At 37.4% G+C, this 144,179-nt stretch overlaps 3 protein-coding genes across 9 annotated transcripts in view; 2 read left to right on the plus strand and 1 right to left on the minus strand.

Annotated features, from left to right (window-relative positions):
* The first annotated feature begins 12,594 nt into the window (after positions 1-12,594).
* Positions 12,595-98,842, plus strand: UGGT2 (UDP-glucose glycoprotein glucosyltransferase 2). 4 transcript variants are annotated; one of them, XM_027645275.1, is made up of 40 exons: positions 12,595-12,789; positions 14,693-14,775; positions 22,363-22,493; positions 23,628-23,740; positions 27,934-28,108; positions 30,081-30,177; positions 31,225-31,306; positions 33,384-33,484; positions 36,403-36,502; positions 38,171-38,206; positions 40,310-40,370; positions 46,679-46,770; positions 48,301-48,451; positions 49,421-49,540; positions 52,076-52,161; positions 55,694-55,829; positions 57,396-57,527; positions 58,895-59,059; positions 59,493-59,616; positions 59,704-59,802; positions 61,870-61,964; positions 64,472-64,678; positions 65,977-66,108; positions 68,053-68,180; positions 69,686-69,781; positions 71,500-71,602; positions 76,326-76,405; positions 77,921-78,110; positions 78,994-79,152; positions 80,267-80,352; positions 84,496-84,580; positions 86,211-86,293; positions 89,529-89,627; positions 90,319-90,403; positions 90,861-91,043; positions 92,300-92,460; positions 92,751-92,865; positions 95,844-95,960; positions 96,985-97,129; positions 98,023-98,842. In XM_027645275.1, the coding sequence occupies exons 1-40, from the start codon at positions 12,632-12,634 to the stop codon at positions 98,043-98,045; spliced, it is 4,614 nt and encodes a 1,537-aa protein (XP_027501076.1). In that variant the 5' UTR covers positions 12,595-12,631; the 3' UTR covers positions 98,046-98,842. The 4 variants fall into 4 exon arrangements, 3 of the variants coding, with proteins under 3 accessions (XP_027501076.1, XP_027501087.1, XP_027501101.1); XR_003527962.1 differs by lacking the exons at positions 96,985-97,129; positions 98,023-98,842 and adding an exon at positions 93,213-93,337 and having other exon boundaries at positions 95,844-95,940; XM_027645286.1 differs by lacking the exon at positions 38,171-38,206.
* A 5,380-nt stretch (positions 98,843-104,222) lies between these two features.
* DNAJC3 (DnaJ heat shock protein family (Hsp40) member C3) lies at positions 104,223-134,911 on the minus strand. 2 transcript variants are annotated; one of them, XM_027645314.1, is made up of 12 exons: positions 134,761-134,911; positions 128,895-129,005; positions 125,935-126,059; positions 124,743-124,817; positions 115,723-115,875; positions 114,250-114,431; positions 112,424-112,543; positions 110,578-110,683; positions 110,355-110,475; positions 106,407-106,539; positions 105,468-105,616; positions 104,223-105,029 (listed from the first exon to the last, which is right to left on the minus strand). In XM_027645314.1, the coding sequence occupies exons 1-12, from the start codon at positions 134,840-134,842 to the stop codon at positions 104,872-104,874; spliced, it is 1,515 nt and encodes a 504-aa protein (XP_027501115.1). In that variant the 5' UTR covers positions 134,843-134,911; the 3' UTR covers positions 104,223-104,871. The 2 variants fall into 2 exon arrangements, with proteins under 2 accessions (XP_027501115.1, XP_027501123.1); XM_027645322.1 differs by lacking the exon at positions 134,761-134,911 and adding an exon at positions 134,198-134,225.
* An 8,990-nt stretch (positions 134,912-143,901) lies between these two features.
* Positions 143,902-144,179, plus strand: part of DZIP1 (DAZ interacting zinc finger protein 1) — a 41,928-nt gene continuing 41,650 nt past the window's right edge. For all 3 annotated transcript variants that reach the window (XM_027645341.1, XM_027645333.1, XM_027645350.1), the window contains exon 1: positions 143,902-144,003. The gene's annotated coding sequence lies outside the window, so the exon portion shown is untranslated. The remainder of the gene's footprint in view (positions 144,004-144,179) is intronic.

The raw sequence follows: 144,179 nt of genomic DNA on the forward strand, positions 1-144,179 counted from the left end.
GCACCAGGGATCATTCCTGGGCTTTGTAACATGGACATCTAGCAGAATAAAGAATGACAAAATGTTCTAACCATGTTTGTGCATGTGCCAACTAGCATTCTCCCAAATTACATCTCCTGGATGTAATCTGGGAGTCAAACCATTCCAGAAAACATTTCCAACCAGCACTCAGTGATGACCAAGATTACAGCTTCAGTGTAGGTCAGACCATGTCATGCTATTTGGCCTCAGTACCCAAGGCAGTTCCTGGACATGTTTAGTTTAGTAATGTAGATACCACTGCTGAGCATTTGCAGGTTTCAACTTAACTAAGAAAAATTTATGTTCCCTCTCTTGCCTTCTGTACTGTGGCATAACCAAGCTACATTACAAAACTCAGGTTGAAGTTACAGTGTGTTAGCAAAAAAAATCTCTGCCATGTAGAGATTTATACGGGCTTACTGGAGTCCACTGCCTAGAGAATGGGGTGGCACCTGGGGAACCTTGCTGGTATCCAGCTATAATCAGAACCGTAGCAAGGATGATGTGAGGCATGACCAGCACCTGCAAATTAGCCAAACAGCCTCTGGCTGCTGTTGCCATTCAAAAGATGTGTGTGGCTTCACGATATGGCCAGATACAGTTGGTGAGTGTGAAGATACTTTCAGTGAAGTTAGAAATATTCCAATTAAAAGATGCAATATCAAGTGACTGGCAGCAAATGCTGGTCCTGCACAAAGGGAGAAAGCATAAAGTCTGAAATGCAGAGTGGGGTTTTTTTTGTAATCTCTAAACATAGAGTGTTTGTGTATGCTCTCTACAACAGAATCTGCAACAAGAAGACCAGAGGAAAGCATTTCACAGGACATAGCAAATTGCTCTCTAATTTCTGCTCTCTGCACAGAAGAACTTAGATATACTTAGACACATTCCTTCCAGCTCTCAGTCTCCTGAATCCTGCAATATTTATGATGCAAAGTCTAGAGTGTAGAGAAGCTTTTGTGGACTTATTACAGATCAAAGCCATGTCACCTGCACCACATCCACATTTATTTTTTCACATCTGGGTACTAGAAGAGATGCTTCAGACTGAAAATCATGTGAAGAATATTTCTTCTGCATTTTTCATATGGCATTTTGGTTTTCCTAGTAAAGATCAGTCTAACAGCATGTAATAAACTCCATATTTGAAGGTAAAGTTGTCAAAGTCAATGCCCAAGTTCCCATATTGCAGCTTCCTCCCAAGAATTGACTCTGATCAGAGAGATCAATGCACAGAGAGATCTGGCTTCTCTGAAATTGATACATGCTTCCTTCTGTCTAGCAAAAACTAACAAATATCCCTATCAGTATTCCCACCAAGACCCCAAAACTACTCATATAGCAACGTATAGGAATTGCAAGACTGTGTAACACTGCCACCTGGTGATAAGTGTCACAGAAGTATTTTCTTATGCCTAGCATCACACAAAAATAGTTTGCTTTCTTTCGGGTGGTCTTAATCTGTAAGTCCCCATCAAACATAACTTATCTCACTATCACTTTATCTTGAGCACCTCTGCTTGTGTCTAGAAGTCAAATTACTAAGGTTTTCAAAGTTGTGCAGGTCGTGTCTTGTCTTTCCCTTCAGGACAGACTTTTAGATGTGCCTTGGACAGAGTCTGTCTTCATACAAATCAAGATCACAACTTTATATGAAGTTTAGAAACTTTAGTGTCTCCTGAGAAACAAATATCAATTAATATTAGAAATTATCCACTAGGCCTTCTCCCTCTTTTTTTTTAATCTTTCCAGTCTTTAGGATGGGATGTAAAAATAATAATTAAAAAAAAACAAAAACACACAAACAAACCAACAAAGAAAAGAAAAAGCCCCGATAGCAATGACAAAAAAATTTTCCAAGAAGTTGCCCTCTCCAAAATGGAAAAAAAATTATTTCTGTAGTACGCAATCTCAGGTTCTTTCATCTGATCTCTGTGGAATACAGGTGAAAAATGAAGAAAAAGCATTCCAAATGGCAGATCAGGCTCCACTTCTAGCACCCCTATCTGGCTTTCACAGCTGTCTGCAAGTCTGAACCTTTCTTTTATAACTGACCTCCACCTTCTTACTGAAAATCGCAGCAAGTTGAGAACCGTTATCGCTTTCTGGCTTGCCACTATTTCTTACTAGACGTTTCCTGGATTCATTTCAGCAAGTCAACCTGGATACTTTGAATTCAAGAACTGCACTTTTTTATGTGCTGCTGTGGGAGTTTTTAGAACACTTCAGCCCCCTTCTTTGGGGATTTTTCTTAACTCTTTTATATTTACCTAACTATAAGCTTCTATAAGCACCTAAAGGCATATAATCAGTGGTTCTTCCCTAACGGACAGCCATACAAAGATTTAATATTGTCTTTTTGTGTATTTATAATATATAGAAATGGTATTATTTATTCTTTAAATTATTCTACTAAGATCAGTGAAATACTGGTCCTGTCATCAGATAAAAGTACAGCTGGACTTCTGGAAAACGCTGAGAGGAATTCAAGTTTAATGATGAAGAGATGTAAGTTATTTTATAGCTGGGGCAGCAGCAGAATACTCCTATTGTCTCAAATCTGGCCAACCTACAAAAGTCACAGCACAGAGAAGTCACCAGTACTGTAGTTATGTATGTAGTATGAGTACATGTTAGGTACTCATACCAAGTTTGAAGTCTTGGCTTGAGACATCCATCTCCAGCACTAATTAATCCTATTATCTTGGATTAAAGGAACTGTAATTACCATAAGAACTGGGAATTTTAACCTGTAACAGCAAACTGTGGCAGCAAATGTCAAGATACAAATAGTTCCCCTAACCCTCAGCTGAGGGAAGCATCGGTTGGCCTTGCAGTCTGTCTGCAACAAACCAGTGACTAGGAAAGAAATATGAGAAGGAAGAAAAATTGTTCAACACTGTGACAGGTTTGAGATGAATAAACTGTAAATTCAGAGAGAGAGTTGAGGTGAAGATTGCTTGAGTGTTTGTTCAGATTAAGAATGGGCAAAAAATAAGGGAATAATTCTCTAGCTGGCAGAAAAAAGAGATCAAAATACAGATTGGTCAAAGCAGCTTGTTTGACCAATGGGTCTAAGGGCACCTGAAGTTAACATTTTTTAGTGAGGAGAAGCATGTACCTACAAACTACCAACACTGTATGTCATCTTGTGGCAAAAGAAAAGCTGAAATAGAAAGAGAATTGTACTGCTAAGAGAAGACAGAGATGGTGCACAGCAGTGTAGTCACATTGTGGCTTGCAGACCAGCAATGGTGAGTGAAATATCAGAATTTGATCTGTAAAACAATTAGCAGCCCTGCACACTCATTTATGCTTATTGCAAGCATAACTGGGAATTATTATATTTTAAAATATTTGAATTTATGTTTATGATAATAACATAAAAATTCATATACTGTAAATGTATTTTATTTGAATCCCGATGTTTTTAGCATAATTATCATTGTCTTTCCCACCGGCTAAGAAATAGAACCCCAAGTTTATAGCAAAATTGTGGGGAAAATAGGAGCTTACACTTTCTTTTGGAACGAAGACTCCTAGAAAGACCCTTTCAGAAAAGTTTGCCTTCAGCACTTTTCATTCTTTAGTATCAGAGTAAACCTATCATTTAACCTTAATAGTTTCAGAAAGCCTAAATTTATCAGCCAAATATAATTTAGTAAATTGTTTATGATAACTGTCATTATCAAAATTATAGTATGAATAGCAGTTAACAAATGTGAATAACCAGTACCAGCAGTGTATTTCTGATTTAATTTAATTTAATCTAGGAAACCACAATCAAAGAATAATGGAAAACCAAAATAAAGCCAAGGTTTCCAGACAGAAACCTATCTTTATTACAAACTAAAAGATAAACACAATTTTCCCTTAGTTTGAGATGTTAATTCTATGTGATTATCATATATATACACACACTATATATGTATACACAATACCTGTGTATAATCATAGAAGTTAGAGAAATATCTGTCTAGATACATGACCATTTTATTTTAGCAATGAAGATATTCAAAAAAGGATGCATCGAGATAGCATGCACATAGTATTAATTCTTTTGCCTTCTTTTTTTTTCTTTCTTTCTGTGTATTCAGTGTCCCATAGTCTGGAACTGCACATTGCTCCTTCAGCAGCACTAGGGTGGGGTGAAAAAGCCCATCCCACTGCCCTTACCTCACCACTGCAGTAAGCCTGCAGGGCTGGGAATCCCTCTACTAGAAGAAGGATACAGGAGATAGCATTAGCAGAAGGTAGCTCTTTAGGGGTTAAACGATTTACTTTTCTTTAATAACCCTTCATTTTTGCCCTCAAAGTTTATCTACATTAAAATATTCTAAATGTAGTGTGTTTCTGTAAGTCTAATTATATGCAGCATGTGAAAACATATTTGATAATCACATTGCTAATTATGTGCAATCACTTCAACACACAGGTGCACAGCTCCAGAAATATGCATATTTAAATCTCTTAATAGATACATGTAAATCACAAATTTGCAGTTATTTAAGTGTTTGGTGGCCCCTTATTTCCCTGGGACTGTACTTCCTTTGATTTTTGAGTGGTCAGTGCCATTGGAACCAAAGAAACATGCTGTGCTATTACAAACCTGGAATTTAATTTATCTGTGTACATTCCAGTGCTTAAAAACTGTAATTCCTGTCTTTTCTATGGTGTATGGACATTTTTAAGTACACATTTTATCATGTCTTTATGGATACAGCATGCTGACTTCAAAGATATGGGAATCATAATTCTTAATTTTTTTCTGGGAGCTTTAATTCTCACAGTGTTCCTATAGTATATATTTGCCTGGAATATGTGAATGTGTGTTTTCCAGATTAGATTTAACTTCAGGGAGTTTCTTAATGTTTTAATAACAGAAGTTCATAAAAGACTTGAGTAATACATTAATTTTCATTATATTTGTAAGAGCTTGTGGCTGCACTTTTTCCTTCTCTTTCATTTACATGTAACTGTTATTTTTTACATTTATTTTTAAAGCTGCATTCACAAAATGGATTGTAATTAATTTTGTGTATAAATCATAAAAATTGAAAATTTTATAAAGTCAGATTAACTGAAAAGGACATAAACTATTAATATGCATAATTTAAAAGTAATACTCCTATGTTGCCTCTAAAGATATTCAGCATAAATCACTGGAAGAATAGCTTTAGATTATTTTTCCATAAGCATTCTTTTTCACATTTAGGAAGTGAGCTGAAATGACCCCTGACAGGTGAGAAACCTATCTAGTAGTTTGCTTCTAATATTCCCAAAAGGAGAGATGGATAGAAGAGACACAGCAAAATCTGAAAAGCAGCATTGGAATTTGTTCCACTGGAAACAAATCGATCATATTTCACACAATAAAGTAGCATGGCTTATTCTGTTTTGCTTTAGCTACACAAATCTTTAGTTAAAATAAATTACACTTAAGAGTCACAGAATAGTTGTTTAGGAAATTACTCATGCCAACCACCATAACAGCATTCCACTAGCTTTTCGCTGACACAGTAAGCCCAAAAGAGACTCTTCTATAAAATCCTTCTTATAAATAGCACCACAGCTCAAGCTGGGTGCCCCCAAAGAGGGACCCTGCACAAAAAAATCACTGAGCAATTATACCCTTACAACCTAAGTTCCCCACCTCATCAGTTGTATCCCTGCAACTGATTGCACCAGTAGTAATATTAGGGTAACAGTGGGCAAAACTTGAAACACAGGAAATTCCATCTGAATATGAGGAAAAACTTCTTTACTTTGACAGTGACAGAACACCGGAACTGGCCGCCCAGAGGGGTTGTAGAATCTCTTTCTCTGGAGGTACACAAAACCTGCCTGGATGTTATTCTGTGCAACCTGCTCTAGGTGAACCTGCTTTAGCAGGGGTTTGGACTAGATGATCTCTAGAAGTCCCTTCCAACTCCACGTTTCTGTGATTCTGACTGGGGTCTTCGTGTTCCTCGTTGGGTCCCTTCACTATCTCTAGGCGAGACGTTTTCTCTTCTTGTCTCGAAGATTGCAGCTTCTGCTGATGACCGTACTTCCCTCATCTTCTAGTTTGAACTGGCTCTGGGGCTTTCTTTTACTTGACCAGGTAAAAATTGAACATATCTAGGTGAAAGTTCACAGCTTGCAGCCTACAGCTTCAGCAAATTAAGGTAGTAACGCCAAGGAAGTTATGCTAAGCAAGTTCTATGCAAGTAGCATACCAAAATCACACAACATAGTTTAGGTTGGACAAGTGCACCAGAGGGCTTCTTGTTCTACTTGTGCATAAAGCAGGGTCAGCTTCAAAGTTACCTCAGGTTGCTTAGCACCTTTTCCAGTCAAGAGTCACAGGATCATAAAACACAGGGTGTAATCCTAAGTGTCACCTCTCTCTGAAATTAAAACGACACAATGCAGAGGGCTTTGGAAAAGTCATTCTCATCTGGTGAGACACTGGAACAGGTTGGCCAGAGAGGTGGTTGATGCCCCATCACTGGAAACATTCAAGGTTTGTTTGGACAGGGATCTGAGCAACCTGATCTACTGGAAGGTGTCCCTGCCCATGGCAGTGGAGATTGGACTAGAGGATTTTTGGTGGTCCCTTCCAACCCAAATTACTCTATGAATCTATGATCCTTTTAAGAAGCGCCTTATAGTTTTCATTCCTGCATTAGAGGTGCACTAGCAAGACATTCAGTGGGAAATGAGCAATAAGCACAAGATTTCTCCTGCTGGGTGCTCAGCCACACACAGACTTTGAGCCAGCTGGTCCTGGCACCCTGGCTTCTGATGTGACCCAAATGCTGCTCTGGCAGAACCTGGAACAGAGGTGCAGAAGTTACCTCTTCAGGAGCTCATGCTTCCTTGTAAGGCAGTGGTTTCTTGGTCCTGCCAAGTCTCTATTTCCTCCTGAGGCAGAAGCTGCTATGTCAAATAGCCCTGCCTCCCAGCATATGCCATCACTGGAGAACCCTGGATGGTGCGGTCTGCATCCTGCACAGGTGAAAATATGACTGAAATTCTGAACCAGTTTACAAAGGATAGAAGAATTTCTTCAAAGAAAAACTGCACTTGGCTTTATGGAGACAGTCAGCAGTCCTCAATTCTGTCAAAAGTGACTTGGTTGAGTGCACATTCAGGACTCACTGGCTAATTTTCCAACTTACTTTTTTTTAGGCATTCTGGAAAGGATTCAGAACTCGGTTCACTGATCTGACTAAAAAGGAAAAATCACTGATATACTTCATTGTACAGGTATTTAATATTTTCCACCTTGCATGTAGCAATAGCACCTTTTCATTCTTACATGATAGGCTCACAAATCAAATCCTACCGCCCTGTTCTGAGAAACATTGTATTTCCTCTGTGAATACACCTCTACCTTCACACTGAAGTCTTTTTTGATGCTGTTGGGGCACTATGTGGCCAGAATTGTTCTGAGGCACTTCATTGCACATATAAGCTTATGAACTAATGTAAAAATACACAACTTTGTACTTTTTGTTTATAAATTTTCTATCTCATGAAGTAATAATCTCCCAAACATTCGCATGTGACAAACCTTGCTTAAAATACAAGTATGTGGTTGTTACTTGAATCATCAACAATGGTGATTTAATAGCCCTATCGTACATTTCAGACTATTTTTTTTGTATCACTGGTGTATCACCTGTGTTCCTCTCACTGAGCACATGGACAAATTCACAAGTTACAATTAGGGAAAGAAAGAAAAATATTATTTTTTTTTTCAACACCTGAAAACTTCACAGGGTGCTGTAAATAAGAGGATAACTATGAGCTCACGCCAGTTAACAACCAGGATTGTTAGTTGGCATCAGAAGTGCCAACTCATTATTACATTATGAACTTGAACCGGTAATAATAAGCTAAGATTTAGCTTAGGCAAACTCAGAAAACCCTGCAATCTTTAAGATTTTTATCTACTGGTACAGTTAGTTGCTCAGATTTGGCATGGTAGGAGCCAGTACAATCCAGAAATCAATACAATCACACTGTCTTGTTGGCACAGCAGAGCAGTGGTATTGCTTATGAACTTATGATCTGGCCCAGGAAGTATATTCTTTTAGATTTCTGAGATGGGTCATTTTAAATAAGAAGCTGCAATTCCTGCATTTATTTTACAAAGCTTCAGTTGCTTTTCTTTTTTTTCAGTAAATGTTGGAAAGAGAAGCATCCTAGGAGGAGGATGTCACTGCAGCTGTATGTGTGGGCATAGCAAAGCAGCATAAATTCTGATTGCTAGAAAGTTGCCACAGCAAGTTCTGTGAGCTGTTGAAACTAGGCTTGTTACTTCTACATCAATTTTTCTTTCACTGGCTCATCCCTGTAAATCAAAATGAAAAGTTAAGAGACTATGAAATATATTTTGCATTGTTTATTCCAAAATACCTCTATCTTGAGATATGCTAATCAAATAACCATGGCTGGTCTTTAATGGAATGGACAAAAAGTGATGCAGTATGGCATCCTTAATCTCTTCAGGGAAACACCTCAGATGCCTGTCATAGCAGTGACATTGACAGGTTCTGAAGAGATTGGCCTCCAATCTCATAGCAAGATAAAAGGGTGCCAGCAGTCACTGCTCAGGAGGCCGTCAATTAATAACCAGGTAACAGGTATATATTTTGACTAATATTTGACATTTACATTACCTCCAAGTTAGAGAGAAAGGGAGCCTTTCACCTCAAAAATTGTTTTCAACCTGCTAAAAAAATTAAGTTTTATTTTCAGCTAGCTGCATATATGCTGATGAAGCTCAACTTATTTTCACTTATTGCTACTATTTCTATTAAATAGACATAGTTCACTGTGACTTATACTACAAAACATTTGCATCTTATCGAGAAACATTCATTAATCACTCTCTCTATTCACACTGAAACAGCTATGATAATCAATTCCCATTTGCACAGCTGTGATATGAATAATTTTAGAATTTTGCTGTAATTGTTCTTCTGCTGAAAAATGGTTTCAGAGGACTCAGGTTTTTTTTCATATATATATATGGAATGTATGTACAAGAATGGCCAAATATTATTTGGAATACTTAATTACATAAAATTCTGCTGTTGAAATGAAGATTAAGTCTGCTCTCTATCTTCTATGTTTGCACACTGCTTAACAGATTAATATCTGCCTTTGTCAAATAAATGGAAACAGATTTGTGGCTCTTTGTGGTTAGAGTGTAGCTAAGGTACCACAGCAAAGGGAAAATGGATAAATATGCAAAAGCTTTTATAAGGAATGTAATGTTCTGTTACAACACTGTATTTCTTTCTGAGGAGCAATCCAAACTGCACCTTAAGCAATGGATCAGGTTGCCTAGAAAGGTTGAGCAGGAGCCAGCCTTGGATTTTTTCCAAGACTTGACTGGAACTCAGAGCTGACCATGCTCTGAGCAGGAGGCTGGACTAGAGACCTTCTAAGGTCCCTTTCAACTTCATTTCACTTATCTATGATCATAAATTTTAGGCACCTAATAAAAAAATAACCCTAAATGCAAGAGAGAGATCTCAGCAGAGAGATTCTTTTTGTCTAACAGAGATCTCCGAATTTAAGCAGAAAGGATCTTTTCTCAAGAGAACTACTGGACTAGCTGTTTTTTTCAGTTCACCACAAACTGATGACATGACCTTTGATTCAGAGCTACCACTTTGTCTTGCCACTGAACTCAAAGATTCAGTATCTCCATAGCCAGTGCCAACAGATTTTATTTGTCTTCATGTATGGCAAATTATAAATTGTCACAGCTCAAGATGAAACAAGTGCAAGCTATTAGGAGTTCACATTTAAACAACAATAGCAGCCTCTTCAATATCAATATAAACCAAAATGTAACAGAGCAACTTCATATAGAAAACCAGTTGATAAATAAGGGTAATGTAGGTGCATCCATCATCACATTGTATTGCATGGAGTTATGAAAAATGCATGGTAAATGTATATACATGTGAATGTGCTTAATACATTTCAGTTTTGACTGAAGAAACAGCAAAAAAGCAACATGTCAGTAATTCTTTAACTATAGAAGGATTGATAGGGCTGGAATGTTTTTTGGTAGGTGGCCAATATAAACCAGCTATGGCCCATTCTGTGCAGAACAAGTGTAGTGTGAGTTCTACTGAGTCTGTCAAATGCGTTTTGAACTTTGCTAGGGAGTGGTGGAAATGTGTTTTATCAGTTCTTTGCATGTGGTTCTACTTTCTATGGATGCAAGAGTTTGGCCACATACACAGGTTATTAGCACAGAAACACAAGGGGCCCAAACTTATTCATCTACACAGCACTCTGGCTATGTCATCTCTGTTAGCAGCAGCAGCAACTTATGAATCATCAACATGAAACAAAAAAAGCTGCTTCAACAGTTTACCACAACCTTTCTTTGTATAAAAGATGCTGAATTTTGTTATTTCTAATGGCCTTGCATATGAACTCCTGTGGTTTTCATTATTTCTGTAGAGGTGTGTGAAGGGTTCACTGCCAGTTTTAGGTAAGGTTTACTTAAATCAACCTATTTACATTAAAGTTGGCATAACTGATATGTCACAGTGGTACCTGAAAATTACCTGAGGCCTTATAACAGCACAAATCAACCACAAATGCCCCAGACTGAACTTACATATGAATGACCCTTGGGGATGTATTTTTCATATTTTTGCATTACAAACACCCAGAAGCATGTTAAGTACACACATTTTGCTAGGGCAGAGCTTTATACCTTTGCGATGAGCACTAACAAAACAAACTATACAATCCACAGCCTGCTCCCTCGAGTTGTGCCCTCACTGGCTCCCACCATCCACACAGCAGCTTTAAGCAGTCAGGAGAGGATTGCATGTGAAACAAAGTTTATGCAGCAGTAAGATGTTCCAGGTTTCAGCGTCAAGTTTCATGACTCATGGAAAAGGCAATACCTCATATTTTTAATACAGCTGGAGGATTCTTCCTCCAGTAAACGACTATTGAGAGCTGCTCTGTATTCAAATCCCACAACACAGCTCCAGAAGCACCAGCCTCTTTGAGCTCTACTATACAGCTGTGGAAAAACTGAGGAAGTGTAGCAGCTTTGTTGAGGAAATGGATTTAGCTACTGAGATTTCAGGCACAGATAAAGAAATTGAAGACTATGAGCCTGAACACTGTAAGTTAAGTTAGGTAGAAGGTAGAGGCATGGTTCCTGTGAAGCTCATGTTTATTGAGGAAAAAACACGCAGTTAGGAAGCAGAACACATTTCAAAATAGAGGTCAGTTTGGAAAACTTTGAGGGGGCAAAAATTAGGTATTTCCCCTCAGTAGAACAACTATATGGTGAATATACGTATTATGTATGAAGTTGCTCACACTTGCTAAGATCTTTATTACCATTTTTGCATCATCTGGAGTACGGTGTCCAGTTCTGGGTTCCTCAGTACAAGAGAGTCAAGGAGCTAATGGAGAGGGTCCAGCAGAGAGCCACAAAGATGATTAGGGGTGTGGAGCATCTCTCTTACGAGAGACTGAGAGCTGGGTATGTTCAGCCTGGAAAAGACTGAGAGGGGATCTTGTAAATGCATATAAATATCTCGAAGGCAGCTGCCAAGCTGATAGTGCCAGCCTCTTTCCAGTGGTACCCACCAAAAGGACAAGGAGCAATGCCCATAAACTAAAACACAAGAAGCTCCACCCCAAAATGTGGAGGAACTTCTTTACATTGAGGGTGGCAGAGGACTGGAACAGGTTTCCCACCGAGGTTGTGAACTCTCCCTCTCTGCTGACATTCAAAACCCACCTGGATGCATTCCAGGTTAACCTTCTCTTATTTGTAAAGTCATTGTAATATAATCCCTTCCCCCCATTTTGGGTCTTGTGTGGTGTCTGGAAAACCCACCTCACACTGGGCTGAGATGTGGGAGGAGGGCTTGGACTCGAGAATTGGATTTCGGGGCTCTCAAACCATTACAAGCGGACTCTGCCTTTGCGGGGGCGTTGGACTAGACGATCTTCAGAGGTCCCTTCCAACCCCGTCAATTCAGTGATTCTGTGATTTTTTTTCAGCCTGGTGAAGGCTGAGGGAGAATAGCCCTTTGGCACCCAGTTCAGGCAGCGGTACTAGGAGGTCTGGGGAGCGCCAGGGCAGGCGGCTGCTGTCCCATGGACAACACCGTCGTGTCGCTCCTCAGCTGCCTGCAGCCACCGCCGCTATACCCCACGGTGCATATCGCAGTCAAACCTAAGTGCACCCCTCGCGAAGACCACACTTCCATAAAACAACCCGAAAACTAAGGAAACAAGAGCACTGCCGCGGGAGCGGGTCGACAACAGTGTCCGCCTCAGGGCGGGGGGAGGTAACGCCACTCCCGCGCTTGCGCCCCCTCTCCGGCCGCGCGGAGCACCGCCCGCGCGCGCCACCCCCAGCGCCGCGTGTCATCGCGCCGGCCTGGGCAGCCCCGCTATTTATGTGCCGTCAGCCGCTGATTGGCCTCGGGGCTGACCAATGGTCCAACAGCGAGGCCGCAGCGCAGCCAGTAGGAGCGCGGCACGGCCGTGTGGGCGGGGCGGAGGCGAGAGCTGTGTGGGACTTTGCTGTGGTACCGCTGAGTGGCGGCTGGTCTTCATGGCGGGCCGGGTGCTGCTGCCTCCGCTCTTGCTCCTGCTCGCCCTGTTGTGCGCCCAGCCGAGCCTCTGCGGCACCGCTCCAGCCTCCTCCTCACAGCCCGTGACCGCTCGGCTGGCGGCGAAGTGGCCGGCGACCCCGCTGCTGCTGGAGGCGAGGTGCGTGCAGCCTCCTCCTCCTTCTCCTCCTCCTCTTCCTCCCAGCTGCGGTCCCTGCCCTGGCTGTCTCCTGGGGGGGCAGGACGAGGGAGGGACCCCCTTTTCCCTCCGCTAAGCGGGAAGGCCGGCTGTCAGAGGGGGATGGCCGCGTTTCTCCCAGTCGGAGGGTGTGTTACAGTACTCCTTGGGTGTAAGGCTGGACTGTTTTCTCCCCTCATAAATTGGTGTGGATGGTGCGGGCAGAGTCCCACGCTGTGAGTGCGCTGTGCAAGCGGCTTCGTATGTAGCCTGCTCAGACGTTTTGCAGGTCTTTAGGTTGAGGAGGTGTAATGAGCCAATGTACACAATCACTGTCTTCCCCTGAGTAACAGGATCTCTTCCATCTCACCCTTCATTAAATGATTTTAAAGGTATTGTGAACATGTGGAGCTGTAGTAGTAAAACATTTTTTTTTTTTTAAAAAAGGGTATTGTTAACTTGTAATAATAGTTTCAGCCTGGAGAAGAGAAGGGTCGTAGCCTTCCAGTACCTGAAGGGGGCCTACAGGAAAGATGGAGAGGAACTTTTTAGAAGCTGACACAACAAGGGATAATGAATTCAAACTGAAAGAGGGTGTGTTTAGATTATATAGAAGCAAGAAATTCTTTACTGTGAGGCATTGAAACAGGTTGTCCAGAGAGGTTGTGGGTGCTCCATCCTTGGAAGTGTTCAAGGCCAGGCTGGATGGGGCTTTGAGCAACCTGGTCTAGTGGAAGGTGTTCTTGCTCATGGCAGCGGGGCTGGAACTAGATGATCTTTAAGGTCCCTTCCAAACCCAAATCGTTCTGCGATTCACGACAGGAAGTGAAAATGTTTTCCAGTTTTATGTGTTTGAGACTTCCCTGCCTGTTTGCCTTAAATTTGTTTTGGTTTTAAACTTATTTGCTGCTGTTCAGAGAACTCCCATGAAAGGGAGAACTGCAAGCTTCTGTAATCAAAGGAGGGGCAAACTTCCAAAGTAAAGATTAGAAAACAATTCAGTCATGCTACCAAGTGGAAGTTTTTGGCAGACGTAAGCAGAGGGAAAATAAGCAACTGATGTTACCTTAAGGAAAAAAACTTAAAAAGCGTTACCAGTAAATCATAGAATCACAGAATGGTTTGGGTTGGCAGGGACCTTCAGATAAAGATCATCTAGTTCCAGCCTCCCTGCCGTGGGCAGGAACACCTTTCACTAGACCAGGTTGCTCGAAGCCCCATCCAAGCTACCAGGAATGGGGCATCCTCAGCTTTTCTGGGTAGCTTGTTCCAGTGCCTTACTGCCCTAAGAATAAAGAATTCCTTCAGTATATCTCACCTAAATTTCACCTCTTTCAGTTTGAAATTAAAAAATGAAAGAATGGTATTTGGAATAGAGCAAACTTTATCTTTTATGCTTTGTAAGAATTAAGCCATTTCAGAACTTGACGACCTCTCCCCTGCATAGCAAAGTAGACATTGCCATTGATGAAAGCCTGTAATGTAATGAAAAACTATAACCTGACAGAGTGTATGTTCTTATTTGTGTATTTAGCCACGATTAAATTAAGTTTGCTTAGTGAATTGCTTTAATTTATAACTGTATATTGGAATAGCTGTGGAAAAATAAAGTGAAAATTTTGGGGTTTTCTGTATCAAGAGAATAGTCTGCCTGTTTTACAGCTCTCATTGTTGACTTTGGATGGTAGTACTTTGTTCAAAATCTCTTTTAACCAAAGTACACCTCTGTTCAGTGTTTTATTCTACAGAGATGTTAAAAGGTCATTGAATATGTAACACTTGGTTGCTGCTGGATATTTATTATTTTAAACAACTGAAGGTTTTTACTGTGTTATATCTTTGGACAAAGTCAACCTATAGACAATTCATTTTTATTTTTAAACAGTGAATTCATTGCAGAAGATGGTAATGAGAAGTTTTGGCAGTTCTTGGAAACTGTACGGGAATTAACAGTTTATAAACAAGGAGGTAAGTTAAACAACATGCAAGTTTTTAATACATTATCTTGCACTGTATTTAATTTTGAGACAGAACACAATAACTGGTTCCAGGCAGGTCAAGCCTAACTCTTCCATTATTGCTTATTAGATAGTTTTCTTTCAGAGAAAGCATAGCATTGTAGCATATCCTTGAGAGCAATACTTGTAGAGGAGTTAAAAAAAAAAAAAACAACAAAAAAAAACCCAAAAAACACAAGATGAACTAAACTTACAATGTGGAACAGAAGTGTAAAGATTAAAGATACCTATCTGAGTATGTGACTCAGCAAGAGCTTATAGGATATTGAGACTTCCTGTTTTCTCTAAGGTGGATGCTTGTAGGGGAGAGAATCCCACAAATAACTAAAGGAAAAAATTAAAAGAGTTACCAGAAAAGGTGTAATACTTGTAGATGGTATAGAGACTGTTTTCTAGCGTCAATACAGGTGTTCTAAAATAAAGTTTTATCACTGACAAAAGAGGATTAAAAATACCTTGCATGATTAGACAAATGAATATTGTTAGAAATTTGGAGAGAAGAACAAAGCATAAAAGAAGCATAAAAAGCCATCTGAGAAGATACCTTGGGGAGCAGTTTACTAGAAATGTCCATGGTAATGAAAAATTGAGAAACCTACCAGTGGCTTTACACCAGGTTGGTCAGTATTAGGCCTGCTTGGTAGGTCAACAGATGAACAAGGTGAAAAAAGTGTCAAAACAAGATAAGGCTGCTTCATTTTGCTCTTTACTTCAGAATAGTACAACACTTCAGGCATGAAGCCCAAACCACCACAGGACCTAACACCACTTGTGGAAGAGACTTCAGGGAAATTGAATGTTAAATCAGTAGTCAAAAGCTAACAAATTGGAGAAAGATCATGTAGAAAATGGCAGTGAGAAATGAAGGTACGTGAAAAATGCTGTATAGGGGAGAGAGAACTTGAGAAACAATGTGTTTCAACAATTGTGATCGACTGAATAAAAGTTAAAAAGTTTGTAGTATCAGTGTGAAAATGGTCTTCGAGTGCTCAGCACTGGGAGAAGTTGAGAAGCTGAAAGAAAAGGCTGTGTCATTAGTGGGGCCTTTACAGGCTGGAGAGAGAGGAGAACAGAAACACCGGGAAATTCAGCAAAGGCACTTTACAGACTCAGCAACAGTGTAATCTTGGCACTTACTCTCAAAAAGCAGTTTCTTTGAGAAACAGACCTGGGGATCCCTTTAAACAGTTGCATTATATTCTTATGCCTGAGAAGACTAACTACATGCCAGGCTGCAGCAGCAAGAGTGTAGCCCGCAGGTCAAGGAAAATGACCACTGTATGTGGCACTTGTAAATTACAGACTATGTCTGGAATACTGGGCCCAGGTTGGGACTCCCCTTTAAAAGTCAAGAGTTCAGTATTGGAGGACATATAGGAGTGGATCCCCACAAGGGTTAGGGAGCTGGAGCACACTCCTGAGAAAAGGCTGAGAGAACTGGGTTTTATTGAACCTGAGAAAGAGAACAGTAAGGAGAGACCTCATATCTCCAGCTTTCTAATAGAATTGTGTAGAGAAGATGGAACTAAACCCTTCCTGAAGGTACACAGCAGTATGAAGAAAAAGCAAAGGGCACAAGTCGCAACATGAAATTTGGCAGAAAATATTTCTGCCATGGTGTTGGGTAGGCACTGGAACAGCCTGCCCCAGGAGGCTGCAGACTCTACATTCTTGGAGGTACTCAAAACTCTGCTGCGTGAGGCCTTGAGCAGCCTAATCAAGCCTTGATTTAGATCTCTAAGTAACAGTTTGGATGAGGCGACCTCCAGAAATCACTTTTGACTTGAATTATTCTTTTTTTTCTATGAGTGGTTTAGATGCAGTTATTATTGCTTTGAGACAAGACTGCTGTATTAGATGATCTGTCAGAGTTTTTTTATCAGCCATCTCTTTTCTGCTTGCTTGGACACACTTCCCAAGGAATTTGAAATTTTAGTGGTGTTTATTATTTGTGACACAGGTGTCTGTTGAAATCAGCTGTTAATTAAATACCTACTTCACCTGGATAAACTGTGATTAAGAATAAATAAATTACCAATAGGATGATCTCCATGACCAGTCATGCCAGTGAAGTGTTAGATGCTGGTGGTGGGGAACCTTGAGATGTACTAAAATATTACTTTAATTAAGCATATTGAGGAATTGATGTGTATATTTATCGTTATGGCCAGCACTCATCTGTGTTGATAATGCAGAAAAATTTGAAGTTCTGGCACCCAGTGGCTTTCTTAAAAGTCAGTTTGTAGTTGGGGTGGTCTTATATAAGCAAACCAATGCTCTTCATGAACAGAATGTGAAGGAAAGATTCAGTTTTAGAGGAAAGCAAAGTGGTTACTTAATGACTAAATCACATCAATATTGATTCTTCCAACTTAAGACTGTCTTACTGAAGTCAACATGCAAAGTATAAAGTGGAAATAATATGAGCATCATATATATCCAGCAATAGTTAAGTCATTTTTAGTAGGGAATTCTACAGTAGGTTTACAAAAAAATGGTCAGCTTGAGTGAATAATCTGGTACTGCAATACTGGAGTGGCACAGTTACTGAGAGATGTGTAGTAGTTCACCTCTGAGGAGGTGTTCTCTATATGGTATGGAATGGGTTCTGTCTTAGCTGTTGCATGTCAGGACACATTGACATAGGGGGATGTTCGTGATGCATTATAACTGATGGAACAACAACTACCTGAGCAGATAAAAGGATCTGGCTTAAAAAGGGTTGGTTGGCCTGATGGCCTTGTCAGTTCTCCTCTGGGTGATACCAAGACCAGATAGGATGAATAAGCAGGAAATAAAAATGTTGTTTTTTAAAGTAGAAACATTTTCATAAAAGGTGAAGAATTACTATATTTGAAGCTGAAAATCTGGGTTTATAGAAGAGCTGGATGATAGATTTATATCCCAGCATACTGTTGAACTTTAGAAGAGTCATGAAGTATTAAAGCTAAAAGGCAACTTAAAAAACTGAATATGGTGGCTTTTTTCTTTTAAATAATTCCTTGGATGATTTTCAGTCTGGTCTTTTTATCAGTTCTCAGAACTTGTAGTTTTAAGTTTAGAATAATCAAATGAACATCTGCTGTTAATTTGTTCATTTAAAATATTCAGCCTCAGCAAATTAGGTCTGTTAATGGTCTCTTTAGCTATGATATATGTAGGAATATAAAGGATTTGGTAGGAATTACATACATGGAATTTGGCAAAGCATTTAGTCTGGTGTTGCATTTGATGGTTTTAACATTTTTTTTTTAATATGAACTCGAATCAACTCGGACATCATTTTGATTATACCCTGTGGAAAACATCACTAACGAAAGTTAGTGATGGGATACACTGTATTAAATTAGAGTGAGGTCTTCAGGTAGCATGGACAGCTTGTTTATGTCCTCTTACTATGCAACATAGTTTCTGCCAGGCTTGTGAAATACTTAGAAATGCAGATGGTGGTATTTTGGGCTGCAGGTATGTTATAAAGAAATCAAAACTGCAAAAATTTCATATTAAACCCAGCAGTTACTGAACACTAAACGTGTAATTTTAAACTTGCTGCTGCTTTTATATCTCTAAAGGTTAATTTATGAATACAGAGTGAAGGTAAGTAGCCAGTTCCCTGCGGACTAATTATCACTTGAGTGTTTACTGATTTCCCAAGTGCTTTATATATTGAATTTTCAGCATAAATATATATTACAGACCAAAACAAAACCAACAAACAAACATTTTCTCTAGGGAAACTTTCTCTGAAAAAAATGTAGCAGTATATTACATATAAGCAACAGTCCTGCAAATTATTTGTTGTAATCTAGAAGACTACACATTATTCACATATCACTAAATTAGATAAATATTTTTATGTGCGTATCAACCTTAAAGATTCTAGAGGAATCATTTTCACAAGCATAGCACTTCTATACTAATCATGCAATAAAACGAAGTATTCCCTCTCTACAGGCATTTTCAATGTCATAGAGATTTGACGGCCGGTGATTGCCTGAACTGCCATTAGCTGGCATCTCTAATTCCCTAGCTGATCTATGGATACAGATACACACATCTATGCAGTTGGAACAACCACCATACTTCTATCCATCAAAACAATGATCCCAGCATGCTGTGCTTTTTCTGGTTGATTACATCCCTTAGGTTTACTCTGTCTACCTCCTGTGCCTCAGTAGTTTGAATTCTCATATGGGTCACCAGCATATTCTGCCTAATTTTGTGCTGTGTGTGCGTGAGGTCTGAGGAGCTGTGGTGTAAACTTTTCCTTTTGCTACTGCCCTGGTTGTCTGTTTTAAATTATTATTAACTTACCTGTGATGGAATATACTGCTGTAGATTGTGGATAGTAATATTCAACATTTAAATGTGAGTCTGCTTAGCTAGCTATTCAGTTCTTGCTGTAGTCAGTCAATCAATTTGGCTACCAGAGTTGAGAGAGCTATTCAGATGACAAATTAAGGCATCTTTAGAGTGAGCCAAATAGCTTTTGAGGTTTTGTTGGCTTTATCTCTCGTGACTGGAATGAAATTTTGTACATACGTAGCTCATACATGTGCATTCGGATGTCTGAAGTCTGGAGTTGTATCCTGTTAATGTGTTCTTATTTATTTTTAAATCCATTTGTTAATGATTTATTGGTAATATGCCGTCATGCAGGATTTTATAACCAAAAAAACGTGGTACTTTGTGATTCCCTGTAACATCCTAAGAGATTTATTCTGTCTTCTACTCTTTGACATAGAGTACAGTGTTAAAAGGAGCTTGGAGGGCAAGTAATGATGAAGTTTCAAGGATCCAGTACTATGTGAAAATAATTTGCAAAACTGAAACCATAGTTCTCATTAACTGAGATTGGCTCAGTTGGTTAGAGCATGGTACTAATAACACCGAGCTCAGGGTTCAATCCCTGTATGGGCCATTCACTTAAGAGGGGGACTCGATGATCCTTGTGAGTCCCTTCCAACTCAGAGTATTCTGTGTGATTCTGTGTATGTAATAAACTTTAAAAATTGGCTTTGCATTATGTGGATCATGTAGCATTTCATGCACTTTAATTTGTCTTGCTGAAGTTTAAAGTACAGTTGTATTCTGAATGAAGCCAGCAGCATTAATAGAAGTTGAAGTAGTAGGAGTGGATGCATGATCAAGTGAATGTGTCCTTGTCAATGTTATACAATCATTTTTGAAGGCACATAACTATCTTTTTTTTTTACTTATTAAAATCATTATGATAATCATCTTCCAGAAAAAAAAAAGCTCTTTTAAGTACAGCAGTGAGAGCACAGCTGGAATTTGTAAGCCAAATAATTTAAAGACTAGGTAAAAATATTTTATTGAGGAAGTATCGTTAGAATTGTCTATTTAATAGCTCTTCATTGTCTTCAATAGGATGTTATTTGGGACTGAGTGGAGAGGCAAAAATTTTGGATTTCATTTTTATTTTTGTGGAGATAATCTGAAGAAAATTTGAAAATATAGTTATTGAAAAAACGTTTCAAGCTGGAAGGGTTGGCCCCTTCCAAATTTTTATATTCATTGTTTTGAATGCGTGAAGCCAAATTTATCTCATTTAGAATGAAAGAATCATTAAGTTTGGAGAAGGCCTCCAAGATCGAGTCCAACCTTTGACCGATCACCACTCTGCCAACTCAACCATAGCACCAAGTGCCACATCCAATTATTTCTTGAACACCTTCAGGGATGGTGACTCTACCACCTCCCCGGGCAGCTCATTCCAGTGCTTAACCACCCAGTGAAGAAATTCTTCCTGATCCTCCAGCATGAACCTCCCCTGGCATAGCTTGAGGCCATTTCCTTTTGTCTTGTTGCTGGTTGCCTGGGAGAAGAGGCCAGTCCCCACCTGGCTACATCCTCCTTTCATGTAGTTGTAGAGAGTGATAAGGTCATCCCTGAGTCTCCTTTTCTCCAGGCTAAACAGCCCAACTCCACCAACTGGTCCTCACGGGATGTGCACTCTAGAGCCTTCACCAGCTTTGTTGCCGTTTGAGTTCTGCCAGGGCTACGTGTAGGTATAGAAAACCTATAAGAGATGGGTTTTTCATCCTTTGAATTTAATGTAAGACAGTAATAATCATATGTCGTGGTTTAACTCCAGGCAGCAACGAAGTACCACATGCTTGCTCTCTGTGTCCCTTCAGTGGGACAAGGAAGAGAGTTGGGAAAGGTAAAACCTGTGGGTTGAGATAAGAACAGTCTAATAATAGAAATAAAGTAAAATATAATAATAATAGGAAAAAGAGGAAAGAGGAACAAAACTTGTGACAAGTGATGCACAATATAGTTGCTCACCACCCACTAACCTATGTCCAGCCCATCCCTGAGCAAGGATCACAGCTCCTGGCCAACTCCCCTCAGTTTATAAACAGAGCATGACATTTTATGGTATGGAATAGCCCTTTGGGCAGCTAGGGTCAGCCTCTCCTGCTCATGCCCACTTCTGGCTTCTTGTGCACCTCCTCGCTGGCAGAACATGGGAAACTGAAAAGTCCTTGAGTAAGATAAGCACTACTTGGCCACAACTAAAACACTAGTGTGTTATCGATGTTATTCTCATATTGAATCCAAAACACAGCCCTGTACCAGCTACTAGGAAGAAAATTGACTCTATCCCAGCTGGAACCAGGACATCATATAAAATTTATGAGAAGGAGCTTTCTTGAAATGCAGATTATATACTTTTATAATCTTAGATTTTTTTTTTTTCCCTAGTGAATTACAGCAAACTCAGCCTTTCTAAATAATGAGTTTTAAGAAGAAGGAGGCAGAAAGGAGATATTAGAGGCTTTAGAGCAAAAGAATATTTTTCGACAACCACAACAGGGTTGTAAAAGGAAAATGAGAGGATAGGAGGTACTTAGTTATGAAAATTGAATATGCCTCTAGAATGAGAAATGACGGCTAATTTTTTCCAGCCAATGTTCTGTATTATCACTTCTGTCATTCCTGGACACCATCCACCTACCTTCTTACTTAGAGTCCTGATCTTGTCCTTGAAAACACAAGGTATACAGGGAGAAGGGAAGTACTTCACCTGTTACATCCATTCTCAAACTCTTGTTTATCACGTGTTTTTAGGGGAGAAACAGATTATGTGAGAGTAGCCCAAAGAATGACACCTTTAGATTTTTATTTATGTAAGTTGCGTTGTTGGAGTGTTTCAAAGGCTAAATGCGAGGAAATTATTTGTAAAATAATGCTGGTTGAAAGTAAGTAACCTTGAATATTTTTGTTAAAAGGGTGGCATAATCTTGACAAACAGAAATGAAGGAATAAATTCTATTCAGGGCTTTCCATATGTATCTTCGAAGAGACATTATTGTATTGAGTGGATTTATATATTGCTGAAAATATTTGAGATATTAACTAGTGCTTTTGAGCTCTCTTTTCTTCTATTTGTGCTGTATGAGACCTCTAGATTGGTAGTAATGTTTGCCTATTATGTAGTGTGGGTAGATATACCACATCATTTGTGGCTAAATACTAAAATTTGTCTTCTTTTTTTTTTCTTCAACAGATTCAGAGTATTCCTATTACAACTTAATCTTGAAAAAAGCAGGACAATTTTTATCCAATTTGCAAATCAATCTGTTGAAGTTTGCACTTTCCATACGGGCTTATTCTCCAACTGTTCAGATGTTTCAGCAGGTGACTGTATTATCTGATGTATTTGATACATGATTAAATGTGATATTTTGGTCACAGAGTGGAGAATCTTCATTGTTACAGTTCAATAAAATATATGCCAATATTATTTGGAATCAAACATGGTCTGTTCACAGAGGTGGTGTTTTATAAGCTGGTTATATTGACAGGAATAAATATTGATGTTCAATTGTATTGATAGCATTACTTGCAGGGTAGAATTTTTTGCAGTTGATCACTTTATAAAACTCGAGTTGTGGGGATTTTTTGCATTGCTTTAAATAATCCTACAGGAATTCAGACATACCCAAATTAGGACATTTCCTGTAGCTTCAAGTAATTTCTATTTATTACGTAGTGGATTTCTCATCTCTTGTGATTTCTGTATTTGAAAAGTTGAAAAATAAGGTAAATAAGTACCTGCTTTATTAACAAAAGAGTGGGAGGACATAAATTCACTCTTCTTCTAAGCCTAAAACTGCTCCTCCTCCTTTCAGCAATACCATCTTCATGATAAAGTAAGAAATCCATTTTTCTGAAAGGTAATAAGCTATAATAAAGTTAGGGGGTTTTGCAAGTGTTCTTTAGAGGAATATCATAATCTCAGACTCATGTCTTTTGACTTTTATTTTGCAGCGTGTGAATCTGGATTCATTGACATGCAGTCATATGAGTCCCACTTTACATAGCTGAATAGAGTTAAAAAAAAAAAGCAGGGGGTGAGAAGGAGAGAAAACCAAAAATTGACATCAATTGTTTGGGATTTATTGGTTTAGAAGTTTAATCTTTGTACATTATCATGATTGAGGATAGCAACTAAAATTAAAAATGTCTCAGAGTACAGGCTGTGATTTCAGCCAGTGGAGGAGATTCCTCAGCCTTGTCTTTACAGAACATAAATGGACTTGTATTTTCTGGAGTATGACTCTATTTGATAGACTACATCTCATAAAGGTTATAAGGTCTTAATCTTCTAATATTTTTCTTTTTTTTTTTCTACGTGTACCCAATTTTGAATGGGCTTAATTGGAAACACAACTTAATGGCAGCTGTTGAGTTATTTTAATCAAAGGGATGTGAGTTTAAGTTGAAGTGCAATCAAAGTGTTCTGGTTGAGTGTAATTGTTGAAATATTAGATTGCAGCTGATGAACCTCCACCAGAAGGCTGCAGTGCATTTGTGGTTATCCATGAGAAGCACACCTGTAAGACTAATGAAATAAAAAAGCTGCTGAAGAAGGCTACTAAGAGGTAAATGTAATGATTTGTTTTAAGAGGAAAAATAGATTACTAAAGAGGAAAATATATTATTGCATGTAAAGTCATAGCACTTTGAAATTTTATGTTCTTCTTACTTGGTAATGCCAAGCTCATAAAGCCCAGTTTACTAGATCTTTAAAGTCATACCCTTTTAAAGACTTACTTTTGATTTTGAAATACTTTAAACACTTCATGTTAAGAGAATTCATCAATTATGAATTGAAGTAGGGTTTTGAAATAAAATCATAGAGCTTTGCTCATCTAATCACATGGATAATTTCGTATTTCTTCAGGGTTTTTTTGGGGTTTTTCATATGGAATAGCCAAGTTTAAGTTACTGTGTATTTTCTGTACAAGCTTACAGTTTCATGGGTCTGAGACAGTACTCTACTGACAGACCTTTCTACATAGTCAGTGCCACTGCACTTGAGGTTTTCTAGATTGCAAGGGCTTGGCACAGGAGTGGAAGAGAAGTCTGCCTCAGCTGGCGTAACCTTTCCTCACCTTGTGGTAGACTTTGCACTTATCAAGCCTTTCTGGAGTCTGGGCATCAGCCCAGAATTAATTTGACCTGTGAACTAAAATATGCAGAACCTATCAAAATAACAGTAACAAAATAATGAAAGCATAATATTTAATCTCTGTTTAAAAAAAAAAATAAATAATTAATTTGTGTTTTTTCAAGACCTGTGTATAACATTTTTTCTTTGAGGTTTTTTTCCTGCAGTGGCCAAGGTCACCATAATATACATTAGTGCCCATACCCTCAGCCACTTCATGAAGATACACAGAGCTGAAAGATGATTTAGTAGGGTTTATTTCTTGCATTTTGCTTTCTGTCAAATATAAATTGCGGGGGAAAAAACTGAAAACCTGTAAACTTGTCTCTTTGGGGTTAGTTGCTTCTGAGAACAATTTTGTCTTCCCCATATGTGATTTATGGTATATTCTAAGTCTATTGATTCAATTACAACCTACTAAATCATTGTCTTTTACTTATTCAATAGCCAGGGCTTTTGCAAAAACAGTCAATTGTCTATTTTACTATGTCCCATTTTTAACTATTATGGTCTACTAACAAATGTCTCTTACTTTCTTAGATAAAAGCCAAAATATAGTACAAATGTGATCATACATTAAAGCATCGTAGGATCTTAACATTTTATTACAGTGTCTGAATATAGTGATCTTTCAAAGCAGTTAACTGGATTAAGCACATTCTCCATTCTGGAGATACTATTCCCAAATTTACAAGATTCTGGAAAATCACAGTACTAAACAGTAGAATCCTGAATTATTCAGAAGTGAGAGAGTTAGACTTCTGGAAATCTGAACAACAAAACTGAAGTTTTTTCTGTTTGATTGATCTTGTATTTTTGGTAGTTTTGCATGCACCAGTCACATTACAACCTTTAGAATTGCAGGGACAAAATCTTGATGAATTTCATCTCCTCTCCACCCCAAAAGTAGTTGTGTCACTCAAATATTTAGAGTTCCTGGAGCTAAACTTTGAGAAAAACACGTTCACCTTCACATATTCAGGTAATCGTTTCCACTATTATTTCCATTTGTACTCTGCTTAGCAGATGCTTTTCACTTCTGCAGGACATGTTTAGCATAGGTGATAGAGATAAGGCTGTGCTCCTGTTCTTTCTTTTCTATGTGGTAAACAAATGATATATAAGACAGTGTGCCATCTTGCTGTTGGTTCCTCTAAACCAGTCATTCTTTTTATCTATCTTGTATGAAAAGAGATCATTATGATTTATTGATTTCTTTGTATTTCAAACTATTTTCTATTGTGTTTCATTTTCTGTCTGTCATGACTCTTCTACTTAAGCCAGGCCAGTTTAAGCAATGCTTTCAGTTGTGTCCTAAAGTTCACATTTGGATGAGGACACTAGAAATATTCTAATTTGATATTGATATATCAATATCCAATTATATATTGGATTGATAGTTTCAAATCTCTCTGGAAGAGAAAGAAGAGGCTGCAGCATAGTTTTATGTGGATCCATCAGCTCAACCCAAGATTCAGGAAGTCTCAGGCTCTTTGGATCCAGGAGAGCCCAAATATTCTGCCTGTCAAAGTCAGGGGTTTGCTTCACACAGTCCTTTATGCAGCAGCTACTGTGATTTTGCCTGTTACATTTTCAGCTGTGTTGCAATGGACTGCTTGGCTCTAATAGGGAATATTTTGTGTGAAGGTGCAGTGGGCTGCTCAAGGGCTCTGTCAAAGGACATGTGGTTAAATTCTTGGGATTTCTTATCTTGCAAACTGTCTAAAACACAATACTAAGACCGCTGGGGATGTTGCTGCTAAGAGAAGAAGCATTAATTGGAGTCACATTTTGTTCAAAACAGTCAGTGCCTTAGGTTTGTCAGTACATGTGTCTGCTGTCTGCTATCATGTTCCTTCTGCATCCTGTCCTGGCAACTGTCTAGGCAAGCATATAGTTGCCTGTACTATCCTAGTGACTGATTAGCAAGTGCTGAACTCCACATCCATGTAATTTTTTTTATCTTTTTTTTGTCAGCCCAGCTGTTCTTCCTTGCCTTTCAGGCAGCCTTCTTATGAGAATCTCTTATGGCAGGAAATTAATTAGCTTTCAGCTCTCAGAGCAAGAGAGAATCAATTCCTTCGCACTACTATTCAGTGTTGAAGAGAAACAGAGAACAGAGGCTTATCTTGGATTTACAAGGGCTGAACACTTTAATTCTCCTATCCAAGGTCATTAGGGTAGCTCTATGCAGTGTTATTTCACTGCAGCACTTAATTTTTTAGTGAAGCATGTTCATTAGCATATGAAACACTTTCTTTGAGTCTGTCAGTGTTCAAGAAGGTCATGGCAGCACTTGGTAACCACCTTAGTTAAGGTGGTTAAGGCTAGTTAAGAAAAGTGAAACTTTTAGGTTTTCCACTCTTATAAGTGACTGTGACAGTTCTTGTCTCTCTGGATATGAGAAGGAAGTTGCACAAGCCACATCCTGTATACAATGCTTTCACTGGGGAAGAGCTGGGTCAGTTCTTGAACGGAGCTTACTCATTCAGGAGTTGTTTCAGACTCCCAGGTGACACCTGCTTGGTCAGCCTCATCCGGTGATAGCAGTGGCAAAGCTTGCCTGATATTTCTGTGACACATGGCCACACACACTGAAGGTAATTCTCGAACTTGGCCCCTCCTATTATTTCTGCCTTACAAATGAAGTCTGTAGTTGCATACCTACAGAACTTACACAGGACATTGATGTTAAGGCCCTGAGTAAACTGATACAAATTGTCCCTGCTTTGAGTGAGAGTTTGCAGCAGATTACCTCCAAAGGTCCTTTGTAGTGTATGCTATTCTGTGATTCTTACATTGAAGATATTCCTAAGCTTTGCATCACAGAAACTGGTGTGTATGGAGTTCTGCTCACACCTTTCTAGTGTGACTCTTCAGTGAGTGTCTACTACACACATTTATTGTGTTTTGGATTAAAGTTTCATAACTTTCAAATGCGGCTGTGCAAAGGCTTTGAAAAGAAATGTGCTCATCCATAATTACCACCTTGAGTATACTGCTCAGTGATATCCTCTGTTACTTCTCCATATTTCCCAGGTTTTATTCAAAAGATGTTTTTAGTCATCTAAGAAATCATTGCAATATAACTTTTCTAGTCATGGTTTTCAGTGAGGAGGGTAAGCAGGCAGTCAAAATTTGCAAAATTAGCTAAATTAAGAGAGCTTGATGGTTTTAAAGTAGTATAACCCCAGTTAGTTTCCATGTGTGTTAGCAGCTTTCTCAAATGTCACAGAATATTCCTCTGCTACTCTGTTACTTGCTGATTGCTCTGTACATTCCTAATAGATGTAATGAATCATTCAAATTAAAAGCTTCAAGCTGTTACTGATTATTCCACAAAATCTCCAAGTGCTATGCTTTTCATTTGCTTTGTGTGGTAATTTGATAAAATATATTAAAATTATTTATAGTTGATGCTGACTTTTCAGTTTATTATACTTTAATTTGTGAATTTGGTGTTCTAGGTTCATCTGTGAGCAATCATGATTATATTGTGATGATTTTAACATGGCTTGTATACTTTTAGCATATAAACCTTCACAATTATGAAGTAGAAAAACTGCGACTGTTTTAATTTATTTTCTGACTATGTAATATCACAAGTATTTGTTTTAAAACCAGACCCAGGCCATATCTTTTTAAAGGAGACCATAAATTCCCAACTGTCAAAGAGGATGGCCCAGTGGTTGTTCTGTATGCAGAAATGGGTACAAAAGACTTTGTCAAATTCCACAAGATTTTATCTGAGAAGGCACAAAAGGAGGAAATTGTTTATGTTCTCCGGCATTATGTTCAGGTATGTAATTCAAATCAGCAGTGTTTCAGTAAACTGTTAGTATTCTGTCTTTGTTTTGCTTGCTTTTTGACAAAACACATTTTCTGCATTTATTTTTACATTTACCTACATCATGTGCAATATGTGCTCTAATTTTAAAACTTTCTAGGTGAAGTGATTCACTTAATACAAATTTTGATGCTGGGAAAGCGTGATAATATTATCTAATCTTGCATGCAAGCACTATTTGCATCACTGATTGATCTTGAAATACCTCTTTTTTTGGTTATATGTCTGGATTTAGTACACCACAGAAAGATCTTGGGTGAATTTTGGTATAGCAGACTGAACATTATAATAACGAGAACTAGAAAAATGGAAAGCAGAATAGAAAATCAAATTGAAACCTTATTAATTATACTTATGTTTTTATAAATGGTCAATGTGATCTCGTATGTTCATTGCAGTACGGCAGCGTGGGCTGTCACGGTCAGTGTCATTGACTAGTTTTTTGATGTTTGCATTCCACAGTGTCAGTATTTGAAACATAATGTTTCTGAATTCTTTCCTTAACTTACTCTTCTCCCTGAAACAAAGCAAATAAAATACCAGTACACGGAACTGTATTGTCCCCAGTTTTGGTTTTGGAAGGCTTTTGTAATTTATATTCAAAGAACAGCTCTTAAATAGTGTGACAAATATGAGAATAACCTGATGAAGTGAGAGCTTACCGTGATTTATGTAGACCAGACATTTCAGGGAGATGAGATACGTAGTTTGTGGATGACTTTGAATTGTTTGCTCATAGTAATGAAATAGAGAATTTGAGGATGCCAGTCTTGAATTCTAAGTTGGGGTTATAGTTTTTACTGAACTTTATGTTCTTTTATTTTCTTTTATTTCAATTAAATGCCTACTTGCATATTAAATGTCTCATTGCTCTGCCTGGCTTATGCACCATGGTCCCCCCAAACGTATGTTGTCTTCCTGCCTGCACTTTTTCTCTCTTCAGATCTCTGTCCCCTTTTCTTTCTTCCTCACAACCTCCATTTTTATTCTTTGGTTCCCACTGAGACGGATCCTCCCTCCTTTTTTACATTAAATGCCAGAAGAGGGAGCATTGAGTACAGAAGAGGTACGGTCTCTCTGCTGTCTTTTTTTTTTGCCAGTATCACCTAGACTACTTACAGAGTGCAGTGCTCTCTCTGCACTGAGATTTGCTTAGAGGATGGACAGAGAAAACCCCCAGCCCTGCTGGGTTTTCACTTGTGGACTGGAGGATTCTCAGTACAGAATGATTCTTAGAAATTGCAAGCTAAAGCTGAAAGGCTTTCAAGCAATTGCTGCTGTGCGTGTGCAAATTGCATTTTGGAAAGGGCATTTCCATTTGGGGCAAATTAGGGCGCATTTTCAGATACAAATATTCTCTGTGTAATTACAGTATTGAATTTCAAACTTCCACTCCCGAGTTAGAAGTACTTATTTGTTTCTAACAAAGTGGCAACTTGATTTTAGCAGTCATATTCTTAATACCTTGTCTTAATCTGCCTTGCAGAAATTGATTAACTGTTTTCTCAAAACTTTTTAAAAGAATCAGTCTGATGCAAAAATAGAGAATTTCTTCCTGACATGCTGAAGGTCTGGCAACATTAGAAAGAAATTCATAGCCGTTTAAAATGTGAATTGTGAAGTATCAATAGCTGTATACGGTAACACGAGCTCTTCCTGTTCTAGTCCTTCTTGAGTATTATGTGAAGGGACTACAATTTTGACACAGCCTTTCTGTGATCTGCAGGAGGTAAAGGAGATTGTCACATTCTGTTACAGGCCTTCTCAGTGGACTGTCAATATGTCTTGTACTTTGAATTGAAAGATGAATTTAAGTAATGTCTATTATAAAATTTTAAAGTTACAGTATTATATATTGTTAATCTCCTATGAATACCTTTTTAACTTATATTTTTTCTTCTGTTAAAATAATATCATCAAGCAGAAACCAGGTTCCAGGAAAATGTATTTATCTGGATATAGTGTGGAACTTGCAATAAAGAGTACAGAATATAAAGCAGTAGATGACACACAGGTTAAAGGTATGTGCTTTTTTAATTTATTGGTATCTCATTGGAGATATGTTTGAAATGTGTTAGAATCTTCAGTTTGTACAATCTTCAGTCATTAATGTTTCGAAGGTTGTGCTTAATTTTTTTCTACAGAAGGGAATCTCAGGTATTAGGAACTAAGACATCAAAATACATGAGAACATTTGTAAAGATCTGAGCTTAGTATACAGTTTATTATCTAACCTCTAATTGTTGTTTTCTCTGGGTCTTCAAAACATAACCCAGTCTTCTTTCAGTAAGTTTAAAATTGCTTAATCTTTCTCCTTCACTTACTTCATATTTGTTGGCATCTCTCATATGCTGGTGACTACAGTATCTACCTATTAGTGTTTCAGGGGTGAGAGGTTTTTTTCTGAATTTATGTGGAAATATTTTCACAATCTTCTGTAGGAAAGATATGATGTGTCATAGCATTGGAAGCAGTGGATATTACGTGTTGAAATGAGGCATTTACCACAGAAAGTGGTAGCTATAGCATGTTGACACAGAGAAATTGCTTTGCATGGACATTTACAAGATATAAGGAAAGTTAACTCTCTTTGGTAAGGCTAAGGTTTAAAAACCTTTGAGTCATGTCAAAAAATAGTTTAACCTTTTAAAGGTAAAGAAACTGATCTCTGACATCAAATTCCAGCTGGAGATTCATGTGCTTAAAAGTCATCAGGCTTTTCAAGCATAAATTTGGTAGTAGTTGGCTGATAAGAGTTATATCTTTTCACTTAATAAAACCGAGAAATGGCTGTTTTGGGAAGTGAACTGTTTAACTATATCAATTTCATTTATATAAAAAATTTTACCATTGGATGAATCATATTTAAAAATTAATTTGGATGTTGTGAAGTTCTGTAAAGTACTAATTCTGATGCCAAAATGTGTAAATATAAATCTAATTAAGATTACATCTGGGAATGACAACTTTCTGATTGTGTGTTTCTGTTAACTGCTTTATAATTCATAAGAACGTAACAGAACAGTAACTTTCTTGGCTTATGTTGTCTACATGTGCTATGTGTTCAGGAGCAAATGAGACAAAAGAAGAGGAAGATGAGGAAGAGGAAGAGGAAAGTGATGTCCAAGGATTTCTCTTTGGCAAATTAAAGTGAGTTGATACAAGTTTTAACTAAATGTCTGCATTTTTTTCTGGAACCCGAACCAATTTTTTAATATTTTTTTTTTAATAGAAGACGTGAGATTTATGTTGGAAATTTTTTTATTGGGTGAAAATCCTGATTTTTTTTTTTGGGATGTGTCTTCTGAATGTAAAGATGCAACTGTTGTTTATTCTGTGAATTCCAATTTATTCCTTGTAGTTTTCTAATTCTCTGTGAACCTATACAGTAAACTTTTTAAAATCAAAAAAATCTGTCTGGATAGCAGTCACAAAAACTTAGAACACCATGTTTTCTTATTGGTAAGATACTTAGAATCAAAATGTTGGTTTTTAAAATGCAAATAGTTGCACAATAAACACAGATCCATGTGCTGTAGCTACATAAGGTCTTTTTAAGAAGGATAGTAGTTAATTTCATAGGAGTGAAATTTCGTGGAAGATGTGCTTATTGTAGATATCTTATTGTGGAGTTTGTGAATTTGTGTTCTGTTCCAGCAGGAACTCTTATCTCCAAGTTGCAATCTGTCAGATGAAATTGGATGTTACTCTATTGAGGGCTCCTTCCAGTCCTCACTTACAGATACATTTCATGGTTTCAGTCATCCAAAGTGCTTCCCTTTTCCTGTAACAGTTCCATGCAGGAAATCATGAATTGTTTTTAATTCAGGAAAAACACCAAGACTGTGGGTCTTCTCTAGTGTCATTCTGTCTCTTACCACTGAAAGCAAAAAGTAAACTTGTTTGTAGATAATTGTCACTAAGCTGTGAGTCTCAGAGTTCAGAGCATCTAATTCTATCTAAATTCTTGAGAGCCCATCCCCTTTCCTGCCTTTTTTAAAGTAAACAAATTGAGTTAGAAGTGCATCTAGATCTGCAGGCTCCCTTGTTTCACCTGGATATTAGAGACCTTCCACAGCAGGTCATACCAAATGCTTATGTCATATCTTTATCTGAACTTTTTACTTCTTGGATTCTGATAGGTTTAGCTATACTTAGTTTCTTGATGTTGCACTGTGACTGGTTTGTGAAGCTGTCAGATAATCCTTCAGACTTTTTGACATTGTCTCTAGACTTTTTTTTTTCTTCTCCGTTTCATACAGGAGGTGAAATAGATATTTCAGTCTGTAAATTGTCCTTCAGGTATACCCATGCCAAACGTTATAGTTTTCTCAGCTGTGAAATAGTTATGAGTGGAAGCAGAAGACATAAAATCTTTAGAAATCTAATGGAGATTGTTCAAGGATATCTTGTAGCAGGCTGAAGTGTTTGCCCTCAGAACTTCTTTACATTACCCTATTATCTTTTCAAAACAAAGAGCTAAGCTTTTGGGTACCATGCTCTTCTTCAGGTCAGACTAGTGATTTGTGTGCTCAGTAGCTTGATTTTGTCAGCAATGTTAATTTATAATAGATGTTCTCAATATTGGCTTGCCTTTATCTTTTCTAAGTAATGCCACAAACTCTGCATACAGTTACAGTCAATCTATAGTACAGTTAATATACAGTTAGGTATACATTATGCTATAATAAACAAACTACACAGTTACCTGTATTGTGTGTTGATACTGTTTAATCTTTGAGTTCATTTATTCCATCAGAATTTATGTGGTAGGTTTTGAGGCAGATCACTACAAAACAATTGAAGTCCTTGTATTTAGTAAGAATTTCCTCATGGAGAGGGTTTTTAGGCATTGGGAAAAGCTGCCTGGAGAAGTGGTTGAGTCTCCATCCCTGGGTAGATATGGCACTGGGGAACATGGTTTAATAGTGGACTTGGCAGGGCTGGGTTAATGGTCAGACTTGATGCTCTGATGATCTTAGAGGTCTGTTCCAACCTAAATGATTCTACTCTTAAGACTCTAATTAACTGATTTTTAGTCCTCAGTAATCACCTTTTCTTACCATAAATCTTTTTTTTTTTTTTTTTTAAGAATGAATTCAAGTTTTCATTCTTGGTTGCTACCCTAAAGATACAGTATTAGCTGTGAACAATATTGTGGGTAAAAGCAAACATTGATGGATGTAATTGATCCTGCCTTTGTTAAAAGGAAAATGTTTTATTGTAGACAGATATATCCTGATCTGAAAAATAACCTGAAAAAGTTTAAAAAACATCTAATTGAAACTACTAACAACATGGAACCACTGAAGGTTTGGGAGCTACAGGGTATGTATTGTATTTTTTTCTGGTCTAACACAATACTCTATTTAATTTTCCTTTGTTATGTTGATGTATTAACATTACAATAAAAGCATCTTTTAAAAAGAGACACAGTTTCATAAAAAGGCTGTATTGCATTAAGTATTTAAAAGACATGTGTTGGTATCTTCTATGCAGAAAATAAAGAAACATTGAAGTAATTTTATAAGATTTTTTTCCCAATGTGTAATCTCGGGTATTAAATTTAGTTTCAGGGGTTTTTTTTAGAGGTCAGGCAAAAGGTATGACTCTTGTGTCAGGATGAAATACATGTTAAAGACAGTTTGTTTAATTCATAAATTCTAACTTTTATCAGTGTACTGGAGTTCACATTTTTTAATGTAACATCAAATGGAAGAACATGCTTTTAAAAGCTTTCCTGAAGAAAAGGAGAACAAATCAACAAATCTGTATAAGTTGATTTCTCAACAGCTTCTGTGTTGATGACCTGCAGGACATTCTGTAGCTTGAATGAAATTATAAACCACTCTAATACAGGTCCCTAAAATGTCATGACACTTAAGTTTAGGCAACAAAATTTTTCCTGTTACATTCTTCAATTTCAGAGGGCAACCTGATCAAAAATGATTTGCCTTCATACTACTGCAATGAAGGAAGCTGAGCTTTGGTTTCTTTTTGGGACCCTGGTGTTATGGAGCTTGCTAGCAGTGTCCAATCTGATATTAGGTATTTGTGATAATTGTATTTCACTTGCAGTCTTCTTTGTGTGAACTTCAACTACTGGATTTATCTTTGTCCAGAATGAAAAACAATTGAAAAACACTGCTTTTAAGTTCTCCTGAGAAACCTACTTTGCAAGTAAATAGAAACTACTCTTTTTGACTATTTAATTTTATTTACATTATTGAATACCACTCAGTTGATGTTAAAGCAGAAGAAATGAAACTTTGATCCCTTTAACATACACATTCAAAAGCCAGTACAAGGTCTTTATTTAGTAGTGGTCTTTTCTGTGGTGTCATGGCTGTATAAATAAAACATGAAATTGGTGCTAATCCCCAAGCAACCAGTTCTTAGTGTTGAAAGTAGTTAAGCTTTGTGATGCTGTTTGTTTAGTTGTAGTGGCTGTTATTCAGGGTCTTCTTAGACAGGGGGTCTCCAGCCCCCCAGTTTTTATGGTGCACTTGTTTTGATACTCTTACTACTGACATGACAGGGTGCTTTCTTTAGTTCATTCTTAATGACTAATTATACTGGCTGAATTAATGGCTCAGCTTCTCTCTGATTTCCTTTAATTAGCTTCCAAGTAAAAATTTAACTAAATTTAAGCAAAACTACTTCAGCTATAGGGCATGCTTCTATTTATAAATGAACCTAAACACCATTCAAGAGTTGTCTTTCAAGAGCTTTTATATTTTAGATAAGTAATTAGTAAGTACATTTTCCCCAAGGTGCCTTACACTGCACTCTCAGCTGTGTCAAGGTGCTGCAAGGGTAGGTTGGTGACAGCCCCAACCAGAGATAACCAAGAATGTAAAAAGGTGTCAGTTGGCCTCAGTTTGAATATTCATACTCTAGCTGTTCAGCATAAAATGGAATTTACTAACAATTTGTGAAGGATTTTAAGCATATGCTCTTAAGTTTACCACAGGTAAGACATCACTATCTGTAGTAACAGCAGCAACTGGGTGTTGCTTCACCTGATGATAAGTTATGTGCCTGTTTAAAGGGATCTGAAACATACTTTTTAAAAGAGCAATCTCTTTTTATACTTTTTTTTATAAGTATTAAGAAATACCAAGTTAACATTCCACTCTCACCTTTCTTTGCAACCAAGGTATACTTTCTCAGGCTAAACTAAGAGTGTATGTTATTTACTTTCCTTCAGCCTTCTTTTTTTTTTTTTTAATTCCTAATTACTTTGAAAAGTTGGTGCAAAGTTTTAGTAGGCAGCATCCTCAATTATTTTCTGCCCAGCACTTTTTACAATATGTGGCATCAGCTTTCCTCAAACTCAATAATCCAAGGCTTTCAGTTTCTGCTCAGGTGTCTTAACTAGCAAATTAGGAGGAAGAAGCATCATTGCCCTGAGGTAGTTAAGCAGACTGTGTCCAAGGTACATGGAAGCACCTAGTATATTACTGTCTTACCTCATTGGTACCAAAATTGGATTTTCCCTATTCTTACATGCCAAAATATGCCACACTCAAGTTAGATGCCAGAGACAGCTAACTGAATTCCATCATTGTTTTTTTAGTGCATAGACAAATGAATTTTAAACTGTTCTGAAATCTGAAAATTTGCTTCATTCTGAGAAAAAGCATAGAGAGAAAAATGAAATCCCTTTAAAAATTGTACTGGACACTGAGGAGAACCTGATATTTGACAGATTGACCTTTCTTTCACAAGTCTCCATTTTCTTTCTCTGAAATTGCTGTTACTTTTGAAAACTGTACAATTCACGTGCTCAGTGCAACCTTCTATGTTAAATATATCTGTTTTCTGAAAATCTTGTTAAGTCCTGGAGCTGGAAAAATCTTACTCTTTACTGTAGTTCTGGTTTTCTGTGGGTTGGTTTGTATCTAGGTTTGAGTGTGAGATACCCATGTGATAACACCATAATACCATGTGACGAATGGTCTGGTTTTTTTCACTGTGTTTCTGTAAATTTAGAAATTACACGTACAATGTCTATGTTGAAGAAAGTTAAGCAGAATTCTGTAGAAAATCCTGAATTTAATATTCCAACTTTCAAGTGACCATCTTTTCAACCTTAATAATGTTACTTCTTGTTGAATCATTGATTGAAACATAAAATAAGTTAACAGTGAGAGTGTGTATATAGAACAGTTTTCTGATTGTAGGCAGTAATGATTGAGAGTGATATTTCCAGTGATCTTGTTTTTTATTTCCCCCCATGCCAGATCTTAGTTTTCAAGCAGCTGCTCGAGTTATGTCTACCCCTGTTTATGATGCTTTAAAGGTAATGAAAGACATTGCTCAGAACTTCCCAATAAGAGCCAGGTATGATACTTAAACTTGTTTTTCAGAAACTGTTTTCATGTTTGCATTTGAATTTAATGAGAGTAATACAGATTTATATCCAAATCCTGCAGTCAGATATTCATGTATGACAGCTTGCTAGATAGATCCCAGGCAATTTAATTGAGTAGAAGATGACTCCAGGGAGAGCTCATGATTGATCTCTTAAATGTTTCCTATCTGATGCAGGAGGTACCATGAAGACATGCTAATTCTTCAGGCGCTTATGGTTGAATGCGTAGTCCTTACGGATTTTACTGGATTGATATTTTCTCAGGTGGAAATTTCTGTTGAATAATTAGCAGATTCTAGTCACAGTAGGAAGAAGCAACGTTGTATTAATAAATTTCGGGGGGGATCCACACACGTTAGTTCTAAGCACAACATTGCTGTGGAGATTGGGCCCTGGCTACTGTGTGTTAGCATTCTTAGTGGGGAAGATCTGTCTTCCATAAGAGATTACTTAATAGAAGATCAAAATAAATATTAAATAAATGGATGTGGCCTTAATATTGTCTGTCCTAATATTAAAAATTGCTCTTCCTGTAAGCCAATTTTATTATAATTGAGAAATGCTTTTCTTCATACTTAATAAGTTCTTCATGTAATCTTATCAGCAATATTTGCTTGAATACTGAATTAAATGTGATGCTAAATAGGGTTCTTAACTCAGAGTGCTTTCACATTTTACCACTCTTGTTTAATTATCACAGTGTTTCATTGTCACCCCTGATTGTCTGTTAGAGAAAATCTACACTGTAATGGAAAAGCTACCATTGTAACATCTTGTTTCAAGGAAACAAAATGCCTTTTAAAATGCCTGAAGCATAATTATTATGAAGTAGTATGATATAAGTTTACGTTCAGGTTATCAATCAGAAAATTCAGCTTTCCAGTAGGAGATAGTGGAAGTGTACATAATGTTGAACTTCAAGGCAAGTTCTGTTCTTTAAAGGACAGGAAAAAGCCATTTTGAAGTATGCTAGGTGACATTTAAATAATTGATTTAAAAAGTCATTAAATTGTTACACGACAGGAGTTGAAGTGGAATGTATTTGTGGCATTAGAGAGCACAATTTACCTACTCTTCAAACGTTTTATGGGTAAAAGTATAAGAAGACTTTAAAATTATTAAAAGAGGAATCACAGTTTCTGTCCTGTATCATGTATTCTAACATGCTAATCTAGCATGTTATTTTTAATGTGAGAGATTATAGATATTTAAATAATTTAAATTTAGTAGACCTGCATTGACAACAAACTTAAATCCAAGGGGCATTGTGTGAAAACAGTGCACAGAATAGATTTCATTAATAAGGTAATCAATTAGTCAGAAGTACTAATTTGGAAAAATAAAAACTAGAATAAACAGGACATGAAAACATATTGCTTAATCACTTTAGATAGATAACTGATCATTATATTAATAGTATTTTAAGATTGTTTCAGTTTCAGACAGTTTATATATGAAAACAACTCTTTCTAATTTTGAAAATTATGCTTTGAAAAGGCTGTATAAAAATTTTAGAACTGTAGTTATGAAAATAAAAATTAAATATTATATGTTCCTTAAAAATGGAGGAGTCTCTTAGACCATAAAAAAATAATGTACCATTCCTCTGAAAGTTTCTTTCACTTTCTAATTTACAGCCTGCATTTTATGTCTCAGTATTTCCAGCTGAAAAGGTTAGTCTGAGGTAGATTTTACAAAATGTCATCAGATGTAGACAGTGTAACAACTGATATATGTCATGGCGACATTTTGATAATTCATTTTATAGGGTATTTTTCATCTTTGTTTTGTTGTATACTTCTCATATTATTGCATTCTTAAAGAACAGATAATGAAGTATTATAATGTTCTGTTACTTGCTATTTATTAATCATTCACGAATGTTAACATTATGACCATGTGAAAGGTTTCCTTTTTTCCTTCAGTACTCAGTACTATATAGCTACATACTTGTCCAGGTAAGAACAAAGATGCACAAAATTATATCATAGAGAATATTGCAACTTTAAGGTTGTATTAGAACATTTCTTCATCATGTAGAAAGATAAATACTATCCATTTACTTGCTAGAAGTAGAAAAACCTGCATAAAAGCTTTGTGAAGCTCTGAACAAATCGAACAAATGACAGAATTCAAAATGAACAGATGTCTTTCACAGGTACTTTTGTTCCCTCAGATTTGTAGGGTGTTCTTTTCCAGGACCAACCATCACACCCTCTCCGTAAAATCTTGCTAGAATCCTGCATTGTCAACTGCCATGCACAGACAAGGAGCTACTTAATAATTCCTAAGGGTGTTGCTTTCCTGTTACCAAAGCTATCAGTAAAGCTTACCTTTTGCTGATAGGTATTTTACTTCCTTGCTAAGATTGGACCAGCTTTGTATTCTCTTTTCCAGCTTTTCATTTTTTTCACATTCATGTTTTATTTTTCTGCCTAACTACTCACAGTAGGAACCATTTGGAAATGGTTGTCCTTTTTCTCTGTGCGTTTTTTTTATCAGCTGTGTGTGCAGAATGAAGGGTCACTTCTGAGAGCTACAGGACCTACTATTTATGTTGAGTTCAGCATGACAAAAATCAGCTGGTTTTATTTTCCCTAAAGTATATTTAATTCAGGACTCTCTAAAACCAAGCTTGGAAATCATACTGTTTGCTCCTAACAAGTAGTCTCTCTGACTGTCTGGAAAGCTTGAATAGTTGTTTAAAATAAACTGATTTTATGTCTTACTTCTGACATATTGTGATCAATGTGGAGTATACTAGGAAGATCTATTCTGAATCAGTTTCTTTGGGGAGGAAGTGAGGATTTATATTATTAAATAACTGCTTTATTATCCATAAGTATTGAAGTTGGCTTCATATAGGAGTATTCTCAGTTTGCTTGGTTAACTTTCAGGTTTAAGACAATTCCAGTTTTTCTTGAAGCCCCATACAATTTGCTAAAACATGTACAACCTTGTTTTGAAAAAAATGCTTGTATAGGCAACTAGCATATTTTTTTTGGCATTTATCAGGACACTCAGGTTTAGGTTTTCTTTAAATTTGGAGAGATTAATTTGCCTCTGGAAGTATTTTAAGATAGCCTGACATACAATACATTGTGGCAGAGGAAGATAAAATAGTCTTCCTGAACATTCAGAGGTAAAAAAGACAAATCAACGCATTATCTTTGAAAGGTAGAATGACTAAGGAAATTAAAATTTTGACTGTCTGTGAATGCTTAACATTTTCAAGGGTCTCAATCAGTGAATCTCTTTTTTAAGTCTCACCTAATTTTAAGTGGTCATTCTTCACATGTTTTCCTTGCCTTTATGCAGACAAATCCTTGGCTGTCTGTACTGTAATGTTGAGTAGCATAGAGTTAGTAACAGTAACTTAAAATATGCAAATATGGGTTGTATTTAAGTAATAATTTAGATGACCAAGCAGCTTACTTTTTGTATGCATGCTATTTTCCAGCAAAACAACAAAAAAAAAACCCACAAGAGAAAAGATTGAGAGTGGTAAAACATATGTTGATTATATTACTTCAACAAAACCTAGTCTGAATTTGAAGCCTGGGTTTACTAGAGTAATATGGAACAATATTTGGTTTGAAAATACAAAATTTATGACACTGCATCGCTCTTCTTTTTAAGATATAATTACAGCATTCTTCAATTACAGATGTTTTATTAAAATGCATTGGATGTTTTATTAAAATACCTATTTCACATTATTTAAAGATATTTTGAAAATGTGGTGGTTGAGTGATACAAATATTTTATTTTAACAGATCACTGACGAGAGTGACCATAGACAAGGAAATGCGAAATGAAATAGAAGAAAATCAGAAGGTTTGTTTTTATTTCAAGTAGACATTTGAGTTACTATCATATTGCTGCTTTTGGAGATTTTTATTAGTGTAGCAACTTTCACATGGTTGCTATCAGAGAAAAAGAGTTAATTGGTCTAAAAATCTGTTACTAGATAGGTAACATTTAAATGTCCAATTCAAATAGTTTACTTTCTGCTGTTCATGACACTTTTTCCCATCTCTTTTTTGGCTTTATAGAACTAGGCAAGGCCAAACAATTTTCACGGAGTGTTGTGTTGAGTCACAAATCGTGCACTATGAAAGCAAAATAGGTATCAGTTAATTTTTCTAGAGCTTTGTTGCTGAATCTAGGCCTGCTGCTTACATTATGGTCAGCACATGCTACCTTTGAGCTTTCCACACTCCAGAATCCACACTCTCAGAATCACACATGCAACCATTCTGCAAAGTGTTTCAAACATGGTAGATGGTGGTTTTATTTTTGTCCTTGAGTCACTGCATCTTTTGTTCCTTGTGTCACATGAGGAGCCATTTTTCCTGTAATTTTGACTGATCTGAGATTTATCCTGAGATGCCACTTTGTGTTTGTTGAGTTCATGATGTCTCTTGTATTCTGTGTTCGGAGGTTGGACTTTTTCTTTCAAGTTGAGTGTTATAGTTAAATGTTAGCCACCGTGCTTTTAGGACTGGTCACGTGAAATGACATCCATAGCACTGCCCTTGTCCTGATCTTCAGAACATGTATTTTTGTATGGTGTTAAGATTGACCAACCACTGTATTACTTATGGCACTCCTGTACTTCTGCAACATTTTCATGTATCATATTGCTTTGTATCCATTCAGGTCTTTTCCTCTTGCCTTGCCAAGTCTAGTATCTCCAGGGGAATGCCTTTCCAGTTTCTTCCAACCTTCCAAAACAGGGAAAGTGAACAATGTGCCTGTTGCACTGGTGCAGCCTTCTCATAAAGAGCTTGTCATCTTTACTGTAGCAAAAATATCACATAAATGTGTTAGAGCTCTGCACTATGCAAAACTAATGTAAGGCTTTCCAGTGTCTTGAGTATTTCCTGCCCAAATAGTGACAGGATCGAGTGTTAAATCCTTGTAAATGGTTAAGCAAAATATTGTGGAGGCCTTTTTCTGTCCTTTGGTGATTGCACCTGGGGCTGGTATATGGAGAAGATTTTTCACATATTTCAGCATTTCACCACCTTGACCCCTTCAGCTTTCTTGTGTGCAGAGTGCATGTTTGATTCTTGGGTTTTCACAGAGATCTTCTTAAACTGAAACTCTGTTAACACAAAAATCAAAACTAACTGCTTAATCAAAAACTACTCCTCCACCCTAAAATGCAAAAAGAAAAAAAAAAGTAAAGGTCTACCATGAATTAAATTGGTAATTAGTAAGTATAAGGATTAGGAAAAGTAACTTAAAATTTGGATTGAAATTAAGTATGTATTTAGGCAAAGCTATATATATATAAGCTGTTATGACAATGAGGGTGTAGTCAATGGACATCAAAAACAATTTGGCTTGTTCAGTGTTTCTTTTATGGGGCACAACTGAGTTGCCTAAGCCTGAATTTCTGATGTCATTTGAGATGCTACAGGTTATCCGAGAGAGCCACACAGGTCTGGCATATGTGTCCACTGAGACATCCATTCCCTTCTGCCTCACCTGTATTTTCCAGTCCAAAGATATCTTGCCCTGAAACAAATTACATTGGATATCTGTGTGGTTGGTCACATATGGTCTCATATGAGCTGAATCACTCATATGATTCCATGACTGTATTAACTACATTAAGAGGATTTTATGCACCTATCACACTGAGTTTAAATTTCCTACTGCATCCTTCATGTAGTCTAAAGGCTTACAGGCCTTTTGACAGCTGAAAACTAAAATCTGTTGAATAAAAGTAGGGAAACTTCCTGAACACTACTGCTTGAGCACAATAACTTGGAATGTGCATTCTTGAACTGCAGTACATCCATCTAGCAGCAGGAGAGATATGATCCCATGCTGTGTGTAACTGGATGATTCCCTCTCAAGATAATGAAAGTTGAATAGGAAATGCAACGGGAGGAAATAAAGGTATTGTAAGTTGAAAGACATGTGATGATTTAGGTGTAATGAATTGATACCTAACCAAGAAATAGACAAAGAACTGCTATAGAGAAAAGAAAAAAAATAAAATCTCATTAAACACAACTCACAACTTCCAGTACAATAATTTGCTGACAGTTTAGCAAGAAAATACTATATGACTATTATCAGCCTTAAATTCTAGTATGGGCTGCCTAAATACTCCATCCATCAATGTTTTTATGGCAAATTGGATGCGCTTCTGAACAATCAAATACCTAGCATCAAAATTGTGTCATGAGTCTCACCTCTTATTTATCAATGTCTATAAGTATCTGAAGGGGGGCATCAAGAGGATGGTGCCAAGCAATAGGACAAGAGGAAGCTGATGCACAGGAAGTTCCACATAAATATGATGAAGAACTTATTTGCTATGTGGGTGACCATGCACTGGAACAGATTGTCCAGAAAAGTTGTGGAGTCTTCCTCACTGGAGATATTCAAGAACCGCCTTGATGCAATCCTATGCCATGTGCTGCTCTACCATGAATCTGCTTGAGCAGGGATGTTGGACCAGGCAACCTCCTCTGTGGTCCCTTCCAACCTGACACATCCAGTGATTCAGCTCAGATCTTTTTCTACTGCAGTACTGAAGAATTTGACAAACTTTTAATCCCATTTCAATACCCAGTGAATTATAATTTTTTCATTATTCTTGCATTCATTTTAGTTAGTGTTTTTATGACCTACATCAGCCAGTTACAGTCTTTCTCAGTATCTATGTATACATGAGTGTCTGGGCTTATGACAGTAAGCTTTCAGTAGTGATAAGAGATCTCATATCCTAAATGCTGATTTTGGTGCTTCAGTGAGAGGGCTGTTCTAGCTGATCTTACAAGATCTGTGTAAGAGCCCTGAAGGATACTGGGAAGACTGCTGGAGGCTGTAATCATCTTTATATTTATTGTTCACTGCTTGAGTCCAGTGGCATTGAGAGGGATTGCTCTGTGGTCAGAGCACTTGATAGCACAATGCTGTTATTAACCCTTAGTCCAAGTTCGATTTTTTAAGTACAGGAAAATTCCAGGTATACCTAGGACTGGCTGGTGCTGAGGAGGCTCATGGCTGTGTGCCTGGCTGTTTCAGTTTGTCTTTTCTGCCTGTTTTGTTTGTGTCTCAGGATCAAACTGTGTAGGTAAAATGATTGGAAGTGTTACCTGCTGCAAGGGCACTTGGTATTGTCAGGCACTTGTGAATTTTGGCTGCTTAGAAGGGATGTGTCAAGTGAGACCTTGGGAGAGCATGTAATTGAAGCTGTAGTAGGAAAAATGTAAATGTCAGACACCAGCCAGTACTTCTAGTTGGTTTTTAATGTTTGCATGAGATTTCACAAAGGTAAATACAAAGTCCGACACTTGGACTGGAGTAATCCAAAGCAGCAATTAGTTGTAAGAAAGATAGAAGTCCTTCTTCTGTACCAATTTCTGGGACATACAAAAAAAGGAAAAAAATCTGTAATTTACGTGAGTATAGGATTGGGAATAAAGTGGGATTTATAAGTTAGGAAACTAATAAATTATCTCTTTTCAGTTTGTTTTTTTTTTCCTACAGGAAACTTACTGCCATGCATTTACAGTCCTCGTTTTTGAAAGCCCCCTGACATCCATTTTTTAGGTGCCTACAAAAATTTTCATGAATGATAATAACTACCTTTAATTCGGTGAGAAAATAGGCATTTTGGCAAAAAGGTTTTTACAGAGATAACATGGAAACCAGGGAAAAGCATTTCACTATGACACCTAGTACAAAGAATCCAATCACAAAAGCATTACAACAGATTACTAGGACTAGCAAGCGTTGCTATGGAGTAGGAAACCTATGTTACACCCAGCAAACACAAACTCCATACAACTTAAGTGAAATACCCACAACTTAAATGAAATACAGAAAATAGTTGTTTAAGTTGCCCGCAAGAGTAAAGGAAGGGATATTAAGAGAAGAAAGACTAAGGAGAGGAGAGAAAAATATAGTTACTACTAAGAAGGTCACATCTTGCCAGCTTTGAGGACAACAGGCTGAGGCAATATGGAGGCCTTGCGTGTGTCTGTGTATGGACTCTGGCTATTGTGGCCACTCCCTGCAGGCAGGACCTAGGGCTCACTGCCCCTCACTGTCCCCCCAGCCAAAGAGAGAGTGCCACAGCCACTCAAAGGCTCCAGGGGGTGTGGTGTGGGTAGGCCATGAGGCAGACCTTATTGATTGACATCCCAGCAACACCGCTTTCCCTGGTGTGTGCTCCCAGCCATGTTGGCTGCAGGCCTAGGCCTAGCCCTTACTACCCACCCCCCCCCCCACACACAGACAGCCTGGTTTATTTGACCCATCAGTCAAACTACCTGAGATACAAATCTGATCTCTGACAACAGGACACGGAGTAATGGGGTCAAACTTAAAGAGGGGAAATTTAGGTTAGAAATATGGAAGAAGGTCTTTACTGCGAAGGTAGTGAGGCACTGGAACAAGCTGCCCAGAGAGGATGTGGATGCTCCATCCCTGTTAGTGTTCAAGGCCAGGTTGGATAGGGGTTAGACCAACCTGGTCTAGTGAAAGGTGACCCTGCCCATGGCAAGGGGATTGAAGCTAGGTGATCTTTAAGGTCTCTTGCAACCCAAACCATTCTATGATTCCAAGTCTCCAGTATTCTTCACATTATATCACAGTATGAATATGTGCATTTAGATACTTTATAGCAAGCATAAGTAATTACATTATACTTTCGTAAATAAGCATACAAAAAAGCAGTGAAAGCACTGTGAAGTTCAGTTTATACCATTAAAATAAAGGAAATTTGCAAATTTCAGAAGTTGGTTTTCAAAGTCAGGGACATGTATTGGACTTCAATAAACGTTCTTTCTGTGTTAGACTTATCACAGGTGCAGTTTTCCTTCATGGAGAGCCCTGCCTTTCATAAACTAGTGTTCGGTACTATTGCATATTTCCATTCTGCTTGGGGTTTTGGAAATGCTTATCTATACTAAGGAGTATGGTACCTTCTCAATGAGTGATGAGCAATAATGCACGTATGTTCGATTACAAGGAGCTTCAAGGAAACTGTTGTCTCATTTATGTGGGTTTGCACTTGTAATGCCACAAACCAGTTAACTTTGAGTTTATTTGCATTTTACTGTGTGAAAGTAACTACACTGTTTTAAAGAAATAATACTATTTTTAATGTATGCTCATTTTTTTCTCTCATTTGTTCAGTGACAGGCTTATAAGTGGAGTAATATATGCAGCCTGAGTTACTTGCTTTAAATGTGCTTTTCTTCAAAGTGTATGTTTTGTTCACACTTATTTTATTTAGCAAGTGGGAGCTAAATGGGTAAAAATATTTTTTTTTGCCTTTTTTTTGCATATTTTTGTACTTTCCATTCCTCTATTGGAAATTAAGACAGATCCAGAAATCTGATTCTTATGGGGTGAGTTGGGATACACTACTACTGTTGCTCCTGTTATTTATCTTGATACAGCCACCTGAGATTAAACCGGATAGTTCCTCAGACATACTTTACTCCCTAAATGCTTCTGTTGTATTTGTTTATTGTGGGTGTCTTTTCTTCTTTGCAAAGTAAAGATATGCTATACTATCCCTTTCTAATCTGCATTTTTCCGGAGGTCCCCTTGCTAGAGGAGGTTTTGGGTTTCTTGTCTGTTTTTCTTAATTCCCTAAAACAATTGCGAATACACTTTTTTTGGAATTGAGAGATGTTGTGCTATTGCAAAAGCTGCTTTCATGTGGAGATCTGAAGGACACATGTAAGTTCTCCCTTTCCTGAACAGATATGTAGAATTTTTCAAAAACTTACAAGACATATTTCTGTATGTGTATTTTCATTTTCTGTTGGCAAACATTGAGAATGTGTCTTTTTTTTTTTCTGCCTTGTACAGATAGGGACAGTGTAGATTGTTTTGGGGGGAATTACCACCTGTTTTCCTTTGTATTTGTACAAAGTGTATTAAATAGCACTCATAAAAGTATGATGTTGGTATTTTTTTCAACACTCAAATACAAGAAGGAATTGTGTGGAAGAGAATTGATGTCTATATTTTGCAGAATTTCTTAAGGGTTTTTATAGATATATGATATAGATATACAGATATATGTGTGTGTATGTATTTATATATGTGTGTTTGTGGTTGACATATACCTAAGTAAGTAAGCAGTACTTTTTACTTTTTAGCATTTTCATGAAACACTTGGAATCCAACCTGGAGAAGCACATTTATTTCTAAATGGCCTTCCTATTGACTTGGATTTTCATGATCCTTTTAGGTAAGATGGTACATCTTGTTCGAAGATTACAGAATTACTAATAATGCTGGAGAAGTTGTGCTCATGGTGATAATCTCATCTGTTGCATTTTGGGGGCCAGGATGTCCTCCAGTAGAGAGAACACTGGTTTACGGTGGTTTTGCTTTGAATATGAACATTGTATAAGTAGTTGAAAACAGCATTTTCTCTTGGAATGTTTTTTCTAATTCACTTAAAATTTTACAACTTACCATGTAAAACTAATTTGGAAATGGAAGGAATCCAATCAGTAGCTGTAAAAAGGTGGGGAAAGCACTTTTGACAGTAAATTAAATGTTTTCATATCCCTGTTTCTTAAAAATTAAAAAAAAAATTGTAAGCATTAAATTTAGATATCCAACACCTTCAGTTACTTTTGACATACTTGCGAGTCTCTATCTGGCCACCTTTTATAATAACTTCTGTTAATGCAAAGGTAGTATGCTTTTTGGTATAAGAAATCTTTTTCTAGTTTGTGCAATTATAGTATAATTATTTTGAGTGTGTCTTGCCTCTTTTATGCAAGCACTCAAGCCACAAACATCTTCTGTTTCATTCTTCTCTGTTGTCAAGGACAACGAACAGGACTACTTCAAAATTGTTTTTGATGACCTGCAAAACTGTTAGTAAATCTACTAATTTGTCACAGTCTGTAATTATTTATTTTCAATTTTTAGCTCGTAATGTCTTATTTTCTTTTCCATAAAGATTCTTAAACTTTCTTGGGCTTAGTATTTATGCTTGCAATTTTACCTTTTTTTTTTTTGTCAACCAGAGTTTTGAGAGGGAGTGACTTGAATCTTTCGGAGTACTTATGTGTTTTTTAATGATAGTGCTAGGTTTCATTTGAACATATTTTAGAAGAAACCTTTAAGAATAGAGAAAACTCAAAATGAAGCAGGATAGAAATGAAGGCAGTTGTAAAATCTTGCAAGCTGTGTTCTACAGTGGAGTGCTTCAGGGTTTGTTTCCTTCTCAGATTTGAACTTTCAGATTGTACCAGGTGTTCTAGAGTCCCACTGGGTTTTCTGGGAAACTTTAGAGGTGTTGCTGTGTGTTTCCTCCATGCTGTTTTCAGGGTTCTGCAATGATGCAGACTTAAGAGCTCGTCTGTGTCCCTATCATGTGCTGCCCGCTTCTCTGCCTACTTGCAAAGCTTCCTCTTAGGATACCCCAGCTTGGGTTTCTGCCTCAGCCAGGACAGTACAGCAACCTTGTGGTCTGCTGTCCTACCACGTCTTACTAAAGATGGATAAAATTGCTTCATATACAATAAATGTGAATCAACAAAAGAGTTGTATTATCTCTTGTAGTTCTGTTTTGAAGTAAGTTAGAGGTGTACAATTAGGATGTTATTAACTGATACGTTTTTTCAACATTAGTCTGTGGGAGAATATAGAAAGAAAAATATTTCTAAGACTGTTAATATAAGGATTATTTATAGTATGAAAAATAGTTTTTATGTCATGACAAGAGTTCTGTGTAGACATGTATTTTGTCTTCCTGAAAAAGTATCTTAGAGACTCTTAAACTGGAAGGAAAAGTGATGCATGGCCTTCATGAACTTGGAATCAAAGAGGAGATCCTGAGTAAATTTATGAGGTTGCATATACATCCTACAGATAACAGTTATGCGCTAGATATTCGTCACTCTTCGATAGTCGTAAGTAATTTTAAAATTATTTATTTAAATATTACATATTTGATAATTCTATGTATGAGATAGTTTATCTTTTTTGATAGTGTAATTGAAATACTAGTCCTAAGACTATATTTTTGAGGATGATATTCCTTCAATATATTTTAGGAGTAATTTCCTCTAGCTTATACCTTATTAAAATTTTAAGACGTAAGATGTTTAAAAGAAAAGAAAAATGTATCTGAGAGTAGTTGCACACTTACAGCAATAGAATTTGACTTCACAGCAATTAAGCTAGCCCACATAATACTACGTGGTATCATCCTGTTATCCAAGACTTCTAAGTATAGTTTACACGTATGATAAGTGAATTGTGGACCACATAAATATTTTGTTTCTAACTGACCAATGACTGAGCTTTTTACCCTTTTTCAAAATATATGCAGGTTTCATTATAAAGGTTATATACCAGTGAAAAAGGCACTACCTGAAAGAGCCATATTTCACTCTTCTGCTTGCCAAGGCTTGCACAGAAAGGACTAGAAGAACAAATTGGCCACATATGGTTTGGTTATTTTGGTATATCCAAAGTGCTGTTACTGCACGTTATAGATAAATACTGTATTTGGATTGCAAGGTGGTTATGCTGTGTTACACACATATATATGATATGTTGTTATGATGTTTGTATTGTGAAAGTAGTTTCCACACTTGAAAAAAATGATTTTATTCACATCCTTGTGCATAGTACAAATTGTCCTTTTTCCTTTTCCATCCATTAATAGTTTCATGTGTACTGCAAATGAAAACAGTTTGATTGGAAAAAAAGAGAATAATTTTAGAAGCTACTTTCTGTTACTATTTCAAAAAAAAAGGGAAGACGTTTTATTCTTTGCAGTCTTTCCATGTGTTTCAAAATATTATTCTTTATGCCCATGTATTTTACTCAGTGTTCAGTGTGTGTTTTTTAAGTGACTGCCTTTTTTGTTTCAGTGGATTAATAATGTAGAACAAGATCACAGCTATAGCACATGGCCTGAAAGCTATCAGGAACTGCTAAGACCCACACTTCCTGGAGTTCTGCAGCAGATTAGACGCAATTTACACAATTTGGTAAGTTTGGAGAACTTAATATTTTTGCATAACGTATCTATTAATATGTGGACAGACAGTTTATTAAAAAATACACATGCTGGATTTATTGTTAAGATTTGTTTTCTATGTGGATCTGCTAATAACAGTGAAGAGTGCTTTGTCTAGTGAGTCATATACAGTTATTGTCTGATTTCCAGAAGTGGACTTGGGCACCATTTTGTCAGGCGTTTTTGTGTTCCTTTCCATGCTACACATAGATAATTCACTAATATAGAAGAATTTTTTCATAGTACACTACTGAGGGAACTGTCCTTGTTTTAGAGATGGTGAACAGAGGTACAAAAAGATTTATGTTTTAAAGGACACCAATTATGAGTGTCTTGTATCCTAATTTTTCCTCTGCATATAGCATTCTGTATCCCTTAGTGAGTTAAGGAAGCAGCTATTGCTGATTTAAAATATAAAAGGTAATTGTATGAACTACAGAATCATAAAATGGTTTGGGTTGGAAAGGACCATTAAAGGTTATCTAGTCCAACCCTCCTGCAGTGACCAGTGACATCTTCAACAAGACCAGGTTGCTCAGAACCTCATCCAATCTGTCCTTTACCAGTTTAAATAGTGGTCCCTCCACAGCTTCTCTGGGCAACCGGTTCCCCTGTGACACCTTTGGTGCCTCACCACCCTCATTTCTTCATATTCAAAATAAATCTGCCCTCTTTTAGTTCAAAACTGTTATCTCTTGTTCTGTCACTACTGTGTCACTACTACTGGTATAAAGCTTCTCTCCATTTTTCTTATAAGTCTCCCTCTACTCATAGGAGAGGTTCTCCAGCCCTCTGATTGTTTTTGTGGCCCTCCTTTGGGCCTGCTCCAACCGGTCCATGTCTTTCCCATACTGAGGGCCCCAGAGCTGGATACCCCAGGTGGAGTCTCACCAGAGTGGAGCAGAGGGGCAGAATCACCTCCTTTGACCTGCTGGTCATGTTTCTTTTGATGCAGCCCAGGATAAAATTCACTTTCTGGGCTGCAAGCACAGACTGCCAGCTCATGTCTAGCCTCTCATCCACCAGCACCTGCAAGTCTTTCTTTGCAAGGCTGTTGTCAATACCTTCATCCCTCAGCCTGCATTGATAAACTGGGAGTTGCCTCAACCCAGGTGCAGCACTTGGCCTTGCTGAACCTCTCGAGATTCCCATGGGCACACTTCTTGAGCTTGTTCAGGTCCCTCTGGATGGCATCCCATCCTTCAGTTGTGTCTATTGCACCACTCAGCTTGGTGTCATCTGCAAATTTGCTGAGGGTGCTCTCAATCTCTTGATCTGTGTCACTAATGAAGATATTGAGTAACACTGGTCACAATACAGACCAGATATTGAGCTGGATGCAACCATCCTACCAATTTCTTACCCTCTGATTAGGCCATCCATCAGCTCCGTCTCTCTCCAATTTAAAGAGAAGGATGTTGTGGGGGACCATGTCAAAGGCCTTACAGAAACCCAGATTGATGAAATCTGTAGCGCTTTACTTGTCCATTGATGCAGTTGTTTAAAGTGACACTAAGTTCAGTATATAAAAAGACAGTGGAATTACAAGCAACGAAGCATACATAGAAACAAAAATAAATATTGGCTTAAAACTTTAATTAAAAGATAGAACTTTGAGAAAGAATTCTTTCTTTCTATTCACATATTTTTGTAGTCACTCTTTCACTTCTAATGAAGCATAAGATGTGTGTAATATGAAGTAGATTGCATTATTTATTCGAAGTTAAATTTGTTAAATACAACAGCTGTATTATAGAAGTCTACAACATATCATTTAGCTATAGTCTGAGGGGGAGAGCAGTCAAAATTTTGCAAGTTATTCTGCTGCATTTCATCTGCTTTAGCAAATATGATAAATTCTAAGGGGAGTTTGCAGTGCAAAGCTGAATAAATAAGGTACAGATGTCATAATTAAATCTACATAAGGATAATCTATCTATGCAGATACATCCCACTTTTAGATTCTATGCATGCCTGAAAGATCTAATTTTATATTCTAAGCTACACTAAGTGAAAGAGTGACTACAAAAATATATGAGACAGAAAGGAAGAATTCTTTCCCAAAGCTCTATCTTTTAACTAAAGTTTTAAGCCAATATATTCCATTTATTTATTTTTGTTTGGTTTTCACAACAGAAGAGAGTCAGTTAAAAGAACTAACATAAAAGTAGTCATTGTATCCTTTTTAAAATAAATATAAAGTTCATTAATATAAACAAAATAATGGCACAGTCTTTCAAATGAGAAAACAGTATCACTTGGTTTGAAGTTCAGTAAATGGTTAAATCCTGTTTTCAGCATTTGATCCAGGTTCATTAGTTCTGAAGTTATTTTCATTTATGCTTTTAATGTTTTCTTACAATGAATGCTCTAAAAAATTGAAAACAGTTGAGGTGTACAGCTCCTTTGGAAATTAATGTTCTTATCTTGGATTGTATGTCTGAAAAAAAATAAAAGCAGACATCAAGAATAAATGTTGGCTGCATGATATGTTTTCTCTTCTTAGGTACTTTTTGTTGATCCTGTCCAAGAAGATACAGGTGATTACATGAAAGTGGCAGAGTTATTCTACCATTATAATGTACCACTTAGGTAAGGAAAACTGAAAATCTTGAGGAAGAGTCTTTAAATAAGGTTGCTTTCCGTTTTTATTTCTTCATCTTCATCTTCTGTTTTGCTAGACAAAGATGTGAATTCAAATGAAGTCCAATTCAACCACATTCTATTAAGACACATTGGTTACCCACTTGTGTCAAGCTTACTCAGGTATTAAGTCTTCTTAAGCAAATAGATTGCAAGGGATAACGTACTTGACTGTGTGTAAAATGAACTCCAAAAGTCTGATAAAAATTTGTTTTGTCAAATAATCCCACTGCATGCCCTTGTGAAGCTGCATCATAATCGAAATATGCTGTAAGTAAAACATATTTTGAGAGAATTTTTTAAATTCAATTATTTCAGTTGAGGTTACTTTACTTAATTTTGTTTTTATATAAAAACTTTTAAGACTAAAGCAAGATTGTCCTCATCAAGTTTTGAATTTATAAAAATTAGCTGTCTGGGTCTGAACTAGTTAGCATTTGAGATAAAGACACTTTTGGGGAACAGTCTGGTTAATCTGAGGTGCCTACTTTTAAGAAAAAATGAATTGTTTCATTTTTATGAAAAATGAAACTGTTTATTTCCACAGCTTACAAATGAAGGGTATCCAAGGTTTAGCAAGATGAATTCCATGTTAAATATTTAAAATCTTCCTGTGAAATGTTTTTTGTTTCCTCAATAAATTACACGGTTTTCCTTTTTCTTTAAAATTTTACTATCTCTGATAATTGTTTTGTTTTTCTTAATGTTTTATTTTTCAGTTACAAAAACATAATGCAGGACAGATATTAGTTACATGTGCATTTTGTCACTACCTGGGAGACAATACTCCTTTAGTCCTTGAGGAGAATATAGCCTAGAACATGATTTGCTTTTGTGATACATAACAGCATAAGAGTAGCTAAACTGAGTCAGGGTAAAGATCCATTTTGGTCAGTCTGTTTACAAGAAGCCACAAGGAATTGTCTTGGTATGATAAAAAGCATAGTTGGACCAGGTTCTTTGCCTGAGTATTTTTCTGGCATTCATGCATTTAGAGATCAAAGAATTCTTAGGATACTTAACTATCCTCAATGGGTTTCTGTTCCACAAACTTTTCTGGTTTTCCCTCAAATTCCTGTAAAGTTTTAGCACCCCCAGTATCCTTTTCCAGGTGTTTTCACAGTTGAACTATGTGATGTATGAAAAACTGCTTTATTTGTTTTGAGCCAGAGTTTTAGTAGCTTCATTTACTGTCTCTGTGCTCTTATAAAAAGGAACCTAAGCAGTCTCTCCCTCCCTCTCTTGATTTTATAGGTCTCATGATTTTATAAAGCTCTGCTGTGTTTAACTGCACTCATTTCATTCCCTGGGTTACAAGTTATTCTTTTCCTGAAAGCTGTTCCAAAGTTTGTTTTATTTTCTGAGTTGTCTCTCTCCAGACTTTCTTAGTGTTAATATGTCTTCTTTGAGATGAGAGCAATAGCCATGTACACAGTATTCAAGATGTAGACAAGTCGTGGGGTCTGTCTTGTCATATGATATTTAGTTTTACTGGCTGTTCCTATGGCATCCAGGTGACATAAGTCCTTGGGAAAAGTTATTTGCAACAGTAAGATGTAAAAAATGGGAGAAGCAATTAGCTGTAGAACATACTGCATCTTTATGCATTGATTCTTATTTGTATCTTTTTAGAAAACTTGCTGTATTTCTTAATCCCTCTGTCCTGTGATCTGATGCACACCTGATTGTCCTGAACACCTGTCTTAAATGATTTTATACTGATAAGACAGATTTCATTTTAATAGCCTTAAGATATCTAATGCAAAGTGGCTGTCTAAATGAAAAGCTGACTTCCTCTATCAACCTACTGATTGTAAATATGAAGGTCCACTGAAGCATGGGCTCAGCCTTGCAGATGGTCGTGGTGTTGTAGTAGCTCTCATGTATCATGGGACCAGTAGGTGCCTCATGTTCTTGTAGCAGCTATGACAGAGCTGTACGCTTCGTGGAAATACTTGCAAGATGCGCGGTGTTTTGTATAGCAGGAGCCAGATTTGGGTCTCTGATAGTTCTTTAGAAAGACTGTAATTCTCTCGTTATGCCTTGCACTTTGCCTCTTTTCTATAGTTGGCATAAATTTCGATCTTTCAGCCAACTGCTGCATATGGGACATCATCCAGTGCTGTCATATGTGTGGTCATCAATAGGCAGCAGCTTATACAACTGTAGTTCATAGATGGCTGTGGTTGTGTAAGCCATTTTGCACATTATTAGATGGTTTTGGTTGCAGGTTGGCAGCCAGAGACATCTCTACCTCTAGGTTGGCTATAAAGTAAATGCAGAGGAGAAAAAAATTGAATTGCTGCTTCCATAGAGATTTCTCAAGGAGCAGCCTTTTGGTGGCCTGTTAGGTTTGTTTTGGGACAAGTGACAGCTAAAGGCAGAGGATTTTGCTGCAGATCTAGTATGTATAGAATTAGCTGCAGATGCTCAGAATAATTCAAGGATGTGTTCTGGAAAACTACATGCTACCCCAGAGTGCAGTGAAGTTTTGCATAATATCTCTATTTCTGATTCATAAAAGTATCTGGTTTTTACCATCTTCTTCCTCATGGCTCTCTCCCATTACACAAGCAGCTTTCATGTTAAAATGCTGGTGTTGCACTTCTAAGAAAATTTATTGATAGCAGAGAGGGGAAGGCTTGGAAATGTTTAGAAGGGTTCTGATGGCTTTGGACTCACAAAATTCTGGATGACTGGCAGAATCCATCTTCCCAGTCTTCATCTTTTAATGCAAACAACTATGTTCATGAAGAGGCATATATTTTTTCTCTTCAGAATCCATAAGTTCTAGCCATGGACATAGATGTGCTCTGTCACTTGGGACTCAGCAGAAGGATTTTTCGTGTCCTTTTCCTATATCATGTATGATGTGGAATGGACTGTAATGATCAGAATTCCTTTCCAATAGTGTAGTAGAGACCAGAAGGATCCTTATGTGTTCTTGGCAGGGAATATAACTTCAAATATCTTCAGTTTTCTCTCTCCTGGGTGTTTAGTTTGGGAAAGACTTTGTGCTTTAGTCATTATGCCACTATTTGCAGTCCGTTTGACCAGATTGTCTCATCGCTCAAAGTCTTTGTTCCCCTGAGAAACAAGATCTTCACATCAGTGTCTTGGAGTTTTAGGCTTTCCGGATGTTGTGGTTTTACCCCAGCCTGGAGTTAAAGCCCTCAGAGCCGCTGGGTCACTGCTCCTTGGATAGAGAATTGGAAGAGTAAAAGTGAGAGAACATGTGGGTTGAGATAAAGACTAATAGGTAAAGCAAAACCCATGCACACGAACAAAGCAAAATAAGGAATTCATTCATCACTTCCCCTGGACAGGCAGGTATTCAGCCATCTCTAGGTACAGGGTTTTCATCACTAAGTGTTGGGCAGATTACTTAAATGCAAACATCTTATTCTTCTGTGTTGGTATTAGAATGTGTGTGAAACGGATATTGTTTTGAGATGTATGATCTCTTTTTGTTTGTTCATAGAATTGGAATTGTTTTCATTTTAAATACAAAAGAAGAAATTGATGGAAATGAAGATGCTGGAATAGCTCTTTGGAGAAGTTTTAGTTACATTGCGGAGGAATATGACACCTTTCAGGCCTTTACCTCAATAATTAAGGTTAGTTCTTTCACAAGAAATCACCTTTTTTCTTCTTTTTTATTAAAATGTATTAATTTTTAATACAATTAGGATCTTGCTACCTTGTGATAACATGAGATGTATGCATTTACTTTATACGGAAATGTTAGAAACATGTGTAGCATTAATATTCTATTATTTGCAGAAATACTTTCCTTCCCCAGAAACCAACTTCCTCTTTTCATTTTACCTATCAACAGGCTGTCTTCAATAATATAAAAAATTCAATACATGCCTTGCAGCTTTTAGTATTTTCTTATGAAAAATTATTCTCTATTATTTGTGTTAATGTGATGGCCCTGTCTTTGTGTTCTGTATCTTCTGGAGTACAGGGATTTTAATATCACTTTGGTAGTCCTGTCAGCTTTGAAAAACCCTTCTTTTTTCTCCAACGTAGAAAGTGAAACAGAGTAAGATAATTTCTTTTTTTTTTTGATAATGCTTGAGCTGTTCATGAATGTACAAAGCATAGAGACGCTCCAGGCTTGCAGCTTAATGCTTGACACAGGCTTTCTTTGTGAGAGAATGCAGGTTCTTGTAAAGACAGGAATTTCAGAGGTGAGAGATGAATGGAGGAAAATAAAGTGAGCAGTCAATGTAAAGGCTCTGCAGGTAAAAATTACATTAGAGAATATGGTATCAATGCATAACATTTTTACTTACACTTCTTTTCTATTTTTCTGTTTAGTGCTTAGAAACTGATGTCATGGATAAACTTAGAGAGCTTAAGATGAAAGAAATTAAAGTAACTAGGAATACCTTGGAAGAGAAATCCACAGATGTTAGGGAACTGATGTGCATGGGTGACAATTATCCATGACCAGAATCACAAAATATAATTTACAGTGTGCTTTTTAAAATGTTGTGTTCCTCTCTTTACTTTGTTTCATAATATAAAAAGGAGAGAATGATAAATATAATTAAAAGATCGTGAAAATATAATCAATAAAGTACAAGTTTGAGATACTCAGATCTGTAGAGGAAAATGTATTGTTCCTCATTTGAAAAGAAGTGGATTGAAGATTTTTCACTTCAAATTTCTATTGTATGTTTAATGAAAGTAATAAAATATTGTTCTATGAAATAAAATAACATTTCTAAAGGAAAAATTATTACTGTAGGAAAAAGTATCACCGACTAATTTAGGCTTGGATTAATCCCATATAGATTCAGGTAACTACCCATGATTAGGTAGTTTATTGAAAGAACTTAGATTGCTTCTCTAATTAGTGGAGAGAAATAACCTTTCACATTCAGCTCACATAAGTGTATTTCCTTTGCCACTTCAGATTTAGACTAAAGGTATAATAATACATTAATCAGAATAGTGCTCTGATGTAAAATTGTGCATATGAGCAATGGTGATAATTACTCAAGCAATATAAACACTTCAATACAGCAATATAAAATTATATTGATACAAAATTTGCTAGAGCATTATAAAAAAATTAAACTTTATTGTTTATATACTTTTATTAATTTTATTGAGTTATGTTTGACAATTCACCACATTTTCTTAATTTCTTTCTGTTATAATTTTTACAGATGTACCATGAAGTGAGAGATGGAAGTGTTCTAACAGTAGATGATGTGAAAGATGTCCTTAGAAGTGAATACCCCAATGCTGATATTCAGAGTATACTAGGTGTTCATTCTGAACATGATGAAGGGAGGAAGGTATGTTGAGAGCCAAGTGGTAAGAGATACTGCAGTGTACAACTTAATGTATTTGCTAAGCTGAAGGATTGCTAAATGTTAAAGTAAGTAGATACAGCACCTTTGAGTCATTTTCTTCAGCCACCATTCAGTCATTAATGGAAATGCTGCAGGGTTTTCTACATTACTACTCTCATTTTGAAAATTTACTCTTACCTGCTGCATTCAGGAGCACAAGTAGTTTTTTTTTAGTAGTCATGTCAAGGGGTGTCTCTCATGTGATAGAAATTATATTTGTCTCTGGATGAAGAGCTGAAACCTGTCTTCTAGGCGGATCATTGTTTTCTTTAATTCTGCCTTCTGGTTATAATATCCTTTGGGAAAGACAGCTATGGATTTTTATTTAAAGGCTGTAGAGAAGACATTTTTGTCTGTAATTGAGTAGACAGTTTTCTGCTAAAACATACATAAAATACCTTTTTCCTCTGTGTGTCTTCAGCCATGCTGTTCATACAGTCTTGTGGTTTTGACTCCATTTAATTTATTTCCTTTTAAAATTTGTTATCTAATGTGTATTATATTTCTTTAAAAAGATGTATTGGAGCAGCCAGAAAAAAGGGTGCTGTATGCCTTACACTGTTTATTCCTCACTGGAATGATGAAGTCTAGAGGCTTTGTGTGGAAGGGCAGTTTGAATCTGTCCTGGAAACAAGTGGGTACAGTTAGGAGAAGAAAGTCTCCCACAGAGAATATTAAAGAAAGAAAAGTAGTCAGCCACCAGGAAGAAATCCCCTGTACAAGCAGGGACAGTGAGACTGTGATGAAGACCAGGGAGGAGACAGTGGGATGACAGAAAGATGAACACATAGGTATTGCAAGAAAACATGAAATGATGCAGAATATAAGAAGGGAGAGTTGCTTACAATACATCTTTATTTCTCTTTGTCTCACTGAATTTTCTAACTTTGAGGAAAAATCAGCTTGTTCTGATTTCTCATCAAATAAGACTTCACTTATGAACGTAAAAGCCTTTTGAGTTTTTTTTAGGGTACTTTCGAAAAAAACCCTTTGTCTCAGGGTTTTTCTCTAATGTTGTTGCTTAATTTTTTTTCCTAAGAATGTTAAGCAAAATAAAAGAATATTTCTCAGCAAGTTTGAAACACCATATACAGAGCTATGATTTCTTTTGTCATTCTGTTTGAGAAATGAGTCCCATCTGTTCCTCTGTGCTTTCCAAACGCTTCTTGTTTTGTCCCTGCTACTCAGGAGAAGGTGTGACAGTGAAGAGTGCGTGGAGATTAGAGTTCATCCTCTCTTGATATTAGTTTCATTTTTTGCAACAGTCAGCCACAGTCTGTTTAATCCTGTGATATTTCTGATGTGATCAGGCAGGAGCAACCTTTTATAAAAGGAGTGGCCTGGGCCCATTGCCTCAAGTGCTGTTTAATGGCGTGCCCTTTAATAGAGACGAGATGGATGTTGAAGAGTTAGAGACAGTTATTCTTCAGAGGATTATTGATGCCACCAAGTTCTTCCAGCGGGCGGTATTCATGGTATGAACAAGGCAAGATGAAATATTTGGCAGTAAATTGTTTGAGTCATGTTTATCTATTAAGTTTTTTATAATGAGATGGCTTGAAATTAATAATAGCACACCTGCAGTTACATTGTTACATTAACTTGTGGTCATGGTTTTGAAACAGTACATTTAAATTATTCAAGACTGAAGGATCAACTGAGCATATAGTAATTATATTGTTTTTTTCAACCAGAAACGGAGACTATACTGCAGTTGTTCATTGAAAAATGTGCATCTGATATTTTGAAATACTATCTGTTTGATATAATTTATGTGGTTTTGACTTGACATAGTCCATAATTTGGTGTATATAGAAGCTTTAAGCTCAGTTGAAAGACTGTACAAATACTTGACCTTTGTCTTGAAACTATAAAAGTACAGATTTAATTTTTTTCCTCTTACTGCAGGGTTTGCTAAATGATCACATGAATGCAATAGATTTTCTTATGGACCAGAAAAACATAGTTTCCCGTATAAACCCCACTGTTCTTGGAGCAGAAAGAAGATACATACCTTTCAGACCCACATCTGGTAACTACTTTTCTCAGATTGGCTGTTGTTATGATTTTTCTTTTTTTTCTTTTTAATGTTTAACATGTTGCATTTTACGTTTTGCAGTTCCATTTGATGTGGAAGACTTCTCTACTTTCTCCTTTTTGGACTCACAAGATAAAAGTGCTGTAATTTCAGACAACATGAAGTATTTAACAGCAAAGGGTATATTAGTTTCCTATATGGGTTATCTGTCTATCTGTATATGGGTATTACATTGTTAAATTGTTGAAGTTTGCCAGTAAAATATCCTGAATAAGTCAATATCCCAAGGATTGCATGTAAACAACTACATTTTCTAATATCTTAGTACCTTCTTTAAGGAGCCAGATTACATCCTAATATTATAAGCATAAATTATAATTAACAGGATAGTTATTTTCAAATTTTTAGTTTTGAAATGGGATGGATGTCTTGGCTAGTTGTTTTTTGTTTCACAAACATGAAATTTAAAAACTTTGCAAGACTTTTCAGCTTTGGAAACAAACACAGTTTTCAAACTAATATGATTTTACTTGAGAATGTTAGAGGATGTTCAGTTTTCAAGTGACTCTTAGCTGCAGCATTATCAAATGCAGAATATATAGTCTCTGTAATATCTATACCAAAATTAGGCATATCTGTAATTTCAAGAATAATTGATTCTATATCTTATTTATTAGCATAAGTATCTTCTTATTTTTTGCCTAGTTAGATGGTTTAATTTTTCCTATATGAAGCATTGTCTTTTTGTAGAAAAGAAATAAAATATATTCTGATAAGCTCTGTCAGGGGAAGTTTAGGTTGGATATTAGGAAGAAATTTTTTACGGAGAGAGTAATCAGACATTGGAATGGGCTGCCCAGGGAGGTGGTGGATTCACCATCCCTGGAGGTTTTTAAGATGAGACTGGATGTGGCACTTAGTGCCATGGTTTAGTAACCACGGCGGTGTTGGATCAAGGGTTGGACTTGATGATCTCGGAGGTCTTTTGCAACTCAGTTGATTCTATGATTCTATGATATTATCACTCATTGATACATTTTATATTTATTAAAACTCAATTTTTTGTGTACATTTGAAGTATTTTTTAATGTAAACATTCTTATTGCATATAAAAGTACATTCCCTTGGAGTTAGAGGAAATTACAACAGAGGGGGCATATTTCTGCATGGAATTTTACCTTATTTACTTCTAGGAGGTAACAGTTAACAATTGCTCTTAACCAGTCCATCAAGAGACAGAATAACCATGTTAACAAAGTGCTGTTCTTTTTATGTAATATTTACAGAGTTTCTATTTATTCTGTTATCAGAAGTAAATGCCAAATACTTAAATTTCTTCAGAATACAATTATTTGGCTCTATTTGATTCTGTGGCTTCAACCCTAGGGACATCCCAGCTAGCTGTCAAATGACTGACTTTCAATTCTAGGCTTCTGTGTAAGATTGAGATCTCTTGTGTAAAGCCCATAACCTTTAAGCTGGAATCTATATTTCCTATCTCTGTCCCCAGTATGTTTCTCTAGACCACAGCAAGAGTTAACAATAACCTCTTCCTAGAATCTCCCCAGAACCTTTGAAAATTTCTGTCTATATGTATTACCTTTTAGGGGATATATGATAGACCTGGGTAGACTGATATTCTTCTACAGATAATTTTGCAGAATTTTTCACATATCATTCCTCTTCTATGACAAGTAAAGAGCAGGAGACTGCAAAGCAGGAAAATAGGAAATTTTCTGCAAATACACTTACACAGTAGTTTACTTTCTTTGGACTGTATTTATTAGTATTCCCATTTGTGTCCAGAAGGTTTTTTCCAGCATTTAGTTGAAGGACTCTGCTGCCAGAGAAAGTGGTTGGCCTAGTTTATACATTCTTGTAACTACTTAATTCTTCTCATTTCTGGCTATATGAGCAGCCTCCATCCAAGTTCAGAAGTAACCTGTGGTAAAGCAGATCTTGTTAATTGGAGCTGTCTTATTGTTTAGGGCCCTTTTGTTTCAGTGCTGCAACAATGGCTTGGCTCTTTTAGTGACTTTGTCCTATTAACATGGTAAATTACCTCCTAAGAATCTTATTTCAATTCAGAGAACAAAAGATTCTGATGTGGCAAAGATTAGTCTTACAGTTGAAGTCAGCAGTCAAACATACACATAAATTTTGAAATCTCAAACAGAATTAATTCATTATTCATTAGTTGTGAGAAGATTCTCCAGAAAGTAATGCAGCATTATCTTTAATTTTCAGATGAAGACACAGTATATGCTGTTACTATCTGGATTATTGCTGATTTTGATAAACCATCTGGTAGACGACTGCTTTCTAATGCCTTGAAAAGCCTGGTGAGTTTCTAGCAGGTTTTATGAAATTAATTATTATGAATATGTTCTTAACAACACTCTGCACATTCAATAATTATACTGCTACATAAAGGTGTAACAACATTTTTTTTGTGGGTCAGGTGCATATTTGAGAGACTGTGCTTTTGTTTCTGCCAACTCCCCCACAGAAATGATCATTTGGTTGGTTCATGGGCTCAAGACACAGGAGAGAAACTGTGACACTGTGTACTAAAAGGGTCAATGTCTTCCCAGTTACAGACTTTCTCCCATCAGGTAGCCTAGCATGTGAACTGGGCCAAGGAATTTAGGATACTGCCTGTTGATGTGAGCCATTATGCAGTGTTCTCCTGTTATATGGCATAACTGTGGTCATGAAGTGACCATTTTTTCATGTACTGTTTGTGTGCTTCAAAGACAGATTAATTTTTGTGTGTGTGTTTTTAATATGTTAGGAGGATCATCCACATTCATGAGTTTGCTTTTTTTTTAAGTTCTTCTGTATTAATAATAGGATTTAAAGTATAAACGTCTAAAATACAAATATGTAAATATACTTTATGAAGTATAAATGTCTCACGTGAATATAAATGACGAAAAACTCTCAGTTCGGATCAGGTTAGGAGAGTGCTTAAACTGAAATGGGGAAAGCATCTACATTTTCCAATCAGGAATGAAATAGGAACCACCCTAAGGGAATTAGAAGATTGGTATCTTGCAGAGAGCATGTGATAACAAGTATGTATTAGAGAGGCTTTAAAAAACGTAAAGAGGAATATTCAGTACAAGTCCTTGTTACAGAAAAACATTTAATTTCTCTGACTGCTAGATCAGTGACCCAAGCTTGACATGTCTTCCATCTGTAGTTTCGTTTTCTGCCCGCCACTTCAGCAGAGGAAAAATTCCATATTCCCAACCGAGAGTTGAGAACTACCTGGGCAGGTCCCCATGTGTTAGTAAGGAGAATCTAGGAAAAAAAAACTATTAGAAAAAACCATTCTGAATAAGGTTTGTCGAATCTTCAATGCAACAGCAGTTTAATTGGTTATCTTCATTCTAATTCATACATTGATTCACATAAACCTCCTGTACTGCTCGATCTAGTGACTTTCAAGTGTCATGACAAAAAAAATGGAACCAGTATTTTTTTGAAGTCCATTGATTTGTATGGAGGTTCTCCTTTCTAGTCCCTTTTGTCTGTCAAATCAGGGTCTAGTAGAATTTCTGATAGTTGCAGAACTGGCACAGACAACTCTTGCTCATGACTTGCCGTCAGCATTTGAAGAAAACGTGCAAGAATCTGGGTGGGAAAGTGGCTGAAGGAAATTCACTTTTAACTATTCCAACTAATATATACTATTTTGAAAACTCCAAATATATTTTTACTTCATTTGAAAAAAAAGCTAGAGATGTCTTAGCTGGAAGAGACCTTTAGAGTTCATCCAGTTCAGCCTCCCACTCAGAGTGGGATTATTGCCTTTATTAAATCAGGTCAGCTGTAGGTGTGTCTGAAGGATTCCTGGAAATCTCCAAGGAGGGAACTCTGTCCCCTCCCTTTAGAATTTGCTCTGGTGTTGCACTGCCTTCCTAGTACAGTTTTTTCTGCCAGGCCAAAATTTGTGACCATTACCCCTTGTTATACTCTGCTGCTACCAAGAAGGATTTGGCCCCAGTCATACTTTTCGTTCCCCTTCAGTAGCAGTTGGTTGCTATTAGAGTCCCCTGTAGCCTCCTCTTTGCCAGACTGAGCAAGCCCAGGTTCTTCAGTGCTTCATCATAGTCTTCTGACCATCTTAAAAGCCCTTTGCTGGAGCCTCTCCAGCATTTCAACATCTTTTACTGCACTGGGGGGGGGGACACCATAACTGTTTTAACAAAGTTTTTCTCGAGGGCTGCAATTTAAAGTTTGCTAAAGTTTAGTGTGTTGAGTACCAGTGATTGCACTACTTATTTTTTTATTCCTTACTGCAGTAAAGTCCATTTACCTTTTCTTCAGTTAGTGATGCTATTTGATCCTACCTTAGAATCCTCATGCTCTCTGATAAAATCTGAGTGGCATCACTGACTTTAGCAGGTGAAAGATTTTTCTTCTGATTAAGATTAAAGTGGTAAGTGGATAAATTTGCTTGCATTTATTTTATGCTTAGTTTGATAGTTTTTGAAAAACAGAAAAATATCTACAAAACCAGTTCTGAAGTCTGTAAATGAACACTTGTGTATATCCTTTGTTAAAAATACGCTTCTGCAAAATGCTCAAAGGCAATTGTTCTAGTGAAAAAACCCTTCTATTTAAAATATGTATTACAGAATAGGTAAATCCTTACTAATCATGTTTTAACTCCTAGTTGAAATTATGAATTATATTAAGGCATTGAAGTATATTTTCTAAAGACAAATAGCTGCAAGAAAATTAAATACTTAAGTTCATTTCACAGAGATATGAATACACTACATAACAGCAGATGGAACTGTAAATGAATGTGCTTATTATTCTGTATTTTTCTTTGCAGAAAACAAGCAGTCATACACGACTTGGGATTTTGAACAATCCTTCATCAAAAATAAAGGAATCTAACACAGCCATTGCAAGAGGAATTTTGTCTGCTTTTCTAACACAAAATAACAGCAACTTAAAAAGTTTCCTGAGTAAACTCAGTAAGGAAGAGACAGCAAAATCCCTTGCTGCTGGAACTAAAATTACTAAATTCCTCATCCCAGTGAGTAAAAACTAAATTAGATTACTTTCTTTTTCATTTTACATATATTTTATTGTAAGGGGGCATGGCTGAGAGTGACAAGTGTGGCCAAATGTTACTAAGCTTATAACCCTTATACAGTTTCTGCTCAAGCAGAAATTTTGGATTTTTGGCAACTTTTATGCAGTTGAAGAATAAAGAGTTTATTTAAAGTCAAGCAAGAGTACTGAAAAATAGAAAGTACAGATACTGGATAATCAAAACCAAAATAGTTTATTTTTTAATTGTTGATTTTTTTTTTGATAGCTCTCAGTTAAAATTACAATATTAATGTTTTTCAAGAATTAAGACTTCAGAAGTAACTTTTTGCTGCTGCTGTGGTTGTGAGCAGTAGTTGGCACAGACTGAAGCATTATACAGTTCTGGCCAACTTTTTCTGCTGTGTTTTTATGCAAATTCATTGGTTTAAAATACGAATGTTGCTGATTTCAAATTTCTCATGTAGAGTGGAGCTGAGTTATCAAATAACAGCTGCTAACTACAGGTTTTGTTTCAGAAGGAGCTATAAATTGTCGTCTTTCTAAATAGGAGGTGTTGCAAGACTAAGAGAACTCTCTGGCAACATACTGGAAAATTAATTAGTTGCTTTGAGTCATGCTTTTATTTCTTTAATAGATTTTGAAAGACATAAAGGTAAATAATCAAGCAGGCATGTTACTAATTTATTTTGTTTTATTTATTGATACATTAATTGTATCTGAATGAATCTGTTTGCTTGGTCTGCATATTACTAGTGAAGAAATACATATCAGGAGAGTTTAATATAGCATGATAATTTTGACAGGTAAGGCACAGTGCCAGTGTAAGTTTTGACATTTTTCCCCACTTTGGACATGGATTTGTTGTGTGTCTTATTGGATGATGTTGGCTTCCCCAAAACATATTCAAGTTGTATCCAGTGGCCACATGAATGACAGTTAGGTTTTCGGGGTATTATGGATTTTTTGTACATCTTTTTCCTAAAAGTGAGAATATAGTTCAGTTGTTAACAGAAAATGTTATTTTTCATGCAGCTGTGTGCTGGATTGTGGAAAAAGTGCTTACCCTCAGGCTCAGCTTTCCTCTCGTGGTTATTCAGAGTTGCCCCAGGGTAAAAACAGAACTCTAGCTAATTGTGAGACCTTACACTGAAGTTGAGGTTGTTTTGCTTTGATTTCTCATTACCACATAACTTAGAGAAAATCTTTGATTACCTCATCTGTTACAAAATTTATTTTTGCTGAATCATTCCACCATCTTATGCTTTACCTTTGCTTTAGGGAATGGATGGCAATACTTTTGAGAAGAAGTACAACACTTTAGGACTGGATTTAATTAAAACCCACCAGATGTTCTGCCAGGAGGTTCTTAAACTGCTTCCTGGGCAAATGGCTGTTATGAGCAATGGCAGGGTAAGAAAGAAAGTAATTCATCACTCAGTCTTCTTGTAGGAATTTTTTTCTTCCTGGAACTTCAGTTTCAAGCTAAAGAAAATGCACTATAATAACTTCCCAGTTATTCATCCTATAGTTAGAGAATGGTATGAATGTTTGCCTTTGGGGTTTTTTAGTTTGTTGTACTCCTGTTTTTTTCATCAGCTCTATTCCATTGAAACTGCTATGTATGTGTGTAATTCCCATAGCTATTTTAGAGTTAATCTGACAAAATTCTCTAAATGGTTTAATATCTGATTTATTATTTATGATATTTAAGAATAAATTTTGATCCTGAACTTACCTACATTATACCACATAAATAAATATATATAAATTACATTGTCTAGGTTAGTATTTCAAGCTGTAAAACACCACATTTTTTATAAATATTAAGTTGTTTTATATTCTTAATTCTTAATATTCAAATAAAAGTATAATAATTTTTTTGTTTCTTATACGTATATTCTGGAACCAATAACCTTAACTCCAGTGTGTCTGTAGGTGAACTGTGATTTAAAAGATACAATGTTGCATTCAATATTTAGTACTTGTTAAATGACAGTCAATATCTTACATTGTAAATAAAATCTGTACAGACTACTCCTTTACTCTTTTCTATTTTCTGTTTATTGCTCCACCATTAGAAAGAAAGAGATACTGTTTTGGGATCTCATTACTGGAACCTCTCTTTAAATTGTGACTTTAGTTGCTTTTGTGCATCCTAAATGCTTCTGAGATGCAACTGAAACACCTCTAAGAAACACACAGAAAGCATTTCTGTTGATGAAGCACAAATAATTGTTGGCTGTTTTGGTGTCAACTCCCCCATAGCTAAATATGCAATGTTATTTTATAAATTATTATTACTGTTTTCTATGCCTAAAAAGCTCAAATAATGTCATATTTTAAGTTTTGGGGAAATAGGTTTCCTAAACATACTTGGATAAATTTGATAATGTACATTCCGTCTGAAAGTGTGTTTTCGCTTAAAAGATTACTTTAAAAAAAGGACATGGGATATCCTTCACTTCTGTCCTAGCTATTTCAGCACTTTAGTTTTGTTTTCATGAGCAAATTAAATTTTTTTCTAGTTATAACTTCTACAAAATTAGCATGGTATTTTATAGTCACACTGTGGTTTCATCTATCTCATATATCATTAATACTGATAAACAGTCAAAAGTGAAATAACTCCAGAGAGGTTACATAACCTCTCATTTTTAGGAAGCAGTTGAATTTTGGGAGAGGGGCGTTCAACGCCAAACTTACATCATAACATTCTACATCCTGGGCACTGTGTAAGTTGACTTGGGTCCATTTAGCTTGGTAGACGTTGAGTAGAAAATCCAAACAGCATCCTCAAAGCTATTTTCTGAAACTTCAAGGCACCTTTTTTTCCTTCAGACACCAAAATAACACAGTAGTTCTGTATCTTGTCTCTTATTCTGCATTTCTTATCCTTTGCTTTTTTCTTCCTTTCTGTACATTCCACTCAGAATGGATAGAAAGCCTTGAGAAGTTAAGACTGTGCTCACAGAATTAAACAACTAAAGAGTGTAGTAGGCAGACAGAAATTTGAATTTAAATTAATGTACCTAACAGAACTACTTCTTAAACTTAGAGTTGTTATTTCTAAGTAGTGTATTCCTTTACAAAGGGACGTATAATGAAAGATAGCATGGATATTTCGATTGCAAGTATTCTTTGTGATTGAAAATTAACTGTAAAAACCTAATTCTGCATGGTTACTATAAAGTTTAGTGTTTTATAGTTACCAATATTGAAATGTATGGGGATGGGGGTTGCATATTGAATATCGTGCATTCATTTAAAATATTTATGTATTTAATGTATTTTTACTTACAAATGGAACAGTACTGGGACATTCCACACTTAATGACATTTTTTTCTCTATCTAAGGTACTGGGTCCTTTAGATGAAAATGAATTCTATGCAGAAGACTTTGATTTGTTAGAAAAGATAACATACAGTACCTCAGCGGAGAAGATTAAAGCTCTTGTCAAAGAGATGGGAAACAGCAGTAAAAGGTAAAATTCTCTTGCATTTTGAGGCTTTGTGATGCACTGCCTTGTTTATTGCCTGTGACAAATTAATCATCTTTTTTGCATGGGAAAATATGAACAAAGGTTCAAGTATATAGTCATAGTACTCTTCATGCTATATAGATATATATACACTCTACATACACTTTAAAAGTGTTTGTTGCTTGAATACTGTATATTTACTATCCTCTTACTTAGCATTTGAATACTTCTGTGCAGACAGGGTTGTCTGTCTTTCATTACCTCGTTAGCATTTCCCTGACAGACTCAATATATTATCTACTCTAGCCCTTGCCCTGTTTTCCAGAAGAAATTACACATCAGCTAAATTCTGTATCACCTTTATGCTTGGCTGATTATGCTATTTAACATTGTTTTCCACTATATATATAAACTATGTATTTTGGTTTTCAGCTGCCTGTGTCATCCTGATGGTGACAGCCTCTTTGTTGCCTCATTATTACAGCACAGAACAGAATAAAAGGCATCCTGTGTTACTTAAAAGAAGTGCACTCTCTTGTCATTGCACATGTATGTGATGAGGTTAAGGCATAAGAGATCCCTGTGTGTCCAAAAAAATCACATCCTCTCCAACTCGCCTCATATCATGTGTGCAGCTCTGCTAAATTACTCCAGATACTTTCTCTATTTTCACTGTACTTCAAACCAAGAGTACAGCTAACTGTAAACAACTCCTACTAGCTTTTGTTTATTTAAGAGTAATAGTGAAGAATAATAATGAGTTTGATAAAATACAGTGCATCTTAAACCCACAGTAATATCTGAGTAATAATATTTGAAGTCATAAAGTGCATTGTCTTTGGGAATTGTTAGGAAAGGAGCCCGTTGTAGAGGTGTGGCCAGATGTGGTGCCCTGACATCGTGCTAGACAACATTCACACATGTAGAGATGAGTTCTAGACATCTTTTAGTGTAAGGATCCAGTTTGTGTACAAAGAAGAGAGCAAAATTATATTATTTTTACAGTATCTGTTGGCTTTCTAAGTCTGAATATCATTTCTGTTATCTAGAAGGGCTGGCACAACTGAAAGAATCACTACCAAAAAAAATCAGCAAGAGTTAGATATCTAGGAGAACAAGTAGTGAGAGGCAAAACATTCAGACAAATATTGTGACTTAGTGACACTGAAAAAAAAAATATAAGAAAAAGAAGGAATAAAGAGTTATGAATGTCAGCAGATTGTAGCATTGAAACTGTGGCTTAATTATAATTCTGCAAATTCTGCATCAGTTAAAATTAAGAAGTGTGCAGTTCACAAGCTCTAAGGCTGTAGTCGTTCTTGGGCATTGTCATGCTAAAGGTTTTAGTCCTCAGAGTTTCAAATGCTGAGGTGATAAGTCCTTTAAAGAGTCCAGGTTTGGGATATGGCCTTCTTAAATATTATGCAGACAGACAGATAGACATTAAAATATAAATGTTTTACTCCTTTTCTAATGAAAAAGAACTATATGTGCTTTATTTAATATAGTGGCAGTGATTTGATTATGAAAATAGATTCCCTGCTGTCCTCTTTGCCTAAAACAGAGACGAGACAGGATGTTGAATTACTTAAAGAGCAGCACAGGTAAGTTCTTTCTGTCGTAATAATGCATTTACAGTACTTCCATATAGAAATTAGAATGTACTGATGACTACATGAGGTCTCTGGAAACTTGAGTAAGCATTCCAGTTTGGAAAGAAGTTATTGGTTCTGTGTTTGTATGAACAACCTGTTCATCTACCATAGCATAATGTGTTTTTACCTTTTTCTTAATAAATTAATTATTAATACCTAATGATTTTCCAACCTTATACTTTGCTGAAAAAGGAGTGATTACAATTGATGTGAATAGGAGTGGTTGATTCGGAGTTAGAAAACTTGGAGTCAATACACTTACTAAGATGTTAGAAGGAGTTTCACTGATTAGAACTAAAAGAAGTCTCCACTGATTTTTGTTAATGTGGAAAATAGCACAGCTTTTTATGTCTGTGGATCTTGATTACTGTTGCCAAGACTGATATACATGTGCTTATGCCTGGATAACAGTTTATGGCTTAGCAGTGTCATTCTTGACCACAGCTAATACAACTAGATTACATTAAAATGCAAATTAATAGGGCTCATTGGCAGCTAATTCCTTAAGGAAAAGCAAACCCCCTGTCATCAGCCAGCAGATGTAGACCTGGGAAGCTCATGTGTCTTCAGTGTCCTTACTTGTGTGCTGGCTCCTTGTGTTTGGAATCCTGCATTTAGAAAGTGAATATGCCTTATCACCTTTTGTTGCTATTGTTGATGAAGGAGACCTGAAGTACCAAGATGAGCATCTGTGAATCCTGTCCTCTCTGTAAGGGGATACTAACAGTAGCTGGTTTCAAATTAAGCTTAGCTGGGGCAAGCTTATTGGAGGGACAGGTACATTTTTTAAAAGGACATATGGTAACACAAGAAGTATGATCAAACTAAAGATTTTTGAAATGTTATTTTGGAATCCCTACTTGTTTTACTGGTAAAGGTGCTCCAGTGTGCTATGCTTGGTGAGCTGTCCCTGTTGTTGAAAATAGGAGTAAAATCAGTAGTAGCCTGTTTTAAGAGGCTAACACCTTTGTCAAAGTTAGTTACAGACTAGTAACAGTCAGTACTGTGTTGCTACCACACCTTTTGTGGAAAACAAATTCAAATAGTCCCTTTTGTGTATTTACAGCACATTGGGTTTTGTCTTTTTTAAAGTGAGGTTTACTAACATTTCCTGCCTGTCGGTCTAGAGTACTTTAAATAGCATCTCCCTGACTTAGTCTAATCAAGTTTATCAAACTAAATTATTTTCTGGAGTGCATAAAGCTAATCCATCCTGTCAAGTTTCACACTTCTCAGTTGCCATTTTTCCCACTGCTTGGTTCTTTTTCTTTTTTCTAAATTGTAGCACTGCCAGCACTTGTCTCATCTGATGGTTCTAGATCTTGGTGAAGGAAACTGTAGATGAGTATCAAAAAGGCCATATTTTTCCAAGTTTTACTATGGTTTATTCTATTAATTTTGTTGTGGGGAATGTATCTAATCAATAACCAGTATAGAACTATGTAGATCAATGCTAAATTTTTAATGTCTGTTCACATTTAGCTTCCCTAGCGATATCACAGAGAGCAATCATGATTATTGCTTGAAATGAGGGAAGTGTCTTCTTGAATAGTAAAATCTGAAGTGCTTCTGATATTACAAATTCATACCTAAAAATGCTAGTCATTTCCACAAATTCAGTTCATAGTTTTCATTTTTAATTAATATTTTTAATACTTTTTTAACAGCGTAGTAAAAGTCGACCCCCAACAAAATGAACCGTTCTATGATGTTATTGCTATTGTGGATCCATTGACAAGAGAAGCACAGAAGATGTCTCATTTATTGATTGTAAGATGGTGGTAATTTCTTTTAATTTACATATTTGTAGCTTAAGTTTTACTAAACTTGTTCTAATTTTCATGTACAGTATAATAAAAGGCTAAACAAAATTTAGGGTTTTTTTTCTTTTAAATATGTGTTTAGTCATTTTAATTCATATAAAAAAATTGGGGGTGACCTAATTCATCATTGTGAGTACTTTATTTGCAAGTAAAGTTCATATGCCCCATGCACGAGTCCTCTTAAAAGTGAGTCCATAAGTGCTCTTTATAGTCAATAGAAGGAAAGGAGGAGATTGTCTACATAATACAGAGGAATAGAATCTCCCATCTCAAAATTTTAAGAGGCATATGCTTCATTCTATTAAACCAGATCACCTTAGTTTTCCAAGGTACCCAGTTGAGGTGGTCTAAATCTGACCTGTATTATCATCATAAGAAGATTGGACTATAAACCTTTCAGCTCTTAGAGGGGTATTTCTCAGTTGATTAATGCTACTGAGTATTTCTAGATGGTCTTCCATTGTGTGTTGCTATTGATCTTCGAAAGAGAAATGGTCCTAAAAACATAGCTGCTAAAATAATTTTCTTTTTTCGCTTATTGCAGGATATCACTGCCTCAGGTTCCTTTATAGTTTCCCATAAAAATGCAAATTTTGTCTTTACTTTATGGTCTGCTACAGTTCTGAAGCCTGTAACTTGATTTTTGGTGCATCCCATTTTATCTTCTTTTTTCTTCAGTAATTATGCAAGTTTTGTAAATTCTTATATTGCTTTTTCCCCTCACATTTTCATACCCTTTTCTGTCAAAGGTTGAAGCATCCACTCTCTCTTCATATATAATAGTGAAGCAAAGTAAAATGTTTTAAAAGATTCATGAAAATTCTGATATTTCAGGACACTGAAATGCTAGCTTTTCTCTAGAATGAGATCTTTCATTTCACTATTCTCAGTTAAAATGAAAGCTTGTATTACCAAATGAAAATATTTGCATGTTGAAATTGACTGGAAACTCTCCATTTAGCCAGAAGTTCATATTAGGAGTATAAATCACGTTAAGAACCTTGGAGTTCAGACCAGAAGCCTTCATTCCTTCATTCCTGGCACAACAGTTTCCCTCATGCATGCCTGGGCAAATGACTCCCATGGTGAACCAAGCTGTTCACCTATCCCAGATCCTACTTGATTCACAGGAGCTCTAGTTTTATTCAAGAAGCCAGCCTTTAGGAGAGAATAATAAAATGCTGTTGAAAAGTAAACAGATCAGAACTATTTTAATGTAGATGACACTTTTTGATAATATTTTTTAAAAAATAAAAATAACCTGGAAATTCTATATTAAAAATATATATAATTATCGGGAAAGCCACCACATCCTGGTGTAGAGACAAAACAGGCATACATATACAGCAAGCCCCAAATTCAAAGTTCTTAAATGGATGCCTTTCTGATTATCTTACTGTACATATGGGTGACTTAAATACTGTAAACTTTAAGCACCTGAATGTATTTGTATTTAAAGGTTCTTCTTTTGAGTAACATAATTGGATTCATACCAAGTCTGTTGTTTTGGTAACCATTCATGGTGCAAAATTTTTGTAGTAGCTGCCATGACAAACACATGATTCTTGCCCAGTCTGCATTGAATATGTCCATGATTTTTTTTTTTTGCCCTGGTGAAACCAGGCTATTATATTACTTTCTGTGTCACTTTCTACAAAGAAATCTTTTGGTTTTGGGTTTTTTTTAAATATCAACAAAAAGTTACTCAGATTAAGTGGAATTGACATTGAGAAGGGTGTAAATAGGTATAGGTAAACTGTAATCTAAAATTTACTGCTTAGTCTGAGAATCTGGCAATTTAAGGATGGAGAGGCAAAGTATGAGTCAGATCATGAATGAGAGCTGAGTAAAGGCTTCTGTCTGTTTTTAAAATATATACTGGATTGTACCATAAGAACTGCTCTATGTCCTCTCCAGAGTGAGGCAGGTAGCACTCTCCATATAATGTGTGTTTTCCCTTTTTCAAAAGTTTTGTTACAGCCTTGAGCATCAAGTATTTCCAGATAAGGCACAGTCACTGTCTGTAGTAAATATTTAAATACCTACCATAACTTAACCATGATCGGACCACATAAGTTCCTAGAAGAAAATATGGAATGGCTAATTAGTTCTGAAGTTAGCAAGGTGATCTCTAAGGTGATGTGAAAAAAATTGAAATTCCTTCTGCTAAAATGGAGGACAAAATCGAAGAGTTGTGTTGTTTTTAACTCACGGTTCACCGAAAACAGCTGAAAAATTATTATACGTACTCTTAGGATCGTCTGCCATTTTTTTTTCTTGTTCCAGTAGGTGTCCAGTAATTTAAAAATGTGGAGAGAAAAATCAAACCTTTTCTTTTTTTCCTGTCAGTTATCTTTTGCCTTTTTTCCTATATTCATTCTATCCTCAGAGAGAAACTCTTATTCCGTCCCTGAAGTAAAAGGAGTCCTGGAAGGAGCCCTTTTGATAATATAGTCTGATTTCCTATATAACGTGGGTCATAGGACTTCTTTTTATCAATTAGTATTTGAAGTAGAAATAATTTCTTAATCAGTTCCTAATTTAAATATTATCAAGTAGTTGAGTGCAGATTGGAGCTCCTACTGAGCTTTTCCAGTGGGTAAGTAGCCTGACTTGGACTTGGCATTATGGATTTTTATTTAGATCCATGCTGTAAGCATTCATCTTCTCATTATTTTGCCAGTTCTGTTGAAGATTCTATTATAAGAGTTTGTTTTCAGTGTAGATGCATTGTATTATGGTGACTTCACAAACAATTCCATGTGATTGGTTGAATAACCATGGTTTAGTGAATTAATGTTCCTCAGATGAGTTGTGGTAACTTAAGTGTTTTGCAAAGTGACTACATATGCACAGTAGAACTTGCTCTTAAATAATTTTCAGACCTAGTAAACTGAAATAATTCAGCCACTTTTTACAGTATGAAATGCTCTGTGAACTAAATTTACATGCTCTTCTTTGAATTTTCTGATTTAAAGTAAACAGACTGAACTCTTCATGTATCCTATAAAAGAGGCTTTCCGATCTTATAACCATTTTCATGTGTTGGCTTTAATGTCCTGGCTTTTGGTGTCCTCATAAGACCTAAATAACAGAACTAAATTCAGTATTCCGGAAGCTGAATTGTTGAAAAACACAGAAATAATGCATTATTGTCTTATTTGTCATTTCCTATTTAAATTCCTTTGAAATGTTAATTAAGAATGGCATTATTCTTTTTGTTACTGTACTAAATGTCATGGTCAGCTGATGAATTAGGATGATACCTCAGCCTTTTGCAGGATCGTTTCATTCTACACACGACAACCTATCAATGCAGATTGCTGAAGTATCATTCCTGCTAATGGGATGAGGGGTTTGTGTTGTTTGAAGGTGAAGTCCAATACATTTATATCATGATTTTTATTCTGAATGATAGATATTTGAGTCACTTGGACCTCTATTTTAATGGTCTTAAACTTTCATCATGTAATACTTTCCCTTCTTATGCTTCCAGTGCTGTTGGGTTCCCGTTTCTTGCTTCTTCACTTGTTCCCTAGCCTTTATTTTTTGTTCACTAGTTTTCCAGTGATGGTATTCAGGTGACACAAAGGAATGAGGAACTAGGAATAGAACAGGTCCCTAGGGCCATATAAAGTTACAGCACTGTAGTAAAGAATGTGTGTAAGCCATGGGTTGAACTGAGGAAAGAAAAAATACAGTTATAATAAAAGAGAAATTTAACAGTGACCATTGTCTTACTTTGTTCCCAATTTATTTCCGCTTATAATTTTCGATTTTAGCCCCAGTGGTATTAATATTCTAACTTAGGTTTTATGTCTTATTGACTATTCTAATAATATCCATAAATGTAGACACAGATGCTTTATACTTTCAGATAAGCACTTTGTATCAGAAAGCACAGAAATTAAGATAACTTGATAAAGGTTTTTTTGGGTGCTTTAAATAAATTAATAACATTGTTAGCTTTAAACAAAACATATTGCTCATTAAATTAAGAAAAAGCTATTGTCCTAATATTATGGTTCCTATGTAAAATCATCCATAACATTAGTATTTTGGAAATAAACAGATGAAGAAACTAAAAAAAAAAAAGTAGAAATTATTAACTTACTGAAATTTTTTGAAGTTGATTGAATGGTTTAATACATTGTTAATGTATTGTTGACTTGTAAAATTATTAAGTAACTAAATATTAAAATAATTCTCTGTATTCGGCAATTTTCTGTATACAACTATTTTAATAAGAATGAAAGTAATCATTTCAAGACAAGTTATTGAGTAAAAGGTATGTATTGTACTTAGAGAACTTCAAGTGTTTTAAAATATTCTAGAAAACACAATGTAAGAAAGGTGATAATATAATTTACTCAAGTATTGGAAAATGGGGACAACTGCTCTTCAAAAAACAGCATCACTAGGAGAAAACATTAACATTTTGACTATCAAGAATAGCATGTGCTAAATCATGCAGTTTTAGAAAAGGTCATATCTTTATTTGGAATATCTGACAACATCCTTTAATAGACAGATATATTTAGAACATTAAAAAATCTGAGATTTCTACTGAAACTTGAGAAATTACAGGATGTCGCAAGGATGACTTTGGCTTATTTTCAAGGTTTGGTGATTACCAAGAACCATTTCTTAAAGAGATTTTTTTTCTGTAGGTACTCAGGGACGTGATCAATATGAAGCTCAGGTTGTTTTTGAATTGCAAATCTAAGCTGTCAGAACTGCCATTGAAGAGGTAAGTAGTTTCTAGCTTTTCTTCTATGATCTTGCTCAGTTTGGGAAAATAGCCTTAACAGTGTATGTTCTCTTAAAAAAAAAACTGCAAAGGGGAATTTGAATCCCCTGAGGAAGGGACTTTCACAAAGATGCCCCTGCATTTCGTGATATGCCTGTGGTGAAGCGAGTTTTGTCCCTGCTGGCAGCCCACAGGTGAGGCCTTCGCTTGGAGTCGAAGGAGAGCCAAGAGGGGTGAAAGGAGACCCCCTTGTGTCATGGTAGACCCTCGTTTGGAGACGACGGGCCAAGGGACTTGGAGACCCCCTTGTGTGTATTGAAAAGAGATCCAGCTACAACAATCCAGTTACAGCTGCTCCATAGAGACAGAGAGACCTGCTGCTTTAGAGGCATTGCTGCTCTGAAGAAGGGATCTGTCCTTCTTCCCTCCTGGACTTTTATTTGGAGGGGAGAAGAGATTTGATCCATTGTAAATACTTATGTCATGGTAGAGACAGCTAAGATTGTATATAATGTATTGTAGTATTTATTTGTACAGTCATTGTAATATATTCCTTTTCCCCCCACTTTGAGTCTAGTGTGATTGTCTGGAAAACACATCTTACACTAGGTTGAGATGTAGGAGGGGGTTTAGACTAGGGAATTGGATTTTGGAGCTCTCGCACCATGACAACACTGAAATGAATTCCCCAGAGAGGATTCCTTTCCCTCTAGGAGAAATGTTTAAGCACAGCCATCTCTTTGGCAGATATTTTACCTCTAATTTTAATATCTTTATTACTAATTCCCTATGAGAGAGGTAGGTGGTAGTGCCTGCCCTTTAGCCAGTGGGCTGGAGAATTAATCACTTGCCCATAAAACAGAAGTCCTTAGTTCCTCTTTGGTTTGAGAGGAATTACTCACATCTCTTAGACTGCAAGAGTGTCTGAATCATCAGTCCTCTGAGTATCTTGTGTGAACATTGTGATGATTGCTTTTAAAGCTGGGCACTTTACAGGTGTTAATGCCTGGCTCTTCTCTTGTGCTTGGGAGAACTTTCAGCTGTGGAATAAATGGGGTAAAGAGCTGGAGAGGAATAGAGAGACCACTGCCTTTCCTCTGTTCTGTCTTTGCTAGTGTCAGGAGCAGTTCTAAAAGACTCTTTTCTTTTAATAGAGATTAGTCCCTCTGCTTAGTTCAGTGATACAGATTCTGAGAATAGGAGGCTGTTCACAGTCAAGATGTTCAGATGCACCTCTTGGCTATTCACCTTCACAGCCCTTAGAATGTTAGTGGAAAATAGGCACTCCCACAGCAAAAAATTATCAAAAGCAAATAGATGTGTTCATCTACCAGCCCGTTTGAGTTCCTGTTGGTATTGTCTGATGGTATTCCAAAAGCATAGGGAACTACTGTGCTTCTAAACTTCATTAATTTGGTAAACATTCCCTATATTTTAAAGTATTTTAGAAGAAATTAATGTTTGTAACTTTTTGCTTTAGTACAAATATTTTTTCTAACACTTCTTTTTCAACAGCTTCTATCGCTTTGTTCTGGAACCAGAATTAAGTTATGGGATTAACAAACACCTTCCTTCTGAACCTGTGGCAAAATTCCTAGAATTGCCAGAATCGCCTCTTTTGACTCTAAACATGATCACTCCAGAAAGTTGGTTGGTTGAAGCAGTAAACAGTTCCTGTGATCTCGATAACATTCATTTACAGGAGGTAAGTAATAGTTTGTAAACACTATAAAACTTGTGTTGGACCTTCTACTTCAAGAGGGAAATGGAAATACTGTGAGACTTTTTTTCTGTGTGTCTGTTCTCCAGAAATATTTTCTTTGGTAGTTGATTATTTAGTCAGTATTTTACCATTTCTATTGTCATGGTCTTTCCTTCATTTTCTCTTACTTAAAAAAAGAAAAAGATAAGCCTTAAAAGAAAGCAATGAAACAGAAAAAAATCAGAATGCGGAGTACAAGTCAAGGCAATTTACCTGCTATGTTAAGCTTTATGTTTACAAAAATAAGTAAAGCAATTAAAGGATTCTTTATGGTAGCTTCCTAGTTGTTTTTTATTTTTATATATATTTTTGGTAGTATTAGGATTAACCTAGGTAAATCTTCAAATAAACCTGAATATATGACTGTTCTTTAATGTAGGTTAAAATGTATTTCACTCTCATTTAGTTCACAGTTCTTTTAATTATTTTTTAATTATGTTTTAATCCCTTATCTTCAAAGTCACTAGATTTGTTTTGGTCAGCAAGCTTATGCAAAATATTGAGGATGTTTGACTGACCAGAGCTGTGTATTTGGAAGGTGTATTGTGAAAATAAAAGTTGGGATTTACCTTACCAAAGCAGAGATACCTCAACTTCCTCAACAGTCAGTGGAGAGAAGGTACCTCCAGACAGTGATCCTTCCTCTTAATCTTGGATACCTGTTTTATAATTGAGTGAAGTTCCTTCTGGAAGGACCTTTCTGGGGTTTTTTGACTCTTGAATTCAGTTGGGGTAAATCCCATACAACATGTTTGCCACTGTAATATGTTGCTTTTTCTGACACGGTTAAATGACGTAATGTAATGATGAAATGTTCCTTCCATAGGTAAAAGGGGCAGTTATAGCAGAATATGAACTGGAATATATATTGCTTGAAGGGCATTGCTTTGATGTGACAACTGGACAACCTCCTCGAGGGTTACAGTTCACTTTGGGCACAAAGAATAATCCTGTCATGGTTGATACTATTGTGATGGCCAACCTCGTAAGTGTTAAGTACATGAATAGTCATTACAATTGCACACTCCGTGAGAATTCTTTATGAACATCTTGTTCTTTAAATCCATTTCTCTGTGTTGCAAGCTTAGTAATGCTAAAAGTAACAGGCACATCCTGGAGTTGAGACCATCTTTAATTTGCTGAACTTTCCTCCTGCTCCTCTTCTGCTCCTAGTATAGGTTTGGCTATGGCCTGATTTTAGGCTCTAACCTGAAGTGCCTAAACTGGGAGCCTAATTACCTTTAGTAGATGGTAGGAGGTAGTTATATTGAGATGGAGATTCCACTCACAAATGTAAGGTATGAGTCACATTCTGGTTAAAATAACCGGTTTTGTTACACAATGATCCAGGCAAAAGAAGGCTCCCTTCAGGTAAGCACTTAGAGCCTGTATGGGACATATCCACACTTCAGAATTCCTCTCATCATGCAAAGTAGTTATTTTTTGGTTTGGCAGTCTGTAGAGCAGAAGACCCTGTGATTTCTGAAATGAAAGATTTGTTTCCTATTGGCTGAGGTAATTTGATAGGGAAGGATTTTGATGAGTAAGACCTCTTACCTATCTACTGTTCTCTGTTCTTTGTAAATACTATATCACAAGGAATAAAATTATTAATAAACTATGAATCTTTGATTTTTTACACACTGAATACGGTTTCAGCAGTAGATGATATTTGGCATGATGAAACTTTTAATGATTCCTCACATTTCAAAGCTTGCTCCACCTGACTTTCACACAGTGATAACTATTTGCAGTGTTCCTAAAATGGAAAGTAGCTGAGTTGACACAGAAATTTGTTCAGGACAAAAATTTTAAGTTTCAAAGAAGGTTTTCAGTTTAGGGTCCATTCAGTAATTTATTTCTTTACTGCTCACTTACTTGCTGTCCTTGGTGGATTTTTTGTATACAAGTCAAATTCAGTTAGAAATGAATGGAGCACTGAAAAACATTATTATGGACATGCAGGAAAGGTGACAGTTGGTTGCATCACTGACACATTACTTTTTGGGCTAGTATAAATGTTGGATAATTGATTTCTGTGTATGTAGATGGTTGAGTCTGAAATGCAGACAGAAGAAGTGCCTGTCTTTTTTTCATAGGGATATTTTCAACTGAAAGCAAATCCAGGCGCTTGGACACTGAGGTTGCGTAAAGGAAGATCTGAAGAGATTTATCAGGTTTTCTCGTAAGTATTAATCCATCATTTAGAAACACACTCATAAATGAATCTGAAAGTGCAACATATTTGGAAAAGATCTGACAGTACTGAAGGAAAATGAGCAAAAATAGCATTACAAAAAAGAACAAGATGCAAATGATGGTTTGAAGTTTGTAAGAGATACCTTATTTCCTTATAGTGTAAGTTGTTATTTGATGGCTTCATGTGTTTTTTTTGAAGGCGTTTGAATATATTAATGCATAATAAGCCTAAACTGCTTAGCTGGGCTTGGTGCTAGCAAGGTCTCTTACTATACAGTTACACAGTTACCAGACCCTTGCTCTGTTAGTTCCATGCATGGTTAACATTATCATACAACTGTTCACACCAAATTCTGTAGAAATGTCACTCATGGTTTTGTTGATTAATATTTTGACATTCCCAACATATTGAATATGTAATTACAAGAATATGTCAAGTGGATCGTTGCTAGCACTCCAGCAGTGTCTTTGTCAGCTGGAGGAAGTACCACAAATTTCCCTCTCATCATTTTTTTTCAGTCCTGAGGGTGCCTTTGAATGTAGACTTATTGATAGGAGGCATCTTTTTTTTATATAGGATCATTATATTCATTTCCAGACTTTTTTTCTTCAATTAATTCTGAGTGTTTCTTAGTTGTCTAAGTCATCTAAGAATCATTGTGGTTTACACCTTCACCTTAAAATGTAGAAACACCCTTCAGTTCGAGACCCTGGCTGCATGTTGACTGCACCACATTTCCCTCTCTTGGGAGAAACCTCTGTATATGGAAAGAAAGTTGTACTCCTGTAGCTGACATAAGTTGGCATTTCTATGGCTTCTGAATCTGTAATTTCCATGGTTGATTTTCATATAAAGGAAGATATGCTAGCCGTCATTCCAACTATTCCTTGAAAGAATCATCTTTTTCTCATGTTTTATGTAACAGCACAGATCTGTAGCATATGAGGGCTTCCTCTTGAAGCTTTAGATCAAATCCCTTCTAGAGGAGCAGTATTGTTTTATTTTATTTCAACTTCAGTTCTTCATTCTTTTTTTTCTTTTTTCCCCCTTATCTCTGTTCTCCTTCAGTGTAATTCTGTGACCTGAAACAAGCCTATGTCCTATGAAATATTTTTTATTGGAACTCAGGAGTACATAGTTCCATATGTTGTTATTCATCAACTACTATTAAAAAAATTAAAAAATTTGATTAACCTCTTTATGGTTATGAATATTTAGTTAATACATCAATTTCAGTGTTACAGGGAGAAATCGTAATGGAATGTTAGGTTCCTTCTATTTGTTTACAATTTTCAATTTTTTTTTTTCTCCCAGAAACCACTCACAGTCTGTTGGAAAAGCAGAAAAGCATAGTCATTACCCTAAGAAGTTCACTTAATCTCCACCCACTGTGGCTATATCATTTGTCTAATTTAGCATTCAATTCTTAAGATATAAAAAGTGATTTATATAAGATGACATGGTTAAAAGAATAATGCAGTGAGGTGTAATTAGAAAATTAAACAAAATGAAACAAAACCATTTTACATTTTAGGCTGCATTAAAGGAAACTTAAATCATTTGCTGTTTTGTAAGATTACTGATTTTCCCTAAGAAGAAATACAAATGGGCTTAATTGAGCTCAGCTAAGTCAGGAAAACTAATACTTGATTAGGAATCTAAACAGTAGCATTTATTTCATTTAATTATTACATGCCATGTAATAATTACATGCTTAGGGTACAACTGCAAAAGTATGTTTGGGAAGCTGTACCAGGATCTTTGGTATTTCTTTTACAGGTATCAGTATTATTAGTATGAAATTGCTGTCAGAACTCAGGCAACTATTTGATAGGATGGAATTTTGCCAAGAGGTATTGCAGTATATTTTCCATCCTTATATATTAGTAATGTCCTCTCCTGTTGAAATGTGAGATGATCTGTTTTCTTTGAGGCACAGGCCCGTACATTATAATAGCAGCTTTAGGAGAAATACAGGAATTTGAAGTTACAGCACTTTCTACATCTCAATACTTATTTGCTTCTCCTGTAGTTGCATCTAATAGACATGCAAGTAATTTATTTTTACTTTCTGTAAATACACGTTTGAAAAAGCTGCCTCTGTTTTCTTGAACACTGCTTCTAACAAGGATCATTATTTTGAAGCAGTCGCAATGTTATTAATAAATTACTATGAATATTAGGAAAATGAAAGTTATTGTACCCAGCAATAGTCTGAGCACTGCTTATTATTGAAACTTTGATTCTGTGAAGTTGGTGGAAAAACAAGCAAGTATTACAAGAGAAGGCTGCAGAAAATAGTTTATATCTAAAGATATATATGCAATCCTGCTGAAGACTTCATTTTTTAAAATGGTAGGTAGATATAATTTATTAGACTTTGATGCAGACTGCATAGCTGAAAGTTATATCTTTTATAATTTGGCCAAGGAGTTTTTCTGTTTGTTTCTTCAAGGGTCTCCATTTGTTAAACTTGAATGCTTTTGTTCCTCATATGAAAAATTATAATTTATATTATATTGATACTTATTTGTATTTATATTAAAAGCACCTAAGTGTTTTGAAACATTTTAAAGTGACGTAAGTAATCTGCTAGAGGAGTTTAGCTTTGTACGGCAATTATATAACAATAAAGAAGTTTTTGTTACATATGTTATAGTGCTGCCAGAAATTCATCAAACTGAGGGCTGTGCAGAGTGAAACAGTTGGCACTCAGTAAAGATGGAGCCCACAGTGAGGGATCCACAAAAGAGATTTAGGGAGACAAAACAGTGTTGTTAAATTTACATCCAAACCAAACACTCTGAGAATATTGTAAACGCTTTGGAAAAACATCTCTTTCATCAGAGCTGCAGAGCTACCAACAGAATTCATAGCATAGAGATTTTGAGGTAACTGAGTGAATAAGAGAGAAAATTTTGGTTGTGTAAAAACTGAGGGCAAAAATGGGAACACTGGGCTGGCTGCTGCTATCAGCAGTTTGTGTTTGGATCTAGTTATACTATTTTAAAGCTTTTTAATGACACAGTATTTAAAATGAAGAACTGCGCTTGTTGACTGCTTTGGGTCCCTGTGATAAGAAGATCATTGTTGACTGAGTGTGCATAAATGCAATATTTTAAAAGTGTGAACATACAACTAAATCAGAGTAAAAAAGTCAAGATAATCCTGAACATTGTTTTGTGCAAGAATAGGCCATTTCTATGAAACTAGGTGATCATAGGCACACAAAAATGTATTAAATAGAAAATTCATGTAACTGTATAAAGTCTTGTCATTTTTAGGTAAGGGGTATGAAAGAGATTGAAACAAGATCTAAATACTTCTGTTTTCTAAGGGGAAAAATGAGGCCTAAGGGCTAGCAGATTACTTTCTTTAACCCATTTCGTGTAGGCACAGCCTTAGCAAGAGGAAACCACATAGTACTGTTAAAAGACAGAAAAGATTGAAGGAAAAATATATGGGCTATTGAGGTATAAAAGCTCGAAAAATTGAGAATTATGTTATTTTACTGTATCACAGAGTGACAGCAACATTTTTATACTTGTTACTCAGTGGACTGCAGTACAGTTTCGAGATGCCTGAATGGTTTAAGCTGATGTTCAGTGGGGCATATGTTCCTGAGGTGCTTGCACAGCCATGTCTTTAGGGATACAGTTTCCAAAGCTAACCTGTTGAAAGCCAATCTTTACTATCTTAGCACTGTGATGAAGCTTTCCCTATACTTTTTAAAGCAGGTTTATTTTAAAAGTACATTTAATGCCATTGCCCAGCAACTCCTAAGATATTTTCCATATTTGAAAAATAAATTTTAGTTCAGTGTTTGAATGTAGTATATACCCGTTTAATACATAATAGTATATTCAGCTAAAAGTTGCTGCATTTTTTCATTGATTGATAAATTTCCCTGTGAAAATCCAGATTAAAAAGTGAGGGCTACCACTGTGGACAATGTCTAGTGATGCTTAAAACTCAGAACATTTATGAAGTTAAAAAACAGGTGAAACTGAAGAAATTTTGTTTCTATAAATAACAACAATTCTAAACCTTATACTCTAATTAAATGCAAGTAACAATGCATGTTTTAATGAGACAGTACCTTTGCATGGGTTCTTTTTCTCCTCACAGCCATGAAGGAACCGATTCTGTTGCTGACCTGACAGACATTATTGTGGTATTAAACAACTTCAGAAGCAAAATTATCAAAGTTCAAGTATGTATGCAGCGTTTCCTTACATGAAATGTGGCTTATGCTTACATATCTTAGGCTATATTTAATTGAAAGGTGTATACTGAAATATATAATTTAGATTTTGTATAATTAAAGAGAAGGATGTGTAAATTAATGTAGTTAATTTGATCCAATCAGGTTATACTAATTGCATGGGAGATTGTTAAATAGCGGTTAAACATAGATAAGATTTATCTCATCTAGCTCAAGGTGTCCAAATGTGTAGTCCAGATGACTTAAATTCCCTCTATGCGTAGCAGAATGAGAGAGAGTCCAAAGGTCTACTAATCCCAGCTCATATATGTATTTAAACCAGCAACATAAGCACCTCTTGAGACATTCATTTCTCTCCAGTGACGAGAGAGGGATTTTTTATGAAGTCCAGATACCAAAGTGGAAGTTAAAATTAGGTGTATTGAATTACCTTAAGCTACCAAATTTGTGTAAGTGAAATTACATTACTTCCATTCTTAAAACTGCATCAAAAAGAACTAATTAAGCATGAGTTATATTCAGGAGAAAGAGCCTCATAGTATTATATGTTTTCCTTTGTTTTGTAAATAACGTTTTGAGTAGATTTCCTTGGTATGTTGTGTCCTAATTTTAGACACTGAGAAGGAGAGTGAACAATGTAAATGTACTTACAAGAGGAATTTTTAAAACCGCAGACGTGTCTCTTCCCCAGTCCTGTAACTGAAAGTTTCCAGAACCCAGAGAAAATGTGTAAAACTCTGGAACATGATGAGCCTGCCGTTAAACCACAGAAAAAGGATAAAAGGGTGCCATTTGGGTTAAAATATGAAAATTATTTGATGTGAGAGGTGGCATGTATTAAGCTTATAACTAGAATATGTAAGGTCTGTCATTCAGCGGAACTGCAGAATCACTTCAGTGATGTGTAGGATGGCGTTTCAGGACCATTAGCTAAAAAGACTCGTGATGTACTGTGAACAGAAATCTGTAAGCATTGGCTTGACAGTATGATCATGTGAAATTAATATGATTAGAATTGAGTATGTTCAGACATTGAGGGTTTTAGAAGCTATTTGGTTTTCAAAAGCAATTAGGTTTATTTTAATCAAGGAAATTAAATCAGCAAATGAAATTGATTTGGAGTCTTTATTATGCACCTGGATAAGACAGCAGAAATTGCTGAAGTTGTGTGGGAGAGCTTATGTTTCAGTGACAAATTTGTCACTTTCTCCTTGTGAAGGGCTTACGAGAATGACAATTTCCCTTCAGGTAAGTTCCACTGTGTGGTGCAACACCCTGCTACACTTCTGCCAGCTAATGGCTGGATCACAAACTCATGAGTGTAGAAAATGAGGCAGAATTCCCCACACTTGTAGTTAGTGTTTGCATAAAGAAGTACAGAGGGCTTGAATGTGCTGTTTGATTTATTAATCACCATTTAATACAGCAAGTTCTGTACATAGTTTAAAAGTATGTAGTTCAATGCAGTTCAGTAAGTATTTTACTGAAGTAGAAATTGGTCCAGATGTTGGTCCAGCTCTAGCCAGTTAGTACAGCATAGTTAGATATCACAGCTGAAGTAGTAATTACTATCAACCAACTTCCTAAATTACACAAAGACATTTATTTTAATGACTAGGTACAGAAAAAGCCTGATAAAATGAATGAAGATCTCCTTACCGATGGAACAGGAAAATATGGAAATCTGGAATCAGTTACAAGGTAATGCATAATTTGCTTCTAGTTTAGCTGTTCCAGCACATGTTTATTACTACTCACAGCAGGTAAGTGTTTCTTACTTGATAGTGATATGTAATACGTAAAAAAGCTATTCAAGGGATTTATAATAATAAATACAAGGAGGGGAAAGAAAAGCTACAATGTCTTGTACCTCTCCTTACTTCCTTTTTTAATCCTTCTTTTGCATTTCTGGTTTCTGTTCATTTCCCCCATTGTTTTTTTATTCTTTTGGGGTAGGGAATCAATCTCAGTGTGAAAATCCCAGCCAGTTATGTGGTACTCAGATACGTGAAAATAAACATCAAAAAGCAGGCCAATGGTGCTTGTCTGCTGCTAAACATTATTTATGAAATCTCAAGGAATGGTTTTATGTGTCAATAAAATACCTTTTACTTTAAAGTCTGAGTTCTATAAGTAATTGCAATAAAAATCTCAAGCTTTACATTTGGGGCTAATAACATTGTAGTATTTCTAATTTACTGTTTTAAGCAAGACTCAGAAAAGGTTTTCTTCCATTTTCAGTAGCTTTGGCAATGGTTCTCAGATGCAGACTGTTAATGAAAATAAAGAGAAGGCATAGCAGTTCTACTTTATCTAGTAAAAAGTTTACCCCAGTTAATCCTCTTGGTAGATCCAAGGCTGGGTTCTGTTTCAGCTTTATCATCTCTCTTGAAAAGACCTCTTGTACCACAAGTACCTGGACATTATACTGAGTATCCGTTGCTGATGTTATGTTTATCACCATTTATCCACAGAGGATTTTACTCGTACAGTATCACAGAATCATAGAATGGTATGGGTAGGAGGGAACCCTAAAAATCATCTAGTCCCAACCCCCTACCATGTGCAAGGATGACTTACACTAGATCAAGTGGCTCAAGGACTTATCCAAGGTGGCTTTGAACACTGCCAGGTTGGGGCATCGACAACCTCCCTGGGTAGCCTGTTGCAGGATCTCATCACCCTCACAGTAAAGAATTTCTTCCTAATATCTAACCTAAATTTCCCCTCTTTCAATTTATATCCCTATTGACTAGATTCAGAAACCCTCCCAGACTACTATACTACAACTCTCAAAAATTTTTTTGTGAAGTCACAGGTCAAGGAAGTGGACCCACATTTCTGCACAAAGGTGTCTCTTTTCAGAAGGATGTTAGATAAAGGAATTTTTCATCATCTTCAAGCTTCCCACTTCTAATTGGCTGCATCAAAGGGTGTATGTGCGGTGATCGAAATCTTAGCTTCCTCTAACAAGGTTACGAGGCCAGAGATCTCTCAGTCTTTCAGGTCTTGCCTTTTACCACAGTTGGTCAGTTCATCAGTGCTTAGCTGGGCAATTGAAGCCTCTCACTCAATGAGTTTATTTCTTCTTCCCATTGATTCAAAGTTGTGGCTCAAGGGCACGATGTGAGGCCTGCCCTTTCTGTCAGCCTCTTTCTATCTAGGAACTTGTCAAATATCCTTCCTCTTTGTTATCCCAGAATGAAAAGAATATCACCAGCACATTACTCATTAGAGGAAATCATGTGCTCTGACATGGGACACATGTATACCATTGCCCAAGTCCTTTCATAACTGAGCAGCCCTTTCCCAATTGACTGCTTTTCCCATGTGACCTTACAGGTCAGTCCAGCAGCTTGTTCAATTTGGAAGATCTCTGCCTTTTTGTAGATCTTTTCATAATCAGTATTTTCAGGATCCTTTTATGAAAACCTGATTTTATTTTTTTTCACATGATGGTTGCATTATAAAGAACTTGAGAGTCTTTTGGTCTTGCTGTCAGTACAATAAGAAACAAGATAAAAAGTCAAGAAGAAGGAAGACTGACTGCTTGGGACTGTGACCTGCAATCTGTTTAGCCTGTGAAAGTTCGGTGCTAGCTGGGAGGTTGTCATCTTTAGAGATGCCATACAATGCAGTCAGTGCTGCTCCACTGACTTTCTTCTGCATTTGCTATAGTCCTGAACAGGTACAACTGTGCTCTTACCGTGGCTGAGTGAAAAGAATGTGAATAATCTTTCTCAAAAAGATCATTCACATGACTTACATTGCAGCCTTTAGGATTTCAGCTTTATATTAGTGGAGTGATATGAACTCTTTTGAATATGTTGGAGATCTGAGACTTGTCTCATTTGTTCTTAAAGATTATGAGGGATACTTCTTTTTTACTTTCTAAAGGATACTTTAAAAAGGGATGTAACCAGAAGAAAAGTTACTAGGAGTGACTCATGCAATCTAAGTGTGTGAAGAATGACTCACCTCAAAAAAAAAAAAGACTGTTGAGGTGAATTTCCAACAATATCAAGCCATACTGTAAGGAATTTGGCTAAGGCAGCCTTTGCAGTTCTGAGATCAGTGAAGCAGTGCTTGAGGAAGACTGCAGCCATTACGTCCTGGCTGTGTGTGCTGGCAGGCATACATGGTGAAAAACCAATCCTTGTAGACTTTGGTATTCAAAATGAGCAAAAAATGCTGTGCAGCAGAAATAGAAAACCTCTGGACAATGTACCTCAAATATATAGGTTAGCTTATAGGGAGAGCAATTGGATTAATTTAAGGAAGAATTTAGCGAGTATTATGAAAACCACTCAGGAAATCCTATCATCACAGACCACTGAATGTTATGAGGGTATTCTGGGAAAGGCTACTACTCCTCAGGCTTGCCATTTGCTGTTGGGACGCTAGTGAGTTAAATATGTGATTTAACATGGTCTGGTGTGACCATCTTTGTATTATGTTCAGTCTGTATTTTAGGGAATATATTCAGCTCAACCACCTATGAGGGCTATTGCAGGCATTCTTCACCCCAAGAACATGGATTGGTTGTTCTGATGTAGAATGCATGTGGATGAGCAATGGAAAATAACTGGGTTTTAATTTAAAAACTACCAGTTCTCAAGATGCTATGGCTGTGTGTACTTCTGATTATTTTTACTTTGATAAAATGTGGAGTTCTTGTCCAATTTGGGTTCTGTTTGATTGAAAATACTGGAGGCTGCAATTGTGCCATTGCTTGTCCTGAGTGACTGGGTATGAGATGTTGCTCCCAAAAGATTTTGGTATCATAGGCATGTGCAGTGGGAGTGTATTTGGTTACTATAGGATAAGTATTTCTTTTGTGTATTTTCTTACTTTTGATTCTTTATGAGCTTGATAATTTAGTATGTTTTTTTCTGCTGAATGTTTACTTTATATAATAATTCATAATAATTTTTAGATTTTCAGAAGAAATTCCAACAGAAGAGAAGGAAAAGAAAAGTGATATTCTTAACATTTTTTCTGTTGCTTCAGGCCATTTATATGAACGTTTTTTAAGGTAAGGAAAGGTAAAAGGGAATCAAGAATTTCTTCTCAATACACTACATTTTCTTACTACCACTAAGCAGCTTAAAGAAACTGATTTTTTAAACAAAATAAAAATAATAAATTGTCAATACATAGAAAGGGTGTATACAATGAGGACTATATTACTCTTTGCTTAAGAACAAAGTGATTCAACATACAAATGTTCAAAAGTACCATTATTCTTTGAAGACAGAAAAATGTTCTTCTTGTCTTTCATGTGTGAAGTACAAACATAAAAGGTGAAGTTCAGTCTCTCTGTATAAAGATGTAACTTCATAATCTTGTATCTCGAATTGTATCTATTTCTGTTTAGTCCAAACTATGGGTTTACTATATGCACATATGGTTACATAAGTTAATATAAGGTATTAATCATTATTCTAATTTTGTCAGGCATTCTCTGAGAATAAAACTTGTTAATAGATCCACTTTTGAAATTGTTCCTTCTACTGTTGCTTAGCCAATGTGAATCAAATAAGTCCATCTCAAAACAGTGTTGAACACATGCTCTTTAAAGCTTTTAATTAGAAATAGATAGAAAATTCTGCTTAAGTTGGGTAAAAGAAAATTATACTTAAAAAGTTTTAACACTTTTTAAGTGCAGTTGTAATTTAATGACCTGTGTGTATTTGTTTGTTTATTATAGACTTATATTTCCACAGAATTATGATGCTTTCTGTCCTACGTCATACAAAAACACCAGTTAAATTTTGGTTTCTGAAAAACTACCTCTCCCCTACATTTAAGGTAGGAGAAAAGTCTTTCTTTTATTATTTTTTTCTTTAAAATTTTAAATAATTTTTTAAAATTACAATTGATTAACTATATAGTTCAAATTAAATTTTCGCAGTGGAAAATGATCTCTGAGTGGATTAAATAGTTTTAAATACTAATAGTTTTAAATATTAATAGTTTTAGAAGTGTTCCGTATAAGGTTCTTCTCTTGTGGAATGCAAAGCTCAGTGATAAATTATAATAATTTATTCTCTTCTGCTAGTCTCCAAGAGCTTTCATAAAATGTTTTTACTACTGGTGTAGCTGAGGATACTGCTAAAACTAAAGAAACATTTCAGAGTAATAAACTGTATAGTCAGTAAGGCCAATACAGCTACAACTGTTTTGCACCACTCACTCTTTTTCCTTTTGAGTCCTTCTGTGTCCCAAAAATGTGCACTTAATAGTTTTTTTTTTGTTTTTCTTCTAGGATGTTATTCCTCACATGGCTAAAAAGTATGGTTTCAGCTATGAGTTAGTACAGTATAAGTGGCCCCGCTGGCTTTATCAACAGACAGAAAAACAGAGAATTATCTGGGGCTACAAAATTCTTTTCTTGGATGTTCTTTTCCCTTTGGCTGTGGATAAAATAATATTTGTCGATGCTGACCAGGTAAGAAAAAATAATGGTATATAAATAAATGTATGAGGAATTTATATGGGCTTAAATTGATGCAGTCTCATCCCCTATGGTCATTTATTCAGACGTTGGTCTTGTAAGACTACTGCAGCTGTAAGAACAGAACCAGTGGTGTTGCAGAATGTGAAATGCAATAATTTCACTTGTCTTTAGTCATGTGGACACTGAGTCTCACTACACTGAGTTGTCCTAAATTGTCTGTGGAGAGAGAAAGGCACCTGGAGAGGTGAGTGTGATCTTAAACGGGCCTTTCACTGAAACTGTATTGGAGTGAATCAGTCTCTGGACTGACTGTGAGAGGACTTCTCCAATGTGCAAGGAGTCTGAGGGGATTAGTTTGGACCATTTGAACAACTTCGAGATGGCTGAAATTTGTCAAGATTAATCCTGTCTCTATTTTAAATTTGTATGCAGTCTTTCACTCACGAATGAGTATTGTATAATATACTGAAAGACAAAATGCTGTCTCCAAGAGATGAGGCATTGAAAAGTCTATCACAAGGTTGTTAAAAATGTCAGGACAAGTATTAATGTATTTTGGTCCTTTTCCAAAGCTTGAGAATAAATTGAATTTAGGTTTAGTAATGCAGACTGCAACCTTCTGCAGTTTCATCTGGATACACCATCTGGTAACACTGGTTGTCTGTCCTCACAACTGTAAGGATTTCTCTCTACACCCAAATAACTAAAACTTTTTTTTACCATTGATAAATTAGATAGAGAAGGATTGAACAGTAAATAAAGGACATTTGTAAAATGTCATTATAACCTATTTTTAAAAGTACTTTATCACTCGATACAAAGATTTTTCAAATGATGCAATAATTTTGGAATACCCAAGTTAGGTAACAAATAGGAAGGATTCTTTAAAAGGGACATGCTTGGTAGATTTTAGAAGTTATGCTTTTTCATTAGGGAATTTAGTCTTGGGCAACCAGAAACACTGACCTATGAATTAAAAAATATTGTGCCTGGTTTATTTAATTTACTTATTAAATGTGTTACACAGATGACCATTGTTAATAAGATAATAAACACTTCTTTTTAACTTGAAGAATAATTTGGTAAATATCTTCCAGTGGAATATTTTGTCTATACTCTGCTGTCGTAGTGTCTCAGTTTTTTTTTTATTTAAAATAAAACTTTGTGAAACTTGCTGCAATACCTACCCTCATATGCATACCTTAGAAACAGTATTAAATTGTAGAAATAACTGTATTCTTATTTAGATTGTGAGAAGTGACCTGAAAGAACTCAGAGATCTAGATCTAAATGGAGCTCCCTATGGATACACACCCTTCTGTGACAGCCGTAAGGAAATGGATGGGTACCGTTTCTGGAAATCAGGATACTGGGCATCACATCTTGGGAAAAGGAAATACCATATTAGGTAGGACAACATATTTTTGTGCAGTGTGTGCATTTAATTGAAATCTGGGTCTTGATATTGATCACTGAGGGTTTCAAAACCAATTGCCCTCCAGTCATTCTCAGCAAGAGATGAATAAGGCATGAATTCTGATGACATATTGATTTCACTTTTCTATTGTAGCTTTAGCCACTTAAGAAAAATATTCCTTCAGGATGGGAACATGTTTTAGTTTCTTGTTACTTTTATTAATATTATCAAAAAGAAGGTGAAACTCCACAACTTAATTTTTTTTTTTTTAAACTTTTTAGTGCCTTATATGTTGTGGATCTGAAGACTTTCAGAAAGATTGCAGCTGGAGACAGGCTTCGGGGCCAGTACCAGGCTCTTAGTCAAGATCCAAACAGTCTGTCAAATCTAGATCAGGTATAAATGGCTTTAAGCAATTTGGGGTTTATTTTCTTTATCTTTCTCAAATTGCATGGAATTGTTGGGTAGCTCAGTGTGTATGTTGTATAATTCCAAAACTATTTGCCATGTACTGCTGTTTTAGCACATTTTCAGGTGTCCACGTGAGCACAGCTCAGAAAACTGAACACTAAATGATTATTGTTTTAAATAATTGTTTAATATGAAAAAAATGAGGAAAAAAACACATAGAGAACTGTTCACCTTTATTCTGATAATGGTAATTATATTTTTATTTGGCAAGAGCTTTTTCCTTTTTCTTCTTTTTTTTAATCAATGTAAATTTAATTTTTTTTTTTTGTAAGCTAACTGCAAAGGCACTCTGGTGGTTGCTGCACATCGTCACCCTGTGCTGGCTGTAGTCTTTATTTATGTAATTCCAACAATTTTTAAACCCAAATGAGGTACATCAGGGTGCAGTCACAAGCATGTAAGTGGATCCCATGTAAACATAATATACTTAAATTTATTACTTTTTTTCCTGTAGTAGAGGTTATTTAAATTGATGGAAGATGGATGGTAAACAGCTCATCACATTTCTGCCTGAGTCAATATTACTTATTTATGTCTCACTTGGGGTGAACTGCAGAAGGGCTTCATAAGTGAGATTGTCCCTGCTTTATTTGTTTTCCTCGTGGAATTCCTAAAGCACAAAAGGTTTTTACCCACCTATAGCAGCAAAGGGATCCCACGGTAGCAAAGCCCACATCTCTCAGTGCCTACTTTCTGCCCCCCTGCAAGGAAATTTCTCTCTCTTACATAAGGACATTATTGCCACTTGCTTTTTTTTTTTTTCCCCAGAAATAAAAGTAAAAATTTAAAATAGCAGTTCTTATAATACTGGACAAAGAAAAGTGGAAATACAGCTACACGAAAAACTCAGAGTAGACTGGACACAGGGAGTTGGAGCAGCCTTTAGCTGTAATTGTTAAGAGCAAAAGACTTACATAACAGCAACACCCATATTTCACTTCTCCTTTTCTGGACAATAGAATGAATTGGTGTCCCTGTATCACACTTAGTCCTGATAGGATACAGCTGTATGTTCTCCAGACGTAGTCTTACCCATGTGCAAGTTGTCTTTCACAAAGACCTTTAAAGATTCAGAAGCTGGGTACAGGGCTTCCACTATAATGCTGATTTTCAGAAATAGTAATGAGATTTATCTAATGTTCTCAAAATGTTAAAAATGTGTCTCTTTCTATTTTAAGATTCTTGTATTTTCAATTACAGCATTAATACATGGTGGCATGTATCTCTTATAATAACAACTCTTGGATCAAATAAAAAACCACTTAAGGAGCAGATGTTATGGTAGCTAAGCTTGGCAGAAAGGAATTGGAATTAATTGGAAAAATATTTCAAAGTAATATTTTCATACTAATCTGGTTTCTGACTGTATTGATAGGAACTTCTTTCTGTCTTAATTGCTACTACTTACACAAAATACAGCAATATTCCTAGAAATACAAACCACAGTGCAACGTATTTGAGTCCTGGAGAGTTTTCATCTACTGATAAGGATGTATTGTGATTTTTTTATTACTATTTTTATTTTAAATACCTTACTGGAGTGCTCACTGCTCTTCTCAAAGAAGAAGCAATCTCAGCTCTTTGCTAATCTGCCAGCACTGCTGCCTTCATGGGTGGTAGTTAAGGTTATGCTAATATAAACCACAAAAGAGAAGTAGATGGAAGGGAAAATTGTGATTTTAAATGCCAAGGAGAGTGAGTATAGAACTCCTAGGGAGAAAAATTACACATCATAAAAAATAGACCTCCAATACAGTAATTTTGTTTAGATTTTTTTTTTTTAATTCATTCTTTTCTTCTGTTTACTTTAAATCCTGGCACTAGCAGCTGACTTTCTGCCCCATGTAAAAATTTGTAAATTCACTACTCAGGAATTGTAGTAACTCAGGAATTGTGATTTCATTTACAAAGTCAAAGAGGCACAACAGAAAACTAGTCTCTCTTCTTTTGAAATTGAGATGGTGATAAACCATTTTTTAATCTTCCAAAAATTTGTAGAATTTAAGTTTTTCAAAAATTAAAGCATTTCACTGTTTAATGTCTTGGCTCTCAATATACATTTGAATGTCTATATTTGAAATAAATTATGTCTTTCATAATACAGCAATATGTGCTGTTTTATTCTGTCACATTTAGCAACATGAATTGACAAAATAAGATGTGACTAATACTTATCACAGTACTGACATTTATTTTAAAGTATAATGTAGGGGTCGCACATGTGAGGGAGCTCACAAATGGATCTGCCAATTACACCTATTATTTTTAACTATGGCCAGTGAATGACTGCCTGAGGTTTTTCTGATTTGTAAATGCTACTCCCTACATTCAGCAAGATCTTCATTTGGAGTTTTCTTGATGAGAGTACCGGACTATATAATACAGGTAAAAAAAAAAAAAGAAAAGTAAAGTAAGGAAGGTAGCCAGAATAGCAGTTTAATAGCTGTTCCTTCTCACACTCATGTTTCTGGAATCCATTTTCCTAGAAGTCATCTAAATTTAGAGTAGTGGTGTAATCCTGCATTATATGGTTTTTGAGGGATATTTTTTTCAAATTTAAGGAATGGAGAGATGGTTTCAGTTTTGCTCTTTAGTAGTATTTATAGTATGACATGCAGTATCTGAACCATGAGTATCAGACAGAAGTATTGTTATGTCAAGCTAAGGAAAGACAGATGTAAGTGCAAGAAAAAAATTGCTTAGTAAATGAGAGGTGGAATTGGCATCAAAATGAGCATGACTAAGTTTTTAATCTACTTGAAAAAGAACTAGGTGAGCACTAAGAAGGAAATGTAAGAAGAAAATGTAAGAGTAATAGGCAAAGATTCTACTTTTAAGTAGCTGCTTGATAACCAGTTACATTACATTCAATGCTAATTTATGATTTTACGAAATTTGTACAGGATCTTCCCAATAACATGATTCATCAAGTAGCCATTAAGTCTCTCCCCCAGGAGTGGCTTTGGTGTGAAACCTGGTGTGATGATCAGTCCAAGAAAAAGGCTAAAACAATAGACTTGGTGAGTTGATCCTGACTTGAATTAGTTTTACAGATTAACAACTTTGCTGTGATTTCTGTGGCTTTTGAGATAAATATATGTCATGTCATAAAGGCAGCCTTGATGGAAGGCGCTGGAACACTCAGTCCTTTTCCTCTCCTGCTTGCTCTTACAAATTTCTTACATTAAAGCTGAAAACTGTACCAAAAAATTAAGTCTTGCTGTCTCTTAACTGAACAAGATTGAGGCTTTTCACGCCCATACATGTATTTTCCTAATAATTTTTCCATACTCAACCTGGTTTCTAGAGCTGTGATGAAGTACTGTTAACTCTCTGGGCATTGTGTGCTGCTGTTGCACTCCCTACATAGAAGGTTCCTCCAGAACTTGATGATTATAGGACTTAATATTATTATGGTTTCTTTGTCTATTTCATCACTATAAACAGGAGATAAAGCAAAGCTTAAAAAGTGTAATGCTCAGGGGATTATCCATGTCTAGAAAGAAGAAAGCATCTTTCTTTGGGAATAGAAACAGAAAGAGAAAATCTTCCTCTCTCATTATTAAACCCCATCCCACCCTCTTTCAGTCCCCATTATCATGTATCACTTGATACTGAGATTTCCATTTATATTATTTTATGGAAGTAGTCAATACATTTTTCTAGACAACACCAGAGGAAGCATCACAAATGTAATAAAAAAACCTTTATCAGATTCAACCTCAGTGTGCCAATGTATATCTTGTATCTCCCCATGTAACTTTGCCTAAATCTTAGTAGTCTTGTCCTAGCCATCTCTGTGCTATACATATAGTCAGGAGCAGGGGGGAAAAGAAAAGTATTTACAATTATATGTTGTGAGTTATTTGAATTATTTGAACAGGATTTATTTACAATTTTAGTGTAATTTTTTTAATAATAATGTCCAAGTTGCATGTTTCAATGACATTGCAAATGCTGACAAAATTATTTGAGCTAAGTTCTCTGAGGAGATGTTATTTTCACATTTGCTTTGTTTACATCTAATATGTTTTAAACTTTCAGTGCAACAATCCCCAAACCAAAGAACCAAAATTAGAGGCTGCTGCCCGGATAGTTCCTGAATGGGTTGACTACGACTCTGAGATACGAAAGTTAATACAGCAAATTGAAAAAGAGAAGAAAAAGCTAACATCGTTATTTCAAAAAGGTAATTTACATGCATATTCATCTGTTAGCTTGTAAAAATTAAATATTAATATAGTTGAAACTAAGATTGCAGTCAGTAAGCACAAATCTTTCATTTGTGTAATTTTCCCTGTTCTTAGAGAAATTGTGTGGGTTTTTATGGTTGTGTTATGCTTCTTTACATAAGAGTTACACTGAGAGGATAAAATCTTTTGTTTCGTGCCAGAATCTAAGAGAAGGTTCCGTGGTGTCCTGTTCTTGGACCTCAAACACAACTGTCACATGTCATTTGAGGCACAAATACTAAATAAAGCATCTTAGCTTAGACGTCACTTAGATAACCCAAAGCTCATGTCTGTTAAGCAGTAGGTAACTCAGTCTCTATTGTTTTCTCCAGACTCATGTATGCAGAGCCTTTTTGCACCAGACTAAATTGTGGTTTAGGCTACAAATAGAGTTTGGCTTATTTTTTTACTAATGTGTTTTAAACTGAGTTTGTTAAATAGCATGAGAAAAAATCCAAACAACCAACAACAAAAACACCAAAAAACCCCACAAAAACCCAAACAAACAAACAAACACACTTATAGAACTTTTAATAAGACTTCTTGGAGTAATATTAAACAAAACAAAAGAAAAAGATGATCTCAGCCCTTAAGGTTGAAGAAAAAACTTGGCAGATATATATTTAAAAGTCTTGAGTCAAGGCACAAATTCACTTTCGCTTATAAAGAATTCTTATTGGTTTTTATTCCTTGTGAAAGCTTATGCTCAACTTTTAGCAAGGCTCCAAAAAGGAAGTTCATGTTGCATGACTGACTAGCAGCAAATGGAAAGTAAAGGGCTTTCTTCACATTTTACAGAACTGTCTTTATCGAACTCGTTTTTATAATTTCTTTTTCCCTTCGGTTACAGGTCTTAAACATGATGAACTTTAGCACAGCCCTTGAACAGCAATGGTGACAACTCAATAGTCTTCTGGAAAAGACTGAAGGGGAGTTACAAATGTTACAATGGCACTATCTGCAACATTCTTTAATGTTAAGTCAAATATTTTATAACTTATAGTGTTATTTAAAACATTTTAAATGCAATACAAAACTGAGAAATCCACAGGTACTTGGGGTTGTGGCTTTTTTTACCCAGTGTGGAGTTTGGTTTTCTTTTCCTTCTTTAAAGTACAGTTTGCCCAGAGGATTTTACAATATGAAGAAAGAGGTGTTCAACTTCTCAAAGATACATTGTCAGTCTGGGGGAGGACACACACATTAAATATGTACATGAAAACTGGTTTGTGCATATTACATGCATTAAGTTTATGTATTAAAATATCAAGAGTTTTTGTTATATGTCTATAGTTTTGTCCCTGGAGAATGCTGTGGTCACAAGAAAGAATCTCAGTGTAGCAAAGATAAGACACAAAAAATAACTTTAGTAATTTAGACCACACAAAGATAAGTCAACTTGGAAGCTAAAAACAAGGAATGACACTTTTCATTTATTGTGCAGGAGTGCTGCACTCTAACAAATTTTAAAAACTAAGTTTTGATTCTTAGGCTCCTTTTGGTCACTTAAATAGTGTGTCATAAAATTCCATTATGACTTTGGTTAAGATGGTTTTCCAACCAGCACACGTTGCATCAGAAGGTCAGTACCTGAAAGCTGTTTCTACTTGGTTTTGATTATCATCATCCTTTTTAAAACTGAAAATAATAAAATATGTGAGTATTTTTGATTATCAGTGGTGTTTCCTATAATTTTTTAAGTCTGTACTCACAAAACTGTTGCTTTAGTGGGCTACTGACATTTTGATCCCACAAAAATTGCAGGGAAAATTCTTGCAATACACATATTTGAAAAGGAGGAATTTATGACATAAACTGAAATCTAGTGCCTTAAATATATACTCTGTTGTTTAGGCTGTGCTGGTGTCAAAATTGGACTGGATGAGACCACAAATTCTTGTAAGAACAACTTAATGCAGTCTTTCAGTCTAAATGCTTGAAATTACAAAAGATAAGGTAATTTGCACTAAGTGGGTGACGCTACAGTGAGTTTGCATAGTATTTCCATACCAGCAAATAACTGAATAAACAATAAGAGAAATTAAGCCTATTCTGTATGTACTGTCATTGTCCTCAGATGTTGGTTGTTTACAATGGAAGAGCAAGTATTTAAAATTATACCTTGCTGGTATTTTTCAATTCCTATTACTAAGAACAGATTTTATTTTTTTTACAGCTTTTTATAGTTTTTGTTGTTTTACCTTTATGCATTTTGAACAGTTTTAACATGTCCCATACATTTTTTTAAATATTTTTTGTGGGATTTTCTTTTTACGAAGCACCCAATGGAGCATTTCCTGTGTGACCCACTAGCAGTAGTCAGTAAACTCTGATGTCAGTTCCCTTTAACTGTCCCATTTCAGTGCAGTATCTGTTTTGTTATGCTTGTTCTCTAACATAATTACATCAGAATATCAGCCAGCAAACATACTGGAACATAAACTTGGTATTTTTATACCACATAGATGGACTTAAAATTGACCTAACAGATGCATATGCACCATTACTATAAATTCCATGCATAAGAAGGAAATAACTGATATTCCATATTAGAGAAAAGAAAACATTATTCAAATGCTTGCTGCATTATTTTTTTCCTTTTCACTTCTTTTTTGAAGCTTATACTTCCATCCTGATGCCTTACTGTGCAGCAGCATTTCACATCCCTCTGCCTTGGTCTCTCATGCTTGGAGTATACATTGGAAAGCTTCTTTTTAAGCCAGAAGTTAATGGTTCTTTATCTGTAAGAAACCTTAGTTCTCTTATGAGTATCTGTGTGAGAAGTTTCTGTTATGCAATATAAAAAGTGGATAGTTCATGCACTGATTTTGTGCTCAGGTTTTCTGTAGCATCCTGTTCTTTTTTGAATTGGATTACTTCTACAGGCTTTAAAAAAGGAAATAGCTCTTTAAATACTATTTCCTTGAGATTACTTAAGTGATTAGAATATAATTTTTAGAAATGCAATTTGCTGGAGGTATTTTCGAAGATGTAAAAGGTGTCATGCAATTTCCTGCAGTGTTTTATATATTTGTAAAAAAATTTTTACAATATTTTTTTTCTGCATAATACCACTTTCAAAGAAAGCTCCTTTTTTGAGATATACATTGGTTTATAGAACAAGAAGGGTCCCACCAATACATTCACTACTTGTTAAAGATCTCTTTAAAGCAGCACTTTGAGTCATTAGCATATATTTTTAATACCAAACCCATGTATTGTGTATGTTGTACAAAATATTAAAAGGTGCCACTGGAGAAAAAAAATAATATTATTTTCTGTTCTCCATTTTTGTATTATACAATAACCATTAAATACTTTGTTAGTGGATCCAAAGCAAAAAAATTGCACCAAGTCCTTAAATGCCTTTAATCTACAGAAAGTGTTTTTGCAGGGAAGCAACAGCAACAAGGAATCTGCTGCAGGGTGAGAACTTACTTAAGAGAGGCAGACCGAGCTTATCTGTTGTTTCCAAGCTGCATCTTCTGCCCTAGGAGCAGTAAGAAAACGCATCCTGGATCAGTGGAGTGTTGCCACATGGTTTGAATTCGTAAATAAGCAAAGTAATATTTGAACTATTCAAATGAAGGGTTTTTACAATTTATATCCATATTGCTATTATAGTGTCTTTTCTAGGTCTTAGTCTTCTTGATATCAGCTTGTAAGTTTAGCAGAAAATGTGTGAACCAGACATTAGTGCACTGCTGCTGCTGAGCCAGAGCTTTAGTATTGAAAATACTTCTCATTAAGGTTCCTTTTACCCTTTTCCCTGAATCAGGTACTTGCCTCACTCTGAGACATTGCAGAATCATAGAACCATAGGATACCAGGTTGGAAGGGACCTCCAGGATTATCTGGTCCAGCCTTCCTTGGCAAAAGCCCCGTCCAGACAAGATGGCCCAGCACTCTGTCAAGAAAAGCTTCATGTCCAACCACGTCCCTGGGGAGATTATTCCAAAGGCTGGTTGTTCTCACTGTGAAACTGGCGTTCAATAGAGTTTCTACAATTGCAGTAGTTGACTTCTAAACATTCAAGTTTCTCTTACCACAGAATGTGACTCCTCCCCCCTCTTCTCCCCTGCCTGCTGGCACTCCAGCAGCCTTGTACTGCATTTCTGCACAGCTCTAACTCCAAACCTGGAGAGCAGGATGAGCAAAGAAGGGCAGACAAATACACAGCAGTGCTTTCTTGTCATCATAAATATCTTTATTGTGAAAAATACCATAAAATAATTCCCACAGTTCTAGAAAAAAAAACAGTTCTTGCTTTTTAGATTCGTGATTTCATATAAAGACATTTTATAATTCGAAACATTTGATAAATCTCTGGCTAGCTTTACTTATCCTTCTTATAACATAAAACTGCTACTGAGAGATTTGCTGAGGGGAAAAAAAATTATTCTGCCATTTATGTTATGATTTTATGGATAAAAGTGTGTATTACAGAGCAAACAAACAATACCTTACAATAAGGCACTTTTAAATACAACTAACCTGCTATGCTATCCTGGCTAGTTTCCGGCAAAGCCTCTATAAATCACAGGCCTAAACAGAAGAATAATTCTTGTTCCAAACATTGGTCTGAAAACTGAAATGATAACAAGCTTTGTTTTTTCTAAAAAAAAGTTTAAGCTGACACATTTTCTGCATATGTCACAAGTTTGAGCACTTCAGTCTGTAGTTCACTTTGAATCTGTTTTAACACTGATCATCAGTACATCAGTATTAAACATGTACCAAGTATAATATGCCCCCCCCACCTTCCTTTTAAAACAAGTTGGAAACAGGTTTATTAAAACTGAAAGAATTCAACAGAGGAAGTTTGCATCTACATACAGGCCAGTTACGGTAACGATGCTTCATGCACAGCTCAGGGTTGACAAACTAGCAAGACATTTATTCCAATGTTCAGTTATTGAACATTATTGCACTACAGAAACCCCCTAATAAATAAAAAGGTGAGTTCAGCTTCCTTGCTTCATTTTCCAAAGTCACATCAGGAAATGCATCACCGTATCTGGAGAGCCTTGCAGTGTAAATGGTTTCTTTTTAACAAACTTCGTCTTTCTGCGTTTCCAGAAGTACCTCAAAGCCCTTAGGAATAGCACTGGGGTGGTAACACTTCTTGTAAACAGCTGCTGCTCAATACTAGTAAAGCTTTGTTCTCCACTGTCATTTTTTGCCTTTGTTTCCAAGAACCTTTCTTTCATGGAACAAATCTATGAACAGCATTCAAGTACTAATCACCTTCCTTCTTCTACTGACTACATTCAACCCTTTTTTTTTTTTTCTTAGAATGTAATTTTCCCTTTCCCATTCATTCTCAAAATGCACATGGTCCTTTTTGGTTCCTGAATGCTCTCAGCATACACCAGAACTGTCCTGCTGCCCCAGAGAAACAAACCTGTGCTGCTCCAACATCAGTGCCTTGTATGAAGAATTTACTCATGAGGGACCATCTTATTCCTTCCCTAGAAGAAAAAAAAAGTAAACCCCAGGAAACACTTCTCTCACCTCTGGCTTTTAAAACAGAGAAGGGAGAGGGATGAGGGGGAAAAAAAAAAAAAAGGAACACGGGCAGTTCTTGGAAAGACATTTCATTCCCATCACTTCTCTAGCACACAAACACAGCTGTCTGTGGTCCTTGTTGTGACATCTGCAGCCCAACCACACTCCTGTATGTACAAAATGTGACATATTGCTTACACTGCTCATTCAATACTCATTTAAAAACAGCCCCTCGTAGTGAACGAGCCGATACAGAAGGGTTTGCACAGAGCGATGGCTCATGCACACACACACACACACACACAGAGCAACCACCAGGAACCATTCTGCCCACAACAGGCACGGCTGGGTTGAGCTCCCCCTCAGGGGCTGACAGGAGCCGGGGGGGGGACACATGAAAGCCACCTGCCCAGAGCTACCTGCCCATCCTTTATGTACTCCAGCAACAAGCAGATGCACAGAGGCTGATTCCACAGGGTAACAGGTTATTCACTGTGAGCAAGTTCCTGTGTCTGAGTCCCATAGAGTCATGCCAGCCTAGAGTGCTCTGAACAGTGTCCTGAGCATCTGGTACGGAGCTTAAGCAAAAAACTTTCCAACAGGTCAAAGGCACAAGTTGAACTTCTAGGAAGTCATTCAACTTGGGAAACATCCGACACTGAGGTTTCACAGGCTGCTGGGGTGGTTTTGAACCAAAAGCTGTTAGAAATCACCACACTGCTCCTCAGCTTGAAGATAATTGCAAAGCCATGTGTTCAGCAGAAATTTATGTTCATGAAGTACTTGGGCAGGAGCCAAGGGTCATGCTCCAACAGCAACTTCGACTACAGTAAGATAAAATGCACTTTCAGACTGAAGGCCTTATTTGCCTATTTCATTTGTTTTACTGCAGCTGCTTATGCTTTCAAATGCCACAAGTTGAAGTGAGAGAAGGTTCCTATCAACTGATTATTGTTTTCCAGTTAAAATGCAATCAACACTGATGAACCGTAATTCTTGCATTCTAAGAAAATGGCTGCTGATGAAACTCATCAGCAACTATGACAGACTCAAGTTACAGAACAGAGGACTCCTCACAGCTACAGCCCTGGAAACACTGTACATCACACTCTCACAGTTCCATCAACTGCACCGAACCAATTTTAACTATGTGCATATAGAAAAAAATAAACCAGACTTTTGGCTAGTGGGAAGTTAGTCCCTCTTTTTGCACACATTTGTTTCTGCAGTACCGTGGCTGTTACACGAAACACAAAATTACTTCAATTTCCCATAGTATTAATTCCCTGTTGCACCACCCAACAGAAATGAAGTTGTATTACAGGAGTTGATATCACATTCCTGGTCAGCAGTACACTCACCTCACAACCTGTCTTAGTTCTGAGTTTATGTACAGAACTAACAAATTGCTGCACAGTCAGGGAAATGTCACATCAAATTTTCTGCTCAAATCTCAAGCAGGTATTTTGTTAAAGTGCAAACTATTCAAGAATCATACCCAAATAAACACCCCAAATGGCATTCAGAAAAAAAAATGTGGGGTTTTTTTTTTTAGTTTCATAGTTGACAATTACCACCCAGGAAATCACCCCAATCCATTAATGAGCAAAGTGAGCAGACACTTTCAAATACAATTACTCCCAAGCACCCTTTTTCCAGAGGGATTGCTGGGAGTCGTTCAGCACACAGGCTCTTCTCCCGCCCACGGCGCTGCCGACACCAACACAGCAGGTGGTCACCAGGGTTTCCTCTTAAGAGATGGATGGTTCTGCTGAGCATGACCAACAGTTTGTTAATGTGGAGACTACTGTATCTACCCTTGCCATGTTTATTAGGCCCCGATCCAGAAAAATATTTACATGCATTTTTATCTTTAAGCATATACTTGAGTCCTAAATTTAAGCGTTGTCCTAAGTAGCATCTTATTGTTTTTTCCATCCATGGGAATAAACATGTCCTGCATATCCACAACAAATACAAAGGCAGTACAACTCCCCCCCCCAACCAGTGTGAGCTTATCAAGCAAACCCACTGAATACCAAAAGAAAGAAAGACCTTCCTTCTAGTGCAGTAAGACTCTGGGTTAAGGACAACATTAGAAATTAAGATTTTGGGTCTTGAACTGAGAGACTTTTTATTTTTCAACGAATTGAGTAAAAAACAGCAGCAGCCACCAGAAACAGTCTTGGCTCTAACTGAAGTGAAATTTGAATGTAAATGGTCCTCCTCCAGAACCAAAGGGGTTGAATCCTTGCCACGTGTTCCAGTTCCTGTGGAAAGGGTTGCTCCCACCCTGCTGACTCTCTGCGTCCAGTGGGTCCTCTCCTGCATCAAACTTCCGCCTCATTTCTGGAGGAAAGAAAGCCAAGATGGAATTATGGCACAGTAATAACAGGGCTTCCCTGGAATACTTCAGGTGCTGTTACAATCTAAATGCAATTTGCAATAGCAGTCGAGGCAGGAGACACCCATATCCTTGAAGTAAGCATATCCAGAGTTACTCGATCCTAGAAATCTCTGCAAGATGATATCCCAAAAAGAGATCTTTGAAATAATAATTTTTGACTTTTACGAAAAATCACTGAAACACTGAAATAAATAATTCCAGGTTTACATCTGACTTCATATGACATACTGGATGCAAGTATTAGTGCACTATTTTCTCAAGAGAGATAAGGGGAGAAAGGGAAAACGAGGGAAGCTGTAATGCCTGTTAGGACTTACACTTGCTGTGTTTTTAACTTACTGTAAAAAAGTAATTAAAAAATGAAGTCACTGCATCATTACCTGGGTCAGTGAGGACTTCTTTAGCAGCTGCTATATCAATAAATTTTTTCTCTGCTTTCTTCTTTTCTTCCTCACTCTGGAAGTTATCAGGATGCCACTGGGATGCCAGCTTTCTGTAAGCTTTTATGATTTCTTGCTTTCGAGCATTTCTGGATGGATAAAATTATAACTAACTTAATTCTCTAAATCACATGTCACACTAGTGAATCTACAGGTTAATTTTAAACACTGAGACAGTAATTAAGGGCATCAAGAAAATTATGAGTTAGTTAACCTTCTGCAAATGGCACTGAAGATTCTTTATGCAAAACGAAGCAGGTTTCAACTTTAAACAAAGATTACTCACTCTTTTATTTCACCACCCATTAACTTTCCTTGGAAAGATGCTACTGCCAGATACTATGCAGAACAGAGTTCCCAGTCTGAAGAATTTGCAATCATAACAAAAAGCACAAAAAGCAGAGATCAAATTAGTTCACGATTGGAAGGATGACCAATATTAGTTCAGAACTGGACATTTGTTTGCTCCTCATTAGAAGGGAAGTTGTTGGTTTCTCAAGGTTAATGGCAGAAGTATTTTTGATACCTTTCAGTTAGTCCTTCCAAACTCTTCCAATCTGTCACACTATCTGCCACAATTTTATTTTTTGTTGCTTTCAGTAATTCTTGCCAGTCCTCATTTCTTTCCCAATTCATTCACCTACTAAGAATTTCCTGCTGAATTCTTTATTTCCCCTCTCACCAATGCTGTTTTTCCATTCCTTCTACAGGGATTGTAAATAGGTGCTACTTACAAGTTGAACACTACTACATTAGTACAACAGAAAAGTGAAGGTAGCAAGATAAAGGAACAGCAGAACAAATTCAAGTGCTCAGTCCTATCTGCGCTGGTTTAAATAACCAACTTTCACATCATCATCTCTGGAATTAATATCTCACCTTTTTACTCCCAGGATTTTATAGTAATCCCTCTTCTGTGATTGCTTCAGCATTCTCTGGGCACGTTCTAGCCCCTCCCGAATCTGCTGGTCATTCTCACTGTTGGCTTGAGCAGTCTCATAGTCTTTAATAGCTTTTATAAAAAAAGCGAATGAAAGAAGATTACACAACTCTACAAACTTCAATTTAAAGAACTCAACCACTCCACAAAATTGAAGCTTTGCTATTACCATATATAAACAGCAAAACTTTCATTTCAACTTGACATGTTTGAGTTTTTCCTCCCTAAATTAGAAAACCCTGGAGTAGAGGAAATTCACTTTCACATATAAATTAGGTAATTTTCTTTCTTTAGGTTCAATTACACTGGTGGGAAATGAGGGAGAAGGGAGGTTACCAGACTCCGGTCACAACACGCTCTTGATGTTGCAACAGGAATAACATAACAAGTATCTAGGCCTGGAAGGAGGAAAAAGAGACCCAGAAGTAAGATTCAGCAACTAGTATGTGAAGAGCCCACTGCACGACGTTAGTCCCACACTGCTGTTCAGCTGAAGGATGCATTACCCAGAGTCTTTAAGTTAATATTCATTCTTCTCCCCCAGCCTGCACTCTCTATCAACACGACAGAAAGTCTCTTCTCTTTAATGACAATAAAGACAAATTTCAGACTACCAGTAAGTTCATACTGTTAGTGAAAGGCAAATATTGGTTTTTTACACCTCTGCATACATAATACGCAGACAGTTATATTTTAAGGTTGGTTTTTTTTTTTTCCAAAAGCATACTCTCACTCTATTTCAAGAGTTGCATTTCTCAGGAACGAAAGCAAGAGAGATGCTATAACGTAATTTGTAAAACATTCAAGGTCTACACTATTTTTTTTAAGTAAACTCTATTATTACTGTAAGTGGTAACTGAATGCTTAAGACACCAAGTTTATATACTCTTTGATATCAAAATTTATCAAGGGAAGTAACTATCTCAGTCTTTAATGAGACTGCTCTTCTTTCGCTGTTATAATCCTCAAGGTCTCATTTGCAGATCCCAATCTCCTAGGTTTCTCAAGTTAGATAAAGTACTTGCATCAGATTATTTCCAAGCAGATGCTATTTCTCAGCAGGTGTTACATTTGTTTTTCACTGTTTCTGAGCAAGACAGCAGGAAGTGCTAATGAATTTGTACTACCCAGACATCTGATACCACTGCAATCTTGTTTTAGTTATTGGGAAAAAAAAAAATTCCAAATGGTATTGCCAGTGCCCCAACAATTTCATAGGCTATTACAAGCCAAACAAAATTTCTGTTCATTTTCTCATCACTGGACACTCGTTTTCTGCCTTAACAAAGCATTTTGGCTTCTGCTGATATTTTTAATAATTTGTCCAGTCATTAAAAAAACAAAAACCCCAAGAGTGTGAACTAATGTGTGCGCCCAACATATGCTGTTGAAAGCGATAAAAATAATGAAAATGCAGGGATTTCATTATGCTGCTTTACTGCTCCAATAATTTTAAGCACCAGTGTACTTAATCTGCTTCACGTGGTACTGGAAGGTCCCACCACAACGTCCTGCCAAATGCAGATCAGATTGCTCAGCTTCACTGAGCGCCACATCACCGACAGCACGCACCACTGTGGGAAAACAGTCTGCTTCAGGGATCAACTATTTGCCATGACAGTATTAAATTTCTCTTCTTTTTTTTTAAATCAACTTCCTTATCTAAAGACTGCGAGCATTAAGCACATGGGAAGGTAAGTTTTTCAGTGCTGCACACTGCAGAGTGAAAGCGCCCAGCAAGTACATTTTACACTTTCACACTCAAGGGCAGGAATTTTCCTCTTTCAGAGAGCTAATTGCTCCTCTCACTTGAGCGGTGAGGGTTGGAAGCAGGTGGAGCAGGATGGCAGCTTCCTGATGACAAGAAGTTCGATATGAAACTAGGAGACTTATTACTAATTCACGGTATGTCAAGTGAGATATATTAATCAATTCTTTTGAGCCACTATTTCTAAAAGCACTAGTACCTCCAAACCAACAGAAGAGTCACTGCTGCTGCTTACTGGCCTGCTATTCCAGAAAGCATCCTTTCTTCTTTTCATCCTGTTCCACGACATAAAAGGAACAACTAGTTTCCAGTGTCACTTTCAATTTAAATACTTCAGTCAAATCTAACTCTCCTTCTTTCAATACAAGACTCTTCACAACCTCTCAAAAGATAATCACACCGTATCTCTAGACAGATTTGCTGGCTTTGGAATCTTGCCTGCATTTTTAAAAGAGACCAAGATCAATTCTGCATGTGCATTAATGGCCAATTTCCTATCAAACATGAGTAACTGCAGACAACCTACACCCATGCCAAGAGAGAAATGAAAGAACCAGGTACGCTCTTACTGAAACCCCTAAAGTAATGGGGGGGGAATAAAAAAATAAAAAAATTAAAAATTAAAAAAAAAAAAATTAGTATGTCTTGATCAATTTTGAAACAGCAAGGTAGCTTTTTTCCTTCAACAAAACTTGAGCTTTAGACAGATAGACTTCTGCACTTATGAGGCATGCCAGAAAGGGAGTCATTACACATCTGTTGCTGTAGACAAGCCCTGGATCTCATGTGATTATAAAGTAATTAAAACCATTTGATTAACTCAGCTATACATACCAAAGTGCATCTTGAACATTTAGCAATAATCGCCTTCAAAGTTCTGAATTACAAGTACTTTGAAATTTCCTATCTTTAACATGAAAATAGCTGCCTCTAGCTTGAAAATTTTTTGAGGGAAGAATAAGAATCAGTCTGCCCCTTTAAATATGAGATTACAATTTTAATTGCTCTACTGTTCTCTCTAGCAAAGAGAAGTCAGTGATCATTTTACAGCAGTTAAAACTGAAGGATAAATGAAGATACCTTCAGGCAGACTAACGTTAATGGGCTGTAATAGTGTTGATGGAGGCTCTGCTGGAAGGCAGAGTGTAACTACAACCACCTCACTACTGTCAAGGGCAGGAGGAAGGCATGGGACATGCTAAAGAACAGGGATCTGACGAAGCACAGTTCCACTCTAGCATGGTGGTTCACCTGGAATGAGGCTAGGCCAAGCTCAGCAGGCACCAGCTCTCCCAGATCCCAGGTATGTCCTCTCTGTTTCCTTATATCCTATAATATGGAGGTATTTGCTCCAGCACAAGACCAAGCTGGTTCCCTGCATTTATGCAGAACCTTGTTATAAAACTTTTCTTTCCTCTAATTTGCAAGAGTTGAGTCAGCACCCCTGGAGGTTTTTAAAAGACATGTGTATGTGGCACTAGGGAACATGGTGCAGTGGTGGACTTGGCAGTGCTTTACTGGACTATCTTGATAATCCTAGAAGTTGTTTCTGTGACTCTGTGTAATAGTATGCATTTTACAAAAAGTCTGTATGGAAAATGCAGCCTCAGGAATGGAGTCAGTTTACTGCTTTCAGCAGCACTACAGAGATCTGCAGAGGTGAAGCAATGGCCATTAACTTCCTCTGCCCCCAACACATGCCAGAGAATAGAACAGTGTTATTTTCATGCTGCCATCTCAAGACATTAAAAATGCGGTCCTAAAAAGGATTTACATCAACCGAACTATAATTACCTTTTACCTCTAAACACATTTGTCTGACATTGCTGATTATATAAAACATGTTTAAGTGGATTAAGCTGTACAGTCTCACAGAACATCCTGAACACGGTCCGTTATTGTAAAGACAACTATGCCATAGATAATACAAGTGCATTCCACTTACACTAATCAAGACAAAATTACCACCAGATATTTTTGTAAATCTGCAACTACCAGTGTTAATTAAGGATGACAACATAGTGTAGAATCAAAGTGCATGTTAAAAAAAAGCCTTTGAAACACCGAGTGCATTTTAAATGTCCACGAAAAAGTATACGTCAACTGCATACAACTGTACCTTCTTCATACAGGTCTTCCAGCAAATAAGCTTCTGCTCTGTCTTTCAGAGCATTCACGTTGGTTGGTTCCAGTTGCAGAACTTCTGTACAAAGTTTTATGGCTTCTGTAGACTGCTGATTCTAGAGAGAAGAAAGTAAAACAAAATTCACATAGTTGTGGGGGGTTTGTTTGTTGTTTGTTTGTCTTAAAGAAATTTACAGAGGGAGAATAATCAGAATTACCTTTGATAAGCAGTGACAGATTCTTTCTTTGGCACGAGTAGCATAAACTGGTACTTCTGGCTCAGTTTTCATTACAGATTCGTATTTACTGATAGCATCTTCATACCTGTTTAAATCATAAAGCAAAATATCATGAAATGTGATCACTATCTCAGGGTGTTGCAATTTATTTACAAATCTTGAAATTCACAGATTTTCACATCCTCCTAGCAATGTACCTTAACTTTAATAGCCTTAAAGGCGAGGTGTGAGACAATAGTATGAAGAAAATCTGCAGCCATTTCAAGAATTACATCCCCATTCCCTTTTCTGTGCTATGAGACAGAAGAGCTGGCACCAGCCCTGGCAGGCTTTTGCAGAAGACAGTAACTACCATCCCTCACCATGCACAGACAACAGTCTCTAGATGTGCCTCCTGTCCAACATGCTACTTTACACCTAAAAATAAGCATCTCCCTCTCCAATATCTGAGACGGACCAAGTCTGGAGTCTTACTGCAAGCACTGTACTATCTGCACACTACAAAAGGTACCACCTATTCCATAGCTACAAAAAAGCTCTTTATGCCAACTTGAATTAGGAGGTTGTTTGTTTTTTCCTTTTCTTCTCCACAAGTCACACAGTAAAATGTTTTTTTGCTGCAAAGGTCTCAAAGATGCTAAAGTTGCATGGTGTGAGCAAGAAATGGATTAGAACATTTACCTAAAAAGGCAAGAGAGCGATTGAACCCATGGGTTGCTATACAAGCTAGAGAAATTCAAGCTCTCAGAAGATTCTCTGAAACAGGATTGATACTGGATTAAGTGAAGAGAGTCCAAACAGACTGATGGCTTAATCAAATTGGCCTCAGTTGTGCTTATTCACGTTCCTGATGTATTTCATTTTAAAACACCACCTTGACAATGTCTAATGATTTGTGAGAGTTCCTTACAGTTGGATGTCATGCGCTTGAGAACATGAAAAACTGAAGTAAAGCAAGAAGCAGAAGAATACAGAGGCATGAAAAAGAAAGCCCATCAGTCAGATCCATTTTTGCTATCAAGGCACTGCAGAGTTATTAGGGGGTTTTAGTCTAGAGATCTGGTCCTTTAATCACAGAATAGTTGAGACTGGAAGGGACTTCTGGAAGTCATCTGGTCCAACCCCACTGCTCACACAGGGCCACCTACAGCAGGCTGCCCAGGAGTGTCCAAATGGTTTTTTAATAACTCCAAAATGGGGAGACTCTACAACCTCCCTGGGCAACCTGCATGACTGCAAATGAGGGGGTAGTAGAAAGCATTTCACTATGTTCAAAGGGAATTTCTTGTTTCAGTTTGCACCCATTGGCCTGATTCTGATACAAGGCATCACTGATCAGAGCCTGGTTCTGCCCTCTTTGCACCCTCCCTTCAGGTATTTTGATGAGATGACCCTGTAGCAGAGAAGGCTCAAACAGTCCCAGCCATCTCAGCCTTTCCTTGCAGTCCCTCCATCATTTTAGTGGGATTTTGTTGGACTTTCTCAGTAGTTTCATCTCTCTGGCACTCCAGGTGTGGCCTCATCAGTTCTGAGTAATAATATATGAGAGCTGAAAACTACTATCCCTATCTTGGTCTTACTACCTGCTACAGAAAGAAGTTAAGTATGCAAAGAGAAGACAGTGGCATCGGAAGGAATCAGAACAGGATTGTTGCTATGTGAGTCAATATTTATTTTAATTGTAATTTGAGAGCTGTGCTCAGTTATCCACTTCAACTGACAGATGCAAAAAGCATCACTTAATCAGCTCCTCAATCAATAAGTTGGTGCCTCCATAGTAGATTTTTTCCTTTTTTTTTTTTTAAATATAGGAGTGAATACTTACCTGCCTTCTCTGATGAATTCCTCTGCTGACTCAATCTGCTTATTGAGTTTCTTTACTTGCTTATAGAGAGAGAAACACTGCTTATGATCTTGGTCCAGTTTCAGACACTCCCGGACTTCACTTTTCACAGGGAGGTAAGGAGAAGGTAAAAAAAAAAATAAAATATGTCACCACATATTATGAAATTTTAACTAGAGACACAATGCAACACATACAAGCTGTCCACAACAGTTGACTTCTTTACACAATCTCTCTCCTCATCCAAAAAATTACTGTAAAGTGAGACATCAACAAAAAGTCTTCCAGAACATAGAGGGTTATTTGTCTGGTTTGGGTATTAATTATTCTGTGTTGCCAAATATACAAAAGATTAAGTGTTACATGTGATACATGGAATCCCAGCCAAGCCTGAGCCCGACTTTTTGTTGTGAAGACTGCTCTTTAATAAAATTCTGATTAGGGCAGATATCTCTCCAAATTGTCAAATGTTTAAAAAAAAAGTACAGTCATCTCCGCACAACCACGGTGTTATTTTCAGAAAGAGATCACAAAATCTGATTTTGTTCCTAAGGACAGACAAAAAAATCCCAGTATTTGAAAATCACTAAGCCTGTAAAGGTAAGAGAAAGAAACCAAGAGAAGGCCAAGGACCAGAGTAAGCATCCAGAGAGTCCAAGAGCTACTGAACTCTTAGTATATCTTATGACGCAAAAAAAAAAATAAAATAAAGGTATTAGATAAGAATGAAGGAACTCTTCATTATTATCCCTTCATTCTGTTTCCATTTTGTTCTTCAACAGTGTTCTTAACTGTACTTTTAAAAATCAAAAATCTATTCTTGAAATCACTATGTAAAGTGATGTCCAGCTACCAAAACTCACCACAGAAGTGACCTATGAGCTCCCAAGACTAAGTATACTCTAGAAAGGGGATGTGTAATGCAAACCAATTGCCCAGCTATAAAATGAATTTTTTCCATTACAATCCATCACATGCAGTTTCCAGCAGCTAGCCAAGAAAAGAAAATCAGGCCTTTTCAGTTCTCTTCATCTCTTATTGAAGAGATTCTGTGGCAGAAACCATACTGGAAGGAGTCTGGAGATGAAGGTAGCACATCTGAGGTTATGATTGCCACAGAAATCGTTCCTGTGCAAACAGGAGGATTACACCATCTGTCCAGCCAGGCACAGAGTAAAAACCTAACAGTTCAGATTGGGCAAGGGCAGTTATCTGCCGGATTGACAAGGGACATATGGGAGTAAGACCTTAAACATAACTCAGTATGAATAAAAGAGTAGGACATTATCAAAAAGTCATCCAAAATGCTGGACATTGTCTGCAGGAATGAAAGATCAACAGCTCAGGACCCCTGGCTCTTCATAGCTGGGTGCTCCTGTATTTTTTATTTATTCTTAAGCCTGTAACCTTAATGCAGACGTTTTTTGTTTGCATTGTAAACTTCACTGGAATAGAGGTTCAAGGTTAAAAAAAAGGTTCCACCAAAGCAAGTTCAGAGTAGCACTTCTGTCTAGGATGGAGAAATACAATGAAGATAGTACTTGCAAGCAACTCTGATGGACATGCACTCTGGCTTCTGCTTTAGCAAAGAAGACACCTGGAACCATCGATGGCTGGCCTGCCAAGCATAAGCATGGTGTCTTCACTGCCTGTTCATAGCTTCTAGAAAGGAGCTTCCTTCATCAGATCCAGACCACAGCTGCTACTACATCCAAAACTCACACAATACAGATATTTCATGGTTTATCATGACCTATATAATTACATTTTATGTTGATTGTAATTATTACAGCAAATAGTAAAATTACCTGAGTGATAATTCATGGTCCCCCAGCTGATAATATATTCTGCTGATTTTATAGAAGGCTTCAGTATTATCATTCTTTAATTTGGCAGCAGCTTTCAAGTCACTAATAGCTTTGCTTGGTTCCCCTTCCTTTATATAACACTCTGCTCGAAGTTCCCGTAGCTCTGCATCCCAAACACAAACCTTAAGAAATCAAAATTAAAGCTTGGTTTTGGTCCATAACACTTCTTTTCCGTCCCAAAACAAAAATCCCATTTAATTTCACTTTGCCAACTGCAATAGCATAAGGTTCAAGTTGCATGCAGAGATCAAGAAATTAGCATCTCTGCTTCCTGGTGGATGCTGTGATGCACCTGCCCAAATACAAAACAAAGGCCTGCAAATTTTGTAAATGATTCAATGAGCTCATGCAGGGAGATGAATTAAATCTACTGGCACTACTTAAACTAGGACAGTCTGTTGAGCCTCCAGGAAAAGATATCGGAATCATAAATTATTATATCTTCCCAAAAGAAAAGAGGTAATGAACAGCAAGGACCAAGCTGTCAGTTGTCCTCTAGGAAGAAGCCCATGGGTAAGATGCAGCTCCACAGAATTTGACCTTTGTGTTCGGATTTTAAAAATACAGAAAGGTAATAATGTAACAGTAGGGAAAAAATAATTACTCAAAAGGAACTGCCCACCAAAATTTGTTTTAGAGAACTAATTCTGTGTCTTATCAGTTGTTTGTAAACTATCATTTCAGGAGGAGGCTTTTCTGCTTTTCCCCATTCCCCACCCACAGACAACCTCCCACACTTTAGCAGTTTCTTCACCAAAAGCTCCAATATTTTAAATTCCAAGTTAACAATGCTAATTTGTATGTGAAGAGTCATAGCAGTGAACTGTTTTTTAATGTATATTTCTATATGACACACAAAATGCCCACATCATTGAGTTATTTACACATACACTAATACGTTCAACAAATAGAGATACCTAAGGAACAAGTTGAAAATTGAGCTAGCTATAAACATTTTTAACTTTGTGGGGGTTTTTCGATCTTTTGTTACTTTATTTTCTCAAGACAAAAACTGTCAGAATATTGGCAATGAAAATCCAGACGAAAAAACCTACACCTCCTGTATTTGGCAAAACTTCATTGACTTCAGAAGAGATTTTTTCCCAGCTTCCCCAAACACCAAACTGTGGGAAAACAGGAAAGTATAACGAATACAGCTATCTGTAACAGAAGTTTGGCTGAAGTTGTATCTTTAACCCAAACTACAAAACTATTATTTTGACTTTTTTTTTGCAGTTAGTGCTCAGCCTTCTCCACTCCCTAACTTCCTTATGGAGTCACAGTGCTCAGTAAAACTAAACCAATTACACCAAGTGTTTTCATATCAGTGAAGAAGCTATTGAACAAAAACACACAGATGTCAGACAGAAGCTCTTACTTTCCTTTCTCAGGACAATTTTACTTAACACTTACTGCCAAGATTTCATCAAGAAGAGAAATAGCAGCTTCATAATCCTCTTGCTGGTAAGCAGATAGTGCTTGTGAATGCAGGCGCTGCAGCTCATCAGATTTTGTCAGCTGAGTCTGGGCTTCTTTTTCCTCATTATTGCTAGGATTGGATTTGAGCTGCAAACATTAACAAAGAGAGAGACTGAAACGCTTGTTCAAGGATCTCTTTGTCCCATTAATAGTCATATCATGGAGAACTGACTAAAGCTGCAAATAAAGCAAAATTAGTTTCAAAATTCCACTAGAAGTGTTTCTACCTCTAAACTTCAGGAAAAAAAAGGAAGACATTCTGAGCTCCAATACGAGATGTCAGAAGTTAAAGAAATCCAATTCCTCCCCCTCACCATGCTTGATCATTTACCACTGGACACACCGTATGCAACAGTCACTGCCCCTTCATCACCCACTGAAGTTGAGGACCTCTCGAATGTAGCCTAATTCACCTCTCTGCAGACAGTTATGAAACACTGGATTCCTCAGCATCAGCAGACAGTATAAGCACATGGCATAAATTGCATCTCTCACTTTAAGCACAAAACAGATTTATAAATTCATGACAGAAATAAATGAAACATGTCTCAGATAGTGTTACTGTGAAGCTTTATTTCTTGATATTTTCCCCCCAAAGAGTGGCTACAGCAGCAAGTTAAGAGGCTACAGCTGGGAGAAAGCCTCAGCTGGGATCAGCTGGGTGTTTATGCACCTTTCTTCTAGCTTTAAACAAGTCTAAAATTCTGTCTACAAGGACTCTCATTTCTCAACCCCCCCTCTCTGAGCAAGCAGAAGGGGTTATATGGTATTTGTCTTAATTTGTTTAAACAGCTTTAAATTTTCAAAGAAAAAAAAAAACAATCTCACAGGCAACTTTGGTGTCACCCAGGAAGATAAATATGGGCCAGAAGGCATCTCAGCCATTCTCTTTGCGAAGCCAGGAAGTAATTTGTAGGATTAGTGTAGCTTGAACAAAGCACTGCTTCATATTTTTTGCTGATCAGAACGACTTCCAAAGTTTTCAAAGGGACAGATCACCATGACTTCATTTTTTTGTTGTTTGTTTTAATCTCAAAACTTGCACTATCTTGCGTTCTATACACAGAATGTTGACTATAGTGACTGAGTCCTCAAAGACATGCAGTACTTTTTTCTTTCCTCATTTATCTCAAAGTGGCCTCTTCCCTTTTTTTCCACCAGTAAGTTCTTGAAACACTCGTATTTTGTGTTTATGTCTCTAATGTAATTCAACTTCAGCCCTCAGAAGTCCTTTAACGTAACTTCCCCTGGTTCTAACATTTAAGTATATGAAAGGAAAGAGCCTAAATGCAACATCAAAAGCATGCACAGCTCACACACTTTGTCTTCAGTTCTTCATTTTAAGTCTTTTTGAACCTTAGGTAGTTGATTTTTGCCAGGTAAAATGAAACAAGTTGTACTTAGACCCAAAAGTTCTCCTTTATTCCCTACACTGTCCTTCAGCAACAGAAGATGAATTTGATCAAAGTTTTCTTCTTTGTAGGCTGATTCCTAATACAAGTCTCAAAGAGGCTTTTCTTCTGGTTAGAACTCTGCTTATAAACCCTTGATGCTATGCATCCACTTTCACCTTAAAATCTAGAGGTTGTAGTAGAGGCAAATTTCTGCACCTGTAATTTTAAAAGTACCAAGTCTACAAAATTCTCTGAAGTTGTGAGCTCTTCAGTTCCAGCTGACTTGTTTGATTTCTCCCTCAATTTCTCAGCATTTTCTTCTTAAAAATTAAGAGCTTTTGCTATGGATGAGCTTTACACTTCCATTTAAACTTATCTCACAATAACACTGCACATCTTAGACACACAGAATGTTTCATGTAACTTATTTGGAGAAAAGGTCAGTGGAATATGAAAAGCAATTTACAATCATGTAGACAAGTCCAATAGTAATAAAGACCATTTGAGTGAAACATCCTAGACAATTCTAGGTAGTACAAATGTCCAGTTAACAAAGAAAGGAAAATTTTTCAGGCTATCATTCAAACTAAAGCCATCACGCATTCGTGTCTTTCTGCACTATGATCACAGGGCTGTCACATCACTACCAATAATGAATCACATTTCAATCTCCTTTTTCTGTGAAACAGTAAGTTTGGGGGTAACAACTCAGAACAACTCCTTGTACTAAGTGTGCTAGATGCCCAAGAAAGGAGCTAAGTATTGAGAAAACTCTTCAGATGAATTTAATACAGGTCTAATGCAAACCTAACACTCCTCTGTATGCTTCACCAGCAGCCTGAAAGCACAAAGCCAGGGGCTGTGCTCTGCTCAGTTCTGCAGGACAAGCACACCTCTACCACTGAGCTGCTCTCAGCACAGTATCCTTTGCTCTCTTTGAGGTTTACTACGTTTAGATTACAACACTAAAGTAGTTGCAGTTTAACTTGCAGCAACAAGAAGTAGCCACGTGTTAATATCAGCTTTTGTTCACTCTACTCCCCCCGCCAACCCTGCGCCTTATTCCTTTACAGAAAACAAAGTACACAGGAACAGCTTTGTTACTGTAAGTAATTGTCTATCACAGATTTACTACTATATGTGCTGCTTTATTTTATAGCCTTACCTCAGCATAGGGGAGAAACAAACCCTAGCGTAAGCAAAACCCCACTTTGCCCCCTTCAAGTAAGCAAGACTGAAGGTAAGAAAATCATCCTCACTCAATTTATCAAGTTGAGTGTTAACAGCATTTGCATGTGTTTTTCTCTGTTACTCTCGGTGATGAAATTAGCTTCTTCCAGAATTTTCCCTCAAGGATTGACTCAAAACTTTGCAACATTACCTTGCTGCACCCAGGACAGTAGGAAAAGGTATTAGAAGTTCAGTTCATGAAACCCAGCATTTAATTTTTTTTTTTTTTTGCAAGATCATTATCCTTTTTGCAAGATCCTCTCTAAGGATCATTTCTACTCCAAGGAGACAGTCTTGCACTTGCAGTTAAATATCAAGTATTTAAAAGTTTTCTGATGGGAAAAGCATTTTAACAAGCTAAACAACTCATGCTGGTTGGTTTTCAAGAAGCAACGTAACACCCCCACCACAACAAACCTGTCATCCCTTATTGTATTTCCCAAGTCCATCAATGACCTTTCTAACCACACAGAGGTTACACCAGCACACACACAAGGCAACATGAAAAATACAACACAGCGTTATTTCAGAAAAATGCTGTTAATAGAAGGACATTGACACAGCCAAACCAGTATATCAGCAGTGACAAAACACTGAAGCAAGACCAATGCTAAACTACCCAGGATCCATCTGCACTTTGTGTGTTGGATGCTGCTATCCTGAAGATGCCATATGCCTGTTTGAATTAATTAGTATATCACAATGTGTTGCACGTACATATATCTTACCATTATGCTTTCTGGATCAGCAATATGCTTTTTATTTAACAAGGCTTTACAGCATTGTCTGTTAGCATGCTAAAAAAAGGATCCCCAAACACAGAACACTTAAAACAGAAATCACTTGGAACAAGTAACTGCTGCTTATGAAGTTTGCTAAGAACCCTTTGCTTCAGGATGTTTTTTTCAGAAGCATAGGGAAAAGTTACAAAACATGGCTAAGCAAATTTAATGGTTTACCATAACCTCTCCTGCTTTCCAGTTACATAGTCCTAGAACTTCCTTTGCAATGGCCCATTAACGATACAGGGAAAAGCTGGGGACTTTGTACAAGAACTCTAATGAAGAAGAGTTACAACCACTCTGAGGGGAAAAAAACCAAAACCATAACCTCAAAAACCATACTCTCAAAGAGCACAGATTAAAGATATACAAGCAGTTCATCTACAGCATTTGAATATCTTTCTTATAAACAGATACTGTCAACTCAAAAAACTTCAATACTGTTGTTTGAAAAAAAAAAAAAAATTTACTTTTACAACTCCCAAATGTTACAGACACTGTTCCTATACCTTGCTTACAGTGGTCCAGTGCCACTAACAGAGACATATCTCTACACTTCCAAAGCTGTTTTATGTTCTTGCTTTTCAAACCTAAATACACAGACCATGAAATCAAATAATCTTGTGAAAAACATTCTGAGGGGAACTGAAGGAACCTCCATGGTTTGTATCTAAGATCAAGACATCACACACAGTGCACAAAAGAAAGTCCTGCACTAATAACATATTAAGTAACACAGCTATAATGATAGACAGAAGGAAAAAAACACAAGGAAATATTTAAATACCTTTTATTCTTTAAGCAGGAAGCTACAGATAATCACAGTACCACAGAGGGATATATTTGGGAACATCTAATGTTTCTCTGACCACTCTGACGTGGTTAAGAGAGCTGCAAATACCCAACCCGAACTTGCCTAGCAACTTAATCAAATCAGGTTACCTTACACTGCCCTAAGATGGTCTCTCCCACCTACATCCAAAACAGTACTATTACACATACCAACCAACCACGGAAAACAATTGTCCAGTGTATTTTGCAAGAGCCAAGGGCTTCTCTAGACTAGAATGCAACTTGCAGATGTACCGAGCTCAGTCACTTGGTCTTGGCTGACATCTAGTGGAGCTGGAAGATGTGCCTTCAGTTTCCAGCTCTGAAGGGATTGTTCTTCTATGGCAGACAGAATTGCTTATTTAGGACACCTCAATATACAGCATTTACTGCAACAAACCGCAACTACAAATGTTACACTCAGTCTTAACAAAGACTAGAATTTAAAAGAGATATGACAACTTAGCCCTTTCCACACTTTCCAATAGACTAGACAGAAGTTCTATCCTACTTTTGTTCATTCTACAGAATTCAGCAACTCAAAGGCTTGTCATTTTCTCTAGAACACAAGCAGAGTCACAGACAACACACAGGGCTGCCAGGATTTGCATCGCTTTTGTCACCTTTCCAGAAGGCCTTCCATCAACCAAAGCACGCCAATATTCCTTTTATTTTCAGTAAAAATCACATTTTTACAGATAAACTAAACATTCCAGGGCTTTAACTGCTTGACATGACTGCTGATGTGCCCACAGATCTGTCCTATTGACTTCTATTACTCAGAAACTACTAACTAAACCAGAAAGAACTTGATATTAAACCATATGAACACTCAACAAAGTTACAGTAGAGAAACAAATACTGTTCATACAGCATGAGCACAGCTTTCTAAAAATCACTGATGGAGTTCTACTTAATCCTTTTTTCATGTGTAAAATGTGGTCTGTGTAAAGAATTCCATCAGCTTGGTGCATTTGTTGGGCAAAAGGAGAGGTTTCTAGAAATGCAGTACTGCTTAATACGAGAAGGCATGTCTGAATCTCACCCTCTATCCAAACCTCATGATTAAATTCAGCCAACAGGAAGGACAGAGTAGGGGATAAAAAAGGCAATCTAAAAATAACGCGTGAAGGCTGGAGTCTCAAGCGGCTCTGCTCCCAAAAAGGAATACTGCATCCTTTCCAGTCAGGCATTCCCACTGCCTGCTCTCACACTGGCACTGCATCCCAAGACAGCCAGTACTGACACAACATAGAGGGCAGGAGTATACAGAGAAACCACTCTGCTTAGCAGTCATTTAAGTTTAAAGAAGTTTAGGGTGCTCACCATGAAACTTTTTCCATATACTATGAAACTTTATAGAAACCATTTGAGGATATGATTTTTTTTTTTTCTTTTCACTAGGATAGTTTTACTATTACACATAAAGAACAGCTTTGATGATTTTTTTAAGCTCTACACAAAACCACTGGTCCTACAAGCTGGCAAAGTTTACCTGTCATCCTCCCCTCCATTTAGATGGGCTGAATGTTTTTTGCTTTTTCTCTCCCTCAAAAATGACTGCATCTCCTAAACTGCTGAGGTCCCTTTTAAGGAGTGTAACTCAAAGAGAAGGGATGGGAAGAAAAAATAGCTTTTCAGAGTCTCCACTGGGATTTGACAGATTTCTGGAATATGCTAGGAGAAAACAGCATTTTAAGGATGGCTCATTATATCAGTCACCTTGCAGTTTTGGTAGGCACAGAAAGCAACATTGGGACACTTACTCTTAATGCAAGCATCCTACAGGGAACTACAAACCATATCACTCCTACACATCTGTCCTTGAGTAGCCCAAGTAAAATTAGTCTTCTTAGATTCCACGCTCTGACCTGGTTTCTCCAATTCAAGAGTGGGGAATATCTTAAAATCTGATCTACTATTCCCTTTAAATCAACACCTGATCCAAACAATCTCTTGTGTGAAATCACCTAAGAGATAACACATCCGCTATCATTCAAGGGTACACAATCTACTTCAAAGGTGGATGGCATTACCAGGAGAAAGCCCATCCCATCTACACAACTATTGCCTCGGGAAAGAAAAATTACAACTGAAGGTAAAAACTCTCACATTTAACACCTTGCAGTTCTCTTCTGTGAGCACATGACATTCTCAGGATCACCTATTCTGGGTAACATCCTGAAACCCTACACATTACAGAAAGCAGGTTGTTCTCCTTCAAATTAAGCCTTTCCTTTCAGTGAGGAGGATGGATAGGGTAAAAGATTCAGTTTTTAAATACAGCATTTCGACCCCATCTTTCCATGACACTCAATTTCTGCAAACTCAAACATATGACCAGGCTGCTGCATTCCTACTGAGTTACACTGACTGCAGATTTAGACCCCATGCACTACTAATGTGGGATGGCCCAAGCACATCTCCAATTTACCTCCAGATTTGGACACCATGAGCTACATGCTCACCCAGAACGAGAGCATTCTACTTATCTGATAACCAGCCAACAAAGTGAGAGGCTAGAGGGCTGTTCAGATCCTGACCTACATTTACTCAGTTAAGAGTTCACATGTAAAACACACTATTTTAGGTGGCCAAGCCTACAACTAAACTCTAACCTGAGATCCCACTGGCATTTTTTTCCATCATATCTTTTAGTAGCAGATGGAACTTTCATTTTAAGGTACAACTTACTCCTTTCAGCTTTTGACCACTGACTTAAAATAAGACCCCTATTGCTCTTGGTAGAAAAGAGAGGGTCTGGATTCAAGTCTTGAAATCATTTAGAAAGCTATTCAATACCTAACACCTTCTTCCTTCTCTCCTCCCCTCTCATTTACAAAAAACAAAACCCAAAAGGACCACAGAATATTGATACACTTCACAGCATTGTGACTAATTTCCTCTCCTCTTGAGATTAAATGCAATTTCATATTTATATGGAAAAATACTGACAGAGTATACCATACATTTTAGAGATGCAGAGAACTGGTAGAATAAGTAGTTTGACTATCTGAAAAATTTAGAAGAAAACAAGGGAAACCTTTCAAAGAAATAGGTATTCTTAAAAGATTCAAGGTATGTAGTGTAATCTAATCTCCTCATATGAATAAATTAAACTATTACAAATGATTACTTTAAAAATTGGTTCATTTTTCTTGAATATACTGTACTTAACTGAGAATTGTGCTCTTCAAAAGAGACCACTTGCCAGTTCTCTAAGTACACGGGCAGTATTGTTCACAGAACAAAGGAAGCTGGAAGTAAGATTTAGAACCGATATGGTATCTTCTTAAGCCAGCTTCTGAGAAGAAACTCTGTTCCACTTCAGATTTAAAGCCTGAGGACTGAAATTATTTGACTGACCAAAGGCAGCAATCTAAATTTTTGCAGCCAGTTTGGCAAAAGGGAAAGATACTTGGCAGTTGACTGAAGAAACAATTCCACACGCAGCATTAAGCAATATTTCACAGAACAGGAACTGCAAAGAGATACACAAATTCACAGTCGACACTGACATCACACAACTGCTACTGCAGCAACTGATTTGCAATCAGCAGGGCTGCACTGCTATCAGACCACACACTCCTAAGAAACTTACAGGAGAAGCAGCAGCAGCCGGAGGAGCCATTGCTACATAAATTTCAAAATAAGCTACTGCAGCTCTGCTACAAACACAGACTGCCTCCTGCAAGAGCCACTCCTCCCAACTGTCCTACTGAGCACATGGGATAACCACTCCGGTTTTGTCATCCACACTCACTAACAGGATTTCCATTAAACATCTGCAATCTGCAACACACAACTACTTTCTCCACCACACTCTTCAAGGAAAGCTAACATGATGACACTAGTTACACCTGCAAATTCTATTTATTTTGGCATAAGAGAGAGTTGTTCAAACTAGAAACTCCTGAAGAATAAGCAAGAATAAGAATGAATCTTATTTATACTCATATTTACATGAATTTTGTGCAACGGGGAGGAAATCAAGCTTCACATTCTCTAAGGACCTTTCTTCTGGGGTTAGATCAGTTTACTTTTGCAGTGTAGGGCTAAAAAACACCTATCAAAACTATAAACAGCCCAAGTGAGTTTTAGGTGGGTAATATCCAACTGTGTGTATGAAAACTTTGGGCACTTCCTGATCATGGAGAGTAAGTATCATCAACACATTCATGAAAGATGGAGAACTCGTCTGCAGATTAGAAGCCAGACAGAAGCATGCCACTGAAATTCACTGATTTAACAGCTCAGTGACTAAATTAAAAGCCCACAATTCTTCTGCAATCAGTGAAAAGAGACAGGAACCTTTAAAGGTTGATCCATGTGATTTCCCTCATGATTTCACAGGGAGATGACAACATAGTGATGTAAACCAGAGTTCAATTACGTACTTCAAGTCCCATATCACTTATTTCTTTATGAATGAAGATTGCTCCCTAGTACAGCTGTCATCAAGCAGAGATCATGAAGAGTCAAGTACACGCAAAGAAGACTTTTCAAAGTGCTACATTGTTTCAGGCAACACTCAATTTCATCCTCATCACTATACTGCAACTTTATGGGTCATTTATCCATACCACTTTAAAGAGCAGGAAAGACAAATCCAGGCATGCATACCATATACCATAGAGCATCAGAGCTGAGATATGACCTTGGCTCAGAACCCAACCTTGAAAGCAGTGATGTAGTTCAACTTAGGTTTCCAGCTTACCACGTTTTTAAAGTCATCCTCTGCTTCATCAAATTTTCCTTGCTTAAGCAGTAAGTGTCCTCTCTGTAATCTTGCCTGAAATGAAACATCAGATAATTGCTGAATTCCTGTTTGTAAATCAAAAGAAAAGTATGAACACAAGTTTGAAAGTATGAAACTTCAGCTTCCTTCAGCAGGAAAAAAGAAGTTTGATTTTAGTACAGCTAACAAGCTGAAATAGAGACCACAACACCCATTCTTTGTCTTCTACATTTAACAATGTTCTTATAAGGCCTCTTTAATGGCAAAGTATTGTTCTGCACCAGAGCAATACTTTGTTTTTGAGGGACAAAGAGCAGCCACAGTTTTTATGAGCACCTGCAACTCATGGAAAGAACTCATTTGAAGAGTTGCACAAACAAAAGTGAATGCTGAATTTACATCGCTTTCCTGATTATAACTGCTTACAGATTAAGAAAATAGCATAAATAATAAACAATAAATAATTGCCACATTTAATTCTTCCACTAAATTCAGAATAATAGAAACAATGTAAAAAGACAAGTTATTTATTTATAAGGCTTTGATTTATGATAGAATGTTTTCTTACAACAATGAATTTAACATTTGCTTCTTCATTGTAAACTATACAGGACATGCCACTGCCCATGGAAAAGGCAGATGACAGAATCAGATGGAGAGGACTCCAGCATCACTCTCCAGGTAATGAGGCAGCCTCCATATACAGTATACACAAGTGAGAAAGGGGTAAGGTAATCAGAACCTGCAACAATCCCATAGGAAGGCAGAGAGATTAGGACAGTTCCTATGGAGAAGAGATGTCTCAAATCAAATGCTGATTAAGACAGAAAAAAAAGAAATCTGTGTGCTCTCTTCTCCCTGCCCCAGAGGGCACAGCCTTGGTGACAAAGAGAAGAATAACCACAAGTGAGAAAAGGGAAGAGTTTAGCAAAAATCCATGGAGAACATGTACTTAATAAAACTACTAGTTGTTCAAATAACTGGCTAGACTGTAGTCAGCACAGCCGCAAATTAAAGCACATACACCACTATTATTTTATCCTATTTAAAGCCTTCAGAGTGTATTCTCTATTCCTGTTGAGCAAAATCTGACAAAAAAACCCCAACCTTCTTTGAAGCAGGTTTTTTTTTTTTTTACACTTGATTCGTCTTCAATTCCAGTAATACTTACTGATGTGAAATCCTGCTTTAATTCAACCACTTTACTTAAATCACGAATTGCAGCTTTAGATTTGCCCATGGCTAAGTACACTGTGGCTCTTCTGTAGTAAGCAATGTAGTTATCAGAGTCTCCTTCTGCAAATGAACAAACAGTAATCAGAATAGTATCTTAAAGCAACAGAAACCTTGTGTACAGCAGAATTGTAATGACTAAAAATATATTAACTTACTTTTAAGCCAGTGGAAACAATGGTATTTATTAAGACACAGCATTTGTAACATTATCCAAGCAGTATTTTCTATGCAGTTTGATAATGTAACAATAAAGATTACAGAAACACAGTAAATGCCACATAATTGAGAGCACTGGAGGTTAAATATGTACATGTTTCTTTAGCTTTGCACAGAACAGCCACTACATACTAACCCTTTACCTCCAGCTGTAGGCCTACATGTGAAAGCATGTTAATTCATCATTTTCCAGCCCAGTCCTTGATCACCAAATAGGACGCAAGAAAATAATCCTAAAATGATGAGTACATTAGTCCAATGCCATCACAGACACAAACTCTTTATATCACCCACTGAAATAGCAGCAACTTCTTTCTTGAATAATAAAATGGGCACCAACACCCCCTCTCATCAGCAGACAAATGCACGTGTTATCAAAACCTAAAGGCTAACTTCAGGGCCCATACACTTTATGTTGTCTTCTGGCCAAAATTCCAAGATCCAGCAATTTTAACTCTCTCTAGGGTAGCACATACACACACACCTGTACAGGAGGCAAACCGCAGTCTCTGAAACCAAGAACAATTTTCTTAACATTCTTCTCTATGCAAGTATTTCAAACAAACAGGTAACAGTTACTGTAGGCTCTCAAGGAAAAGTAACTTAAACCACCCAAACAATCACATGCAGTAAAAGACAGGAAACTTTTTACTGTGCTATTAAAAACATAATAATCAATCCAGAATTTGTGGACAAGAACATCCATATGAAGCATTTTTCTTCCTCACTTCATCTGAGGTTAAGTTGAATTTTCAAATAAATGTTGAGTTTCATAGCTGGTCATCTCCATTACCAAACCACTAGTTCAGTTCTCACTGGAAAAAGATATCTGCACTCTTGCTCTACAATGTCTTGGCTGTGGGAATGCAAGTTTAATAACTCCCACGCTGCATGTCACCTTGCCAGGATTATGGACATCAAATAAATTCACATACATCTCTGTAGGCTACAACTACAAATCAAAAATTGAAATTCAGGAACTTTATTAATACACAAAGACGAAAGATAGGAAAAAGCTAACAGAAAAGCACCAGATAGTCAGATAGTATTGCCTCAGTACCCCAGCAATGAACAGCAACTGACACCCAGTGAGAAGTTATAAGCCATCAACTTGATGGGATTAAAGAAAGAGTTGAAAATTCAACTGAAGAGAGATAATATGGACAGTAGTTTTCTTCTATTTTAGATGTTTGCAAAAAAACAAAAACAGGTTGGCTGAGGCAAGACAAAGAGATCTATTTACCTCACAGCCTGCAATCCTGTAGTACAGATAAAAAAGAATTCATGCCTCCTCTACAAGCACAGTTGGTAAATCATGCTTAAAATCTTAACAAAGAGGCAAAATGCAAAAGAAGTAGTAGTCTGATGAAAATTAGGCAATCAGGCTCAAATTAGCATCCAACTAAGAATCCCATCAAGGTCACAACTGAAGTGGTTACACCATAGTTCTACAAGCTGCTCCAGCACAGCTGGCAAAGCAGAGGGTTTCACCCGCAGGCACCTCACTGTTCATCCCACCTCATACCACTGCTGCCTCTGCACCACCAACAGCAACTGCAGGGCCACAGCCTGAACTGGACTTCTCACCAAATCCAGGATAAATCTTCCCAACCAATTGTAAAGGAGTAAGTAAACCATGTTGTAATGCAGATCCCACAGAAATGCTTTGGCAGCAACACACAAACAAAAGGAGTAACAGAATGCCTCTTGGTGGAATGGGGAGCTTCCACAACACAGAAAAAAAAGGAAGTTGCCCCCTCCACTCCCTTATATAAAGGAAGTTGATCCTGGAGAACGCAAAGAAAATATTTCTGATATTTCATTTACATCTCACTACTGGACCAAGGCATAAATAGAAAAATACCAACAGTATGACCCATAAATGTATAACATCTTAGCAACGTTCTTTTCACGGAGGAAACTATGCACTTGTACACGTTATAACAAAGTCCAATAACTTTAAAAAAACCCCACCATGCAATTAAGAAATTGTGGTGTTAATGGACTCTGCTCTTTACTGGTGCTGTCTCTGTGCTTCAATTAAAGGATTTTAATCAGCAAAGTTGTGTTAAAATTCTTAAACCCAAACATTTAACTCCTCAATTTGTTGACAAGGCAGAACACCAAACAAGAACTAACTCGCTAGTTAAGTACAATGGAGGGACAATTTTGCTCTACACTACACATCCAGTATCTCAAACTTGTAGCACCAGTTTCACTGAGGTATCACACACTTCAAGATTTAATTAAGAAAAAATAAAAAGGGAGAAAGACTATTCTAAACATTACTTTTTTTACAGCCCTGGATAGAAGTCAGCCTTTCAAAGACATACTTTGAAAAATGTCATAAATATAAAACCTCATCTTGATGGCATTAGACACACAGGGAATACCTCATTAAAAGATACCAGAATCAATTATAATTCCTTTCATACAGCTCACTTGCAGAACAGCAGTGACTTTGTGTTTATGTATGATGTAGTTAATTTTTCTTTTATCAAAACCAAAGGATAAATATTCTACTGCCTCTCTGTTGGCTCCTGTCCAAACTGCTGCATAAGGGTGCCCCAATTTCTATGACTCACGGAATGCAATTTGTAAGAAAGCAGGATACTCCATGAAGCAAAAAAACCCACCCAGAGGTATTTCAGTGCAAGAGTCATTCCCTGAGATACATACCTATAGCTGCATGAAAGTGAGATAAAGCATCTGCTAGCTGTCCTGCAGCCAATAATTTCTTTCCCATTTCAAGTTGTTTTTCTACTTCTGCATTTATTCCACACTCAGCTCCTTAAAGAAAAACAAAAAGATCATGGTTCAGAACGACCAGTTTGATTATACCAAACAAATACAGTAATAAAACATCTAACAACATGTTATTGAAATAGAGGCAGAAGTCACATCTTCCTGTACTTTTGATTATCTGAGAGGTCTTTTCCAAACTAATTGATTCTGTGGTTCTGTAAAGCAACCTGCAGCCTCATAAGCTCATAGCATGTCCAAATAAGGATGTGTCAAACTAGATAAAACATCATAAAGTACCACATTGTGACAAGTCACCAAACATGCATTTCTACTCCTGCCTATATATTCAGTAATACACTTTTGCACATCAAGACTTTTACATCAACTACAAATACAGTTTGACCAACTACATTTCTGTGTTGGCTTTCAACTTCAGAGGAACCTGGAAAAGTACTCACACACACACACAGAACAAGTATACAAAGGCTAAGTTAAATTTCATGACCCTGATGTTAAATCAGTACTTAACTGAGAACTGTTGGCTACTTAGAGATCGGCTTCTCATCTATTGCACTTTTGTCTCATCTCCATAGTTTGCACTTCCAGAGCGAAGTTTTGACAAAAATAATTAAAAATTCCCACTCCTTTTTCATTTAACCGGTAGCATGAAAACCATACTGAAGTGGTAATTCTTTGAAGTGCCAGTTTCAGTTTAAAGCTAATAAATTGCTGCTACTCAACCAACAGCGAAAGACTATTGTTGAGAAGAAATGAGCAGCTGAGTGCAGGTCCATGCTGTACATACATCAATTCAGCAACAGGTTCTTCATTGGTCCTGCTTCCAGCAGTCTTCAGATGAGGGCAGAATTTCACTACAAATTAACTGCCAGCTTGTGACTACTAAAACTTTTACACTACGAGTAGTTTCCTTTTCCTAATGCCTAAATTTAAGCCAGGGAAAACACTGGAATCCTGAATAAGCATATTACATTAAAAACCAGGGATTTGTAATTTATTTCACTCAGGTTTTGCATTGAGCTAATTCAGACAGGCATTTGAATTAATTTTAAATATGAAAATGCAGTCACACTTGGAAGTTGTTTCTCACAGTTTGAATAAAAGCATTATACTACACTGATATCCAAACTTCTCACACTGAAAGGTAATTAAACAACAAAGTATTGGTAACGAAAAAACAGTAATTTCCGATCACCGAGTCATCAAGATTTTAGACCCAGGAGTTCACAACACCTGGGATCTTAATTTAATTTTCTTTCCCACTCCTTAATACAGTTTAATAATTCCTTTAGTTCCATAAGAAAATCATGGAGCTGTCTATACTAAAGTGAATAAAATACCCCACTAGACAAAGCTTTGTCTGCTAAGAGATTGATAATAATTCAGCAAACTGGACTCAAGGGCTTCAGATAAATTATTTGTTTTAGAACAATAACAGCAAACAAATTCCTTTTTTTAATTAATGGAAACTACTTTATGAAATAAGCCCCAAATTTCCAGTGAATACTTTTTTGTTTAAGTAGATGACATTAAAATAACAATTATTTATCATATGGACAATTTGAGGATCTCATTAAATGACATTTTAAAATAAATTCTAGGTATGTATAGCTCTGAATACAATACAAATAGCTCCACTGATAATGAACAGTAATTTTTTTTTCATACACAATATCTATTTCCACGAAGTTTTTATATAAACATCCAATTTTTGGAAAAAAAGGACATTCTTCCTTGCCCATTTTGCTGCTTCTCTAGCTTTGATCATCAAGTAGTCCAGTGTCCTCTACAATGAAAAAAGCAAGCATTGGAGAAAAAAAATCAACACACAAAAAAAAAAACAACCTCAAAACAGTTTCAAGCATCTGAAGGAGTGTCCTTGTTTCCCATTTAGTCACACCAAGGTAGCTCCAAGAAGATATTTTTCCACAATAAGTTGCACCTACACAATTTGGTGTCTTTCAAACACATTATGTTCAGTACAGTTCAACAGCTACATAATCCTTTAGGCAGGAGAGACATCTTTTTCTGTGAGAATACTGAGGACAATTAATAAAAGAAATGGGACGGGTGACCACAGTGGCAAACAAGTAAACAGTAAAAGCAGGAGCAACATAAATAAAGAAGGCAAATTGTGAAGGACTGTAGGTTCCCTGCAGAATAAGACTAATTATACTTGACACACATTAAACCTTGGCACTGCAAAGAGCTGAACATCACAAACTGACGTGTGAATCTCCAGAAGCAACCTGTACCATCAGCCTAATCATGATGAAAAGTGATATTTACTGTAACTACTCAGGAACACTGTACACTGACCTGATAGTTGGGCTGCTTATTCACAGAAACCTGTTGCTTATTCGTTGTCTGGCTGTAGGCAAACAACTGCTCTAACTAAACCAGGCAACAACAGACATCTGAAAACTGATAACATAAGCACAGGAGTCCAAGGACTCAGATTCTGTGCAACTATTTGGGTGCCTATTCACTGTCTGGTCTAGGAATGAGCCTAAAAACTAAAGTTCAGCCAGAGCAAAAAAACCAAACCCACCCCACAGAGCTTTTTCCAACAGATACCAAGGGCCCAGCTGAAGAAGCTCTGTATGCTCCAGCAAGAAACTAAATTTACACAACAGATATGCAAGCATAATATTTATTTTTAAAACTTCCAAATATTTTAATTTGAATATTATTTCTAAAGCCTGACTAATTGTTATCTATTCACCAAGAGCCTCAGATGACCACACACAGGAGCCCCAGACTTGTCAAATCAAGTCAGATATTCTGATAAATTCAAGGTCTGTACTCCTGGTACTTCTGCAAGAGTGAAAGAGTCAAAAAAACCCCAAAAAACCACAAACACCAAAACACCCAATCAAACACAAACCCCCAAACTATTCCCAGATGATTGGTACCAGCCCTGACAACTCACGGGACAACAGTTAGAAGGCACAGGGAACATAAGCAGGTGCAGGTAACCTGTTTTTCCAGATAAATGCACTCACTTCAAACAAATTGTAACTTCCTGGTAGGATTTCTGTTTTATTAGAATAATTGGTGCTAATATGTAGGTACCTAAGTGTACAAACTTCAACCATATCCTCATATAATTGGTCACATCCGCAGTGTAAAACACTCAAGGAAGCCCTGCAACCCGAGAAGAGTCTCAAGATGTTCCATTTATCTACACCCTCCTCTTTTCCCTCCTCCATAAAATTTCCGCCTTTTTTTTTTAAATCTTGTTCCTAAGCTGAGTAACAAGACTATGAAAACAAATAGAATTAATTCCTACTCTGTAACAGAAAGAGTTGTTTCAAAGGCAAAGAAGAAGCGCATATGTCACTAATCTTTACTACACTCATCTAAACCGTTTTTTCTTACATAGAGGAGTTTAATGATTGTCTTATCTTGTCTTTTGCAAAGTTTTTTGATCAGAATGACCCCGTGTTCAGCACAACCGGTCTTAAGTTTGCTGTTATTTTTAAACAGGTTTAGGCTTTAATTTATGTCTGTCTGCAAGTATGGTTTTCAAGCACAACACTGAACAAAGTAAGATATGGACAAGCAACCACAGTTTCAGAAGCAATACTTCTGAGGTTCACAAAGAGTCTCAGAGTATCCAGTTGAGCCACTGCAACTTCCACCCATCAAGTTTTTATTCCTTCTGTTTGCAAAGCAAGTTGGTAAATATAGCTGAGTGGCCAACAAAAAGCCCCGCCCCCAAGTAGCCTTTGCTATTCCGAGCGAGTTAAAAAAAAAGCTCCCAAACTCAGGGCTGAAACACACGGTGGGGGGAGGAAAAGAAACGCTTGATGCTTGTGGTCCGACAGTAACAAACTGAGCTCTGTATACTCAGGGCCCATTTATTCTTCCCCATATTACATTTCCTTTCTTCTACTGCCAGGAAGGAGAGGGCGAAAATGAACAACACTCCTCTGTCCTCTGTCCTCCTTAGCAGCCTCTTTTTGTTGTGATTAGTGTGATCCATTCCATGAAGAATGGATCTTCCCAAGAGAGGATCTGCGTCAAACCCAGCACAAGTCCAGGTATTCGAACAGGTGGAACTCAGGGAGTACAACACCAACCTGTCACAATCACCAAGTATTCAAAAACCTTTTTGGGGCATTTTCCAGCCAGATATAAATAGACATAATTGTAAGATACAAAGTTAATACAGAATGATTCTTCCACAGATTCATGACTCAGATGACACAAGGCAGACTTCTATTATAAAGACATTAAGATACAAATTTAGATGTGAATATGAACTGATCTCTGAGCTCGAAGATGAGTAATATTGGGGGGGGGGGGGAATCTAGATACTTAAATAATGTAAGACCCCCTCCCCTAAGTCCTCTAACTACACATTCTGGAAAAATGAACTCATGAACTAAGAGGGTAGTTTAGTAAATAAGATCCAGAATCACCACTTCTCATTCTGTTACTGAAGTCTACATCTTTATTAACTGAAGTTAAGAAAATGTCCCCCAAATTAGGCAATGTGACTTTATAAGTCCAAATAGCCATTAAACCACATACTTGAAATAGGCTGGCAACTCTAAATAAAAGAGTCCTAGCAGGAGCACCACTGTCAAAATCTCAGGGGGAAAAGTATACTTTGACAAAAGTTATTCTTTGTCTTCTAACACCACTAGAATGCATATTTAAAAAAAGGCAATTTAACACCACAGTATGTAGTCTTATAAGACAGAGTATCTTTGCCACAGTATGTTCCTGTTGCCACCCGGTCAGCTGAACTATTCTTTAATTTGGTGAATCAACTGAGTTTTGAATGTTAGCCTTCAGTCCACAGACTTATTCTGACTATTGACACCTTCACTTCCACTTCATCTGCCACTGCCAGTTAAAGAACGTCCCTCAGGTGAAACTCTGACAACAAACACTATCGTATAACCGAGTCAGAAATTTAACAGAAGCCTGTGAAAAAATTCTGGCTACACAAGTGTTGCTGACAGTGTACTCTGAAAGTAAACAACCCGCACAAAGTGCAGATAAGCTGAACCTCAAATACTAATGGTGAGAGGGGGAAAAAAAATAAAGAAACAACAGAAACCATAACAACAAAACACAATCAGGAACAAATGCAACACAACTGTCAGAAGCCTCAGTGAATCTGTATGAGTGGCACTAATACCGGCTGTGGCCGAGAAGGGCCACTGGAAAAACCTCTGAACTTGGGAACTACAGGAACTCCATACCGGAGTGAGGCATTCACGGACGGCACGGAACGGCCAATGCTGTCCCTCAGCTGCACCCGAAGACACCACGGCATCCCGAGGGCTCACAGTGGCTGTCGGTAGCCTCACCCCATCCCATCAGCAATCCCAGGAAAACGAGGCGAACACACACACCGAGCCACGTCAAGCCGCACCACCAGGAACTCCGATTAACCCCAGCAGCTCACCGGCAGCGGCGGTGCCCTCATTACGCACCCTCCGCCACCGCCCCGACTGATGAGGTGGCAGCGCTGTACCTCCCTCCTCACACCCTTTCTCTAAATACTTCTCCCGTCCCACGGCCGGAGGGGTGTGTGTGCCCCGCCGCCATGGCGGACACCGCACGGCCCGACTGACAGCCTGGCAGGAAGAGCAGAAGCAGGACGAGCAGCACCCAACTGGCACAGCCGCGGGCCGAGCCGCGGCCTGTCCCAGGCCGGGCGGAGGGGCGGCACAGCCCCCGGAGCCACACGGCCCCCGGGCAAGGCCAGGCTGGGTCGGGGCTCCCCCCGCCGCCCCCTCAGTGACTCCCGCCCGGCGCTCACCCTGGTACTGCAGGTCGAGGAGCACGAGCAGGAAGGGCAGCGCGGAGCCCAGCCGCCCGGCGGAGGCGCCGGGGGACACCATCTCCTCCCGCTCAGCCGCCGCCCGGTCCCGACAGTGGCGGCTCCGGGCCCGGCCCGACCGACCGCCGGCTGCGCCTCCAGCGGGGAGGGTCGTGGGCGACGCTGATTGGCCGCGCCGCGCGTGCCCGCCCCTGCCTTGGGCCCGCCGGCGGACGTGATGGAGCTGCGCGAGCGCGCCCGGCCCCGCCCGGGTGCCGTGCCCGGTGCAAAGATGGCGGTGCCCGCCCTAGAGATGGCGGCTTCGGCGCCGCTCACGGCGACGTGCCCTGAGCAGAGATGGTGGCGGCGCCGCCCCAGGCCGCCCGCAGAGAGGGACACCCGGTCACAGTGTGCATATCTGCCTCTGCATTTCCTCTCCTGTCTCTTTGCCCACCCGCGCCCTGCCGATGCTGGCATCTCGAGAGTCAGAAACAGCTAACAATTTGCTCGGAGAGTTATGGAGAATGAGAAAGTGATTATGAAACAATCTTGCCTTATCACAGAATTTCCTGAGTTGAAAGGGACTCACAAGGACTATAGAGTCCAACTTCTGCCCCACAGAGGATCATCCCCAAGATGTGCCCGAGAGTATTGTCCAAATGCTTCTTGAACTCTGTCAGGCTTGGTGCTGGAACCACTTCCCTGGGGAGCCTCTTCCAGTGCCCAACTACCCTCTGGGGGAAGAATCTTTTCCTAATATCCAACCTAAATCCTCCCCTGACACAACTTCAGGCCATTCCCTCAGGTCCTGTCACTGGTCACTTCAGAGAAGAGATCAGTGCCTGCTCCTCCTGTTCCCCTCACAAGGAAGTTGTAACTGCAATGAGGTCTCCCTCAATCTCCTCCAGGCTGAACAGGTCAAGTGATCTCAGCCACTCCTCATATGGCTTCTCCTCAAGGCCCTTCCCCATCTTCGTTGCCCTCCTTTGGACACTCCCTAATAGCTTAATATCTTTCTTACATTGTGGTGCCCAAAACTGCACACAATATTCAAGGTGAGGCCACCCCAGTGCAGAGCAGAGTGGTACAAGCTGGCGATGCTTTGCCTGATGCAAAGGCACCTCCCTGGACCAGCTGGCGATGCTTTGCCTGATGCAAAGGCGCCACAGGTCCCCGTGCTGGCGTCTTGAGTCCAGCAGTGGGAGATTGCAACCACCTGACTCAAGAAACTCAAAAGATGAGAAAGATTGAGCATGTGGACTAATTAGCATGAGAACTGAGAGAATCATTTAACCAATAGAAAGTAGAATGCTAATTAATAAGAAAACTAATAAGAAAACTAGGTAACTTGTAGCCAATGAACTGTGATTTGTTTAATAAAACATATATATAGTGTAAAATTTTGAGAATTGGTGTGCTTGATTTGTGGAAGACTTCCACCTTGCACCCTGCACAGAATAAACAATGTCTTCTTTCTAAACTAGTCTCTGTGTCTGTGTTTAGAGAGTCCCTAAACTGGCAACGCTAACTCAGCCAGGCTTCTCTGGCACCAAGGAGGGTTTTATTCCAGGTCCATCAGAGAGTGTGCTCTGCAGATGCTGGCAGGCCTGCAGAAGGACATGGGCTGCTTGCCTCTGGTCTACCCAGGAGTGGAATGGCTGCAGGCAGGTTAGTGAAACAAATTTAACACTGTCAGTATCAAGGGCCACCTTTTGGGGTATTATGGTTGCTGTCACTCTTCATTCTTCAAAGACAGTATGTCTGGACTACTCAAATTGTAGAAAAATTGGGCAGAGGCCAGAAGTAAATTCCTCCTGGTTCTTTATTGCTGTGACTGACACAGCCATAGAGCAGAGAAAGGCAAGTGTGACCTCAAACTGAACTTGATTGCTCCTGGGATGCAATGCCATTTTCCACTGACAGCAAAGCCAAAGATAGCCAGCATGGCCCTAGATGTACACTGACCTCCAGGCATGCCAAAAAAAGCAATAAGGAACTTACCAGACTGCAGAAAAATTGATGTTAGACTTAACAGAGCACGATATTTTCATGCTGAAAGTTTTGGTTGGAATTGGGATTGTTCAGGCTGGAAAAGAGAAGGCCTCAAGGTGATTTACTTGCAAGCTTGCCGTGCCTGAAAGGAGCCTACAAGAAAGATGAAAAGGGACAAGGGCATTTAAGTGACAGGACAAGGGAGAGCACCTTTAAACTAAAATACGATAGGTTTAGATTAGATATTAGAAGAAACACTTTACTGTGAGGGTGGTGAGGCACTGGAACAGGTTTCCCAGAGAAGTTGTGGATGCCCCATCTCATGGATGGAACTTTGAGCAACCTGGTCTAGGGAGAGGTGTCCCTGCCCACAGCAGGGAGATTGAACCTAGATAGTCTTTAAGTTCTTTTCCAACCCTAATCTTTCTATGACTCTGTGATTCTGCAAACTGAAAGCAAAGCCTATGTAAGATAGCATGCAATCTAATACACATTTTTGGAGATCTCTCATCCTTTTTTTTTGGTAAGGAAAATACAGTATTCTTAGCTACCACAGAAAATCTAATCCTGTATGTGCCTAGTTGTTCATTGTTTCAAACTATATCAAATGGTTTCAATTTTTTTTTGGATAAACAATTCATATTAGGGACATATTCTATGTTATACCCCACAAACATTAAAAAAAACCCCAAACCAACAACCATGTTCTCAGGGGAAATCTGCCAAGAAAGCAAAAAACTTGAGGCTTGAATTCTGCTTTGGTAACCACAGAAATTTCTTCTTTCATTCTGCAGGTATAGTTACATTACCTTTCTCATCCTAGGTGATGTAATTTACAAGTTTTTCTTGAAAGATCAGACGGAAAAAAAAAGAAAAATACATTACCCATCTTGAGCATTTCATTTGGAACATGATGCTTCAAAGGTATCACCAACAAATTTTACCTTCAGAAGAAATTCAGAAATAAGAACTTGAAATAACATAAGAAATTATAGATGTGAAATTAATAATTGATGACATTCTAAAGATGCCAGTATGAGGAAGAACATGACAACTCTATAGCACTATGGATAAGACAAAATATGAGAGCCTAAAACAGAACTGAGCAGACAATCACTGTTACAGTAAATTAATTTCTTTGATTTACCTGAAGAAGAAGGTATTAGACCAAAGCCAGATAAAATGAGTATGAGAGGGGAATTTACACCTTCAACCCTGTAAGATAACTGAAAATAATACCAGGGATAATGATAGACCCCTAAAAACAAGATTAGGAGAAAACAAGCTTCAGAAAACTCAGCATTTCATACTGAAACACCAAGCATAAAGGTTTAAGTATCAAATTCCTTAAAGCAAGATGAAAGTAGTATGATTAAAGCATCAGGTGTCATTTTTCCTAGATGCTTGACAACCTCCTGGTCCTTGGCATTGGCCCTAAAACACTGAGCCAACGTCAGTATTTCAGGCTGATACGGTCATGTAAAGAACAGTGTGTAATGCCAACACTACAAAATAATCTGCTCAAAGAGAAAGCATTTATCATTGTCACTCTGTTCTAGAACCAGGTGCACAGAATTACACAGTAATTCTTGAATGAGACCATAAGCCATGAAAGATATTATTTAGATATTATGTATAAACATGGGAGAGAAAGTTCTTTGACACATCAACCATCCCTTGTGCAATTTCAGAAACAGAGAAGGAGAAAGACTAGAAGGAATAAATGCCAACATTATGATCAGTGACAGGACCAGAGGGAATGGCATGAAGGTGTGTCAGGGGAGGTTTAGGCTGGATATTAGAAAAAGCTTCTTCACCCAGAGAGTGGTTGGGCACTGGAACAAGTTCCCCAGGGAAGTGGTCCCACCACCAAGCCTGACAGAGTTCAAGAAGAATTTGGACAATGCTCTCAGGCACATGGTGTGACTCCTGGGGTTGTCCTGTGCAAGGCTGGGAGTTGGACTTCAATGATTCTTGTGAGTCCCTTCCAACTCAGGATATTTTATGAATCTATGATTCTCTATTTTGTAATTCAAAAAATAGCAAAGCAATACAGCTGTAATGCAAAAAATCTTTCAAAGGTATTCATAAAAATTAGACTGGTTTTAGAAAGAAGTTTTTTCATCAGTCTTCAGTTTTGAAGTGAAAGGGTGGATGACAAAGACTACACTAATGTTCAAAGTGCTCAAAAGACAGAAATCCAAGAAATTTCCTCCGAGTTGCTGTTGATAATATATAGCAACATCAGAGGGCGGCAGTTAGCAAGGAATGGCTCTTGAAGCTACTCTGCTTCAAATAGAGACAGTGAACTGAATGAGGTGACGTATGGTGAAGATAGTTAGGTGTGTAGTTTCTATTTATTAACTGAGAAGCTTCAGATATAATAATAAGGCATCTGGATTAGGTGTGACAACACACAGGGTCCCAGAAGGTATGCTTGGCAATACAATTTCATTAATAATCTCAATTCTAAAATCACGCAAACAAATAGAAGTTTGGTGATACAGGAAAAGAAGCAACATAGCAGACTTCTGCATTGCATTCACAACCTAGTATGAAAACAAAGGAGGAGGCAAGAGAGAATGATAATACAGAGATACTATTCTCTATTCTCAGAATTGCTTCTTGTAACAGGTCTTTCAGTCCTTACACCTTGTTTTTATTCTCACCTATGTACATCCCTGTCAGAAACGTAGCTGCAATGGAGCTAAATGACACAGTAACGTACATCTGGTTAACATGGGATTCTTGTTTATGTAGCCATGTCTTTTGGGAATTTCACATTTGCATTGGTGTTCATAGAAGAGGACTTTGGGGAAATTCCTTTTTCTGGGTTCCTTTGCAATAAATGGAAGAAGAAAGGTTCCTAAGTTCAGCACAAGAACTTAATCTACATGCTCTGAACTTCCACTTGAAAAAGCTGATCTTTGTCCGTGGGCTTGAAAGGGAGTGTGAAGTCATGCCTAGAGCAAGGGAGCAAAATATTTCATTTATTATGAAAACACATCCCTTTTAAAACAGGTATTTTATTTTTTAGGGTATAGAACATTTTTCAATTAAAATGTTACTCTGAAAGTCAAAAAACTTTGCTTCAAACACTAGGTTATGTTATTTTTCTGAAACAAAGCATTTTGTTCTGAAAATATATGGAAAATGTTAACATTATTGAACTATCCTCATTTCTTGACTGAAGCGATTTCTGAAATTCAGCATACTTTCACAACTACTTTTGATTTCCCTGAAACTGGTTTTGGCTTACCTATCATTAATTACATCTGTTTTTCTCAGCTCCACTCTGAGTTTCAAACCTATGTGGTAACTGCAAGCTGTTTGTTTCTCTTGAACATCTCTTCGATTTTAAAGACTGTGAAAAATATAATTGTCAAAGTACTGTGCCATCACTGAAAGTGTTCATTCCTATTTTATGTGTGTCAAAACACCAAGTCAGCAAAGCTCACACTTGAGAATTTAGACTAGAATTCAGAGTGTGTCTGTGTGCAACCTTACCTCGCCTGCTCTAGCAGACACCTCCATACTGTTCCTTCCTAAATGGATGTTTCCTGCATCTCTCAAGCCATTGTTCTCTCAAGCCACTGACAACAGAATACCCCTCATGCCCAGTTTCACAAGCACGTAAGCCATTGTCATGTGATGCCATCTAGCATCCTCTTTTACACACACAACACAGGATCAAAAGACACAAAGTGCCAGGGCATGTACTTAAATTTTGAGTATCGGAATTGACAACGTTTGGGAAAGAAAAAAAAGAAAGGTGAAACATTGCCCTTGTATGCTTTGTGACTGCGGTTCTGAGAGATGGTGGTTTGTTTTCCTTTCTCATACAGTTTATTTCTTGCCCACAGAAATTATTATAGCCCAGCCAGGGAAAAAGTGCAATGCAGTTGTTAGAAAAGAACAAATATCTAATGTATGCCATTAAAAATTAACAGAGAGGTAGCTAAGTGTTAAAAACCAAGTCCTTGGTTCTGTGACCTTTCTATTGCTCCAGTTGTATCAGTGGTTTCAGTGTCTTTGCATATGTTTCTTTATAGTTACGCTGAATTCCCTCTGTGTTTGGAAGAAAGGAAGATAAATGAACTGCGTGGCTGTCTCAGTAAAATTCAGCAAGACTTGTTATGTGAAGACAAATCTTTAAAAGAAACTGTTTTATTTGAAGAAAAGAAGGTTTAATTGTAAAAGAGTCTGAGGTACCCAACCTTGAAAATAAAATTACTTAAACTATATGGAGCAGCATCTCTTCAAACTGCTTAATCACAGCTGGTAGCATTTGTTGGAATGAAGGAGACACAGAGGGTACAGGAGAGCAGCTCATTCTACCTTTCTTTTAAATGTTTTATTTTCCTGTGATAAAAATACATAAATTATTTCCTCAAGTAAACTAAGAGATGGAAAGATTGAACAAATGGAAGTATTACAGGCATTTGTCGTGGTTTAACCCCAGCCAGCAACTAAGCACCACAAAGCCACTCGCTTAAAAATTGAAAAATGTGCCGTGACAGGAGCTGGCAGGAAGGATAAGATCCAATAAACTTAGAATCTGGCTAGACTCATTATTATACCGGTACCATTAGCTAGTTGAAGTCAAATTTCCTCCAGAGTTAATGATTACTCTGAGAGTGCTGTAGGAGAGAGATTACTGAAGAGTCTATTTCTCAGTTCCCAGGACAGTTTTCCCACTGTCCTCTCAAATTAAAACACCTTGTAGAACATGTATGGTATCCTCCTCCATACCACAGACATGCAGATAATTTTTCCATTTAACAGTTCCCAGCAGTGCCCCGAGGGCACTGCCAGGCCTGGCTGCCCCTGCCAACCTCCCCCGACCTGTCCAGGGCCCAGGACGCCATGTCAGCCCCCAGAGCTGTCAGCCCCTGCCCCAGCGACACTGCAGAAAGGCCAGTCCCCAGCCCTCCACAGCCCTGCCCTGCCCAGCCATGGGCCTCACCGAGGCTCAGCCCATCCCTGCCCACAGGGAGGTGCCCGATGTCTGGGGCTGGGGCTTACCCTGGTGCTCCCCCACCTCAGCTGCTCTGCTCTTGGCTGGATGGTGGGATGGGCCCTGGATGACACCCCTGTTACCCTGGACATTTCCCAAATAACCATGGCCAACATGTCATTGTATTTTACCCCACAATCAAAATGCTCTCTCATTTTTATGTTCTCCAGTTGCAGGTACCCTCTATAAGCCTCACAAATACGTTGCAAATGCTCTTGGTCTCCTCTTAGTAAATCTATGTATGTTTTAGGAGAACACTTTTGTCACCAAGCTATATAAGGGAAGAACTTGGCACTAATGTGGGTTAAAGAATACCCACGCCTGCCAAGTGAGGCTGTACCACTCACAGGTAGTAATTAAAGATTAATCAAGCTCTGGAACAAAGTAAGAGTGAAAGAATGACAGGGTGATGGCCCTCCCTTTACAGCACAGAAATCTCGGTTATAGCTCTCATTCCAAGGCCTCCTTGTGTATTTTATATTAAACAGATACTAGAGTAAGCAACTAAGATCCACATATTTCTGCACATTTCATACACCCCTCCCCTCATCAACTGAAGAGAAGCTCCAACACTTTCTTACACAGCTAGCATTTGGTTTGATATAAAATCCACCTTCACAGCAAGAGATCCTTGGAAGGTATGCTGAACAGACTAAGATGTTGTCATTAAGGCATTTTAAGAGGGGTATGGGGTATGAAACTTCTTGGGCACAGAAGGGACTGCACTTGAGCCTCTTGCTCTCTGAGTGCTCCAACCATTCACATAACATGCTCATCAACTTGTACTGCATATTTGCCGCTAGTCCTGACTCATGGAAGCTGTGAATGTCAGACAAGTTTTCAAAGTCCTCTCTTAATTAAGCTTTACCACGCTAAAGCCTTGATAAAGCATCTTCCTCTGGCAATGCCTGTTTTAGTAGGCCAACAGCAGCAGATCTGCTGAAGCAAAAGTCACTAGTACTGAGAACCGGACATCCACATATCACATATGTTCAGGTTTTCCTTTCAGACTAGCTCTAGCCTGTTCCTCTGGATTGAATGCCCATTACTGACTGGAGCATGCCGAGGTACGCTTAGGACACAAAAAGCTGAAGCACCCAAATTATTACTTCTTTTCTTAAAGCTGGTGTTGGCAGCATATGTGCCCACATCAACTCTGGCGCAACAGAATTTCATGTTTCTGGAAGGAAAGTTGGTGTCTCAGTAAATCTGTGTACTTTGGAAAACAGTGGTGTCTCCCTGGCCAAATGGAACTACTCAATGAAGATGAGGTGTTGTAAATGTGCAATGATTACCTCCTCTGCTGAATTTCCCAACATAATTTATATTAAATACAAACTGTTTGAAATTTTCCCTGTGGCCACAAAGGCTGCACACCATTTATCATGGAAAAATACAATTTGAAACCCTTACAGGAAAAAAATTAGTAGGATCTGATGTAATCTGTAGCTGTTGGAATGATTCTACTTGCATGATATGATACATGTATTCACTGAAAATTACAACTTTACCTGACATTACTTTGGTTAAGCATACTTTCGGCCTTACCCTCGCAGTGGAACACAGTGTCCTCCTGCACATAGTCAGGAAAACACTCATGGAAAACCCACACCTTCTCCCGTTGGAGTTAGCCCTATGCTCTCAGTCCCTCAGGCGCCCCGTCTGGCTCGGCAGAAAGGCGGGATCCTGCAGCCCTCCAGCTCCCCGTCCGGCTCGGCGGGCGGGTGGGCGGGATCCTCCCGGTCCACCGCTGCCCTGCCGCGCCGCCGGGGGACTCCCCATCCCGCTGAGGAGTTCGCTGCTCCACAGGTTTAAACGTGTCGTCCTCGGTGACTGCGTGCCTTTAATTTCTAAAGGCAGCCTTTCCAAAGCCTGTAGTAACTTCCCTTGTATTTTACGAAAAGGAAGAAGAAAGGCTGCTTCTTGGTCGGAGAGGCTCGGGACGGGACCGAGACAAAGGACATCCCTCCCGGACACCAACATCTGCCGGGCAGGCTTCAAGGAGCAAGAGTCGGCGAGCAGCGGGGGAGCGCTCGCCTGCCTCGGCCGCCGGTCCCTCCGCAGCCTCCACCCGCGGCCTCGGGGCAGCGGGAGCGGCGCGGGACGTGGCCGGCGGGGCGCAGCCCTCGCCCGCCGCGGCACCACCGGTAACGGCCGGGGCGGGGAGCGGCCGCAGCCCCGCCGGCTCCGAGCCCCGCACCGGGGCGCCGAGCCCCGCGGAGCAGCAGCCCGAGGTGAGCGGAGGGGTCTCCCCTTCTCCCCCCATCCCGGACGCTGTAGGGTGACGGGAGGGCAGCGCCCGGCGGGGCCTCTCCCCGGGGGCAGGAGGGAGGGGGCGGGGAGGCGGCCGCGCTCCGGAGCGGAGCGGGAGGTTTTGGCAGGAAGATGGAGCCCGGCTCAGGGCCTCCCG

Source organism: Corapipo altera, unplaced genomic scaffold (genome assembly GCF_003945725.1).
Source record: "Corapipo altera isolate COAL_440 unplaced genomic scaffold, ASM394572v1 0, whole genome shotgun sequence".
NCBI classification, from domain to species: domain Eukaryota; kingdom Metazoa; phylum Chordata; class Aves; order Passeriformes; family Pipridae; genus Corapipo; species Corapipo altera.

Bases quoted from the DNA above. Each gene is read 5' to 3' on its own strand.
- UGGT2 (XM_027645275.1), top strand. From the start codon at position 12,632: ATGGCGGGCCGGGTGCTGCTGCCTCCGCTCTTGCTCCTGCTCGCCCTG. The intron at 12,790-14,692 runs GTGCGTGCAGCC...ATTTTTAAACAG, and splicing joins CCGCTGCTGCTGGAGGCGAG to TGAATTCATTGCAGAAGATG. The intron at 46,771-48,300 runs GTAAGATGGTAC...TTCCTGAAAAAG, and splicing joins GATTTTCATGATCCTTTTAG to TATCTTAGAGACTCTTAAAC.
- DNAJC3 (XM_027645314.1), bottom strand. From the start codon at position 134,842: ATGGTGTCCCCCGGCGCCTCCGCCGGGCGGCTGGGCTCCGCGCTGCCC. The intron at 114,432-115,722 runs GTAAGTGTTAAG...TGATTTCTTAAG, and splicing joins TTCTTGATGAAATCTTGGCA to GTTTGTGTTTGGGATGCAGA. The intron at 110,476-110,577 runs GTAATTCTGATT...TCTTCTCTCTAG, and splicing joins TCTGTCACTGCTTATCAAAG to AATCAGCAGTCTACAGAAGC.